This window comes from Amblyomma maculatum, unplaced genomic scaffold (genome assembly GCF_055883805.1).
Source record: "Amblyomma maculatum isolate TAMU_Amacu unplaced genomic scaffold, ASM5588380v1 scaffold_17, whole genome shotgun sequence".
In the NCBI taxonomy this organism is placed as follows: Eukaryota; Metazoa; Arthropoda; class Arachnida; order Ixodida; family Ixodidae; genus Amblyomma; species Amblyomma maculatum.
In genome coordinates this window covers 98572-242750 of record NW_028146742.1, presented here as the reverse complement: position 1 = coordinate 242750, position 144179 = coordinate 98572, and the positions used below count along the sequence as shown (strand labels likewise).

The window sequence follows — 144179 nt, the reverse complement described above, 5'->3', positions numbered from 1 at the left end:
GCCTTGCTAGCGTGGTGACAAAACGGCTGCTGATTGGGAAGCATCGCGCTCTAGGATGATAACGCGTTTATAAAGCGCAGATCGTGGATCGTGCTGTGTTTACGTCATCGCCAAATATCACTGTTAACCTTTTTTATTCTATGTGGGTCATTACAACGTTGACCAAGGTTCGTTGCAGCATGCCTACCACTCATACAAATAAACATATTAAAGAGAAAAAAATTAAAAGTGGTATCTGGGGTAGAATTACAAACAGCACAGTCGGCGATCTGCGCTTCCTAATCGCGTGATTACCGATAGCGGGCGGTGAATCGCAATTAGCGGCCGTTTTATCGCAACACTAGCAAGATGGGAGTGGAAACCGTTTTCGGAACCACCGCGCTCTTCCCGAATTGTTTCTGGCAGCGCCCGCAGCGCATCACCTCAAGTGGGTGTGGCCACTATTTGTCGTGCGATAGCGTGTCCCTGCTCATATTGCTAGAGTACTCATCATTGAGATCAAAACTGCCCGCTGCCCATGTGACTGTGGTAATGCAGGGACTTTAATGTACACCCTCTCACTTTTTCAACCTGAACGCAGGAGCAAGCGCCGTGTGATGGAGCAGAGCGACAAAATGAGCAAAAATATGCGCATGCGCTCAATGAGCAATTCGGTGCAGCTGTCCTCTGCTAGGCTGTCGTGGGAACGTACCCTCACCCTTGCTTCTTTTGATCACCGTTATCGTCATCATCCCTTTTCATTTCTGATTGCTTCCATCAAGTTATAAATAGGCGGTCAGGGGGTAGCTCTAGCGCTGAATGGAATGCGATATACGCCCGCTCATTATACTACATGCCTATCAGCACTTTGTTTGTTTTTGATTTGCTATAGGTCACGCAGCACATTCCCGCGGCAAATACAGGCAGGCATAACGCGTGGTCGTTTCTAATCTAGCGACATTCAGAAAACAGAAGGAAACGCGATAACACACAAAAAAGAATGTGGGGTTTAATCCAGTTTCCGGAACAACCTGGCTGAGGACAGCGTCACTCGAGTGCTTATTGCGCGCACGCGCATTTTCTCGCTCATTTCGCCGCTGTGTTCCACCATACAGCGCTAATCGACTCGGTGGTCGAAGTTCGTGCGTTCAAGTTAAACAAAGTGGGAGGGTGTACGCGGGTGATAGCAATAGATGGCATCAAAAATGTAGGTCATCCCGCCGGGCTGGCGCTGTGGTTACAGCGCTCGACTACTGTTCCCAAGTGCGCGGGATCGCATCCCAGCCTCTTCGGCTGCGCTTCGGTGGCGGTGAAAACCAAGGCGCCCGTGTGCTGTGAGATGTAAGATCATGTTAAAGAACCCCAGGTGGTCGAAATTTTCGGAGTCCTTTACTACGGCGTCTCAAATATTAAACTCCACAAACCAACCAACAAAAATGCAGACCACCACGAGCATACAGCAGCGCTTTTCACAACACAAAGAGAACGGTGTTGCGCATAAAAGGAACGCGGCATTTACAAATAGGGCTCACGAAGCAGCAAAAGCTCGCACGTTGTGCATATGCAAAAATACTGATGTAAACAATTCACAAAACGATCGCAAATGCGCAATGAACTATTCTTGTGCCAAATAAATTGCGTGCTGTGATACCACTGTGCACCGTTATTCTCTGTTTAAAACCGTAGATGTTGCCAGTGACTTTTGAAAACTATGCGACGTAAACATGCGCCTTTTCGTAAGGAAAAGACGATCCAAAAATAAAGCTAGTTGCGCGGTAAAATGCGTAACTGCGAACATTCTTTGTTACACATGGCAAATACGTTGATGCTGTATAACAAACAGCTTGCAAGCAATGTTCTTGCGTGGGGAAACAAGAAAATGAATAGCGCAGGCAAAAGGAAATAAGATACTGAAAAAACAAGGAGGCGAGTTGAAAACTGCGGTAAGGTTGCTGCACCCGGTGGCCCATGAGCGGTGCAGCATCAGCTTTCCATGTATACGGGACGCTTAGATGGAGCCAGGTGTACTCATGATAAGCTACCTACCTTTGATTTGAAGAGGAAGCGCACATCGCTATCCAACCTGCCTTTACTTGATGACACAAAACGGCTGAAGTGTGCGCTTTTTACGTATGTTTCGCTATGGGGTGCATGTGAGGCCGACGTCGGAAAAATATCGTTTCACGGCAAGCTTTAAAACTAGGTGTTTCGCGGCGTTGATAACATTTCCCGAGAGAAAGCGCTCGCATCACAATGCTTGCTGGTGTGTTTGAGCAGTAAACAGTCCTCTTCTATCGGGATAATCTACTATGTGTGCCTGCTACGCCACCGCCGTCCACGGGGGGAGCGGAAAAGCTGCAGCTCCAACCCCCTTTTGCCAGCCTTTGTGCATTTCATCGCCTCTGCTAACAGCTTTCAGTACATGTGTGCAGAAATTGACGATGATCCTCTCAGGGAGTGTTTCCCTATTGCAAAACCCAGCTTCTCCCAGCGGCTTCCAGTGCAAAACCATTAACATGTTTGCGCTGGTTTCGCACTGGGTCTGCTGGGCACGCTAAAGGTCTACGATATTCACTAGAGCAATAACGGGAAGGCACTGGTTGCACTGGTACGATGGGAGAAAAACTCTGGGATTAGCTTTTTGACGCTGTGTGTGTCGCTGGCATCCGCGATGCACTGGGAGAAGCGCTGCATGTGCGCTAGCGCCGCACTGGTCCCAGTATCGCTTTGGAAATAGCCGGAAGTTCGGAAACTGGGAGGCGAGAAATATTGCGCATATGAAGAATATGGTTCTAATAAGCGCTTTTTTCTACAAAATAGTTGCGTACATGTAAGAACACAAAGGCAGTGTCTTTTTTCTAGAGTTTTCATGTTTCGATAGGTCGTTTCGAGAGAGACCACGATCGCCGTTCCTGTGATATCTCATGATACACTGACGAATAGCGTACAACTAAAGCTGGAATTGAATAATGTGGGCTACCATGTATAGCATTAAACTACACAGCTGACCTTGAGGGCACTCTAACACAATGATTACTGCCCAAATGTACAATGCGGATTCAATTGCAGGCTCCAAACAGGGCCTACGCATTAGCGAGCGTAGCCTGCACCGCAGCCTAGTATAAACAGCAGAAAAAAAAATGAAGCGAGGAAGAGAGTAGTTTATCGAGCGATGTACCCATGAGAGGAAAGCAAACCTACAGCGCTTCTAATGTATAACATTTCGCGCGTTTTTTTATTTTTCAGCTGTTCCTAGGCGCGGCCATTTTCTGCCTTTTGGCGCGCCGCGCGCGGGTGCTTCATGGGGTACTGTGAGGCCACGGTATCAAGGCCGCCGCGCCTGCCGGGTAGCAATGTTTAGGTAGCGTTCGGGTGCTGGAGAATATTGCCAAAAATGTTTTCACCAGACAGTTGTGTTGGAGCGAGTTTATTTGCGTTGTTGTAGAATTAAAATTGACTCGTTATTACCGGGTTTAGTTTTATATTCACGTTAACTGCGTTGGTGTTCGGCACGCAGCCGCGCTATAATGCTGCCGGTTTTGTGCCTTACTGACGAGAAAACATTTTTGAACAGTTGGCAGCATTACTCTTGCCTACGACTTGCATATAATTCCTCTTCAAATCAGCTCTTCTTCGTTCATGCCATTCATTTGGACCTTTACAAATTAGGCTCTGCGGTCGTTTGCCTGGTGCGTGCCAGTAACACCAACGAATTATCACTGTGTCCTCATCTGAGTCGACACGCTAACAGCAGGCAAGTTTTGTTGCACTTTATTTATAAACATCACTGAACTATGTTAATTTTTTGTTATCTCTGGAACATCTAGTTCCTCTGAAACCGTAGCGCCTGTATGTCAGAAATGAAATATATATATATATATATATATATATATATATATATATATATATATATATATTGTAATCCTGCAATTACATTGTCGTAAATGGCAAAGGAAGAAACAGCAGCAAAGAGGTGCTAGCTGGAACATGACAACTAAGTTTTCATGTGGTATATGGAGTGTAGCGTCCAAAAGTAGCATCGGCTATGAGTTACGCCGTAGTGGAGTGCTGCGGAAGTTTAACAAATACCTGGGGTTCTGTAACGTGCGCTGACATAGCACACTACACAAGTGCCTTCAGCTTCGTCTTCATCGGAGAGCAGCCATAGCTTCCGTGATTGAACCCATGTCTTCTGGCTCAACAGTCAAAAGTTTTAACCACAGAGCCACGTCTGGAGGACACAACACCTTTTCTCTATTTCTTTTAAGTTTTGAACAAATGTTAACGCAGTAGTGGCTGAATGCGAGCACATTCTTTTTCGATGCTTTCGGTGTGTGAAAGGGCTGTTTGGCAGTTCGTCACGCTTATTAGCAAACCATATCCCGTAGGAGCACTCGAGCAGACGACGCTCTGGCGCGTGATTCCTCTGAGCAGCGCCACCAAAGGACAAATAGTGGATATATTGTCTAAACAAATAAGAACATATTTAAAGCCCACCGTTCTCGTCGTTTTGGTGGCGCAATGGATTAACACCACGCATCTCTTCACTGATGCCACTTAAACATGCGTTCGACTCCTTTGTTCTATTTTTTTGTGAATATATATTTTTTTCAATTGTCTTCACTGTGATTATATCCTGCCTTCAGTGAGTGTACGTTACCTTTAGGTTGCGTTTACAGACACCTTTAAGTAACAATCGGTATGACAACAGTTACACTAAGCAATTACCTTTCCCACAATCATTTCCTGCCTCAGTGAGTGTATGTTACCTTTAGGTTGCGTTCAGAGACATCTTTCAGCAACAATCGCCCTTTACAGTGAGTGTATGTTACCTTTAGGTTGCGTTCACAGAGATCTTTCAGCAACAATCGCCGTTTAACTCGCTGAAAGCGTCGTCTGTTCCAGTGCGCCTACGGGATATGGTATGGCAATACGCGTTCGGGACAGATCGTAGCATGTACTGAAGTCGTATTTTTTCCGTTTCAGTCAGATACTAAGAGCAAAAAGCTTCTACACTTAACCGTTTTGCACGTCGACTTCTCTCTGAAATAAGGAAATAACAATTTGGATTGCTTATAGCCAGAGTCCAGACCGCGCAAAAAAAGTATAAACGGGACGTAGGTACCCGTCTTATTTTTTTTGTACCCTTTCTGCACTCATGATTTACCAACTCGCCCAAGCATCTGTAATAGTCGGACTTACACTCCCGTTAAGCAACAGCAAAGGAAAGCTAAAGACGAACCACTGGTAGCCGAAACCACACGTTTTACCTAAGCAACCATCAGCGCGAAGCTCGCTGATCCGGTTGCATCTCAAACAATGGAGTCCGATCCACAATTCTACATGCTCATGCTCAAAATCAAAAACGTAAAAAGCAAAACGTGTGCATTTACTCCATGTAAAGGGCAGCGCCAGAAAAAAATGCCACCGCTGCGCATAAACGGCGATTTACAGTTCGCAACCCGCATGGTAGACAACCTTCGTATATTGCGTTAACGAGAGAACACTGCGCTTAAAAATGCTTTAGTACTCTCTGGTATAGCAAACACCTACATGCAGAGGTGGTAGAACGCGTTAACGACAGAATTGAAGAACGATCGCTCACGAACACGTATTCAACGCGAGACGCCCGCGCGACGCGCAGTCCCCTGGCCACGTGCGCCCGGAAAATGTCGTCTGTTGTCGAGAGTAGTAGCGCACTAGCAGCCTGGGTGTAAGGGGGGAAAAATCTGGTGTATAAACCAGCCAAGCTCTCGGTCATCGTCACGCTTGCCGAAATGTTTACAGCAAATTAGATTTAGTTACCAGCAAAGTATGGTCGTCGCGGCTGCGCTGGCCGGTATTGAAGCTTGGTCGCAATTTTTTCACTGAAACTTTTGTGCTACAGCTCCATAGTCAGCGAAAATTATACACATGGTAGCAGAGCACCACCGAAGAGCCGGCGATGGTAAATTTGCCAGCGATGTCAAACTCCACATGTCAAAATGATTCCAGTGCACAAAACTGTGCGCATAGGCATCCACAACATTATTTGTAAGTCGTGAGAGCAGGCAGCAGCTCTATGGGTCAAGAATTAGTAATTGTTGGAGTCGCAGCAGTTTCCTGTATACTTTGAAACATAAAGCTCCAACCTTATAAATGCGGACATGAAATAACATGCAAAAATGTTTCAAACGCTACCAATTCTTGGTGTGGCCGAGGGGATTCTGCTTCGGACCACCCTAGTGAGCGGACGCATGGTGCAGGGCTCCTCAGGTGCGGTTACAGTGAATACGTCTGGTCGCGCAAACAAGTATTTTGAAACAAATGAAGATTACCAGGGGATTCTTCCTACTCTGCGTACAGGATGTATTGTTTTGAATACCATTTGTTTTTGCACGCCGATGTGGCGGCCCACACTTAACGGGTCGAGGATTTTAGGGACACATTGGCTCGGCTGACGCTACTCTTCAAGGATCTCGCCTTGGTAGCGTATCGAATGAGCCATGTGCGGGCCGTTACGTTCGCCTTTGCCGCAGCGGTAGAGAAAATTGTCTCTTCTGAAAATATGAATGTTATGGAACGCCGTTGTCTGGTTATCGTCCCTGCCCACCAAGATGTACAGTTGTGAACAAAAGTTGTATACAACACCCAGCCGGTGGCGGAGCTAAGAAAAATTGCATTGCAAGGCCATCTTGCAATAGCTATCTGGGATCGAGACAATAGTGATGGTGCCCCATTTTAACCACATGCAAGTGCCACTGCTGCTGCCCCTGTCGCTTCGCTAGATGACATTTAGATGCAGTTTTCCCGAGCTCCATCACCGACTGAGTGTTGTATACCACTTTTGCTCACAACTGTACGCCTGAAGCTGCATTCGGTTTTGCACAATGTGCCCGACGAGGACGGGAGGTTAGTTTTCCTTCGTACGGCAAGGTGAGTGAAGTGTCCAAGGAACGGTGGCGTGTCCAAGCGGTAGCCAACAAAGATTCAACAACCGGTTGGTGTTTTTAAAACTGAAACCAGGTGTGAAGCTTTAGGATCTGCCGCACGAAATTAGGGTGGGCGGTAAGCTCGCTCTTGTTGTAGTGCCGGGCATAGCCCCTCTTTGCCTACGCTGCCATGGTAAGGGACATTTCCGCCGTGAGTGCAAGGACTCCGGTGTAGCTTCTGTCACCGCTACGGACATGAAGAGACTGAGTGCGTCCGAACGTATGCGAATCCATCTTTTCCAGTGAGCACTGACACGACGTCCGAACTCATCGTGGACAAGGCGGATGCGGCGGAGGCTGCAGCGGCGACAACTGACAGAGCGGTCAAGGGGAAATCACCAGCCACTCTTCTCCTGAACTCAAATAGTGACGAGTCTAATAATCGGTGCCAATCCGAAGACCTGCACCCAGCTGAAACTGATACGCCAAAGGATGAAAGCCACATAAACTGCAAGGAGCCAGCCACTAGCGTTCCGCGACATGTGATCAATACGGATGTGACCGAAGAATCGCCAGCAACGAAGCAACCACCAGCATTCCGCGATATGGGGACAATATGCATCTAACAGATGGAAGCGCCTACAGACAAGCAGGAAAGCGACCGTACGAGAACATTGGGAACGGGATGCATGAATTAAGGGGGTGCAGCCAGCCACCGCAGAAGACTGCTTGAATGCAGCGAGCGACGTTGAGACCGAGGTCGAATACATCGGCCTATCCACGAGAGGCGGTTCAGTAGCCACCGTAGTGATGGGTGTGCACTCCTAAGGGTTTCATCATACGCGAGATGGACTCCTTTATTGACACCTTCTCAAGCCGTCTGCGAGAAAGAGGTGTGAACCATACGCTTTCCTTATTCAAACTAAATAGATGGCTTCAACAGCTGTTAGCCGCGTTGCGTATTGCAGCTATTAACATCAGAGAACTTGCTTCAAAGAAACGCCAATACCAATTAAGAAGACTATGCCACGAAAATGAACTAGACATAATAGCCATACAGGAGACAAAAGTCAAAGCCAGGAACAGACTGATCATATGGTGCAACACTTTATAAAGCGTTACAACATCTGTATGTGCCATTTGTCTAGTACATCCGGTGGGTGTCCTGTGTTTATCACAAAATCGTTGCCGATTGTGGTGCAAAGTCCAACAGTTTGTAGAAGTGGCCGTTTAATTGTAGTTGAAAATTTATATTGTTCTTTGCTATAGAGACTAATATGTGTGTATTCTACCAACAAGGAGAGCGAACGCATAGAGTTTTTTGAACAACTTGCGCAATGTGTGTATTGTGAGCGTTTAATTTTGAGTTTGGACGATTTTAATTTCGTATGTAAAGCAGAAGGCAGCGTTACAAAAAACCTGTTCGTGACAAAGTGCGTGTATATTGATTCCTATCATTCAATGAAATGGGTTAGATGATGTAGCTCAAGCCCTAGCGACATACCTCGTTTTACTCACTTCCCGAGGGAAAGTCATCCGAGGTTAGATAGGATTTATGCGTCGCTTGAACTGGTTCCTGTGCGCAATAGCTATGAGGCAAACCATATGTCGTTTACGGACCATGGCTTAGTAATGTTTTCAGCTTGAGGGAAAAAGAAAAAAATTATGGTACTCATGGGACCTTTGGCAGTTTAATTCACAATTACGTGCGGATGAGCATTTTGTTATTAAAGCAAAAAATATATTGAAGCATTACTATCGACAAAGTCTGGAAACTGGGTAATTATGTGTGAGGATTCCAAACAGAAGGTGAAAATAAGTGCGATTGAAAGAGGAAGCTTTATATGACGTGACAAACGAACGAAAGAAAAAGAATTACACAGCCAACTAGACCTGCTTGTATGCCTAGAAAGTTCTCATTCTGGAATGTACAAGAAGGAAATAAGAGAAACAAAAAGTAAGCTTCAGATTATCGATAAAGGCAAGTACCGAGATGCCATGATACGGGGGCGTAACGAGCGTCTCTGGCGCGAAGAAGTGCCGACTTAGCGTTCGCTGAGTGATGAAAAGTATGTGACTCAGAATGAAATCAAACAAATCACGTGCAAAAATGAAATAATTACGACACCGGTATAATCTAGATGGCTTTTGCAGTACCGAGACTTGTTTGGACGACGACAGATCCAAGAAGGGTTTAGAAATACCTTCCTGCACCGCATGCCGAAACTAAAAGACGAAACTAAAAGAAAGCTGGAGAGGCCAATCAGCATACCAGTAATTGAAAGAGCTACCGAACAGTTGATCGCTAGAAAACCTCCTGGTCCTGACGGCTAGGGGCCGACTTCTAAAAGCGTTCCAAAGGAGAAATCACTGAGGTTCTTCATTCCGTCTTTACCAAAATAGATGACACAAAAAAATGACCAACAGCCCTTGTGGTGTTTTATTACCTGAAAGTGAGAACGAAGCTAACTTGCTGTCGGTTGTGGCTTATCGTCCGATAAGCCTCAGAAATGTTGATTTTAAAGTGTTAATGAAGATACTTGCCAGAATTGTGCAAAATATTATAAAGGATTATGCGCACATCAAACAGGCCACATCAAACGTGGGGTAATCCATCGCAACAAATTCGCACATTGCAAGAAATGTTCTTGAAGGCTGTGACGCCTTTTTAGAACTAGTAGCTATCATGCAGCTCGATCTGGCGAAGGCTTTCGATAGAAATTCTTTTCGCAATACTAGAACATGCAAATGTTGGCTCGGTGATATCGCAAGATATGCGGATGGCTTATGAAAATTGTGCCACACGGAGCATTGTAAATAAGCAGTTGTCAGTATGTGTGCCTGTCTGTTCTTCAGTATGGCAAGGTTGTTCGCTCTCACCTCTGCTTTTTACTATTTATCTTGCGCCTTTCTGTTATCATTGTCACATAATGAACGTGTCTACGGATTCGCTCTCCAGTCTATGCAGATTAAAGTACTTTCTTACGCTGACGATATCGCAGTTTTTTGTACAGATCGGGAACGAGTTAAAGAAGTCGTTCGAGGTGCATGTGAATACTGCTAACAGACTAGGTGTGAAATCAATTGGGGGAAGAGCATTGAATGCTGGCACTGTGAATAGAATATTACACATGCAATGCTTGCTAATATGCGGTGGACGACTGTTCCAGCGAAGTACTTGGGTGCTGCCATAGGGCATTATAAGAGCAGCAGAGAGTTATGGAATGGCACAACGCAACAGAACACCTCTGTGTTCCCACATGCAAGTGTCTGTAATTTGTTTTTGTTACAAAATTTGTTATTTGCTGCAATATTTATCCACTTGAATGTGCAGAAACTGCATAGAGTATTCGCAGTTTTTATTTGGAGCTCAAACGGGGAGCGAACTAGCCGCACTAATTTTGTTCATCCTATGAAAAGGGTGGTCTTGGTCTTTTGAACTAATTAATCAGACAAGTTGTATTACGATTTCTTGTTTTTTTTTGCGCAGTTAAACAGACCCTTTGGTGCGCACAACGATGCAGATGCGCTTCGATAACGTGATACTGGACTTCATTCTGTCTAGTTATCCGGCCAGATATTTTTGCCTTACAAATTTTACGTGTCCATTTCCCTGTTGAGTATCTTAGTTCTGTATCATGAAACATTAGTATAAGGACTTGTTCAACCTGTTTGTACCCGTACCTCTATACCGATTCATATATTGTGGAGGCCCAGGACAAGATGTCCTAAAGAGAGGCAGTACGGTGCCGGTAAAACCGATCGTCAAATTGGTTTTCTTCAAGTTTCACTCTGGTACCCTTCCCGTAAAAACGTGGCTTAATGATAAAGGTATATTTGTACTTTCGACCCTCAGCTCAACATTCTGTAAAAAAGCAGAGACCCTCGATCACGTTTTTATAGATCGTAGGGATCCAGGTTTTCACTGGGATATATTACAAAACTTTAAAAAGGAACTACCGATTATTCCTTACCACATCCAGTTTCTAGCCTTGTAAGAGTCCACAGCATTTGGAAGACAAGAATGACATTTAGGCCCGCCGAAGAAAATGTACGATCGGTCAGGGACAACTTCATTGAAAGTGCCACATTTCTCTGAGATGTTCTCCGCAAGCCTCAGTGTGATTGACGCATTGATAACAGTGAAGAGGGTTTGATACATCGCTTAAGTCAAAGATAGGCTAGCGATTACTAGGCCTGTATGTACTTTGTTGACCGGCAATACAGGAAAAAAGAACTTCCCAGATTTTATTGCGCCAACCTAATGTTACACGGGAGGTATTTTTGGTTACTTTAGAGAAGTTGTTCAAAGTGTACGATTTCTTTCTGCAAGATTTTCAAAAGAATATTTATCAACTGTGAAAAAGAAAAAGTTGTACAAAGATTTTTACGTCGTTGTTCTTCTGAAGCCCATCTATAGGGCCATAAACAGGGGAGGCCCTTTCAGGAATGTACTAAAGAGGGTAAATAAAATAAAGGTGCCAGCCGCGGCTAAAACTTTCTTTTTTAAGTTGCACACTAGAACTTTGCCAGTCAAGACATTTTTGCAAGAAAAGGTTTATTTCTTCCGTGGAGTGCACATTGCTTAATTTCAACATAGCCAGAAACGATAAATCATGTATTTCTTCGCTGTTGGGAAGAGGTTTATTTTTGGGATGTACTTCAAAGAACTATGAAGAAAGATTTACCTACTAATCCTTACGGAATATGGTACTTACCCGCGCAAAATGAGGAGGGGGTTCCATATGATTGAATCATGCTAATGGGCCTCCACATTATATGGCGTTCACGCATCGCAGGATATCACTGTGATCCTGATGCGCGTCCTGCACGAATTTTTTTTCCGCGAGGCTCTCCATTGGTTTACCGAGGTTGGAAAGTTTGTCGATGATAATCCTGAGTGGTTGCCAAAGATAGAACCATTGATGGATCTAAAGGAATTTCAGTACGATGAAGCCAGCCCCTGGCAGGCTTATTATATCAATGTCTTGTGTATGTTTGTGTTGCCTTGCAAAAGTCAGGCAATAAAGAACGATAGTTGTCGCTAGTGTGCGATTCCTGTCTGTTCGATTTTCTTATGAATATTTATCTTGTGTTAGCAGGAAGAAGCTGTACAAGGATTTGTGTGACGTAGTTCTTCCCATACCAATGTACAGGGCCATATTCAGTGGAGGACCAGGACGCGACGTACTTAAGCGGGTGAAGGCGATGCAGGTGCCGTCAAATGCAAAAACTTTTTTCTTTAAGTTACACACGGTAACACTGCCAGTAAAGAAGTTCTTGGAAGGGAAGAATTTATTTTTACCTTGGGGTTCGCATTGCTTAATTTGTAAACAACTAGAAACTATAGACCACGTTTTCCTACATTGTTGGGAATGGGTATACTTTTGGGATATTTTACAAAGGACTTTAAAAAAGAAATTTCCATTAGACTCGCATGGTATTAGGTACTTGTCAGTAGAGAATGAGGATGGGGTGCCATTCGACCTTATTATGCTAATGGCCCTCCACTGTATTTGGCGCTCGAGAATGGCAGGATACCACTGAGATCCTGACACACGGCCAGCACGGATCTATTTTTGGGAATGCATGAACAGATATATTGAAATTCAGAAACTTGTTCCTGAAGCTCCCGAGTGGCTCGGAAGATTGGAGCCATAAGTGACCCTAAGAGAATTTTATCATGACGACGCCATAACCCACCTGGCTGATTGTTGTATTAATGAATGCTCATAGTGCCCTGTAAGTGGTTTTGTGTATTGTGCCGAAGTCAGGCAATAAAGAAAAAAAAAAAAGTTTGGCCGAGTGGTTAGCGCAGAAAGCTGCGGAGTACGAAGTACTAAGTTCGAAGTGCGCTAGTGCTGTTCCTATTTTTTGCCTAGTTTTGATCTTTTTTACTTTTCTAGCTTTATTGAATGCAGTTGAGGTGCTTCGTTACTTTCTAGCTTTTACTTTTTATCCAAGGCCATTTTTGTTTTCTCCGGCTGATGAGTGCACAAGTGAGGAGCGTGCCAGTATGCCGCGTACCACAACGCCCATCTACAGCGTCATACTGGGCCCATAATCAGGTATGGCACTGGGGCGCTGGGACCCATATGCACTGGTTTTTACCATACGGTTTTAAATCAATTTTGACGCTCTAAATACCCACGACACACAGTCTGACTCAGGTGGTTTTATTTTTTTGTGAGCTGCTTCCTTTATTTCATGTTAACCGACTCTACATAATGCATGCATTGACGTTAACTGCGTAAAGCGATCAAGGAGCTCATCGTCTTGCAAGTAAAATTACATCTAGATTTGTGCACAAGAACTAAATTCTGAGCTAGTTGGTACATGGTAAAATGAAAAAAAAACAGCGCCACTACTTGAGACAGAGGAAGAGGATAACGGACAAGCGCTGTCCTTGATTTGTGAAGATACTAGGCCGTTTAAGGTGTGCACTCAGTGCCACATAAACCTTCAACTCAGGTAGGCATTTCAGTACATGTACTGAGACTTACTGCTCAGTTGACATTCATACAATGGAGGCCTCCGCACAACAGTTAAACGATTTCCACTGTCGGCATAACAATATTGCGTGGCGTGGGAAAACGTGGCAAAGCTGCATTCTGCGCCGCCTAGTGGCGCATGTCCACTCTCGTGTCCTTCGCAGCTATCTCTGAACGCTCAATTCTACCTTAATAACGCCGGATCCACATCGTAGCACGCACCAGGTGCCGCTTTGATAGCTAGCTATCATCCGCCCCAGTCACTGTGATGAGGGAAGCAGTCTGCCCGCCGGCTTTCGCGGCTAAGCTACTCTGTGTGATGCGTCGTCAAATTATGCTTCTTTTTATATTTTTCTATTCTTCGCAGGCGTTTTCCTCAAGTTTCAACACGTACGCTGAACGATCGGACAGCACAGATCAAATGGTAGTTTAACCAACTACTCCCTGTTGCGAAGAACATTGGAACGCCAAGCTCTACACAAAACATTCCGAGACGCTAAACACTGATGGAAAGGAAATGTCAGACTTATTTGTAGCGTAAAACAAGTACAGTCATATAATTCTCAGAAACAATTCCATCAGATGTGTTCTGTGTTTCTAGCACTCTCCAATGATAATGCTCAGCCAACTAAGCGTCGACAGCACTCACTGTCTTGCGTCAACTGGCGTGCGATAGGAACATTGTAGCCGTGCACGTGCTTTAAAGGTGTGTTCCAAACATGAAGGCAGAAAAGGCAACAAAATACAGAAAGTTAAGTAATGACTGAATATGGTTTTCGGGACACGTAAGATTCTTATCAACATTATGCGCTTTTTCCTGATATCTCCGTGACAACATGTCGCGGAAAGGAATACTCGTACCCAGCATCTTAACTTGTGAACCTGGAGCAGAGAGTCACTGCGAGGTTCAACAATAATGAGAAGAGGTTTAGCTGCATCAAGCAGCAGGAATTTTCACAAGGTGTTTGCCTTTCATACTTTCTCGCATTGTTTATTTTCTTGAGCAGGAGCGCTGAGCAGTCGACACTAGTGTGGTGTCTTAGAAAACATCGCAGTCTTTTCAATTGTATTCACTCCATATTTAAATAAAAATTAGACAGAGCTGTACATAGTAGCCGTTCGAAGTACAGGCTGTTCCCCGTCTAAATGTTCAGCACTACACAACGAAACTCTCCTCTAAAGGAATGCGGCCGTTTCTAGAACATAAACCAATATTTCTTGAACAATGAACATATACTACGAGGTATGCTTGCATTTCATGGCCAAAAGAAACAATGACGGTCGTTCATAGGCTTTCGAGGATAACATGTGCGGCATTAGAAACGCAGGTATGGGTCATCTGAACAAAAGGCTGCTGTCAGAAATGGTAGGCTGTGTGCAACACTTGTTCAATGTTGTTGCTGTGCACTCTGTCCATCAGGCAAGCATCATAACCCAGAACGACGCGCAGAGCTACCAGCACATCCTCTTCAATGGGGACACCATGGAAGTCAACAGCAAAGAAAGGTAGTTGTGGCCACAGAACAACGTACACAGCGCTGTCTTCCTCGGATAAGCGACCAGGCTCTTCTGTCAGAAAGCAGGCGGTGAGTGCGTGCCTGTACAGTTTCCAGCCAAGCGTCGCATCGCGGCCACCACGTGTCAGTGCAGCTTGAAAACGCTTGAAGAAAGCAGGGCACGCCTCCCAATCCAGCGCATCTCGAAGTCGGTACAACCGCCAAACTTCAATGCAGTGCCGAGGCAATATCCAGCTGCGAAGCCATGCTATGCGCTGCATGCATAATTCGTCGTCCCCATCCGCTAACGCAGCATTGCAGACGGCATTGTACACGTCACATGGCGGGAGCTCGAGCAGTCTTGGGATAAATGTGTAGCGTTCTTCATCTAGACGGCACAGTTCCGCTGGTGTGAAAGCAGAAAGTAAGCTGCACAGCTTTTCCATTTGTCGTGCCGTCGCTCTAGATATCATGGTGACAGACAAACAAAGCAGCAATGGGGGCTAGTTGGTTTACCATTTCAAGAATTTTCGCGCTACGATATACACAGATAGACAAGAAAACAGGAACCACGTACACAGGACGGGACGTATACAGTGAGTTTGCGATATTTCTTGTATCAAAAAGTGCGTGTGAAATGTTTTAAATGTAATCCTGTTATCAATAAACCTTAGTTCTCAGTTCGCGCTTGTCCTGTGTACGTGGTTTCTTGTGTATCTGTGTATATCGTAGCGCGAAAATTCTTGAAATGGTGACAGAGTTCTGGTGGTAAAATGACGATCCCAAGGCTTTGTTATGTGCAGGATTGACACGCTGGTCTATGAGATAAGCATTACTTTACAGTATATATAATTGCTACCTTAGACAGGTATATTCTCACCATAATTTCGAACTATCTCTTTAAATGCCGCGTTCGAGCGATGTCATGCAACTTTCTTACATTTAAGCCTCCCAGTTACGAACGCATTTAACACACAGAAGTGCCGATATCGTAGATAGCATTTGTAAAGCCAGAGATCTAAAAAGCGTGAGTATAGCAGCAAATCTGCCAATGTCTTTTTTGCACTTGATATTTTTTCTGAAGCATCCCAGTCATGAAGCCCGCATGAGAAGCTAGGGCGTTGTCAACATATCTTTCAATTCGTTATTCTTGTCAAAATGAACACACGCGCTGATATGGTGGTAACGCCTTAAACATGCCAAAAATAACGTAATGTTGCGTCCACATTATTAATATGCTTCCAGAGCAGCAAGAAGAGTGCGGGAGCACATTTTCAACATGGTCTGTTATGGAGCAATATTGCCTTTATCACTGGGCATCTCATTCACTCTGTCACATGCTGCATGTTTACAGCCACAGTGCAGGAAGACTAAATAATGTTCTGATTCAGTGGCACTACTTTATTAAATGTCACACGTTCAGAGCACGCAGCTCGAATGAGGACGTGCTAGCAAACCAACCACCGAAATGAATTGAGAAGTGACGAAACAAATAAATAACACAATCGTCATTCCATAGTGTCCAAGCACTATCACAGAGTGGTAGAGGGAAGTTTATGCTATAGCTTACGTGCGTAAAAACCTTAATAAGATTTCGTAACCTTCGCCGAGTAAGACACCAGGGAGGGCAGGAAGCATGTGTCTGATATTGACATGTTGATGAATTCTGTTCGCTTTATTTATTTTTTCATGCCCCAGGTGTTTGTTAATCGTAAGCTATAAAATCCACAACACAAACGATTCAGCCGAATCTCTTAATTCCTGACAAGAATAGTTAGGTTTGGTTTGTGCGGTTGGTTTGTTAGGTTGGTTAGGTTGGTTGTGGCGTAGCGGACGGCGTCCGCTACTCCTTCCACCGTTATTATGCTCGCTCCGTAGGTAGTCATGGGTAGTCATCGAAGCACCCTACCAAAGTACGTCAGGCAGCGACAACGTTAAATTTTAACGAACAATTTTCTAACGGACATCCTGCAGCAGGAAACTACCGTGCAAACCAGCTGCGTAAATATCCTAAATTAAAGTTTTTGTTTGGGGAGTTTGTAACTTTATCTTGGCTGAGCGTGCAAAACATATCGACACGAGTCCCATCTTCTTTCGTTGTATGTGTTCCCCGCATTTACCAATGCGTAAAGATCGCTTGGCCTCCGGCTGAAAGTCGAATTTCGTTAAACAAACCGTCTGCCACCACGAGAACAAAAACTGTCCTTAAACCATTTATAATAAAACATTGTTTTCAAATCAGTCATCCGCTAGGCCACTTACTGACTGCTGAAACGCTGCGTAGAAGGCAATAGTCGAGAAAGCTAAATAATTACACTTTCATGGGGTATAAAAAGGCTGCGTTTAAGTGCCGTTCTAGCAGTATTGAATGCTTGTTTCCGGAGTAACAGAAACTGCCGGAAACAGAGCAGTTTTTCGTTGGATGCAGCGTTACATGCGTTGTATACCGATATTTAGGTGCGAAAACTGATTTTGGATAGCTTATTGGTGGACTTAGGGAATGAAACAGGTCGAAAATGCACAATATTACTTTTTTTTCTCTATTATCTCCACTCTAAACTTACTCTGGAGTTCTTCGATGCTCACATGTGAACAATGTATACTAACGCCCATTTCAAGCAATGCGAAATGCAGGGTCGCACTTTCGGTATTCGCGACATCAGCTGTGACCCACGCGTGGTGAATGGCACCAAAAATTTATTCCACCTAATTTCTTTCAATCTGCACCGAACATAGCACTCGGCACCTTATTAAGGCGAAAATCTTTCTATGCTCATAGACCGAAATCCCGTACGCGAGAGTTTTGCGCGAGATCTGTACTTGAGATCTGTCTTATTCCATGAGATTACGCGATCTGAGTTCTTTTCTAGCGTTCCTACCATCTGCAATCCCACACTTGCACGCGCGCCAAGGAACTCCACGCGACAGGAGCGATGGCCTACCGTCCAAAATCGGAAATGCTGGATCGACCCATGCCTGCAGGGCCACCCTCGGGACGACCCTACCTCGAGGAAGAAGTGCACACCGGTCCCTCATATCTATCCCAACCTTCACCCCCCCCCCCCCCCTTAACCGCTCCCCCACCCCTACATTCATGAAGCAACTTAGTTCTGCCGCAAGGTAAACGCCTACCGTAAGCAGAAATAAAGACGTAATGAAAATAAAAATGCTGGACAGCGTGACAGATACTGCGCCGTAGCGTTCCTGTATACCACAAATCATCGTAAGCAGCACTCAACGCTCTTTGGCAACACCGCAACGAATTCTAATAGGTGGAAAATGCTGAGAGGCAAATAAGGGATAGGAAAGAAAGAGTAGGTTTTCGTCATGTTCCTCTTAAGACACATCTATGGGACCCTCCAATGTTTTTCACCACAGCAGCCGAGTGCCAAATACTACCCAGCCAGTACATCCGGGCTAATTTTAGTCCATAATTGTAGTGCCAACAAAACCTGTAATTTTTTCGACGCGATTTTACATACTAAATATACAATATGAGATGCTTCTGGCACAATTTTTTGTTTAACTTGAGTACATAGTATTTTCTTTCATTTTACGTTACACATTACAATACAGCGTTTCTACTCAGCAAACTGTTTGCATGGCAATTAGGAATTTATTTGCTTTTTAATGTTACTCTAAACTCGCTGATGTGGGTAAACGATTTTTCTTTCATACCTGATTATTTGGTTTTTACCACCTTTAATTTTTGGCTAAGCTTATCACCATTAAGAAATTTCTGTTGTTAAACGATCACGTAGCCATGAAAACCTCATCACTCATCTCTCGTCAGATGTTCGATAATTCACCCGTCATCGAGTGAGGAAAAAAGCTAGCATCTTCGTGATCACATGGCACAGACCCAATTCCCAGCTTTTTGCACAGAGCAGTAACTACAAATTCACCATCACAAAACTTGTTATTATGAGTCTTGATAATACACGCATGTCGCAGTCACTTATGTGTCATGCTTGGTCGTATGCACAATTTCATATGTAGAAAACACGCACGCGCACACCGTCCTAGCGGGACCTAGGTACAAGAATAACAACACCGGGAAACTGCCTCAGCGCGATCCATATGTATGCACATGATAGGCAAGCTTAAACCTCATCTTGCGTTCTACTGCGCCTACTGTCGCTAGGCGCTGGTAGCAAAGAGCGCACAACGTACCCGTCCATCTGCACGCCAGTATAAGAAAACAGATAAGGAATCGAGAATTTTGCTTTATCTAAAAAAACACGAGTTAAATACGCAAGCATACGTGCACGATATTAAGGGTACAAGACGGACAAACACTACGGGAAAAAGTACGCAATTGAACGAAAAATTGTACAAATGCGGAAATGGTATACGCTGCATGCATACGAATGGTTAGTCGGTTGCTACTTATACCGCTTCATGTTTGCCAGTCTGAGAAGCCGTGTTCATGTTTTCTTCGAATCAGAACATCTACCAGTCCTTTCATGACTGATTTGTGTACTGAGGCGCACAACATAGGGGCATTTTCGCGAGAAAGCGCCTTGCCCGTGGCTCTCTCAACGAGCCGCGAGGAAGCATGGGGAACGCAAAAGCGGCCACCGTGCTCAAGGTGGCACTTACCCCATCCCAGAATGATTCCACCCTGCGAGAAGGTGCGCTTATCGAGGCATCCTAGGAAAACCTTTGAGTCAGAAGAGTGAAATCGCAATGTGCCGCTGCACGCGTTATTGAAGCAAACACTCCTCTTTTCCTCATTCCTTGCATTTCGCAGGCATCAATGTAAAGCTAATGATGATTATCTTTGGACTGTTGCGCTATTTGTAGCAAACGGGCATTTTAGAATACGTGGATTGTAGACTGGATGAGGCAGAGGGGAGGCCGCTTCATCAGAGACATCAGAGAGAAGTGACCCACAAGTTTTGAACGTCTGTTGCCTCTGCTAATAATTTGCGTTCCGCTGGCGACTTAACCACTCGATACACTCTACTTGGCACTCTATTTAATATTGTTTTATTATAGCTACCCTTTATCTTCGCCTTGCCCCTACAAGCCACCAATGCACAATTCTTCGCCCCGCAGTACGACTCGAATATGAAGTACTGTGTTGTCAATCGGTTGCGTTGGAAACATTTTGCGCCGTACTGTTACACACCTCACTGCTTGGTAGCTTGTACCCGACGTAACTTTATTTATCGCACGCGACGACCCATACTCGTAAATTCGTAGAATGTCGTGGATATTTTCTGCTTTAGTGTCGTGCTCGTCGTGGTCCAGCGTTTGGGCCCAAGACCTACCAGTCTTGGCATTGGGGTTAATTATTTTGGTTTGAGCGTGGGCTGACTAAATTCATCATTTTGGCAAAATAAATTTTCTGGGTGGACAAAGCCCATGCTGGCAATGGGCGATGACGTTGTACATAAAGACTAAGCCAGTATTACGTACTGATCAAAATTCCCCCGAGAGTAACACGAATCAATAATGAAAGTCGCCAGGAATAATGAAAGTCGTCAGAAAACAAGGCTGAATAACAACAAGTCACTTTATGCGGAGATTGAAAGATATCGTTTTAAAAACCACTCCTTCAGTGAAATGAAATTATATTTACTATCGTGCACGGCAACAAGCGAAACGGTAATTTATTTGTTGCTACGTTGAGGTTGATAGAAGCAATTTCTTAAACTCAATCTTGCTTGCCTTATAGGAACTCAAAATAATGCGAAATGTTTTGTACTGTTTCATTAATAAAGTCACGTAACAGAACAACGCAAGAAACAAACAATAATATACATTCTTGGATCTTTTTTCAGAGATAATTTAAATGTTTGTATCTTTCTTTTTGCTCCTTTCTAGGATCATTTTTGTTACTTTCTAGAATCTTCATACAACTCTTATGCAGGAAACAATGTTGAAAAAAAACAACAAATCTCCGACGAAAGACCTTTCGCGCAGTTGCCAAGAAGTTCTATTATTGGAACCAGAATGTTTCGAATAGAATGAGCTCATGCTGAAAGTACAAGGCCGTTGCACTGCTAATGGAGCGACTCTCCTTGACGATAGGCCAATTCCTTAGCTGGCTGGCGGTACCGCATAGCAGTCGGGAATGAGAGTTAATGCAAATAAGAGAGGATTCCTCCCTTTAGCATCGGTATTATTAACACAGTACATGCATAGGATAGACGGAATAAAGCTTATCGTTTAGATTGAACAAGCAAAGTGACAATTGAAGGAAAATACAAGCACTAAATTCAGAATAAAAATTACAACAACAAAACAAAATTTTGGAGCGTTGAGGCACCTTAGCTCTTCAACGCGGTGAGATCCGATCTTGAGTCCCGCTGTGGAAGTTGGCTGACTGGAGCGAGGCATCGCTAGCTAGGGCTCCACAAGCGCGCGTAGTTGAGCAGAGCATCTTCACCCTGAATTACTTCTCCAGACTGCAGCGCAGGATTGCCGAGGCAAGCAAGCCCCGTTATACACCGACAATAGGCACAGAAGGGAAATTGAGTTACAGGTCGCCGGATGAGAGATGTGTTCCAAAACCCGGGGCGTCAGCGGCTTCGCAGGGACGAGTTTGTTCAACAAAAGCGCAGAGAAACAAGATGGCGGTCGCGTAGCGAGGAAGCCGGGCGGCCCACTTCAACCATGGGCGGACCTTGGCGGTTACTGCCCTCAGTCAAAGCTTCTCGACAACGGAGTGGCGCAACGAACGATGAGTCTGACACTGGCTTAATCCACAGTGGCTTGCGAACGCAAGCTACTAAGGCAAGAGAATTCGGAACCGCTAGACGATGATAATATCGCCGGCTCAATAAGACATGGCTGGCACTGGTATTCCTGGCAGTAGCACAAATGCAGAGGAAGATGGCTGCAGCTGCCAGTGAAGGTTATGCGATGCCGCAGAAAAACCCTGCACTTAGGCGCGTCTACATGCCTCTCTCTTTCTTTAATTTGTGTGTTCTCTTTCTATCACGCCGGTCTGCTCCACGGGATACCATCTGTATTGCTACCCGAGCAAGGTTTGCGAACGAACGCTGCCTCACGCTTTTATGCCGTCGATCCCATCAGGCAAAATATCCAGCTCTTCTATTTCTCTTTCTCCTACTGTTTAGCTTCACGGCCGCCTTTATTGCATTGCTGATATTGTTCTGTTTTGCCTATATAATTTTGGACCCCTGCATTTCCATACTCAAACAAGTAGAAAAGAAGATATATAATAAAACTTCTAGAAGAAATCTATGCCACAACATTGGTTCTCCTAATCAATACCCTGTGTAACGTTGATGTTCTAGACGGCCTGTGCGAAGATACGTTGTGCGAGCTTGTGCGCGTAAAATGTGTTTTATTAATTGACGGTGAAGGTGAAGGAGCTCATGGCAAATGAAATTTGGTGGTGTCCTGCATCTGTTGGGACCAATAATTTTGAGATTCTTTAAACTAAGCGAACAAATAATTGGATGCCAGTTTTTGCTTTGTGGACTTTCTTTTCTGGAATCCAAACTTTTGGTTTTACCCATTCTTTTATTTTACATTGGTTTAAGTCCGATTTTTTTACGCAGTGCGACTTTGGCAACCGTATATTTATTTCTTTTTAATTGCACTTGCTAACTTCAGCTAGGGGAGCAGGTTTCGATAATATATGCGCACAATTATATAAAATAATGTGGTGCAATTGCTTGTGGTTGGGGATTCTGCGCATGCATTTTATAAGATTTTTAAAAGCTCTCCAGAACGGTCGGGTGAAGCTTTCCTGCGCTGTCAAGTGGCTGTAATTGGCATCCTAAACAGGCATATGTGCGGGTCGTGAGATCTAGCAGGCTCTTAGCCAACTTAGCACGTGGCCCACCAACCGTTGCCAACCAGGTCGGCGTTCAGTCGGGGTTTCGAGTTCGGCCCCTGGATGCTCGCTGACTTCTGCCCAATCTGGTACACGGCTGACCATTGGCCGCCCATTAGCTGAACCGCCGCCGAATTTGTCGGCATTCAGCCGGGTCCCCGAGCTTGGGCCTTGGTGGATAGCTGACTTACGCAAAACTCGACAGATGGCCAATCATCGACCTTCATTTGGCTGAGCACCTAATGCCGGCCAGCTTGGCGGCCGGTAGTCGCCCAATACTGCCTTGGATGCTAGGCCCATTTATTCCATCCACTCAGGGTACAAGCAGAAGCCGGCGAATGCGATACAGTAAAGTGGCTTGGGGTTTATAGCTACACGGATCACTCCGACGCACCTGTCTAATACCTAAAGGCGTTTAAATACGATGAACGCACGCCACAATATCTGCAATAATCAGTCTCCGCACATTAATTACAGCTACTGAATAAGATGTTCAGTGATGAAGTATTCTATATCTATTGCATCAGACCTCTGCAGTGTGGGTATCATCGATCTCTGTTGCACTGCACTGCAATGGTTAAAGTCGCCACGGAATCAGGAACAGCTCCTCGTCGTAGTCCTAAACACCCTACACAATGAGGGAGTACAAGCTGAACGACCACATGATGTTACGGTGGCTACCCGCTTACTGCGACATCATTGGCGATGACCCCGCTTGCAGGGTTGCCAAAATTATGCATGGCAAATTATTTATTCTTATTCCATTTCCCAATTAACTGCAGCAGCTATTGAAGCTTGGTGCTCTGCAGCCTCTGTGCGTAGCGATTGAAAGTGCCGGTATAGTATTTTTTATAAAAGTGAGTGCACTTGTAACTGGCTGCACCTGTTTGCAGTTTGACTAGGTCTCACTGTAATTACTTTAACCGAAATTGCATTATATTTTCTATGGAATATTTTATCTACACAACACCTATTTCAAAGAGCTTTGTGCATGACCTGTGATATGCGCCAAAAACTTAGGACTTCATCTGTTGCTGCTAAAGGTGTAAGGCAAACCGCAGGACTAAATGACTAAGTAATTCAAAATTACTTGAACACAAAGCCCTGGATGTTAGGCACAACCTTTATTACTATGTTGATGTGATCTCCACTGCACTAGGCACAAAGCCTTGCAAGCATTCTTTAAGGACATCAGCTGATACTTGTATTTGAAACTGAGAATTAGGAGCGTGTATATGCGAGTATAACGTACAATTTCTTTACATTTGGGCCTTATTGTTTTCTCCATAAATTCTTTTTTACCCGTACTTAAGTGGGAGGTAGCGCTCAAAGCAGACATTCATCTCTTAGATTAGTTTAAATACCTCACTTCTGCCATCCTTCCAGAACTTCATCATGTGACGGAGCTGCTGGCTACACTTCTTTGCCAAGTGGCGAATGGTCGTGCCTTCAATGCGTTGCCATAGCTCCGAAAGTGCTACCAGATTTTCGAAGTGCAATTAAGGGAAGGCAGTGAAGCGAAGCTCTTGCTTTTTGCAGCAACTTGTTTCGGACACAGCAGGCAGCACTCCCGTCGCGCCTATTTTAAATCGCCGCCTAGCTTTCACAAACCTCATCGAGGCAATAGTCATCGATATTGCTGACCGTTGTCGTATTCTTGACCAGTAGAGAAACAAACAGCCAAACTATGGTCTTCACATGGGCGGAAGTTTATGCCTTCTTTTAGGAATTGGTATCTTGTATATACACGGAGGCATTTCTAATTTTATTTTGCGAATTCACAAGTGTAGCGGTCTTCCTCCTCTTAGAAAACTAATATTATTTTTTAAATATACAGTGGGATATTGGAATTAGCTTTAAGCATAACGCATACTCACGAATTCACACCGCACATGTCTTAGGCAGTGTATACCTGTAGAATTCGTCAATATCATAATAAAATTATACTTCAGCATATTTCAAACAGACGAAAAATAAATACCAGCTTTTAGAGTTTTGCGACAGAATTTAAAATGATATTTGGTTTTATAAAATTTACTCGTCTAAACTAGTCTTCCTTTTCCTCGATAAAAGATATATTTTTAAAACTCATAAAATAAGTCACCTAAAAGTAAGATTCAAGCATATTGGAAATACGAGAAAAATCTATGCGATTCTGGAATTTTTCAACATATTAAAGGTAAATTGTGCTTTCTCTAATATATAATTTATTTTAAATATAATTAGGGGGAGAAGAGTAGAACGAGGAAAGGCGGGGACGTTAACCGGCAGAAGCCGGTTTGCTATCCTGCACTTGCCGGAAAGGACCAAAGGGATATCAATGAGAAGAGGAGGAAATAAAATGACTAAAGTAATTAGTAGGTAAAACACGCATCCTAAATCCACAGCGTGTTGTGCACGGCGGACACTTTTAGGGAATGAAGAAATGTTGGCAGACCATCACTGCAGACGTTTGCTGCTGCCAATATCCAAGCATATTTTTTCCGCCAGCGGGAGTGGGTCTACTTCCTCCAGTGAACTGCTTAGAGATAGCCTATTCGGTACACTCGCAAAGAATGTGAGGAGTGAGTTCCGCACTACCACAAATATCGCCCGCAGGTTATCAGCCCTGCAGATAAACAAACAATAATGAACCACACATTTGCCATTGTAGTCGCATACATATTTGTGGCACATTTCAAGCTGTCGTAGAAGCCTAGTGAATAAAATTGTACTTTGGCGTGCACAAGTACTCTTCTATTGCTGCTTCCACATAGACATCTTATTACTCCCAACAGAACAATAGCCAGATACCCTCCCTTTGCGACAAGGTTCACGCATCTGCGCCAATTCATGGAATGGTGCCTAACTGTACAGTAAGAAGTGTGGATGCTTTTAACTTCCCAGCACCTTTAGGAAGTACTTAGTGGTGCTCAGTTCACAACGCGTAATGCGTATAGAGTCGGGCTAAGTAAATAAGGGATGGACGTTCTAAGATTGGCTGCATGTAGGATTGAGAAATCATTGCTATTTGTGTGGGTACGTTTTGTGTTATATTTCCTTCGGTGAGATGGTCGCTAGTCATCCTTCAGCTTGGCTACGTGGCGTATAGTATCGGCAAGCAGAAACCGTATGGCACCTCCTGGAAGGTCGTGTCAAAAAGGTGGAGTCAGAAGCTTATAATGAAGACTCTGGTGAATTTAAAGATATTGATAATTGAATGTACTACTATCACCAGCTCTAATGTCTGTCCCAAGCAAGTGCCTAAGTTTACTATCAGATCTATGCTAATTTAGACGAGAGGTTGTAAGCGCGAATTGGAATGCTGAGGATGAAACATTTCCTTCAGAAGTGTGAAGCAAAAATTCTTACAACTGGCCTCACATTGACGACAGCTAGTGACAGTGTGTTTATCTCCATAACGCCTATTGCAATGTAATTGCTATGGGTCAACGGGTTTGCGCACGCAGGCGCACTAAATGGCTTTTATCGAATATTGGAAATTTCGCAAATGTGCATCTTATTTCTGGTGCATTCTGAGTATATTTATAAGATGGCAGAAATTCAAAATATTGGGATATTATTCCTACACGTTCTCTTAGCTTCACAAATAATTATTAATAACTAATTAGTAAAAAATAATTAACTAGCATAAGGTCACTAAATTCGTGGCCCGTATTTATTTGCTTCGTAATCAGCCGAAGTGGTTCAAGTGTGTAATGAATGTGTCAGCAATATAGTGAGTCGGCAATGTTTTATTGATAAGATACTGATAGAAAGGTTATTTTGCTGCACTTTTAGTATATTGAAAATGAATTTCTTGCGGTTTTTAAGTAAAAGACAAAATAATATGAGTTTAATAAAAATAATTGTGATGAAACATTTATAGAACGTATTTTGCTTATTGTCGTGTTATTTGCTCGAAGTGTGCAAAGAAACACAGGAAGCCCCTCTTATGAGCTCAACAGGCTACCGAAACTACAGCCCAACGAAGATGTAGCTCGGCGTACCGGTGACAGCTGCGTTGCGTGTAAGTTATTCACTTCTAACTCCTTGCGGTATGATTGGTAGTTGAACCAGCTGATGAGATTATGAATCTTCCCTTGAGGAAGGTTTTCAAGAACGCAAGCGAAGGTTTCCCAGGGATAATGACCGTGATAACTAATGTAGAAGCCATGGCGTGCTCCGGACCGCGTTTCATAAAGACATTGGTCAGCCTTGGGCTTTAACACCCTCTGAGCAGCTGGTAAAAAGTCCGTCTACTCGGCCTCAGGAAGGACATGAGAACGTAAGAACTGCCACTATGATAGCCTTTCTTCCTACTTTACGAGAGTGGCCTCTGGGTACTTACTCGTTTCATGTTCTGAACTTTAACCAGTATCTGTTCGTTAACATAGACCTAAACTTAAGGACGCATAATTAAACCGGTATAAAATACAGACATTCAAAGGAAGATTCCTTTTTACACGTTTTGTTCCTAAAAATGGATGCAATAATGGCTTAGATATATTTAGGTTGGTGTGCTTTATTTAGACTTTCATTTATTGTTGTCTCTCTGCACAGCCGCTGGGAAATTTTTTTTTGTCCATCATCATAGCTATAGATTTATTATAAGGCTTATACTAACTGTCGACAAACAAACTCGTTTTTCTATTCCTCTTCTTGAAAAAAAGGTACCTAAAATGGGAAAATGGTCTCGCAATTCCACAATGTTGACGTGAGGATAACTGCAAAAAGGAATTTAGAGTGGAGTGCTTGTGATTATTTACGTATTGATTTGCTCAGTCCAGGTCCCTTTAAGGGCGTCAACAATGGGAATGTACCCTTCATGTTCTGCTGTTAACAATTCCTGTTTATCGTATGCTATCACTGTCGCGTCTGTAGATTATTTCCGTCATTTTATGCTAAACATTTTGCAATAACCAACGCCGCTGATGTATGGAAGCCATGTTATTTTTTCTACGAAACTGTAGTGTGACAAATGCAATGTGCCTCATTATCGGGGCCAGGCAGTGAATTTGTTACTCTACAAGTGCGTTAAGCGAGGAGATTCGACAGGCTGGCAGATTAAACATGAGAGTCGGTTGCGGACATGTGACTGGAACCAAAGAATATACGTCAGGGCGGAAACCACGTCAGCTGAGATAAAATGGAAATCTTAGTATTCAAATTGCATGCGGGCGTTCTTGGACTATATGATATTATTATATATGCATTCCGCAACTCTTCGAGGAAGAGGCAATCGTATTACATATAAAACATACTGCACATTTTAACCACATGATTATGGTAGCGAGAATGCTGTTAAAATATAGTATATAGAATTTCGTTTGATTTTCCGCTTATATGAGCGCTCAGTACCAAATGTTGACAAAAGGTTTTTAATCATTAAAAGAAAGGTCACTAAGAAAGCATGTCCTAGTGTTTACAGCACAAAACTTATAGAGAGCATACAGCTAGCACAGCACCTCTTCGGTGGCTAGCGTGCAAGCGAAAACCGACAACTGCTGCCAGGAATGTTACCATCTATGCTTTTCCTGCTTTTTATGGCCAGTTCTAAAGTCTTTGCACCGTGAGTAAAACCTTAGATCCCACTAAAGCGGTAATTTGCGCGACAAATTGCTTTCTTATTCTAACGTGCGACTCCTATGTATAAAAAGAAATATGGAGCCGCAGGATAAATAAATGTTTATTATGCAATATTTCATAAAATATCATATCTAAATACCAAGAATGAGCACGTAAATATATTAGCTATCAAAGTGTTCATCGTTAGTTTAGACAGCGAGAGATATATGTTTTGTTTTCGTACACGTTTCAGGCGCCATTTTCAGAGTTGCACGGCAATTGCATTCTTACGGCACACGTCGGAAAAGTGAAATAAAAGTTTTAAGTACCTGGATGTATTCACGATTGTTCGTGTTATCTTTGTAACGATAATATATTGAAAGGAGTAAGACGAATGAATAGGCAAATGGAATTTAGCCTGAATGTAGTCTTGTATCTAGAATTTAGATATCAACAAAAGCGTCGCATTTTTTTCCGTTTTTACAATCGTAAAAAAATGTATATCTGTCGCATTCCTGAAGTATCTTTAATATAATCTGAGGTGCATCCAGTGTACCTCAAGATGTATGCTGGGCATGGATGCTTCAATAATTGCAGTAGTTGCAGCGCAACACTGCCATATCGAATCTTCCCTGTCTGAGGCGTGCTTACAAAGAGGACGTTTACCTAACTGGCATTCACCGGACCAGCCTTTATTTGAACAGGAAAGAACATATAGTAATTGATGCATGCAGGGAAATAGGTAGGTGGGATATATAGCATTGAATTTATGTGGGAGCATTTGTAAACTTAAATTGATTTCCTGCCATATAAATCACGGTATACTAAGCGATTCACAACGACGAATTGTAGCGCTACTGGTATTCATTGACTTCCAATATTCATTGACTTCCAGCGACTACGTTAGATGCTCGAAGCCTTATGTCACTATCAGTTCAGTCAGTTCAGTCGTTCAGTCGTGTCTGACTCTTCGTGACCCTATGGACCATGTCACGCCACGCTTTCCGGTCTCTCACCATCTTCCTAACATCACATAACTTCATCTGCAACGCTTCGATTATGCCATCTAACCATCGCGTTCGCTGCCTACCCCTTCCCCGGCGACCCTCAACCTTTCCCAACATCAAATCTTTCTCCAGCGACTCCTCTCTTCTCATCAGATGACCAAAGTAGCTGAGTTTTAACTTTAGAATTTGACCCTCCAATGAGCAGTCAGGGTTTATGATCGACAATATCGACTGATTTGATCTTCTGGCAGTCCAAGTAACTCTCAAGAGTCTTCGCCAGCACCACAATTCAAATGCGTCAATTCTTCGGCGGTCAGCCTTTTTCACACTCCAACTCTCGCATCCATACATCACAACTGGAAAGACCATAGCACGAGTTATACGGATCTTGGTTGGCAGACTAATGTCTCTGCTCTTTACTAGGCGGTCAAGGCTAACCATTGCTCTCTTTCCCAGAAGCAGGCGTCTCCTAATTTCATGGCTGCAGTCTCCTTCCGAGGTAATCTTGGAGCCCAAGAAGAGAAAATCTGTCACAGCTTCCACTTCTTGTCCATTGATGCTCCAGGACTTCATAGGGCAAGACGCCATGATCTTTGTCTTTTTAATGTTCAGTTTAAGCTCAAACTTCTCACTCTCTTCTTGTACACGCATTAGAAGTCTCTTGAGTTCCACTTCACTTTCTGCCATTAAAGTGGTATCATCCGCATATCTAAGGTTGTTGATACGTTTTCCAGCAATCTTCACTCCAGCTGAAGACTCGTCCAGACCGGCCTTCGTCTTGATGCACTCTGCATATAGGTTAAATAGGCAGGGCGACATTATGCAGCCTTGCCTCACTCCTTTCTCGATCGGAAACTAATCAGTAAGACCATGCCAAGTTCTGACTGTGGCCTCTTGCCCTTCATACAGGTTCCTGAGGAGACAGATGAGGAACTCCCATCTGTTGGAGAGCTTGCCACAATCTGCTGTGATCTACGCAGTCAAACGCTTTTGCATAATCAATTAAGCAGAAGTAGATGGGTTTCTGGAACTCTCTTGCTTTTTCCATGATCCAGCGAAGGTTGCCAATTTAGTCTCTAGTTCCTCTGCCCTTGCGAAACCCAGCTTGCACGTCCGGAAGCTCCCGATCCACATACTGCTGCAGCCTACCTTGGAGGATTTTCAATCGGATCTATCTAAATAGATGAGTATTTAATCCACCTTGAGATTAACTTGCATTTATTTTCAAACTAAATAACAAGAAGAATACGATTGGGATGGAGCGCATTTGGCAAGCACTTGCAGATTATGACTAGCAGCTTACCGGTATCGCTCGAGAGGAAAGTATACAACAGTTGCATCTTACCTGTACTCACCTATGGCGCTGAAACGTGGAGGCTAACCAAGAGAGTTCTACTTAAGTTGAGGACGACCCAGAGGGCTATGGAACGAAAAATGGTAGGGGTAACATTAAGAGATAGAAAGCGTGCAGAGTGGGTCAGAGAAATAACTCAAGTTACGGACATTCACTAGAAATTAAGTAGAAGAAATGGACATGGGCAGGACATGTAGTGCGAAGAGAGGATAACCGATGGTCGCTGAGGGTAACAAACTGGATTCCAAGGGAAGGAAAGCGTAGCAGGGGGCGGCAGAGAGTTAGGTGGGCGGATGAGATTAAGAAGTTCGCAGGGGTCAAGTGGATGCAGCTAGCACAGAACCGGGTTAAGTGGAGAAATATGGGAGAGGCCTTCGCCCTGCAGTGGGTATAATCAGGCTGATGATGATGATGATCATGATGATTTTCAAACTAGCCAGGATGGTTACAAAACTAATATATGCGTGCTTTAAATAGCTAGGAGCCACTTGCGCGTAGATTTTCAGCCTCGTTATTTTTTATAGTCCTGCAAAAAATTGCGTCCACATTTTTCGATTACCTAAAACACGGATTCTTTAAGAAAGCACTAAGGCAGCGATATTTTTATAATCTATTTAAATTAAGAATGAGCAACTTGTTATACAAGGACACAACATGAGGGGGAAAAAAACGAGTTGCCAACATACAAGATAGCAGACGGCTGCGTGTGTGCTGTCATTTTCACACTGATACATTATGGGCAGTCATTCCTCACTCTCCTCAAACGCAATAGATGGCGGTAACCATTCGCTCTGTTTTCAGGCCAGTTATCTTTCCTCTCCTGGATTCCTACCCTCGGATCCGCAGTAGAGATAGAGGGGACGACAAGCAATAGCCTAGCTCGCAAGCGGCCTTTCCTTCAACCGGCCGTCTCGTCCCCACGGTTCACGTAGACTTCTAAGGTGGCAGCGAGAGGAGAGACGACGCAGCGACATCGTAGCGAGCAAATGCTGCTACTGCAGTGCCAGTGTGAACGTATAGGAAATCCCCCAAAACCAGCTCAGCCCGCTGACTGTAAAGCAATGTGTTTCGCGGCTACAGATATAGTCCGAGAATTGCGGCGTGGCCTTCGGCTGTGATACAGAGGCCATTGTGTTCATTAGTAAATTATGAACACAACAAGAGCATCGCATTCAATAGTATACACAACTACCAACACAACGCTTTTCTATCATACGTAGTTCGTTATGCACTGCGTGAGCTCGAAGACGACGTTGGCAACCCTACGCAGAATGCGTGCAATGGTGGCGAAGTCCTGGTCAGACATGTCGATGTCCATGCTCCCGCGCTGTAAAATGTCTTTAAGGCTGAACGTCACTTCATCGGAGCTTCTTGAAGATTCTAACGGCTTCTTTCATTGTCTGTTGAAGGATGTCGCGATGTCCACGCTAAATGGGGGAGAGAAGATGCTGCGCTGTGCGCGAAACGCGCATTCAGCCAGACTGCCAGGGCGAGCTTCATAAAGCTTCCTTCTGTACCATCCACTGCAGGACTAAAATATCCGCGGACAAAACTAATACAATACAGGTCGCTGCCTGTATAACCATGAGACTAACTTTGGCTAAGCGCTTCGTATTGTGACTCGCAATTTGTTTCTGACATTTTAATGGGCTGCTCAGCATTAAAAATTTGAGTTCTTTTTCGGTCATCTCAATTAAGTGCTTAAATACAGCATTACGGTACTACTGTTGACGGCCATATTAACTCTCGTTCTTGTAGTCTTTCCCTGCACTTCCGTTGGGGCTTATTTACCCAGACTTTCACTCAGCCGGAGTTCTAAAGTGTACGAAAAACTAGCCTAATTCCAACTAATCAGCCTGTAGCAAGGATTAGTTTAGTGTCTCTGAAAGTTTTTATCGCGCGCGGAAAATGTCCAAGCCTCTGCATTACCCTTTCAAGCTAATTATGATTTAGTGCAATATATAATTTCGACAATCCGTTCTAATCTTATCTGCTCACGATGAAATATTCATTGCAGCGCTGCTGAACCTTACGCAATGAGAAGTTTTGCTGCACAATTATAAACATCGCAGTAAAAGCGTTAGGATAAGGAAACAAATATGGGTTAAAGATAAGCTCCGCCTTCTAAAGGGGTCATGCAGTAGCATAGGCTACATTCCAACATATAAGGCCCCGCTTTAAGCAAGCCGTAATAACATGCCTGCATGGGCTAAGGGCGACCCGTCCGACGCATAATTCGACATTCCGGGCATGTTGATTCTGATGTCACGGCCCAATGTGAAATGAGAGGCCCGTGGTCACACCTACTGGCAATTTTAATGCTAAACAACACTACGTCCGAACAATGTGTAACCTTGTCAGCTGCCAGCTACCACGTATCAGCGCGGTACTGCACTTTTCTCTAACAGTGCAGCACCGAAGTTTCGGGTGAACGGGCCTTGCATGTCATCATGTTCGGAAGTGAATTATTAATAAAAATCACCCTACGTAGTCGCAGCATGCCTCAAATGGTAGACGTGGAGATGCCTGCACTGTGGCAAAGAACTATGTCATGTACTGACAAATATACACCGTTCTTTGCGTAATAGTCGAACATCGTATATCTTAGCTGCCAATTGGCATTGCCGCAGACTGAGTCTTCGCGTGGGTAATGTGACATTATAAGTCCTCGTTATCAACCTAGCCAGCAAGTGGTTGTGAAAACAAATGTGTCTAGAGAGCAGCGAGCCACAGGCTGGAATCTAGGCTGTGTGGTTGTCGCATGCGCCTACGATACTTCACAATCTCCGCAAACGGAGACGGCGAACAAAGAAGATTATTGCTAAATATGCGGTATCATCGGCCGCACAAAATTAAAGTAAGCGGTGTACGCAAGAACCGAAAATCCGGCATCGGCGCCAGTGATTACAATGGCGTTGTGCGCGAACAATCATGAGCATGGCATTGGCAGGCGGTAACTGGCAGCTGACATGGCCAGCTGCTAGAGCTGCTAACACCGGCTTGCTTATACTATCAATATTGGAGTGTGATACCACAATCAGTTCTCAGGCTCGCGTTCACGTAACCCTTGGCCACCAGGTTTATGAGTCTTCGTTAAGCGCGGCTTTGTGTGTGGGCTGAAAACCTACGTTATCGTGTTATACATCTCAATGCTTAGCCAAGGTGGCCTCAGATTTTTGCTATGGCATTAAGAACAGGAAATATGAGAGAAGATATCCTTTATTATAGACATTAAGCTGGGTAAACAAAATGGCATTGCGACCTCAGCATGATAAAGGTTTTGACTAAAGAATTGCCTAAATACATCAGATGTATCATCAATGACGCGTTCAAAAGACGTTTTCGATTACGGAGAACACGTCTATTAAGCCTCGCAATGCTGGCAGTGTATTTATGCCCACATAAGATATCAGTAAATAAATCTGTTAGGTCACATTCTGTCATTCACCAGGGGCCGTATTACGGACCGTTCTACAATTGAGAGCGCTCTAAAACACCCGCTCTAATTGGTAGCCGTCGTCATCTTGAAACGTGTCGTCGCGGGATGCTGCAATTACGTCACGGAGGCGAAAAAACAGATGAAGTCGCGCACCTAATTATGCTCGTGGTTTTAGACTATTTTTGTACAGCGCGATTAGGCGGTCTAAAACGTTTTAGAGCGAAAATGGCGGCGGCATCCGCAGTGGTGTGGTGTGAGTGGTGGCTGCGCCGCTGAAGCGGCAATGCCAGTGCGAGCTACGACGAAGGGCGGTGTGTGAGAATGCGTTCTAATTGTTCGAAGCGTTCTTCCGACGCCTATTTCGACTTGAAAATGCTAAAGCGGAATGGTGGTGCGACGAATGCGCCGATGAACTGTGATGAAGCTCGCAGTCGATCACTCTGTCGGTGCCTCTGCCATGCGTGCTCTGATCATTTTTCTTTTGCCTCCGAAGGATTTCAAGTGTCCGCAGGTAGTCGGCCTCTCATAACCGACGGTGAGCACGTGCGCGCGTGAATGGCTGAACTCAGCTGCTGCAAAGTTGGCGCAGAAGGGTGCTTGGGCTCCGCAGTGCACCCAAAGCAAAAGGTGGAGGCGAAGGCGACATGTAGGGCAAAATGAATGAAAACGAGCGAGGTTGGTAGTGTACGCTCAACCGCGTTGCTTTTCTCCGTGTTCGTTCTAACTGAAGCATTTGTGTGTGAGGCGTTCGTGTGGACATAAAAGTTTATTTTGCCCAACGGAGCATGCTCCGCGTTCGATCTTTCTTCTGTTTCTGTTTCTTAAAAAAAAATAAACCAAACCCCGATTTCACTGCTTTCGATATGATTTCCTCGCGCATTTAGGACCATTATAAAGTACCTTGACTTCAGACGATGCGCAAAAGCCAGCACTAGCCGTAGAATCAGCTGTTTTACTGAAGGGCGCCATTTGCATGGTTTCTTTACCTCTGCCAGCGCGCCCTCACGGCAACAGAATGTATCCACGAGAGTGTTTAATTGCAAAATGTAGCTGCTTCTTGATTTTTTGATGACTTTAACTTGAAATGCGGTTTCTGGAAAAAATATTCCAACTCGCAAAACAAGAAGTTCTTCTAAACTAAATTAATTTATTCACACGCTACATACAAATAAAAGTTAGCAAACGGCTCCTTGACGCGCGAATAAACCTCTTGCTGTGAAAATAAGCGGCCCAGGGTGGCATCTAGCGATCATTGGTTGATTCCGATTCTTGTGACGCGCTGACGTTTCGCCGAGACATCACTGTGTCGTCATTTTGACGTCACGGTCTAAAACTTTAGAGGGAGTCCCGTAATTCGTCCCAAGTGGCAAAGTAAGAAACTGCTCAAGCTGGCATTAAGCTTGCGGCTAAAGATGCTTACGTGATGGCTCGAAGATGGACTTCGGCATCAAAGAAAAAACATTCGATGGAGCATCCGTCATAGCCATATCTTCCAAATCAGTAGTTTAAACATTTGGTCTTTGAACATTCATTTACATTCATTGTATGTGAAGGAAGGAGAATGAGGTCTGCTAAGCTGCGTCCTAAGTTCACAGTGTGGCGCTCTGGGATTTTCTCATACCCATGCAGATTCCAATGATCCGACAGTACTGAGCGTTCCTGCAATTAAGCACGACGAACCATAATTTCGAGCCCTCTTCACGGAATTTTAATCGACGCTCACAGTCGTTATTATTGCCTAGGGATTTCGTGCATCAACAGGGGCTTAGATGTGTATCGTAAACTTGATTTCAGACTTATTTGAATATTGTGTGATCATTAGCTTAAGTTTCTCTTCTAGAAAGCAAAATGTGATCCATCACTACCTTCAGAACAGCAATGCCGCGGCAAGCGCCGTCAGGGTTAGCTAGAGTTTTACTTTTGGAGTTCAAAGAGGATGCTCAGTGTAGTTGCATCTGTTGTATATTCGTTGCGCAACGGGCATAAGCTTTGTGTCGCTTGCGTGATAGTGACTCGTGAAGAATGGGGTAGGTAGGAGAGTAATGGCTTTCACAATAAAAAATGTTTTTTATTTCCAGGCCTGGAAACCCGAGAGCTCCATTCGTCACTCACGAAATGTGCCTAAGACAGGTTTGTACACCAAAATGACTTTTTTATTTTAATAAGGCGGACACTTGGGCGTGTTTGAGAGCATTCTAAAACATTTCCAGGCGCTTATTTCTCTATTTGAACCTTGGGAGCCCCATAAGAAGGAACTTATCAACACATGAAGTTGCTAAGTAGAGACTTGAGGTTATTCCAAAGTTTGCATGAGAGGAGAAGAGTGAGAAATGCGACTTCTTAAGAATTATTGCTTCTGGAGCTCGGTCCCGCCCATGGTCCTAGGAATGGTCATTTTCCTTGAGACAAAACGGCTCCGGTTTTGTTCGCTCACACGTCGTTGTGGTGTAGGCGACCCTTTCTGATTTTTCTAAACCGGCCCGCTCAGAAGCGTTAAGTACACAGTGCAGCTGTAGCTGTCGCATGTTGGTGAGTATATGTAACCCTTATTAGGATGCAAGGGAAAAAGGAATACACAGCAATATGACAAACGCTAGTCTCCAACTGCTGTTTATTGAAAAACATGTAGTGAACCCTTCTCAACCTATTCGAAATCAAACTTGCCCAGTGGGGATGCCGCTCCTAAGATAGGGTATTACGTTTTTATATTGCCACGTAATGCTGACAAGCCCGGTAGCCACAAATGAAGACACTGGCGTTGCACTGGATTGTAACTATTTATTTGGGTGACTTGCACCTGCAAAAGAAAATAAGAGACTCGGCGGCGGGTATACCAACAAACGTGCTCGTCATTCGTCGAACTAAGAATGCAGTTTCACTCGTCCGCGCTCAATTTAAAGGTGGCGAAGAAAGATCTAAATAAAACCTCGAGCGCTGACTAGCATACCCCGGAATATTCTAGAATCACACGTGCGTGCCTGGAAGTTTTCTAAATATACCTCGAAGCAATTTCAGCAGCAACGGAAATTATAAAGCCACGTCTTGCGATATATTTGACATTGAACAGGGTACATAATCGATCCGTGCGCTACAACCACAATGATAATGCCCCATGCCGGCGGATCTCAAAAAACATCACCTTTTAACGGTTCCCGGCATTACTCCCCCTTCAAAAACATCGCCTATATGTTCCCAAATAAAAAGAAGTTTAACAAAAACATTAGAAAGTGTAAAGGTCACAAATTCTTTAAAGCTCGTAATATGGCTTGAAAGGTACAGCATATATGATTTCTGGGCGTGCGCGTTGCCGTTGTGGTGCTGTTGTACCTTCGGGAAGGACCTCATAGCTCACTTGGCCTGCGCGGCGAAAGATTTTTCTACGCCCAAAGTATCGACGTAACAACGTTTCTCTTATACCGGTAATGCGAATTCATGTCCATACCCAGATTCGGTCACCCGCCTTGTATTGTGCGTCGCGTCGTCACAACTTGTATGGTCGGGCGTCGGTGCGTTGCTGGTCCTCAATGTGCAGCCGTGCAAGTCGTTGAGCTTTCACTGCACGCTGAGGGTAGGCGGCGACGTCCAGGTTCTCTTCGTCGGTTACATCCGGCAGGATTGAATCGAGCGTGATCGTTCGATCCCTGCCATATACAAGCTGAAAAGCGGTCGCTCCGGTCGTCTCTTGGACGGCGGTATTATGATGGGAAATCACATAAAGCAGGATGGAGTCCCATGTTTTGTGTTCGGCATCGGCGCACATGGCAATCATGTCCGAAATCGTTTTGCTTAGACGCACCGTAGAGTCATTTGTCTAGAGATGGTACGCGGTTGTACGTCGATCATTTGTATGTCTATAGTTCGTATTATTATCTTACCTGTACTCACCTATGGTGCCGAAACGTGGAGGCTAAACATGAGGGTTTTACTTAAGTTGAGGACAACTGAGAGGGCTATGGAACGAAAAATGGTAGGGGTAACATTAAGAGATAGGAAGCGTGCACAGTGGGCAAGAGAAATAACTCAAGTTACTGACATTCGAGTGGAAACTAAGAAGAAGAAATGGGCATGGGCAGGGCATGTAGTGCGAAGAGAAAATAATCGATTGTCGCTTAGGGTAACAAACCGGATTCTAAGGGAAGGAAAGCGTTGCAGGGGGCGGCAGAAAGTTAGGTGGGCGGATGAGGTTAAGAAGTTCGCAGGGGTCAAGTGGATGCAGCAAGCACAGAACCGGGTTAAGTGGAGAAATACGGGAGAGGCCTTCGCCTTGCAGTGGGTATAGTCAGGCTGATGATGATAATGATGCGTTCGCAATGGATTGCGTTAGCTCTCCCGTGAATGGTGCTCCTCTGTCTGCGATAAGCAATTCTGGCCTCCGTGTCGGAGGAGAATTCTGTCGACAAAAAACTTGGCGACTTCCGGTGCGGAACCATAAGCGCCATAAGGCTGAGTTCTGGCTTCGGCGTACCGGGTCATGTACTCAGTAGCCACAACGGTCCACTTTCCCGTCGGTGAATTTGAGAAGGCTCCCTCCCAGGAGGTCCCTCACTATTTGTTGAAGCATTTAGCTCTCCTTCATCGCGCTTATCATGAGGCTAACGCTAGGTGTCAGGCTAAACATCCGGGGGTCCCATACGCACTCATGATATACATATGCGCATCAGGATTTCACAGCATATCGAGAAATTTTTTTGTTTGTTTAGTGTTCTCTGAGTTATTTTCCGGGGCACTAAAATGCATACAATGCTAATAGTATAATAATAATAATAATAATAGTATCATTACTATTATTATTATTTGGGATATATTTTATACTGTAAATAAATTATTCAATAGATCACAACTACGTGCATACGTTGGAAATGTGTTTGAATAGCTACGCAAGCTTCATAATTTGGAATTGCGTTACGATGCATTTTTATTTACTAGAACTATCTCATTGGGGTAAATTATTTGAGGCATGCGAAATCATTTCTCTCGTTTTGCCATTAACGAATATATTTGTTTATTACACCCTCCGGGCTAAAGGCTTTGCATAAAGGAGTGGGGAGAGATAAAAAATTCCGGCATAATTGGTTTATATATTCAATGTTATGTAAAAATATTTTACCGTGTTACTTTCTCAAATTATATAAATTTAGGTAAGCTATCACAAAAACACGATTGGTCATCAGCGGGAGCTACCGATTCAGGAAGGCAATTCCATTCCTGCAAGTACAGCGAATGAATGAGTGAAGGGAATATTTCATGTCGTACAATGGGTTGCCAACCTTTTGGGTGTGATGAATGCGGGTAGAGATATACAAAGAAGGAATAACGATGTCATCATACAACAGTAGATTATAAAAAACGTCCTGAAATAAAAGCAGGGAAGAAAATTTGCGACGGGATGCAAGTAATGTAAGTTCCCAAGAGTTTTTCATTGAAGTTTTGTTAGCCTTGCGGTTATACTTAATAATATTAAAAAGCACAGAGACATTTTGAAGCAGTTCAAGGAAATAGATTATTTTCTCTTCTTGGGCCCTAGATGGATGCGGCATACTCCAACTTGTTGCAAATTAATGATTTGTACAACAATATGGTTCCTGACGCAGGGGCAGTGGAAAAGTTTTGTTGTAGATATTTTAACATGCGGTTAGCGCTAATGAATAATATTACTAATATGTGACGGCCAATTAAGTGTACAAGTGGTGTGAATACTAAGATAGTGTAATGAAGAAAAAGGCCGGGGTCACTTTGACTTTCTAAAGTGGTGAGAGGCGAAAGCCATTCTCGCATCAACTGCTACGAATTACCTCGAGATAATTTGTTGTTGATGATGATGATTATGATGATGATGATGTGGCTTTTCCTTTTGAAGCAGGCGGTCATAGTTCCTGCGTCCTAGCCGGGAGTTAAAAAAATTGCTTCGTCGACGGAGTAATTGCGACGGCTGCTACTGGGTGCCGCACCCAGTTTGCCGTGCGGTGTTATATGGGGCTGAGCACGATGTTTGATGATTGTATCAGGCACGCTTGATACGGCTGCTACTCGGTGCTGCCACCAGTCGTGCGTTGAGCAGTTGTGATTCAATATTGATAATTAATTAAATAATCATTGATTTGGTATAATATTAGTGAGGTAGGTTCATTAATGCCACTACCACCACTTCTAATAATTAGGTTGGCCTAATTAGTGTTAGGCGTCGCGAAACATGGACAATTCTGTTCACAGACACTTCCGTTCACTGACGCTTTTGTTCACGGACACTTCCGTTCATGGGCACGAACGATGAGGCATTAGAGGCTTTCGCCGCAAAAGGTTCTTAAGGTCTTCGAAGATAGTAAGAGGTAAGTGCTGTACAGGTGTGGGATCAAAACATTTCGTTACATTTGGAATTGTATAGTTGCATTAGAAGAGGTCCCCCTTCATGGATCACTGCCTTGTTGTGGCGGAGGGGCTTGCGAAACTCGATGAAGACGTGAGCTCTGCTGTGTAGGGCCACCCAGGACAGACAGGTCACGGCAGAGTTCTGACAAAATGTGATTACATTGGAGAAAGTAATGCCAACCCACTCGAGTATTTCCTGCCAAGAAAGCCCTATGGCCTGTCACAATAGCATTATTGATATGGCGCCGGAAGATGAGCCCCCAGGTTGGAAGGCGTCCCACATGTTACTGGGGATGAACAAAGGGCAATTCCTAGTAGCTCCAGGACGAATGAAGCGGCCGGGCTAAAGCCAAACGGACGCTCAGTTGTGGATGTGTCGGGAAGCGGCCGGAAAGTCCGATATTGCAAGAAGATATATTACATAGCAACATGGAATGTAAGATCTATGACGCAAGGTAAGCTGGATGTCGTCAAGAGAGAAATGGACAGATTGAACATTGATATATTGGGTATCAGCGAGCTCAAGTGGACCGGAATGGGAGAATTTAATTCCGGCGACCATTATGTCGTTTATTGTGGGCCCGAATCCGAGAGAAGGAATGGGGTCGCTCTCATAGTAAACAGAAGAATGGGCAAAGCAGTGCTAGGGTACAACTCCCAAAAAGACCGAATGATTTCACTTCGGATTCAAGGTCACCCTTTCAACATAACAGTTATCCTAGTCTATGCACAAATCACTACTGCTGAAGACGCGGACGTTCAGATTTTATGCGGAGCTGCAATGCCTTTCAGACCGCACTCCATCATCAGACGTCCTTTTTCTCATATGAGACTGGAATACTAAGGTGGGGAGAGAAGAAATATCCGGAATTACAGGCATGTTCGGTCTTGGTGAACCCACTGAAGCTGGGCAGAGGCTAGTAGAGTTTTGTCAAGAAAACAACCTGACCATAGCGAATACTCAATTTCAACAGTAGAAGAGGCGCCTGTAGACATGGACTTCACTGGACGGTCTATACAGGAATCAGGTCGATTATATTCTTTGCCAGCAGAGATGGAGAAGCGCTATACAAGAAGTAAAAACAACGCCTGGGGCCGATTGTGGCACCGATCATCAGCTTTTTGTTGCTAAATTTAAGCTTAAATTGAGGAAAACGCACAAAACTTGAAGGCCTTTCAGGTATGATCTGGATCAAATTCCATCAGAATATGCTGTGGAAGTGAGGAATCGATTTCAAGAATTAGATCTATGAGACAGAGAGCCTGAAGAGATGTGGATTGATGTTCGTGATATAACACAACAAGTTGCTACTAAGGTAGTTCCAAAGCAAAAGAAATGCAAGAATGCAAACTGGTTATCCGAAGAGGCTTTGCAAATAGCTGAGCAAAGGAGGATGGCAAAAGTTAAGAGGGAAAGAGAAAGACACAAGATTCTCAATGCAGATTTTCAGAAAATAGCAGGGAGAGATAAGAATGCATTGCTGAACAAACAGTACCAAACAGTTGAGGACAACAGCCATTTAAGGAACACAAGAGCTCTGTATAAGACAATCCAAGATATCAAAAAAAGCTTCCGTGCTAAGCTGGCCGTGATAAAGGACAAACGAGGCAAGGACCTCACTGAAGCCTCAGACGTAAAGAAGAGGTGGCAGGAATACACAGAACTGTACAAGAAGGAACCAGATGTGCATACCCAACATAAGACAGTTGTGATTACTGATCTCGAGCCAGGCATCCTGAAGAGTGAAGTTGAATGGGCCTTAGCCAGCCTTGCTAAGAACAAAGCTAGAGGAATTGATGGCATTCCAGCTGAGTTGCTTCAAAATCTCAACCATGACGCTGTTAACATTCTGCATACATTATGTCAGAAGATTTGGACAACCCTGCAGTGGCCACAGGATTGGAGGAGGTCAGTTTACATCCCCATTCCAAAGAAAGGCAGTGCCAAAGATTGTTCCAACTACCGCACGATCGCGCTTATTTCGCATGCTAGCAAGGTGATGTTAAAAATCCTGCAAGGTAGGCTGCAGCAGTATGTGGATCGGGAGCTTCCGGACGTGCAAGCTGGGTTTCGCAAGGGCAGAGGAACTAGATACCAAATTGCCAACCTTCGCTGGATCATGGAAAAAGCAAGAGAGTTCCAGAAACCCATCTACTTCTGCTTTATTGGTTATGTGAAAGCGTTTCACTGCGTAGATCACAGCAGATTGTGGCAAGGCCTCCAAGAGATGGGAGTTCCAGTTCACCTCATCTGCCTCCTCAGGAACCTGTATGAAGGGCAACAGGCCACAGTAAGAACTGAGCATGGTCTTACTGATTGGTTTCCGATTGAGAAAGGAGTGAGACAAGGCTGCATACTGTCGCCCTGCCTATTTAACATATAGGCTCAGTGCATCATGAGGAAGGCCGGTCTGGACGACTCTTCAGCTGGAGTGAAGATTGCTGGAAAACGTATCAACAACCTCAGATATGCAGATGATAGCACTTTAATGGCAGAAAGTGAAGTGGACCTCAAGAGACTTCTGATGCGCGTACAAGAAGAAAGTGACAAGTTTGGGCTTAAACTGAATATTAAAAAAACAAAGATCATGGCGTCTTGCCCTATCAAGCCCTGGAGCATTAAAGGACAAGAAGTGGAGGCTGTGATAGATTTTCTCTTCTTGGGCTCCAAGATTACCCCGGAAGGAGATTGCAGCCATGAAATTAGGAGACGCCTGCTTCTTTGAAAGAGAGCCATGTTTAGCCTTGACCGCCTAGTAAAGAACAGAGACATTAGTCTGCAAACCAAGATCCGTATAACTCGTGCTATGGTCTTTCCAGTTGTGATGTATGGATGCGAGAGTTGGACTGTGAAGAAGGCTAACCGAAGAAGAATTGACGCGTTTGAATTGTGGTGTTGGTGGAGACTCTTGAGAGTTGTTTGGACTGCCAGAATATCAAGTCAGTCGATATTGTCCACCATAAACCCTGACTGCTCATTGGGGGTCCAATTCTAAAGTTAAAGCTCAGCTACTTTGGTCATCTGATGAGAAGAGAGGAGTCGCTGTAGAAAGATTTGATGTTGGGAAAGGATGAGGGTCGACGGGGAAGGGGTAGGCAGCGAACGCGATGGTTAGATGGCATAATCGAAGCGTTGCAGATGAAGTTATGTGATTGTAGGAAGATAGTGAGAGACCGGAAACCGTGGCGTGACATGGTCCATAGGGTCACGAAGAGTCGCACACGACTGAACTGAAATGATTAGTAGAGGTCACACGAATGTGATATTGCATTACATCATTTTGCAGTTCAATGACAATGTTCGCGCTGTTAATTTATTTTTGGTAATTTAACATTACCATTGTTCAGGGACCTAAAGCAAAGCCTGGTGGCGCAGTGGACTGAACGGCTTTTAGTGGTGAGTTGAGACCAATAACTGAGATGCACTGCGATCAGTTAGGTAGTAAATAACCCAGTAGGTACGCAGCTTGGTCAACAGTTCATAAATCCAGATTATTGCATGGCTCTATTAGTATCACCCGCCGTTCTGTGAATGAGTGCGCAGAATCATCAGCAATACGCTAGGGATTCTCGCTAGCTGACCTGTAGACCCGACTCGATTCAGTGTGGGGCGCGGTCAGAAAGGCACCAGACACCAGAACAAGGAAAGGGTAGAGATAATAGTTGCCCATGCAATCGCGTTGGCTGCTCCCATGTCCAGTGAAGATGGAAGGAGTGCGCTGCCTTTTACGGCGAAAGCCATTATTGGCTCATGCTTCCATGTCTATCCGTCCATACGTAACGGTTTGGTTACGTGGGAGGCTGTAGCTTGCAGCTGACATAGCCGACTGGACGCAGAGCTTCCTGACATTACATTTGGCAGAATGCTCCGACTCGGGCCCTTCATTTCATGTTGGAGGGTGATATCAGGATCAGCCTGCAAAGACCCTTGCATTCACGTTATTCCTAGTCCAAGCAGGTACGTTCATACGGCTGGGTTAAAGCAGGGCTTTATATGTTGACTGGTTGCTTACGCTATCGAGTCATCGCAAAGGTGGAAGGGAAAATAGAGGGAAATAGCTGCCATACTGGAGGGCTTCGGAACATAGTGCGATAAAGGCTCTCGCCTCATCCCAGTTTCGTGACCCAAAGTGCCGCTAGAAAGTTACTATAGAGCTTTGTGAACATGATCGGTTCATTTTACACTCCTGTATATTGTCTGGCTGAGTATTGCCATGTTCCATGAATGTGTGAGCAGAATTATCCCCACTTCGCTGGGGATTGTCGCTAGCTTAGCAGTAGACATATTGGAATTTTGTGTGCGGCGCGGTCAGCAAGGCACCAGACGCCAGGTAAAGGAAGGGTATTAGCCATGTATTTGCGATACCTGCTCCCATGCCCACTTCCTCATTATTCAGTTTAATTTCTCGTATGATGTTTCAAGGGTGAGATTTGGCTCGGGTGCCTCATCCCTGGAGAAATGACTGCTCAACGCTGCTTGACCCCTGATGCTTCCTCGGATTATTGCTGGTGGCTAATGTCAACGTGCTCCGCCGCCGAAGAGCAGTATAAAACGTTTTGTTTAAAAACGTACTGAAGACATAGTTGAGGCATATACTTGGAATAATAAGCTACAGAAAGCGCATCAAGGAATGACTAAATTTAGTGGGCTAACCGCTAAGTCGCTGCTGCAGATAGAAATGCTGGTAAAGCATATAAGGTTGACAGGCTTCCGGAGCAAAAACTTGCACTGATGATGCGCACTGTGCTTATTTTAAAATAATATCTGAGAGGCCTTGATGACGACGAGGAAGTATACCGCGCAAGGGCAGTGTGCACTGAAGACTACAATTTATGTATCCTATAAAAACAAATTCTGAAACCATTATACATTATATATGTGCGAAGAAGTTTTATAAAAATAATGACCAAATTCTTTTGTAGAATCCATATTTTATCGGGAAACACCTCGTGGGGCGAGAATAGAACCAACAACTGAAAATACACGAAACAAAATACATGAAAAGTCAGAGCGTACTACAGTAGGAGACAGGAGCCGGTGCAGATGCTCGCGGTGCTTTGGACAGGGTAGTAAAGGCACGCAGGGTCGCTGAGGGGAAGCCGGGTAAGCCCAGCAGGCCGCTAGCCACTGGAAAGAGCCCTATTACGGCCTCTGGCTGTCGTCCAACGGCCGAAGCGTCAGGCTTCTTGATGCACTGGAAGCCTGGCGCTTCTGGCGGAGTTTGTCGGAGGTCCTTGCACGTAGCATCTTTTCAAAATATAATACTATGCGCTTTACTGTACTGAAGGAGAAGCAAAAACCTATTCTTAAGACATTCAACTACATCAGAGTGTCAGCCTACGAAAAGGTTCTTACCCTTTGTAATACCGGCTTTTGCCTGCGGCAGTGAAAACTGAATCCTGAGTTCCTTCGGTGCTCAGCCTAACCAGTGATCGACCTCTGTACATGCCTTTTTTAGCCCAGTAGGAGTAAAGCTGACGATGGACGATGATAATTTTCTTCATCGTATTAGAAGCGTGAAGTCCCCTAAACTATAGGAAGCTAATGAAGCATTTACATTCTGCAACGTACAACACGGTTATCAAAATTATGGCGGTCTTTCGTCCTTTTTGAGAGAAAAGTATTTCCAGCATTACAAAGGCGCAAAGTGTACATTCCAAAATAGAGTGGTGTAGCCCGTGCTTTATATGGTGGGATATTCGGGCCTTTCCAGCTCTTGGCTTGTAAAACCTGTTACTTTAAAGCAAATCTCAAATAACGGTTTTTACCGCAGACTGTTGTGTTTAATGTACCTGTTAGTAAACAAATAAGAAGTGACTAAATCAGGCGCATAATGCGCAAATAAAAATAATTCCATAGGTTTTCAAACTTAGTCAAAGCTAAAATTATTCCTATTTTTAGCCGTTCTATCAAACGAAAAAATTAATCCGCAAAAAAACGTGCTATGAATATACGAAACCAGGGAACACGCTAGGCTAATCGATAACAACCTTTCTTCTTAACAGGGAATGGGCTTTCAGGTTTTTGCAACTAAGCGCGATACATATAATAAGCAGGTGCCGGTTGGATTCTTTGTTTCCAGTGTGCGTCTATCGGAAAGAAATTCAATAAAGAGTGATTTATTCATGGCCGTGGCTTTAGAAGACAAATATTTTCATCCGGTGAATTTCTGACAATGCTAATTTTGGATCGATTTTGCGAGCACGTAAACTAATAGCGCTTACACGGTTTACGCAATCACGCTATGTCGCACCAATTTTCGAATCACGAACAAGTAATTCTAGTTTCCTAGGTGCGAAAAATGCCCCAGTTGTGTCAGTGTGCTAGTTCTTATAAGTTTCGCTAGGTACAGCGCATTGTTGCAATATGAAGTCATACAAGATAAAGATTGTAATTATGGCCATCAAGCGTAAGCTTCTATGTCGCGGCGTTTACAAACATTGGGTGACACGTCAGATTGATGACATGCCCTATAAACTGGACTTCAGTGTTCAAGGCGGAAAAATGAAGAAAAATGCGATTTCCAAAACATAGATGTAGAGGCGGGAAACCCAACCAGCAGCGACAAATATGGCGATGGCGAAGTGGTACAAAATGGCGGCAGAAAAAACTTATCGATTCGAGTTAATCGCTGGTTTGAATAAGTCTAGAAGCCATAAGTATATATATCTACATATGTGCAGAAAAAACAAGCTTTTGTCTGTTCTCCGACGATAATTGACGGAACTGCTATCGAGTTATTTCTTTATAACGCTTTAGGATGAAATTTGATAGGCGGGGAATAGAATAACCACAGCAAACAGCTGCAACTTCTTTTCAAAGGAAGGACAAGATCGGATTCTAAGAGTAAGGCAAAATTGTCTTCAGTGCTTTCAGATAAAAAACACAATCGGAGCGGAATTAAAACGTTAGAAATAAAACCCCGGACCTATAATTTATTATCGGAGCCCATTAAGTGCTGAGACACAATGACAAGTGTTCGCAATTGTTATACCCGTCTTTAGCTGGTGCTAACCCGTCATATTCTTGGTATAGTCAAGAGGCAACTTGAAAGAAATCTATAGCACGATAGTTCAAAATTAACTGCAGCTTTGCTATCCTACTGAGATCTCTGGTTTCTTGAGTTATTTTCTAATGCCTTTTTTCAAACTGACAGAGGGACTTGACGTTCCCCTTTACAGCGTGAAAACGCGATTCTCGCCTGCTAGATTCCCTTGCGGACCTTGATACGCCTACTTATCGTTGACAAAACTAGTCCTTCCGTAATATACAACGGTATATTCATGATATTTAATAAATATATTAGGTAATCACGAATGCACTCGAAATATAATAAAAATATGTTTCTAGATATTATATTCGAAATATATATTAAGATATATCAGAAATAACACGCCTGAAACTACACTCTGAGCCTATGTCGAAAAGGTGTGAAATGCATATCAGTGTTTAGGGGGTTGGAAATGCATTAAAATGTACATTTGGAAAATAAAAAATTAATTCGTAGGAACCACAATTCAAGCCTTGCTCTATGTTCAAAATGTATTCTTAAAACCTGTCTATAACAAGCTAGAATAGAATATACGCTTTGAGCACACTTCCAATGTGTGAAAAATACATATTTGTTTTTAGTATGTTGGAAATGTATTAAAAATGTAAGTTTTAAATGTAAAATAATTCGTCTAAACTAAAGTTTTGGTCCAGCTTGATATTCGAAATGCACCTTTAAAACTCCTCAGGAGTGTTATGCCTGAAATCACGCTTCGGGCGTACTTTGAATACGTACAAATACATGTACCTATGCATTTTTAGCATGACTGGACTGTAATAAAACTGTTCTTTAATAAATATAAAATTTATTCATCCCAAGTACAAATGAGGTATTGCTCGATATTGGTAAATTATTTTTGAAATCTGTCGAAAATAGTAGAGCAAAATGTGCGCCCCAAGCATATTTCGATATGTAAAAAATATAAATGCGTTTCAACATGCTGAAAATGATTCCAATATGTACTTTAGTAAACATTAAATTACTTCTTGAGAAATGCACTCCGAATATTGCTCGACGCTCAAACTTATCTTTTAAATGTGCACTTATTCCTTGCTCTCTACTCTCCGCCAGAAGTAGTCTAAGTTGACTAACAGCTGTATGTTACTCTAAGCAAATAATCATGTGGCAGTACTCAAACGCTGCGCTAACAGTGGTTGAGGAACAGATATCTGATATGTAATTCGCACAACTGGCGTCACATTAAGATCCACCAGGGATGACGCCTCTATCGCTTAATGATGCGAATTAATCCTTTGTTTGTCGTTAAGCTGCTATATTTACGCACGCAGAGAGACGATTTATCGCGTAAGGTCGGGTCTGCAATGCTGGAGGTCGACTTTCGCCAGACAATGCATGTAGGTCCGACTGCTTTAAGCTTGACAAAGCTCAATACCAAGAGGCACCAAAGTCGCTTACCGAGGCACTGATAAATAGTGTAACACAGGTTTTGGGCTCAGATATGCTCAGCGCCTGATGCTCTGAAGAGAACGACAACCATGTTCAACGCGCGTGACGGTCAGGAAAGAAAACGACAACGAAGCTCTCTCTCCGACGCTCGGGCGTGCGCTTACAGAAGTGCAACGACGGATCGCAGAACGCTCCATTGACTGTTGACGGCGTAGCGGCCTGTTCAAGGAGTCCTATTACAATAGCCTTTTTTTGGTTTTGTCAGCTAGCTCTGAAAATTAGGTTATATTTATTTTCTTACGTCATTTATATTTTCTGAGTATTTTTCGCATATTTTCTTCCATTTCAAAATGTGCATCATATTTCTGGCGCATATTTACCGTACTAGAAACCTGCCAGAAACATATACTTTTCACAGATTGTTTGTAAGCTCTCAGGTAGCATCAAGGGTACATTAGTAATGATTTCAAAGTACAGTGTTAATGTGTTGGTGGAAGATTTTCGATGCCTGCATAAACGGCCAAACTTTGTAACGTACGTTTTTGATATGTCAGAAAACATTATAATATAAAAATTGAAAATATAAACATATTTGGAAAAGATATGCAGTATTGCACTCCTAGTATATTTATAACATATTCATTCTACATTTTACGTATTGTGACAAAATACTACGAAATAATTATGTAATAAATTCGAACAAATTTGAAATATAGTTTAGCAGATACTTTTTAATCTAAGAGGATATGTTACTACCCACTAATTCATAATCTCGTTTATATTGGACTTTTTATTATGGCCCACAAACTCAATAGTGCACAGTTATAAGGTGCCATATTATATGAAAGGGTATTCAACGAGCATAAAAATACTCTTTAACCAATCATAGGAAACCTTGTGCGGCATGGTGCATCACATCTGACTCTGAGATCGAAGGCCCTGGTTGCACGGACTCCAACGGCACATTCTTATCCAAAAGCAAAGCCTAAGTAGGCAGTGCCTGTCAACTCTGGTATTCCACATGGCCGCTTAAAGTCACACAACTCGAAGGCCGGTCGGCGCATGGTTATGTTGCATACCAACTACCTGCTGCCGGACACATGACCATAATGTTTGGCGCACGATGCTCATGACCAATTTTCTGGATAATGAATTATGCTTCGCCCACCATCAATGTTTCCCTTTTCTTTCTCTATTATCACAGTGCAACCCAGCAGCCAGAGTACCGGATTGCCCACGTGGCTGTCGCTGCTTCCAACATGCGCAATCATCTTGGTTGGCACACTGCTTCGCTCCTGACCTCCCACTCCCTCCTGGATACAATCGGAGGAGAAGAAACTAGCATACGCAAGGCGGTATTTTAACAGTTAAACAAATAAAATATATTAAAATCACAAATACGAGTGCTGCTTATTGTATATTTGTTTTACTAAAGGGTTCTATTACATTATGTCCTTTTTAATTGTAAGAAATATAATAACCCCCGAAAGGAAAACAAGCAGTTCCTTCGACGCGTAGATGGATTGAGCCTCCAAACCTTCAAGGGCTTTCTAGCTATACTTAATCTGAATTGAAATAACCAAAAACGAGATTCAAGAAACTCAGCTTAAACACTCAACAGAAGCCGAGCGAAATTGCAAAAAAAGAACGCGTTTCTCCATATCCAAGTTGCTATGGGAGCTAAAACCGGCTTATACTTTCCAACAGACATAATGTGTTTGGTCGAACCAGGATTTAGCAAAGACTTCAAATGCTGCTGGCCAGTTTAGTGTTCATGCAGCCAGTCTAACCGCCTGCAAGGATTGAAACGTGGAACCAGCCAAGGAGTATTCCTGAGTGCGGTCTCTGTGCAAGCTGTTCAATACGTCACTGGATCATCGAAACATATCTCGACATCCAGTGCTGTTCCGCTAAGTGCGTCTCGAGAGTCGTTTTGTTTTTCTAAGGAACCTGCTGCCAAAACTGATAGTTAGCAGTTCAGTGAGCGATGCGTAAAATAAAAAAAAAATCTTTCTTAATTGTGGTTAACTTTAGCTAACGCGGACCACGGCGCCCTTTTAAGACCACCTTTCTTGGCAAACTTAGTGGTGTACTGATGGCAGCGGAGTGGGGTGGCTGCTTTCTCTATCTCTCAACTGAGCAGTTCATTTATTATATGTTTATTTAATAAAATATAGTGAACATTTGCATAGAAAAGTACGATTATTAAGTGGCGGTTTTCGCGTCGCCAGCAGGTGCCATCAGCTACATATTCTGTAGAGTATTGTTGAATAATATATCTCCATATAATTTTTCTTAATATACATCTCTGCATATTATCTTTTTTTTTCAGGCAACAGAATTAGAACTGCTTTAATTTGGCTTACATCAGCAGCTATACTTTCCTAAGAAGTGAAGGTAAGCTGCACTTTAGCCTCGATATCTAATTAGCTGATGCTGCACTTGTGCCTGGAATGCATACGTCTTGTATATCCGCGTTAGACGTTTTGAGAACCTTGAATTTCGTTTCTGCGTGTGCGCGTTTTTTTTTCGTGAAAACCGCTACGATTTACAATTCGACGATGGAAGTGAGATTACCAGAAAAAGAAATATACTTTGAGTTCACTGGCGATCAGGCAGCAAAACGTCAGCTACGTACGGCAGTGCCCTGTCTAAATGGACAGCATGGGCCGACGGGTGAGTGGCAGCCGGAAGTGCGATGTTTAGGTAGGTCTGTTACTAGTTTTCACGAAGTCGACGCAGAACGTGCGGCTTTGTGAACTATAATTGGCAAGATGGTTCTTCAGCCTACGATGGCGTCTCGGGCTCACTGAGAGTGCTTAGTCGGGCGATCAAACTTGATTGTAACACATTTGTTGTAACGCCATCAGCATTTGTCGAAACATTGTGCGAATAAACAAGGACGAAGAGAATAACAATCTGGGGGGCGAGTTGATGTATGATGGAAATGAACAGCGGCGCAACACGGAAATACACAAGAAAGGGACACATACAAAGAGAGTAAGGCAGGGACACGACCCGAGTGCCATCCACCTCGTATGTCATCCGCAGCGTCATTACGTTAATGGAACGTTCGCTTGGAATATTCCAGCTGTATGCTGCTGCATCTTTAGACCTTTAACTTCATGATGTATGGCGCATTGCGGTTGAGAAGACCAGGATTTCTGAAAGAGGAACTTACATAACATGAAGACTCAAGGAAATGAAACCCTTAAATAGGCAGCTGCGCACTTCAGGAATTAAAAAGAGAAAAAATGGCATTCAATATGAAATATTTAGAGCGCTAAAGACCCTCTTCCACAGTCGATTTTGCGATTCGAAAGTGAAAATCTGCAGGAGACTACTTAAGAACACGTGCATTTTGTTCCGCCATTCAGATAAAGTAACCAGAGAGGAAATGGAGGGGGGGCTTCTATCAGCAGCCCTGTCGTCACATTGTCTGACACGTATTTCTAAGTTATTTCCTCACATCCGTTGTTTGTATAGCTTTCGTTTGACAATTTTTGTCAGCGCCTTTGTCGTCAAAGGCGAATAGAAACAGAAATGGTCGATTAGGCAGAAGTCGAACTTGTCGGCTTAGTTGGTTCTTAATTCAAGGTAATAATAAACTGCTCTATCAAGACAAGGACGAAGAAAAGGCTGGACGCGCACATACGCAGACTAAGACCTTTATAGCATTGAATTATGAACCAACTAGCCCGACAAGCTCTACTGAAACATCGGTCTAGTACCACGGGCTCTTTTTAAGTAGCAAAACAAGGCAAAATACAGCGATCTCTTGCACCTGTCTCATAGCAGTGGCGACCTGCTAGTCCAGGTTTTCACCCTTTTGTTTGAAGGAGATCATGCCTTTCCAAGTTCTACTTGTTGGTTACATTGGTCCGTGGTAGGCACATGCCAGAAGTATCTGCAAGAGCTTGTGGTTTAAAGCTTGGCGACAAGTGTAGCTTCTGCGAAACTGGTTGATGATTCTTTTGTACGATAAAAACGATCCACGGAAATCACACGGGCGGTACATGGAACACCTCCAAATGGTAGCATGGCCTTCAGAATTCTTGCGGAAGCAAGTTTTTGTGAAGCTGCCCATTGGAAGACATCATGGTGGAACTTCAAGCTCTGTCACAGTGCTATGCGGAGCCAGCAATCTCAAAGATTTCCAGGAAATCTTAAAAAAGGTCCCAAGTATTGTTTCCAGCCTCATAGCTGTCGACCAGGACTGCTACGGGTACTGCTCTGACTTGAAGTGAGTGCGACCAATCGAGACAAAGAAATGATCGTCAGCAAAGGAGTGGAATATCTTTATCGTCATGGGAGTGACAGGGTTACAGTGAAGGCGCTGCTCAAAATGTAGGCACCTTTTTAAAATTTAAATAACCTTACGGTCCTCAAACCAGACAAAGAAAGGTGCTTTGTAATTCTATTGCAGGACCTGTTTGAGAGCAAAGCACACAAATGCAAAAATTTTCATGTGAGTGAAGCTCGACTTCAAGAAAGAGAACGGAAGCTCTGAAGCTTTTAAAGAATTTGAAATTGCTGCAATTGAGCGAGGCCGTGAGAGATGAAGTTACTGGAGGCCTTGAAGTGCTTTTCACAGAAAAAGCGCACAATATTGCTTGTACCTTTTCTCGTTAGTGTATGACTGGAAATTTTGGCAGCGTAATGTAGGGAAGTTCCTTCAAAAACACCTGAAGATGCTATGGGAGAATGACCCTTTCCTTCTTCGCAGGCCAAAGGAACTTACTGAACAGATGAAGAGCGGGCTATAATGCAGACTACCGCCTTTTCATTGGATACTGAAGGCGTATTTTATTCTAATCCACACGAAGGTATGTTCGCTGTCATCAGAGAAAGCGTTGAGCTTCGGAATGCTGTTAATCTCAATACTGGTCATCTTAAGGAAATTTTAAATTTTTATCAAAAGTCTTCAGCCATCTCCCACACGGGAAGTATCATACTCAAAATCTGGCATCTGTATAGTTTGAAGCATAGGTGCCGCTCTGAGCGATATTTTTCTGGCATAATTTGATATGTGCTTACAAGGCAAATTGCAACATTTGGGTGCGATATGTGTGCGTTCTATAACTCGATTACAGCAAAGGAAAGGCGCAGCATCTGTCACTCGCGAAAGATCAGAAGCGCAGTCCGGCGGCGTTGGAGCGCACTCCTTCTCGTTTCGTCCTCACAGCTCACGCAAATGGGTGACGTCACATTCTTGATGTCACCGTAATTGGGTGCCTTAACTGTTTTAGTCTTTGGTATTTTCAAATTGCGCGCCAATCGCAGTATCTGTAATTTGCGGAATTCCGCTATCATCCTCACGGTAGACAAGCGTATTTATGAATAGCGTTTAGCTATATTTTGCGGAGAGTAGTGTGAAAATATATGTTGTTTTGAAAGATACAGAATGTTATCCTCTACAAAGGAAACGACTAAATTGTTCGCGGGCGACAAGTAGTCTGAAAACCTTGTAAATATTTTGTACTGTATATTTTGTCATTATGTACCGTCTTTGTCAAAAGTAAACAGGCTGCAGGGTCTGTTTCTCAGCTTTGTAGTAATACATTCATATCACATCTGAAGCTTTAAATCTGTGAAAACTAAAGGCCATTGCTTGTCCTCACTTTTGAACGAGCTGGGATCCTCTGGGAATCTTTGCTGGCTTTATAATACAAGTGGAAAGCAATTGACCATGCAGCCTGGTGACTTTTGGCAAAGACGGTACGTTTAGCAATAAACAAAAAGAAAATTCCGGGGCGTGGTACAGTGGTAAAGCACACGGCTAGGGATCCCGGTGATGGAGGTTCGATTTCCTAATGAAGACATTTTTTTTTTAATCAGGATGAGTCGCACACCTCCCAAGCATTGCTATGCAACGCAGGCAGAACTTGGCGAGGGGGCTGCGCAAATGGGCTTGGCTGTGACGTCACGGCATATTGCAAACGCGAAGCTTAGCTCCGACCCTCGTAGCCAAGCTATTCGCTTCAATATTGCAGAGCACACAACGCATGCCGCAGAAACCAACCTACTTTTGAAAAAACTCGGTGGTCCGTCCTCGGGCCCCTTTTATTTCTATGACTTCCAGGCTAACACTTTTTGAATTAACTTTTTGCTGATTGTATTACTTACCGTGAAATCAGGCACGATAATGATGTATTTTGCCTTCAGTCTGACATTAACAAGGTTCTCTATTGGTGTAACAAATGTAATATTAAACTAAACATTGATAACAGCAAACATTTTCACATTTCTCGCATTTCAATCCCGCGTAATACTTATCACATTAATTCATTGATTCACTTGTTTTCGATTCGGAGGCTGTGCAGAACCGCGCCTTTCGTTCCAACATTTTTATCACAGAACAAATAGTGTAACTTCAATGAAACCAAGTTTTTCCCTTGCACTTCTATCTGACCCTAGGTCAATGGGTCATTATGACTATTTTATAAATTTTATCACAACTATCTGAACGGCAGATTGCTAACAAGACCATCATACATATCGACACGCATTGATCACCTCCATAACGTTGGGGTTCCATTTTGTCGCACAAAATATTTTCATGATTTATTCATACCTAGAACTTGAGTCAGCTGCAATTACCTTCCCCAATTATTGTTTGTATGAGGGTTATAACAAATTTCGCAAAGGAATTATTTCTTTTTGAATATTTTTATGCTTCTAGATGTGTTCATATTTGCCTTTTACTCTGTAAAAATGTTTTTACTGTATCCTCGCCGGATTTTGAACATATTTGTCTTCTTTACTTGCGGCTCTATACTTATACTTGTATTTTCTACAGTTCCACCCAATACAACCTCAATATTTTATATTCGAAAAGTACTCAGCGGCTCGCCGCTCACGCCAAAAAGATTTCATCACACTTGAACAATTTGAGTCCCAGTAGGCATTTAAATCCCATACTGCACTCAAATCCCAAACCCAGTTGCACCGTTATCAACGAGAGCTAATGTAGAGACGCCATTAACCGCCACATAAAGTTTGTTCTTAAGCATTGAAAATAGAGGAGGAATATCACAGCAGAGCGACGCGCTGGTTAGTTTTCCGGACGCGGTGATCAGGACCAGCGACGAGGTGACGGATACTATCGCATGCGAAGTACGGTAGAAGGAGCGACGCTCTATTCCAACGCCGGGAACAACGAGCATGCAATTAAGTACTTCGAAGGCCCTCGAGCGTATCACTTGTTGCTACCCAGGTAGCACAAGCGATCGGTCCGATACTGGAATTTGTTAGCGACGCTTGGCCCGACAGTGGCCCGATTTAGTCAATGCGCTGCTAATAGTGGTGCAGCCATGCGTTAAACTGACCACTCATGAACCAGTGAATTTTCTGTTCTCCCCATGTTGTCATTCAGCTGGCTGACAGCGGGCAATAATGACCTTGCGTATAGAATTGCTTGCAAACATTGTATACACAATTATATATGCTGTTCAATATTGCCCGGCCATCTATAATGGCTTGACCATATAGCGTGAATCAAGCATTCATTGATAAATATTGTATTGCCTGTATTGATGCATATATGGTTTGTCGCCATTGAACATACCTTAATTTTCTCAATACTGGACTGATGGCGGCCCAATGACGGCGTGCTACTTGGGTACAGTTGATATTGCTGCTCTTCAGTTGCGGTTAGCACTGAGTGTAGCTGTTAATTGCTTGACCATAGCTCCAGCTAAATATAAAATATTAGTCGCATATTAGGCACATACACGCATTCACGCGTGTTAGTTACCAGTAATGCCTGGCGTCATCATCTGTAGTCAAGTTCTGAGTCCTGCAGGAAAAGTAAAATGTGAGAAACCTCCTTTCTTCAATGATTTCCCCGTAGGAAGACAATGTCCTTGGGTGACAGTTGCGTCGAGGACGGTTGTTGTATGTGCGCAGCTAATTTGCCCGAAAGGCTCAAAAAGACACTTCAGAGGTAGGCAAAGAAAGCCAGATACATATTTTTGGCAGCTACATTGAGCGCCACGGAAATTTTTGTTCGCAAGCTTTAATTGGCATTATTTACCTAATTACTGAATATTCACCTTAAACAATAAATGGTAATTGCTGAGCTAAAAAGCACATGTAGAAATCATGCTTCATTATTTGCGATAAAGAACCCTCACGTGCGTAGTATTTTTCGAAAATAAAGTAGGAAACCCCCAAAATATAATGTTGCACTCATTTATATCCTTATCGCTTTGTAGTGTTTATCGACATTGCAATGTGCGAAGCGCTCAATCTAAATCGCGCCTTCAAGCACGCCAGAGGGCTTACGCGTAGCTATCATCCCCCATATATCACCCTTACTCTGCAAGGGGGCACCAATTACGGTTCCCGGTTGTTTCGTTAGCTCAAATCATGTTGAGAGCATAATCCATTGCTGCGCGCGAAATTGCTGGCAAAGGTTTCTACATTTCGTGGCATTTTCGTGGAGATGGAAAAAAGGCCTATGTAAAATTTGTTTAGCGCAAATAATGAAACCGGGATTTCTGAAAGTTATCTCCGACTCTTCAAGTCTCATTTACACGTATAAAGTGAATATTTATTAGTTGGACCATATAGAGTTCTACCAAGAGAGTTCTACTTAAGTTGAGGACAACCCAGAGGGCTATGGAACGAAAAATGGTAGGGGTAACATTAAGAGATAGAAAGCGTACAGAGTGGGTCAGAGAAATAACTCAAGTTACCGACATTCTAGTGGAAATTAAGAAGAAGAAATGGACATGGGCAGGACATGTAGTGCGAAGAGAGGATAACCGATGGTCGCTGAGGGTAACAAACTGGATTTCAAGGGAAGGAAAGCGTAGCAGGGAGCGGCAGAAAGTTAGTTGGGCGGATGAGATTAAGAAGTTCGCAGGGGTCAAGTGGATGCAGCTAGCACAAAACCGGGTTAAATGGAGAAATATGGGAGAGGCCTTCGCCCTGCAGTGGGTATAATCAGGCTGATGGTGATGATGATAATAACCTGAGCTTAAAACTAACAAAACAAAGCCACTGATTTATGCTGTGCTATGTGGCTGCCCTAATATGCGACCGGTTCGCATCGCCTGTCTCTAACGGACTATTTATTAGCCCTTGGCTCAATCTATCCGGCACATCGCGTATATTGCAACTATAGAATAAAAGCTGCATGAGATCATATAAATGGAGAGATATGTAACCTTTACAGATTTCATTTATAAATACTATGTAAAGTGCGTAATTGAGGCCTTTCTGAAAAATTCACATTTCGTACGTAACAGAGCTATATTTGTGTCTGGAATAAAGCACTCAACTTATTAATTCAGTCCAGCGAGTAGAGCTATAGTTAATTGAGGGTTGGAAATACCGAAGGTGTATCCAGATTTCAAAATTTCTTTAATGACACTGCCGTTCGATATATCAAATTTGAAAGATACGCCCTTCATTTGCCTTTTCCACAGCGTATACATATATAAAATAGCGTTTTTCTAGCTTTTTATCCCTCATATGCAAGTAATTGTAATTATTTGATGATGAAAACGAAAAGTGGATTTAGGTGCTAATACTGCGCTCACTGACGCAGTTTTGCCAGTAATCTTTGCAGAAAAACCAACTCAACCTCGTACTGAGTATATGTCATGTTTGGATGCTTCGGACATACCTCGCTAATAAAAGTTATGCTTCAGCTAAACGTCAAGTATGAAAGCTTTCAGTTTAGGCAAATGTTCATGCCCACAAAATAATCAGGAATTCGCATTTACATATATATATTTAACAGTGTTTCCTTTATTTTCAAACATTGCTACGTCCATAATGGCCACCTTGCTGTACATTCCACTTGCACTCATAGTACGAAAATGCCCTCAGCTGTTTTAAAGCGATAGTTTTATATTCCTGCTTACTCAGAGATACACGCCCGCCGGTGCAGTCAACGTGCAGACAGAGCGCGCTGTCAACAGCTGCACACGACAGCAGCAAAGTCAAGATCCGTCGTCATCCGCGCAGCAGCAAATATGAACACAGGACTCCTGGCACATTGGGCAGCACAGTATACGTAGTCATGTGGTATTTATTAGATATTGCCGTGTTTCTTTTTTTTTTAAACGTGGCCGAACCTAATGTTAACTCGCAAGTGTCACCTGAAACCAATCATGCTTATAGCACTCCATCACTTTCAAGTTAATCGGAAGCTAAATTTCAGAGGGTCATTCCATGCGAAATTTCCCAGCATCCAAAAGTGGCCACCCACAATTTTTGTAATAAAGTTTGGCATGTTGCCAATTGTGAGAAATGCATTTTTCACATTTATTTAGAATTTATTTTCATCGCGTAATTTCTTCTTGAAGTTTGCGGTATGGGGCACTGATTGTACCTAAGAAACAATTTTTTTAGAATGAACGAAAAACAAGTTGCAATGTCGAATATATTTTAGAGTATTGCAGTTGCGTTGTTGTGCTATGTGTCTTCACGGTTGTAACAATATAGGATCTTTTGCTTTTCCTTTGCTCACTAAAGGGGTCAAAAGTGTTTAGGTTCAGGAAAGTTTTCAGAAAAGTTTCACCTGAGGCAATTTTTGCGCCTTTATAGGTTGAAGGTTAAAAATAATTCAAGCTTTTTCAAGGAAACGGTTCAAAGAGCAATATGTTCCAAATTCCGCGAAAACTGGCTTTTACATTATACTCAGGCCTGCATTAAAAGTCAAAGTCGCCCAGACAAAAAAAGCAATAGATGCCTCATTATTCATATCAACGTTTTATCTTTATTGTTGGTTTGGTTCCAGTAAGTTTGGTTTAATTGTGGGATGAAATTCTTTTTTTCCCAATCTATTACCAGCCCTAGCGACGCGCTGCCGAAGTGTGATGTCACTCCAGATTACTAAGATGACACAACCTCCAATTATTGTTGCCAGATTCCCCGTGGGGCCAGGTTCATCAAATCATTGAGCAGGAAGATACATTTAGTACATTTACATCACATTGCAGAGGCGAAAAGCAAGACGCCCGTGTACTGTACGTTGTCAGTGCACGTTAAAGAACCCCAGGTGGTCGAAATTTCCGACGTCCTCCACTGCGGCATCTTGCATAGTCTGAGTTGCTTTGGGACGTTAAACCCCACAGACCAACCAATATTACGGAGAGGAATACACGCTGACAGAGCAAATTAATAATTGCCTGCTTTAAAAAATAAACGCCCACACTTCTTCATAGAAATAAAGGAAGGAAAATAGTTTCTTTGTTATCATGAGAGGATACCATAATTTATTGGAAAATAAGATTTCTTCAGTACCTAAAACGTGGTGTGTTGAACGCTGCGTCCGGCACATTGAAAGATGCAGTAGCAGGATCAAGTTTGTAGAGGTAATAACATTAGGGAGCAAATCACAAGATGTATTTACTAGAGCTAGAAAACGGACAAATGAAATTACAATTATTTGGCTGTCGTGTTCCTATGTAGAAGCACGAAAGAGAACGGCCTTCTAAATTGTGCCTTTGGTAACCGCTAGTTGATCACAATTCATCCCTTTTCAAATCTTCTGCAATTTCAACATTTTTTGGTGAAATATTATAGAACTCAGTCAATACATTCAAGTCTAGAAATGAACATGAGTACGTAGGTGATCTCAATTTGTATGGCTAACGATCAAACATTAAAAAGTTGAATATGAGTTGATGAGAAAAGAAATGCTAAGAAGACATTAAGGGGAATAAAAATCATTCGTATGCGAAAATCGTCTATTATGAGACACAGCAAAGCTTTTGATACGCTATATTGCTGCTTCAATGTCAGACAGAGTTAAGGAAACGTGGCCAGTGAATGACACTCCAAAACCAACACTGATTTTGAGATGACTAGACTGATCGCTCCTGGCGCTCAAAATTGAATGTAGCCAGCACGTGAAAATACATCGCTTGCAATGCATTTGGATTCATTTATATCTAAAAAAGTTAGCTCCATAAAAACAAGATTTCATACGCGAAACCATATTATTAGGCGGTGACGTACGTGTTCTGTGCTGAAGCCACTGCTTGCAGTGCCTACCGCTACTCCTGTTCATGGAATTAAAAAAAAAATGTCTTCGTTCAAATAAAATTTACTTGCACGAACGTTTCCAAAGTAAATGCTAGGATTTTTATACTGCGTATATTAATACATGTTAAGCCTGAATAACACGAAAATGTCACTTGTTACCAAGTTTGAAGGATATCGTTTATGAAACGACTCCGTTATATCAACTGAAATAATTTTTAACGTGGTATGCAGCCTCCAGCGAGTGGCAAATTTTTTGTTTTTGCGTTGGGTATGATGTAGGAAATTTCTTAAAACGCAACATTTTGTACGGTATCGGGGACCCAAAATAATGAAAATTCTTGTAGTGTTTCATTAAGGAAGTAACTTGACAAAACAATGCAAGAGAAAAAATTGAAATACTAATATATCATATCGTATCATACTTAGGGTGTAAATTATAGTTTTGTTTCTCAGGGCGAGTTTTGCTTATGCTTATGCAAACGCTTATGCAAGAAACAAAATTACAAAAAAATGTTTTGACAAAACGTCCTTCACGCAGTTGGCAAGAGAACTATATTTGAGTCCTGGGACCTTTCACATGGAATGAGCCCCCATTGAAAGGATAACTAAGCTGGACTACTAGTAATGCGACTCCGTCACCATAGTGTCATGCCTTCGCTGGCTGGCGGTATACATAGCAGTCGGGAATGAGAGTAAATGCAATTAAGAGAACAAACAAAGCGAACAAGCTACAAGAGGCAAAAAAGCCTTGCAAACATTCCTGAATGACATTATACCCGGTATTTGAAGCTGAGCATTTCGCTCATATGTATGCGAGTATAAATATTGCTTTCTCGACAAAATTGTTTTACCCATATGAGGGGTGAGAGGGAGGGCTCACACCCGGAAAATTATCTCCTAGATTGATCGAAATACTTTTCTTCTGCCATACTTCGAGAACTTCGTCATGTCGTAGAGTTGCTGGCTACACCCCTTTGTAAAGTGGTGATAGGTGGTGCCTTCGATCCGTTGCCATAGCTCCGAAAGTGCTACTGGTTTTTCAAAGCATGATTTAGTGTACGCAGCGAAGCTCTTGCTTTTTGCAGCAACCTTTTTCGAACACAGCAGGCAGCACTCTCGATGCGCCTATTTTAAATAACCGCCTTCCTTGCACAAACCTCATCAGGCCATCGACATCAATTGTTCGGACCAGTTTTGTTTTATTGACCACTAGAGTAACAAACAGCGAAAATGTGGTCTTCCATGGGCGGAATCGCATGCCTTCTGCAAGTAACTGATATCTTGTATGTCCACGGAGGCGCTCATAAGTTGCTTTCACCGACTCCATAACTGGAGCGGGCTGCGTATCCGTATCAAAGTAATACATTTGGAATATACAGTGGGATACTGGTAATTAATTTTAAACATAACCGATATTCATGAAAGCCCACAGAATATGTTTTCAGAAGATTCGTCTAAGTTTTAGCTCAGGGCGCACACTCCGTAATAATGTGATAGTTGATGTATAGTTGAGCATATTTGAAACACATGAAATATATATATATGCGCTTTTGCATTTGCCGACAGAATTAAACATGTTGTTTTGAATATAAAATTATTTCTTCTAATGTATACTTCCTCTTCCTCAATTTAGAGTATTTTAAAGCTCATATAGCACATCTGAGCTTCTGTTTCAAAAATGTTACGAACACGTGAAAAAAATCTATTAGGTCCTTAAAATTTGGCAATAAATTAAAAAAATGTACTTGGATTCCATCTTAAATATAATTAGGAGAAAAAGAGTAGAAGGAGGAAAGGTGGTATCACACCGGAGGAAGCCAGTGTGATACCATGCATTGGCGGTAAGAATTGAAGGGATATAAGGAGAAGCAGAGGAGGAATTAAAACACCTACAGTAGGCTGTAGCTAAACCATGCATCCTAAATTCACAGACTGTCATGCAGGCCGGACACTATTAGTGAATGAAGAAGAGCTGGCTGGCCATCGCTGCAGATGTTGGCCGCTGCCACTTTCCAATGATATTTTTTTCCGCCGGCGGCCGTAAGAAAGCCATAAGAAAGTAGAACATAAGAAAGCCTTTTTATGAGAACAACCAGCTACATAAAATAGAGCCCAGCGAGTATAGAGCTTGGCTTATCGGTGAGAACTTTGTTGTGTGAAAGTTAATCACGCCTAACTCCTCGCGGTAAGATGGCTAGTTGAACCAGCTGGCGAGAACATTGATGTTCCTTGAGGAACTTTTGAAGAAAATAATCCTAGGTGTACTAGGAATACCGGCAGAGCTAACTTAGGTAGAATCCACAAGGTGTTCCGTGTCGAGTTTCATGAAGTAAGACATTGGCCAGCCTGGTACCTTACCACGACCTGTGCTGCTCGTTATATGGTTACATGGTACTGTAGTTTTGTTTCGACCGGGCGATGATTCATTTTCATATATTTTGTGCTTAACAGCAATGAAGTAATGTTTAGAGACATATTTGGGGTGGTCTTGCTAAGATTTTCCTTTATTTAGGCCCTCTTGCACAACCGCCGGGGAATGTGTTTTTGCCCATCATCATAGCTTTAAGTTTCGCATTGCAAGGGATTTACCAAACGCCGAAAACTAACTTTTTCCTTTCCTTTCTAGGTCATAAAGGTACCTAAAAGGACAAATGGTATCACAATTCCACAATGCTGACGTGAGCATGACCGCAGAAAGGAGTTTAGAGGGGTGTGTTTGTCAACAAGGTTGACGACTGGGCAAGTTGGTAAGGGTTCATATTTAACCAGCAAAAAGTACGAGACACAGTGTTTGTGATTATTTACGTATTGCTTTGCTCAGGCTTGGTACACCTAGGGGCGTCTACAATGAGAATACACTCTTGATATTCTACTGTTAAAGAGTTTCACTCATCGCCTGCGATCACTAACGCGCTTGCAGAACATTTGCGCCACTCCATGCTAGAACATTTCCCAGTGACCAACGCAGTTGTTGTTTGGGAGGTGTTTTGTTTTTTTCTGAGAAACTATGTGAGTGACAATATGCACTACGTCTCATGACCGGGCCCAGGCAGTGAAATTATTATTCTACAAGTGCATTGAGTGAGGAGATTCGGCCGGATAGCAGATCAATTTACAGTTGGTTGCTGAAGTGTGACTGCAACTGAAGATAATTCATCAGGACGGAAACGACGTCAACTGGCATAAAATTTAAATATTACTCATTCAAATTTTATGCGGGTGTTCAAGGACTATATTATATTTTTTTCATAAATGCATTCCGCAACAAGTTCGCGGAGAAGCAGTGGTATTGAATATAAATAAAGTCTGCACATTTTAACCATATGAATATACTAGCGAAAATGACTTATAATATACCATGGAATTTCCTTTTAATTTCCGCATATTTTGAGTGCTAAGCGAAAGATGTTGAGAAACGGGTCTTCCACATTAAAGGAAAGGTCACTAGTTAAGCACGCCCTAGTCATTAAGTACAAAACCTATGGAAAGCAGACTGACTCTCCACTGTCTGGTGTCTAAGCGCACACGAATAACTGTTGTCAAGAATGTTGCCAGCTGTGCTTTTGCTCCTTTCTATGGCCAGTTGTCACGTGTTTGCAGAGTGAGTAAAAACGGTAATTTCTCCGAAGATTGTTTTCTGCCTCTTGCGTGTGGCTTCTCTAAAAGATAATAGAAAGGAAGCCACTGGAGAAGTAATTGTTTATTTAACAATGATATATTTATTCTATAGAGCTACAATGAGGACTAAGGTATATTTATTGTTAAAATCTTCATGTTTATTTTAGACAGATGAGATGTAGATAATATCTTCGTTCACGTCTCCGGCAGAAAATTCGGAGTTACGCGGCCGCTACCCCTCTACGGCACACGTCCGAAAAGATAAGTAAATGATTTTATGGGCCTAAATGTACCCGCGAATGTTCATATTATCCTAAACATGTTATATTGAAAGGAGTAAGTAATTAGAATAACAAATTGCCATTTAGCATTAAATGAGACTTTGAATCGTGGATTTAAATATCAACTATGCATATCATTTGTGTTGTGTTTCACTGTCGTAAAAATATATTTATTTCTTTTTCCTAAAGTATAATAAATAGAAACATGTGGTGTGTTAATTGTACTTCAAGAAGTGTGCTAGGTATTGATGATTTAATGAGTGCAGTACTTAGGAAAGACATGCGCGTATCGGATCTTCCTTGTCTTAGGCGTGCATACACGGACGCTTTTACCTAACTGATATTCGCAGGATCAGCCTTTAGTTTTGCAGGACAGAACATACAGTAGTAACTGGTGTCTAAAGAATAATGATTAAGTGGGGTATAAGTATTGCAATTTGGTGAGAGAGCAATTTGTAAACTTAAATAATTTCTTGCGATGAAATCACCGTTTTGTAAGCGATTTACGACGACGAATTAGGCGCAAGTTTTCCCACGCTAATCCTTCGCTGTAGTGACTGCATTAGAGGCTCGCAGCTTTGTGCCACTGTCAAAATCTACGTGAAAATATTAGCATTGAAACGATCTTTAGAACAACTGTCCTTTGCCTTTCAAACTGAACAGAATGATAACATACTAACATATGCGGGCTGTAAGTCGGGGTAATTTGCGCATACATATTCAGCTGGACAATTTTTAAATTCAAACAGAAAAATTCTGTTTACTTTGCCCTGTCGGCTAAAATACAGAGCATTTTGAACAAAAACTCAGGCGGTGATATACTTATAACTTACGTACATTAAAATGAGCTACATGTTCCTCCTGGACGTGACACGATGATAAGAAAACGAGATGTAAATATACAAGCTCGCCGAAGTTTGCGCTTGTTTCGCCATATTTGGAGTGATCCAATGTGTGCGGGAGTTCTTCACTCTCCTCATTCGTAATACGCGGTGAGAACCTCTTCGCTCTCTTTTTAGGCAAGTTGCGATCTATCCTCTCATGGCGGATATAAAGTTGAAGAGAATCAATAGCGTAGCACGCCATCAGCCTTTCCCTTTCACTCTCTCTCTTTTCTACGATATACGTAGGCTTTGAGGGTAGCTGCAGCGATAAAGGAGACGACGAAGTGATATCGTAGCAATTGAATGTTGCAACTGCCGAGCTAATGAAAACGCATTAAGGAATTCCAATAGCCAGCTCAGACCGCTGGCTGTGCACCAGTGTGTTTCCCGACAGCAAATATTGTCCGATATTGCGGCGTGGCGTCTTGGCTCTGACAGAGCCCAAATCCTGTAGACCCCCCAATTGCCAGAATGAGATTAGAAAATTATGTGCCTAACTGCAGAAGCCAATTCCAGAAAATATACAACCACCCACAAAAAGCTTTTGCGCCTTCGGCAGTTCATCACGCACTGCGAGAGCACAAATACAGCGTTGACGGAAGCCGAAGGGGCAAAGGTTCATCGTCGAAAACTTTTTCAAATGCCTCTAGTGGTGTTAGCGGTTCTCCTTCAGTGGAGTACCAATCACAGGAATGGCGAGTTGACTTGTGTTCAAGTCGCGTTTGTCCCACTTGACATGGTGTTTCTGTTGCTTAGCTGGTGGCTCCTGGTCGTTATCCTTCTCACTTTACAATGAACAAGTATCCACAACATCAGCATGAAGAGTGCTTTCTGGCAGATGGGCCATGCTGGTACCTTCTTCATCGGCGCTTTTTTCATCTTTGACTGCAGGCACGTCATTTTCGGGGAGAAGAATGTCCACAGTAGAGGGTACTGCTTCCCCTTCATCAATAGGGTAATTCTTGTTGAGCACCTCTTCGTTTCGCCTCCATCGAAACGCTGCCGCCGCGGTTGGGATCGAACCCGGGTACTCCGGCAGAGTAGCCGGACGTCTTACTAATGCACTAACCCGGCGGGGCGCATATATTACAATGACATTGATTTAAGACATATTCAATTACTCAGGGTTAACTGATAAAAATCTTGACAACAACAATATTATTGGAATTTTGGATTACGTTTTGAAACCGCGGCATGGCGCTCATCGAAGCTCATACGGAACGACAATTTTGAGACAGCAAGCACGTGGCAAGGTTTGCTCCCACGCTGACCAACACTTGCACGCAAGAAGAATGGGGCTCAGAAACACCCGCGAAGGAGCGTTAGCGTTTTAGCAAAGGCATGTTCGAGTTATTTCAAAAATTTTCAGCATTATAAATACAGGATGATAAGAATATATTAAGTTAAGCAAGGCTTTGTATATGCGCTAGAAACATATATGCTGTTCGTTCCCAGGTCAGCGCCTAAGCATTCAAAACAGGGAAAATCAATGGGACAAAAAATTTACTGAATTTTGCAGCTGCATAAACAACATGGTACAGTGAGAAGTGCAAGCAATAAAATTTTTGACGAGGAACCTGCCTAAATATACCGTACGTATCTACATGGCCACGTTGAAAAAGTTTTTATTTGCGAGAAAACATATCCAGTATTGAACGTTTATTTTATTTATTTTAGTTTGCTGCTTCAAGATTCATTCTGGAAGAGCCAATTTTATTTGCTGCTGAAAGAGACATTGTTGCCTAGCGCTTTTATCGCCGACTTCCTTTCATAGTTTTTTTGAAGTTATGTAACTATTAGAAGATGCTGCTCTTCTAGAAAGCAAAATAATTATTCTTCGTTACCCTCCAAAGAGCCTTACCATGGGTAGGGCTTTCAGCGCTCCATAACGGATGAGACGATAGTTCACGTCCGGAAGTTCACAGAGATTGTTGAGTGCAGTTATGTTTTAGGTGCATTCGGTGCCCATATGGAATAAATGACTGAATCGGTTGCGGGTATTGACTCGTTAAGAACAGAGTAGAAGGTCACGAGAATAACCGATTTCACAATAATAAATATCTACTTTTATTTCCAGCCCAGGTAACCCGGCCGCTTCTATCCGCACTCACGAAATGTGCCGAAGATTGGTATTTTACCACGAAATATCTTTTTTATTTTATAAAGGCGGAAACGAGCTAGTGGGGAAAAATTCGCAAACATATTTCCAAACGCTTTTGTTCGGACAGTGCGAGCTCCATGAGCATGGAACTTCTCAACTAACTCGATTACTGGGTAGAGACTAGAGGTTATTGGAACTTTTGCAAGGAAAGGGAAGAGAGAGAAACGCGGGTTCTTATGAAGAGTTTATTCTGGTGCATTGGTCACGCAAGCGGTCCGAGGAATGGTCGTATTATATAAAACCAAACGGTTCCGGTTTCTCTCGATCGCACGTCGTCGCCGGCAGGAGGACCACTTCTGGCCTCTATGAAGCGGCCCGCTCGCAAGCGAGAGGGAAAAACTGCAGCTGTGCCAGCTATGTGTCGGTTACCGTGCGCAGCCATTATAAGCGAACAAGAAAAAAAGCACATACGAATAGGACAAAGGCTATTCTTAAGCCGCCATTAATTCAAAAACTTTCAGTATAAGAATTCTCAAACTGTAACGATCACACTTGTGCAGTGGGGCGCCACCCTTAAGATACATATTTCGTTTTTATGTAGACTCTCAGATAGTGTAGCAGCGTTTGGTCTTTTTATCTGTAAACAGGGCTTCGAAAATCTCTCATTTTGCTTGCCTTTTCATTGTTGCTAGTACCCGTCTATTGTCAAAGATTGGTGTTCAGGATATAGGGATCGGGTCGCCAGGGTATCTTTTGAGAAAGTGCCGCTGACATTGATAAGCTAGATTCCCCCATCTAATCAATGCAATCGGCGATTTATTGGACGATAATCTAATAACTCAGACCCTATAGCCGGCCCATCGAACTTCTCAAATACACGCGTGCCAGCAGGAATGAAAACGCAAACGAAATGAGAGAATAAAGCCTTGCACATGGATCAAAAGGACCTAAAGTGTCAACACTCTATCTGTGTATGTATATAAAAAACGAGGTAATCTCCCTCACGCGTGGCGTCTACACTACACATGTGTAGCCGCGAGAACTTTGAGGATACCTACTCAAGCAGCACACAATACGGAGATCCTTGGGGCTCGTATGAAGGATTTGGGCTGGAACTACGACAATAAAAACTACTAGGGCCCCTTTAAGTATTAAGCGGGCAAGCCCAAACTGGGCTTCTCTTGATTTTCCCATATGGGCATCATATAAGCACGGCAAGGGTTGAGTAGATATTCTCACATCCGGCCCTCAAGGGTCCCCATTGGAGAATTTTAGGGTCGGTGCAAAGTTCATTGGGCCTTTATATAAGAAACGCTTTCACTAACCTTAATGAGGCTGCCCAGTCAAAAGTCAAATAGGACCAGCATGGACCGAAGCGGGGCTACAAATGGGCATGCCCGCATATTACATTCGTGAAACCGTTGACGGTGATCGAAGGAAGGTCCCATGGATGTGTGGGCTTCATGAAGAAAACTTCTCGGCGCCCCAAATGGGGCTACCCACCAAAACCTTCGACAGTTACAGAAGGGCCTGTGGCAGGGTTGGAAAGTTCTGATTCACACTTCTACCCAAATCGGTATCTTGCAGGGAAAGATGAGAGTAGGAGATGGGTGCAGTATAGATGCAGGATGCTCTCATTACTTTGCGTTTGACTATGTTTGGTTGCATTAGTCAGAGGTAAAACAAGTTGAAAATTGCGTTAATGTAATTTTATGTTTAGATAGCATAGTTTTGGTTGTTAATTTCACTAAATACTGCACAATCGTAAACCAATAATTGAATACTAGAGGGCATGCATCGGGTTAAGTCATTAATATAGATAAGGAATAGCAGGGTGCCTAAAACTGAGCCTTGAGCACAACGAACTGAATAGAATTCAGTCTGGAGCTGAGACCACTACCTGAGAAGAACTGCCATATGTTAGATAGAAAACGTTTAAGCCAAGCTAAGATATTATCTTTAATCAATTTAGCACAAATTGAAAAGCTTGTGACAGACTGTTTCGAATTCCTTAGAAAAGCCAAGGGAAACAAAATATACTCATGTTCAATGGACAGGAAAGGTAAAGAATTGATGCAAGTTGGGTTTTTGCAGAAGCTGTGTTGCTCATGCGAAAAGAGTTTCAAGAAGTTGACAATGCTCGTGTAAAGTGTGGGCTCAAGTATTTTCAAAGGGATGCATGGTAATTATATAGAGACAAAATGGCTCGCTGACACTTTAGAACATAACTAGCGAGCTGGAACTGCGTGGTCGATCTTACATTTTGAGGGGAGAGCCCTGTGGCAACGGGTTTGCTGGAAAATCTCTAACAGAATCAGACAGCAGTGCAGTTTTTGGGGATTTTTTAGAAATTTTGAAGTGGTTTGGTGAATTGCCGAACTAGATGGCATTTTTAACCAGCCAATTACCTGTTGAGTACCCATAGCTTTCATAATTACTGGGTGAATAGGTAGGAATGGCATGGCTGGATATGTTGATAGCTGAAATGAAAAACATACTTTTGGGTTCGCTGAAAAATATGCTGCGGTATGTTGGGACAGCTGAAATATTATTTTAAAGCTTCCGAGCACGCCTCGGAGGATAAAGTTACACTGGTAGAATAATTTAGGGTATTACTTTTCGGTTAGGCATTACAAGACGCCAGAATGGCTTGGGTTATAAGAAGGCTTTTTGTAACCAAGGGGACCCGATAGAGACCTCGCAGAAGCTTTTCCAACCTTCGCAGAAGCGTTTCCTTGGCGTTTCCTTGGAAAAGCTTGGGAAATCCTCGCAACAATATTCCAACCAATCAAGGAATAATGACAGCTAATATCTGAGCTTAAAATGGATATTGCATTTCATTCAACACACATGTTAAATTACACCTCCTCGGAATTTGAGTTATCGGTGCGATAGATAGTTTTAAAATGAATTTTTATTAAAAATATTGAAATCAACTTTTGGGTCTAGCAACCATTGTCCACTTACATCACAACCACAGCCAAATATTCCAACGTCCTCTGCTTTTAGGTTTGTTGGGTACATTGTTGCATAATCGCCGGGGATGGTGGTCACTGAGAGCAATTATTTTCTGAAGCAAAATATTTTATTCCATTTATATTTTTTCTTTTATAAACGTTCACTATAATATGCATTGACGCGAAAGCATACTTTGCGACTATAAAGGAGCAGGCAAAGCGTTCGAACAAGACGGTATACACCTTGACTTCCTTGTATGTGCGCGTGATAGTCAAACTTAATTATTTTCGCCTGGTAAAGCATTTTGGCAAAACTATGCTCAGTCTGGCCACTGCCAGCGCTGGAAAGCATACCCCGCCGCCCCCGCTTCAGTTCCGTCCTCATAAAACCAACGAGATTCGAATGGGCCGCACTGTCCTTACCAGTCAAGAGCCCCCCATCCATTGCCGTCTCCGTCTGGTCTCCCTCGGAGTTGGGCGCGGGACAGCGATCGACTCCAGAGCCTAACGTAACTTGTATTTTTCAGTGTGTTTGTCCAGCAAATGACTCCCGACTGCTTCAACATAAATATACCCCATTTAGTTTTCAGTTTTTGAGCCCTAAAGTCCTCCAGGAATGCGCCGCTAGGTGAATCGGCTCATGACATAATACCCTACAGATCTGTCGGTCTCGAAAATTGCAGCGAAAAAAGAATGGATTGCACAATATTAGCGCGTCTTCAGTGGTTCCAGCCTTGAAGATTGTGTCTGTAACCACAAGAAACGACCGGATCCATTCAGCGAAGGCCGCTTTGCTATCGACAGCGTATTTTATAGGGTATCAATTGTTGAGCAGAAACAAAACGCCACCACACGATGATTGCTGCTCTCTTTCTTTAGATCAAGGGTGCATTCGCTAATGTTCACCGTTCTTCAATATTAGACACACTCGGCAAATGCGGAATTTGTGGGCGCCTGCATTAATAGCTTTTAAGCTGCATGAAGACTTGAGCGATGTACATGGCAACTGATGGTGACATAAATTATATTATCACACGGCGTGTACATCAGAGAGGAGTGATAAGCCTATTATTTCATCATAATCAGCCTAGGTATACCGACAGCAATGCGAAGGCCTCCCCCACATTCCTCTAATTAACCCGGTGCTGTGCTAGCTGCAACCAAACTTGACCCCTGCGAACGTTTTAACCTCATCTGCCTACCTATCATACTGCTACCCCCTACTACGCTTTCGTTCCCTTGGAATAAAGTTTGTTAGCCTAAGCGGCCATCGGTTGTCCTTTCTTCACCCTACATGTCCTGCACATGCCCATTTATTCTTGATTTCTACTAGAATATAAGTGGCTTGAGTTATTTCTCTGACCCGCTCTGCACGTTTCCTATCTCTTAACGTTATCCCTACCAATTGTTTCCATAGCCCTCCACGCTGTCCTCAACTTATGCAAAAGCCTCTTTGTTAGCCTTCACGTTTCAGCCCCATAGGTACGTACAAGATGCAACTCTTGTATACTTTTCTCCTTTTCGATACCGGTAAATTGCTAGTCATAATCTGGGAGTGCTTACAAATTGCGCTCCATCACAATCTTATTCTCCTTGTTAATTCCCTGTCATGGTCAGAATCTGCGGTTACTACATGTCCTAAGTAGACATGGATGGATGGATGGAATATAGGAGCGTCCCCTTTAAAACGGGGTGGTGGCAGTAGCTATCATGCTCATTTTTCTCCCTATATCTTAATTATTGACTTAGAATGGTTAACTAAACCACCATTCTATTTATTAAATTTTGTTCCTACATTACTAACATTATGCCACTTCTCTGCTTTTAAGCCACAAATCTTCCAGTCGTTTTTTGGTAGTTTCCACCGCCGGTTTATTCACCCGGCCACTGTCATCTCTAAACCCTAGAGCTTCAGGAACAGTGATTGCGCCTGCACCAACTTCCGGATGAATACCATTATATTCGAGTATAATATGGTCAATTGTTTCAGTGGAGTTTCCCCATACAGCACATGCGTCATCTCCATTGTTAAATTTCTTTTTGTAGCTGCGTGTTCTAAGGCACCCTGATCTAGCTTCATAAAGTAGGGCACTGCCTCTTGAGTTATCAAAGAAATCTTCCTTCCTGATCTGAATTTTCCACTTTCGGTATAATTCCACACTCTGTTTCTTTTCCATCGAATTGTTTTTCACCTGTTGCTTAATGCTCTTTATTTCTCCGTCCTTGTTACTAGCATACTTACTAGTTAGTTTCCTAGTTATTTTCCTCCATTGTGAGTCAACGCTTTTAGGTACAGGTATTTAAATACTTTAGCTGCCCATCTCTTACTGTCCAATTTCCTCAGGCGTTCCTCATATAATATTTTACTCTGAGCTTCCCGTACTTCGAAAGATGCCCAGCTCATATCTCCCTGTACCGCCTCATTTGTAGTTTTGCCCTGGGCACCTAGTGCTAATCGTCCAATGGATCTCTGATTTGTTTCTAATGTCGACTGTACCTCTGATTTTAGGCACAAAACCGCATTTCCGAAAGTAAGTCCACGCACCATAATTCCTTTCCAAATACCCCTCAAAACATCATACCTATTGTATCCCCACAATGCCTTATGCTTCATTATCCCGGCATTCATTCGCCCTTTGGCCTTAAGTGATTGCTCATGCTTTCCAATGTATGCCAATCCTTCGTTTACCCATACCCCCAGATATTTATATTCTGCTACTCTAGGTATTTCAAGGCCTTGTATTTTAAGACCCTGATCAGTTGAGCCGTTGAAAATCATCAGACCCGACTTAACTGCGCTGAAACTGAAGCCTAGAGCGTCCCCTTCGTCTCCGCAATACTTAAATAGAGTTTGCAATTCTTCCAGCCTCTCAGCTAGCAGCACAATATAGTCTGTTTACATGAAACCGGGGAGGCGCTGCTCTACCGCCTTTCCACCTAATCTATATGACAGGTTAAAACCTAGGTTACTGTCTTGTATCCTCCGTTCCACGTTTGTCATATAAAGCATGAACAGCAGCGGTAATAGAGGATAGCCTTGTCTTAATCATTTGCATACTTTGACATCCTCTGTACTTCTTATCCCTTCCCACGTAATTTCTACTTTGTTATCCCGGTATATTTCCTGTAGGAACTCTATTATCTCATAACCGATACCTTCTTTTAATATGTTCCACAGGAGTTCCCTGCTTACGTTGTCGTACGCCCCTTTATGTGCAGGAAGGCCAAATACAAAGGTCTATTTTCCACTCTAGATATTTCGATGCATTGGGTAAGCACGAACAGGCTATCATCTAAGCGCCTGCCATTACTAAAGCCGTTCTGAAGTTCTCCGAGTATCTTGTTACTTTCAACCCATGCTCGCACCTTTAATTTCACCGCCTGCTTGGCTAACCTGTACATAACAGATGTTATGGTAATCGGCCTGTAGGATTTTATGTGCATCCTGTCTCCTTTCCCTTTATAAGTCAAATTCATTTTACTCTGCCGCCAGCTGTCCGGAATATGTTTATTCGTTATGACATATTCGCCCACTACTTCCAGTGCTTCACTACCTAACGTAAACTGCTGTTTCTTCCCGAGGCTGTTAAACATTACCTTAGTCTTCTGCATATTGATTTTCAAGCCTACCTTTCTACTTTTCCTGTCTAGGTCATCAATCATTATTTGCAGTTCATCTCCCTAGTTACTTAGCAAGGCAATGTCATCAGCAATCGCAGATTACTGAGGTATTCTGCATCTACCCTTATCCCTAACTGCTCCCATTCTCCATTCTAAGTCTCTGAATACTTCCTCTAAGCAAGCTGGTAATAGTACTGGGGATATCGTGTCCCCTTGCTTAACACCTTTCCTTATAAGAATTTTGTTACTTTCTTTATGCAGAACTATGGTTTCTGTGCAGCCACAATAGATATCTTCCAGCACTTTCAAGTACGACTCGTCTACCCTCTGAATTCGCAATGCTCGCATCACCGCCGAGGTTTCTACTGAGTCAAATGCTTTTCGTAATCAATGATGCTATGTATAAGGGCTGGTTATATTCCGAGCGTTTTTCTATCACCTCGTTGATGGTATGGATATGATCGATAGTAGAGTATCGTTTCCGAAAACCTGCTTGATCTTTTGCTTGGTTTCAGTCTAAAGTTGTCCTGATTCTATTAGCGTTTACTTTTGTAAATATCTTATACGCAACAGACAGTAAGCTGAATGGTCTGTAATTTTTAAGGTCCTTAGCGTCCTCTTTTTTTGTGAATGAGGATAGTATTTGCGTTATTTCATGGTTCTGGTACCGTCGATTACACCAGGCACTGCGTATACAGGGTGGCCAGTTTTTCTAGCACGATATGCCCACCGTCCTTCAACAAATCTATAGTTACCTGATCTTCTCCGGCTGCTTTCCTCCTTTTCACAGTTTTTCATGCTTGCTTAACTTCGTCCTTTGTCACTGACGGAACGTCTGACGGTATTTCCTTACCGCCTACCTCCTTATTGTCCTAAGCTATTTGGCTACTGTAAAGATCAGTATAGAACTCCTCGGCTACTTTGACTGTCTTGTACATATTCATTATTACATTGCCCGCATTTTTCCTTAGCGCATACATCTAGTTTTTGCCTATGCCCAATTTCTTCTTCATCACTTTAAGGCTTCCCCCATTCGATACGGCATACTCAATTTTCTCCATGTATACTTTCAAAGCAAAAAAAAAAATGCAGCTAAGCAGACTATTTATCTGAAGCGGCTTTGCAAATAGCTGAGAAAAGGAGGATGGCAAAAGTTATTAGGGAAAGAGAAAGATACAAGGTTCTCAATGCTGGTTTTCAGAAAAAATCAAGAAGAGATAAGAATGCCTTCCTGAACATACAGTGCCAAGCAGTTCAGGGACACAGCCAATTGAGGAACACAAGAGCTCTATATAAGACAATCAAAGATATCAAAGGAAGCTTCTCTTCTAAGCAGGGCGTGATAAACATTAAACGAGGCAGGGAGCTCACTGATGCCTCGGAGATAACGAAGAGGTGGGAGGAATACACAGAACTGTACAAGAAGGACCCGGATGTGCACACCAAAAATAAGACTGTTTTGATTACTGATCTCGAGCCGGGCATCCTGAAGAGTGAAGTTGAATATGCCTTAGCCAGCCTTGCTAAGAACAAAACTAGCGGAATTGATGGGATTCCAGCTGAGTTGCTTCAAAACGTCCACCATGATGCTGTTAATGTTCTGTATACATTATGTCCGCAAATTTGTACAAGCCTACAGTGTCCATAGGATTGGAGGAGGTCAGTTTACATCCCCATTCCAAAGAAAGGCAGTGCCAAAGATTGTTTCAACTACCGCACCATCGAGCTTATTTCGCATGCTAGCAAGGTGATGTTGAAAATCCTCCAAGGTAGGCTGCAGCAGTATGTGGATCGGGAGCTTCCGGACGCGCAAGCTGGGTTTCGCAAGTGCAGAGGAACTAGAACCAGATTGACAACCTTCACTGAATCATGGAAAAGCAACGGTTCCGGAAACTCATCTACTTCTGCTTTATTGATTATTCGAAAGTGTTTGACTGCGTAGGTCCCAGCAGATTGTGGCAGGCTCTCCAAGAGATGGGAGTTCCAATTCACCTCAGCTGTCTCCTCAGGTACCTGTATGAAGGGCAAGAGCCCACAGTCAGAACTGGGCATGGTCTTACTGATTGGGTTCCAACTGAGAAAGGAGTGAGACAAGGCTGCATACTGTCGCCCTACCTACTTAACCTATATGCTGAGTGTATCATGAGGAAGGCCGGTCTGGACGAGTCTTTAGCTGGAGTGAAGATTGCTGGAAAACGTATCAACAACCTTAGATATGCAGATGATACCACTTTAATGGCAGAAAGTGAAGTGGACCACGAGAGACTTCTGCTGCGCGTACAAGAAGAGAGTGAGAAGTTTTGGCTTCAACTGAACATTAAAAAGCCAAAGATCATTGCGTCTTGCCCTATCAAGTGCTGGAGCATCAAGGAACAAGTAGTGGAAGCTGTGACAAATCTTCTCTTCTTGGGCTCCAAGATTATCCCGGAAGGAGACTGCAGCCATGAAATTAGGAGACACCTGCTTCTGGGGAAGAGAGCCATGGCTAGCCTTTATCGCCTAGTAAAGAGCAGACATTACACTGCCAAGCAAGATTCGTGTAAATCGTGCTATGGTCTTTCTAGTTGTGATGTATGGATGCGAGAGTTGGACTGTGAAGAAGGCTGAGCACTGAAGAATTGACGCGTTTGAACTGTGGTGCTGTCGGAGACTCTTGAGAGTTGCTTGGACTGCCAGAAGATCAAGTCAGTCGATATTGTCGACCATAAGCCCTGACTGCTCATTGGAAAGTCAAATTCTTATGTTAAAGCTCAGCTACTTTGGTCATCTAATGAGAAGAGAGACGTCGCTGCAGAAAGATTTGATGTTGGGAAAGGTTAAGGGTCACAGTAGGAAGGGTAGGCAGCGAACACGATGGTTAGATGGCATCATCAAGGCGCTGCAGAGGAAGTTATGCGATGTTAGGAAGATAGTGAGAGACCGGAAAGCGTGGCGTGTTATGGTCCATAGGGTCACGAAGAGTCGGACATGACTGTACGAGTGAACTGAACTGATACTTCCTTATATCGGCCACATTGCGCTTATTGATTAGCTTTGATATCGCTGCCAGTTCTACCTGAAATTTCGGATTATAAACTTTCATACTTTGGTGTTTCTTAATAATATCCTTTGTCTCCTTAGACAGCCGACCAGCGTCCTCACTGTCCTACCGCCTACTTCTACAGCGCAATCAGTAATGATATCTCTGAAGTTATTCTTCATTGCTTCTAGGGTAATGTCGTGATCCTCGGTTAGAGCTAAATATTTATTCTGTAGCGAGACCTTGAAATCTTCTGTCCTCCCCCTCACCGCTAGTTCGTTGATGAACTGCTTTCTCACTAATCTGTTTTATTCCTTTTTCAAATTTAGACTAATTCGAGTTCTTACCATCCTGTTCTCACTGCATCGCCCATTCCCGATTTCATCTACGCCCTGCACAATGGCATTGTTAGACACATTATCAAGTCAATTTCATTTTTAGTGTCCCCGTTAGGGCTTTTCCATGTCCATGTGTGGTTCTTTAGTCTGCTGATTAAGGTGTTTATCTATTTTTAAGTCCATTATTTATTGTTGTGCTAATCGGCCTATGCAAAAACTTCCATACTCTGTTTTGATATCTGCATATACCGAAGACATCTGCCTGTTGACATCAAGTGTCATGCGTCCCCAATCGCAAGTCACATTGCAATGTTCAGTGGCAAATTTATCAGTATATTTGCGTCGTGAAGGACTTCATTCATCCGAATTTGAAAGCATCCTCTTAGCTTTTACACGCTAGTTTATGATGTGGTACCCGACCGCAATTGAGAGTCAATCGATTCCATACTTGACACAACATTACTTCTTAGGTGTCACTATAGACTGACATGTCCTGAACGCAGCACGCCTCCTTGCTCCGTCGAAAACATAGCAGTTTTACAAGTTTAGTAAGATTAATAGGTTTTACATCGTAGGGTTTGTCTGAGCGAACTTTACTTCGCTTGCACAATGTGGTGGTGGTGGTTGGTCTAAATGCCCTGCGAAGGCTCGAACGCGTCCAGGCACGTGTTTTAGAGGTTTTTGGTTTACTATGTGAAGCTTTGACGTGTGGCACAATTTATGAGGCTCATGCCTGCCCATGCATCAGTAATTTCAGCAGGCGCAGCTACGAGTGTATTAGAACATCTAAGCAGTCAAACCAACCACACCCTGGCCAATATTAGTAGTACGCGTCAAGACACAGCCTATTCCAAAGTCGTCAGGACACACCTCAATACGATGCCAACAAATTGCATGCCTCGCCAAACTATAGAGGCGTCTTTATAACGTTTTCAAAACTATATGTGCGATAACATCGTTAAGAAATACCAAAAATGTTCCACATCGCAATATCTGGGCTCAATCACTTGCCAATATCATACATAATGTTTACGCATGGTTATTCAATTACCTTTTTGCTGATAGCGCTGTGCATTCAGCAACCCATGATTATAGCACCAAAAAAGCACCTACAGCCACAGCCTTCTGCTGGTACGTAAAAAGTCCAATGCAGTTGAATTTGCAGGCATACTAGACGCCATCTGATACACTAGTCACCAGGCATGAAATCACTGGACAAAATTCTGCGACCCAACACCTGAATGACAATTACAATAAAGAAATATATTAAACTTTGTGCTTACGAGCAGCTAATTCTAAATCTGTCGAAAATCCTAGGCCCAAAGGTGTGCTTCGAGTATATCTCGATACGTAAAAAATACAAATGTGTATTTAACACGTTTGTAATGCTTTCGAAATGTACTTTCGTAAATATTGTTACGAGTGGAAATCACGCACCGATGGGTAACTCCACACTGAAATCGATGGGCACCGCTACGCCGCACAACTCAACACTGAGCGTCGTCTTCGTCCACACACCCAGACACTTCTTTCTTCACTTGCTGAATGCCAGCATGGTACACCACATAAAATTACCCCACCACAGAAGCACAGTCCCGGTGCATTCCATGTAAACGAAGCAGGGCGTCAGAAATACAGCTTGAGTCATGTCACGTGCACAATGTCGGAAGCTCGTGGTGCAGAACACTTCGGGTTCAAAGTTTCGATTTCGTATGTGACGTCGGTGACTCGGTGCAAGGTACGGTAGGGGCTTATGTAGCGTCATAGACGTTTTTCGCACAAGCCCACTCGGCGTGATGGGAGCCAGAGCAGAACGAGAGCCTGGGGCGTAGTGCACATCGCGATGGCGACTGTTATAACGGGATGGCTGGGAGGCTTGGGAGGCAAAGAGCCTGTCGCGTGCAATGTGGCAAACATCATTAGCGCGGGATATGTCATCATGAGCGTAAATACAAGTGGCGGCGTCAGTAGTGGGTAGCGATGGATCAAAGGGGAGTAATGAGTGTCGGCTAAAGAGCAGGTAAAAGGGAGAGTAGCCAGCGGTATCATGACGAGAATAGTAATAGGCCAATTTTATAAAGGGCAGATTATTGTCCCGATTCCGATGGTCGCAGGAGACATGCATTGATAACATATCTATGAGCGTACGGGTGAGGCGTTCTGTGAGGCCGTCGGTCTGAGGATGATAGGCGGTGGTAAATTTGTGTCGGACGGTGCACACACGAAGTAGCTCGCCAACCATTCTGGAGAGGAAGCAGCGACCCCGATCCGTGAGTAGTTCAGGAAGGGCAACGTGCTGTAGTATCCCGTCGTGGAGGAGGAAATCAATGACGTCAGTAGCACAGCTAGTCGTGATCTCGCGGGTAATGGCGTAACGCGCAGCATAGTTGGTCGCTACGGCGATCCATTTATTGCCCGACGCAGAGACCAGGAAGGGACAAGCAAATCAACACCAACACGGAAGAACGGGTCAGTCGGGATGGATATTGGCTGCAGGTGTCCTGATGGCAACACGGATGGTTTTTTCCCATGCTGCACAGCTCACATGCGGCCACATAATGCTGAACTGATCGATAGATAGTAACCGCAGATCCGGACCATGAAAAGGAAATAAGAAGAAGAATAAGATTGGGATGGAGCGCATTTGGCAAGCACTCGCAGATTATGACTACCAGCTTACCGGTATCGCTCAACAGGAAAGTATACAACAGTTGCATCTTACCTGTACTCACCTATGGGGCTGAAACATGGAGGCTAACCAAGAGGGTTCTTCATAAGTTGAGGACAAGTCACAGGGCTATGGAACGGAAAATGGTACGTGTAACATTAAGGGATAGGAAGCGTGCAGTGTGGGTAAGAGAAATAACTGAAGTTACTGACATTCTAGTAGAAATTAAGAAGAAATGGTCATTGCCAGGACATGTAGTGCGAATAGAGGATAACGGATGGTCGCTGAGGGTAACAAACTGGATTCCAAGGAAAGAAAGCGTAGCAGAGTGCGGCCGAAAGTTAGGTAGGCGGATGAGGTTCAGAATTTCGCAGGTGTCAAGTGGATGCAGCTAGCAAAGAACCGGGTTAATTAGAGAAATATGGGAGAGGCCTTCGCCCTGCAGTGGGTATAGTCAGGCTGATGATGATGATGAGGATCGATAGAAAGCAGGCCACTAGAAACGTCGGCGCACGCTGTCATACGTGCGGGACACGCCAAGATGTCCAGCGGTGGGAGCATTATAAAATTGTTCCAAGATGGTGGAGCGCAGATGTTTCGAAAGGACAAGCAAGAGCTCAACGCCATTAGATTGCATAATGCAGCGGTATAGGGCGTCCCCTTCGAGTACGAACATGGCGAGGGCGGGATGGGACTGGCCGGTGTCGATGATAGACCGGAGTTTGGAGTCCAAGTGCTGTTCGTCGGCTATGTTAGGAAATACCGATAAAGACAGGACATATGCGTCAATGTCACGGGCCGTAGAGCTGGGAGGATCGACAAGGTGGCGAGACAAGCAGTCTGCATCTTATTGAAGCCGACCAGACTTATAAACCACTTAAAAGGTGTATTCTTGCAAACTTAATGCCCAGCGTTCCAAATATCCAGTAGGGTCATTGAGTGAAGATAGCCAGCACAAGGCATGGTTGTACGTGATGACAGTCAAGAGTCGTCCAAACAAATAATGGCGGAATTTCGCAATAGCCCAAACAAGAGCTATGCACTCTCTCTTTGTGACAGAGCAATTGTATTATGCCCTAGATAGTAGGCGGCTGGTATACGCAATCACTCCGGTGCGGTCGTGGTGTCGCTGAGTGAGGAGAGCTCCAATGCTGTGACTACTGGCGTTAGTGCGGAGTTCGGTAGGGGCCGAAGGATTGAAATGGGCCAAGACGGGTGGATTGGTGAGAGCAGCGATAAGTTCAGAGAGAGCTGCAGCTTGGTCAAGGCCCCAAGATAAAGATGCATTTTTTCAGTAGGACGGTGAGAGGGCGAGCAAGGGTTGCGAAGTTCTGCACGAAATGACGAAAACACGAACACAAGACAAGCAAACTTCAAACATCACTAGATGAACGTGGTGTGGGAAAAGAACGAGCAGCGCTAATCGTATTGGGGTCAGCTTGAATACCAGCAGCATTTACTAAGTGCCCAAGAACTTTGAGTTCCCGATGGCCTAAAGAGCATTTCTTGGAGTTGAGTTGAAGGCCGGTGCGGCGGAATAGCTCGAGAATGGCAGAAAGGCGAGAGAGGTGGCTGTCAAAATTGGACGAGAAAAAATGATGTCGTCTAAGTAACAAAGACAAGTTGTCCACTTCAAACCGCGCAGCAACGAGTTCATCATCCGTTGAAAGTTGCAGGTGCGTTACCTAGACCAAAAGGCTGAAACTCAACAGTCGCTCAGCGGGGAAAGTTCAGCTAATGAAATTCCGTCGGGGAGGACTTGGGTCGACAAATTGAAGTTAGGGCTGGGAGAGTGGTGCGATTCTGAGATACGTGTACGATGAGTTGTGGGATGATGACGTGACGCTGCAGAGCGACGTCTGTTTTGGGTACGCCAGGTATTCTCCATCGGGCACAGGTGGGAAAGGGCACGAGGGAATATAAAGGATAGCTTCCGGAGTAAGGCGGGAATATTTTGCTGAGCGGAGGCGAGGTGGTGGGGAGAGGTCTTCAGGGCAGAGGGGAGGGTCCAGGCGTAGAATGCCGGTTGAGCAGTCAATAATGGCTGAGTGAGCGGTCAAGAAGTCAAGGCGAAGAATCAGGTCATGTGGGCATTCCTGGAGCACCGTGAATAAGACTGGTGTGTGACGACCAGCAATGGTTACACGGGCGGTACACATACCAAGCACAGCAGCAGTGGTGCCATTGGCGACACGAACGGTGGGCGAAACTGATGGCGTCAGGACTTTCTTCAGGCGATGAAGAAACTAGGAACCTAGGACAGATAGTTGGGCACCAGTGCCAATAAGGGCAGAGACAAGAACACTATACACAAAGGCTTCAATAACGCTAGATGTGGAGCAAAGGTCAAGAGAGGTTTTTCAGTCCGGATCGCGAATGCAGCATCACTTCCGGGAGCTGCATCGACTAGTTTACCGAGAAGCGGTCGGCATAGGATGGTGAAGAATTACGACGAAGAAGAGAAGAGCGGGACCGTCGGGTTGCGATGAAGGCGACCGGCTGGAAACACGAACAGGTGGAACAGAATCTGCACGGGACGGGTCAGGTAGGGACGAGGAACGACGCGGTGCAGAGACTCCACTGCGATTGACATAGTAGAATGGGCGTGATGGCATGGACCAGCAGTTGCGGTATTCACGGGAGATATCACCAACACAAGAACAGTTGAAGTAGATGGGGCGATTGTCAGCGGTACGCCAGTCATTAGGATTGCGGTAGCGGTATCGAAGCATAAAGCTGGGGTACGGGCAGCAGCGATAAGAGGAGGGGGTCAGTTGGAGTTGATGGTGTCCGGGACGTGGCCAGCAGAGATGCCCATGTTAGCCACCTCCTGGCGAACAACAGCCTGGATGAAGAATACCGTAGGGAGGGTGTTGCCTGTCAGCTGAGATGGGAAAACAGCGGGAGTCATGGCGTCGACTTCCCGGCGCACGATTCGTGTCAAGTTAGTCGTGTTGGAAGGCTGACAGAAAGTAGGCAGGTCAGTACAGGATGAGGTAGCAGCTATGTTCGACAGGCGGTCAGAACGATGACATATGCGTTTTTTTTCGTCTGCTTGAAGCGCCCGCACACCTGAAGAGCTGAGTCTACAGTTAAACAGTCCTTGCATAAGACGAAGTAAAAAGCGTCGTTGGCTATATCCTTTAGTATGTGGCCTACTTTATCTTCCTCAGTCATGGCCGAGTTGACTTTCCGACACAGGGATAGGACGTCTTGTATGCAAGAAATATGTGATTCGAACGATGTGTGGTCGCGAGATGCCAGGTCTTTCTTGGCAGCAAGGTGGCGTCGAATGGGTTTGCCAAAGAGGTCTTGAAGCTTCTGTTTGCTACGTCCCAAGGTGTCAGTTCATCGTCGTGCGTTTCGAACTAGACGCGCGCGGTGCCGGTCAAATAAAATATATTTGCCAGCAGAAGCGTTGCTTCCCAGCTGTTGTGTTTGCTTACTCGTCCGTAGAGGGAGAACCAGTCGTCCACATCAACGTCGTCGGTCCAACAGAAGGTGCTCGGATCTTGGGGTTGAGTCATGAAGACTGTTGGGGCAGCGGTCGTAGAGGGGTTGGGGTCTGTGGACACGGTGACTTTACCGACGTAGCGCCCACTGCAGAGATCCAGCCTGCTGCACGGGATCGATGATTTCACCTCCACCAAAGATGTTACGAGTGGAAATACAAATACAAATAAATACAAATAATTTTATTCAGCATCAACACTGATTACACAGTACTCGTGAGGCTGCAGGGTGCTAGCAAAAAGCCTGCGATGGCTTGCCAAAGGCTAACACCCCGCTTACAGTGCAATACAGCAGCGGACAAAACGCAACAAAACAAGAAAAATCCATAAATATAACGACGGCTTTATATTTACAAAGTACATTTATATGATAGGAGCAATATTGGGGGTACATAACTGCATGTGTTAACAATAATTTGATTTGAGGACATGTACTGTTGTACAGATTAGCTGGACTTGTTAACAGAGGAATTAAGAGCTAGTGGTGGCATGTACATCAACATTTGGCGGCCATAGTTGGTACGGGTATGGGGAATCTTCCAAACCTCACTGCTTCGTGTGCCATACGTTTTTTCAACTGGAGTCAGCGTCGCAAGTGTTTGAAGGGAAGGGTCACCATTTATGCAATAAGTATGATAACGTTTTAAAACAATTGCGTTGAACAGGTTCGGTAATGGTTTTAATCTTAGGCCATGAAATATAGGTTCTGTGTTTGGGTCATTGGGTTCATTAGAAATGATTCTTACAGCTTTTTTCTGTAGTCGATATATTTTGAACAGGTTTGTGTAGGTCGTTATTCCCCATACCAAATAACCATACGATAGTGTGGACATGAAAAGGGAGTTGTATAAGACCAATAATGTGCTTTGGCAAAAAGAACGACAGCGTGCCAGAATACCTACTATTCGCGAAAGTTTGGAGTGAACAAGGTCAGCATATGCACTCCACTGCATATTCTCTTGAAAAAGAACACCTAACGTTTTTATAACTGGTACCAAATCTATGACCGAAAGACCTAGTCGAAGGAAAATTTTGGAATTAACTGGCTTATTTTTAGAGCGAAAAAAAAACTGATTTTGTCTTTGAGACGTTTATAGTTAAATAATTAATTTGACTCCAAGTGTTTAGCACATAAAGCACTTCACACGCTTTCTTAATAAGCAGGGGTAAGCTCTGATGTGAGAAAAATAAGCTTGTACCGTCGGCATAAATAACAAACGAAGTGTTTAAATCTATGTTAACAAGGTCGTTATTATATAGGTTGAAAAGCAGCTGCCCAAGAATACTTCCCTGCGGAACGCCGTGTAGTAATGGTTTGAAACTGTAGCAAGAGTTATTTATGTGTACTCTATCACGAACCGATGGGTAACACCTCTCTGAAATGGATGGGCACCGCTGTTATTGTTGTTATTCTCCTCTAATTTGAGGGCACTGCTTAGCCGCACAACTGAACACTGAGCGTCGTCTTCGTCCACACACCCAGACACTTCTTCCTTCACTTGCTGAATGCCAGCATGGTACACCACATAACAGTATGCAATTATTTCTTGTGAACTACAACTGGATTATTGCTCATCAATGAAACTTATTTTAAAAAGTTGACTTGTTTTTTCCGCTGTAATTTCTACCACAAGTATTTTCTAACTAGACTAACAGCAGTATGCTACTTTAAGAGTAATCATGTGGCAGAACTCAGAACGCTGCGCTAAGAGTGGTTGAGGAACTGGGATGTGATGCGCAATTCCCACATCTGGCGCCGTATTGACATCCACCAGACATGATGCATATTTCTACACGATGCCAATTGCTCCAGATTGGCAAGCGCGAAATGGGGACTTGCTGCTACTGGCTCTACGGACCGTAGATACCAGCTAAAGACGGCGGAGGCTCGCCTGCCAGCGGCGGTTGCACGTGCTGTAGGCCATCACTGCACCCGCCACCACTTTAGTAGCGCACGTTGTGAAGCGCGTCTATCTCTCTCATTTTTCTTTCCTTTTTCTCTTTTTCTCCTCCGCCCGCACGAAGCAGCAGAGGTGGCTCAGCAACAAAGCCTGTAGCAGGCCCGTATAGTTGTTTCCATCTTCCTACAGACGCAGTAACAACAATTGCTGTTAATATGTGTCATTAGGTTTACGCACGTAACAACAAAGGCGGTTGATTTATCGCCTTATGCACAGGGCTTGTAAGGGAGAATTTCTGCGCTCGCCTGAATATGCGTGTAATGTAAACTCCTGTAAACTGGAGAGAAAGGTCACATTATGTCACAAAATGGAGACTAAGGTCTGATTTGGTCATTGGTAAATAATAACAATTTTGTTTCTTGCTATCCAGCTCTGAAAATACTTAGCTCATTCTTAGTCTCTTACAGCATTGACAAGAATTGTTCTGAGGCATTTTACGTGCATTTTTTTTCGATATGTGCTTCACATTTCTGGAGCATTTTGATGATTATTTCAATCATGCTATAAATGCGTAATTTTTGCACATTATGTATATACTCGCTGCTAGCATCAAAAGGTCATGGGTACATTGTAATGCTTCGAAAGTACGCTGTCAGCATTAGGTGAAATATTTTCCATGTGTGTATAACCAGCCGAACTTTCCCAAGTGCGTTTGTAATATGTTAGAAATATACTACGCAATAAACATTGTACCTCATTTTGTTTGAAAAATATGCAGTTTTGTATTCCTAGTTTAAATTTAGTGTGTTCGTTCTACATATTAGGTATGGGAACATAATATTGCAGAATCTGTATGTAATAAAAGCAAATTTGAAATATATCTAGCACGTCCATTCTTAAGGTTACACCCTTCTACCCGCTTAGTTCCTAATCAGGTTTATATTGGGGGGGGGGGGGGGGGGCTTTTATTATGCCACACAGAGTCATTAGCGTGCAGTCATAAATTTTCAATATTATATGAAAGGCTATTTAAGGTGCATAAACAAGGTTGAAGACTGGGCGAGGAGGTAAGCATTCTTTTTAAACCAGTCAAAAGACATGAAACAGAGATTAAAAACCAGCCTCGCTTTATTTGCTTCTATTCTCTGTGTCTTGTCCTTTGGCTGGTTTAAAATGAGTGCATAAACACCCGGTTTTTAACCAAGCAATGAGAACCTGTCTTCCTGGCCTGGAGGCACAGAGTCTAACTCCGAAATCGCGGGTCCACGTTACATAGACTCCAATGAGATGTTCCCAACCGAGAGCCAAGCCGAAGATCACAGCGTCTGCCAACTCTGGCATGTCACATAGTCGCGTGACTTCGCACAACCGACGGCCAGTAGGCGCACTGTTATGTGATACGGCAACTAGCTCCTTCTGGAGACATGCTCGAAGTTTTTTTTGCGCACAACGCTGATGTAGGATTTCTTGATACATATACATGCTTCAATCGATCACGTTTTTCTTTTTTTCTCTCCATTAACATAGTGCAACCCAGCGTCCCGGATATCGAATTGTGAACGTGGCTGTGGCTGCTACCAACATGCGCATTCTGCTTGGCTGGGAACCTGCTTCGCTCTTGGCCTCCAGCTCCCTCCTGGTTACAATCCAAGAAGGAGAAACTAGCATGCGCACGTCACTGTTGTAACTCCACAAGAATTAAAATATATTGAAATTACCAATACAAGGGTTATTAATCAATTGTTTTCTTAAAGGGGTCCAATTATATTATGTTCCTTTTAATAATATTAAATACAATAAGCGCTGAGACGGGCCAAAAGATTCCTATGATACTTGTGTGACTTGCGGCTCTAAAGCATCAAGGGCTTACTAGCTGTACTCAAAGTCGATTGAAATAGCAAGAAACACCTTTCTAAATATTCAGCTTGTGCACACGACAGAAACAGGACGAAGTTCCAAAAGTGCCCCAAGTTTAAGTCGCTATATGAGCTAAAACAGGAAACAGGGCTTTAGTTTGGAGCAGATCCGATGTGTTTGCTTGAAGTGAACTTTATTTAAGGCTTAAGAAATGCTGAAGGCGAATTTAGTACCAAGCCGGTCAATCTCTCCGACTGCTAGGATTTATGAGTGGAATGAACCGAGAAGAATTCGTGACTGCGGACTCCGCTCAGACTGTGCCATCAGTGAGCTGGATGATCGAAACTGATATCTCGACTTTCGGTGTGTACAATTCTCTAGATGCACTGCAGAATGTCTTTTATGTTTCTGACAAATCTGCAGTCGAAGCTGAGAGTAGGCAGCCCACTGAGCGATACGCGTGATAAAATAAATCTACCCTAAGTGTGCTTAAATGCGGGATTGGGGTCGGGCGGGTCATGGCGGGTGGTTCTAGCCCACTTTTCCCGACCACACTTGTGGTGGGCTGACCACTTATGTAAGCTTCGAATGAAATCAGAAATACTGAGAAGGAGAGATGGGCCATTTAGCGAAGGGTGGTGGTTGCTCCTCCTCCTCCCCTCCCCTCTGTCAGCGTACCAATTTATTCATGCATCTATTTATTTAATAAATACTGCAGTCATATTGCGCAGAGAAGAATTATGTTTTAGTGCGAGCAAATAGAAGGCCGACAAGGGCAATAAGTTACATAACCTTTACAATATGCAAAATAATACGTATCGGTGTAATATACTTTATTACACATCCGCTTATAATCTCTCTTATTTAGACAAGTTCATCAGACTTGCTTTATTTCGCGCTGTGCATAGAAACCCGCTGCAGTCCCAATATCTGATTAGCTGATCGTTGTTATTTCGGTCTCGCAATTGTGTATCAGCGTTAATTGTTTCTATAAACTGGAAGTCCTCTCTGCATGTCGTTTGTTTTTTGTATTGATTTGAATGCTACGACACGAGTTTCGCTGATGAACGGGAGAGGGCCAGCAAAATAAATTAGGAACAAACTTTGAGTTTATTGACTCTCAGACATTACAATATCAGCTAAGCATGACAATGTTCTTGCTAAACAGACTGTTCAAGCCTGTAGCGGGGTGGCAGCAGTGAGTGCGGTGTTCAGGTAAGGATATTAGCAGTGTTTCACGAAGTCAACGAGAGGCTATTACAGAATTTCGAACTCTAATTGGCAAGATGATTCTGCAGCTTATAAATGGGTCTGCTCTCCTTTCCGAGTGTTTTGACGGGGTAATCAATTTTTGCTGTAATAGTTTTCTTGCAGAAAATACAAGCAATTTTAACGTCATCTGAATTTTTCGAAAGGTATCGCGAATAACCGAGGACGAAGGGGAAGGCAGACACATGGCACGATTGTCATCTATTCATATGTCGCCCGCTTCACATCCGGTGGACGAAAAGTTCGGTTAGTACATTCGTGCTCTGTTCTGCTACCGTGGATTATCTTTAACTTCCGGAACTCGGGCGCAAGAGATGTGATGACCCAGATGCCTGCGAAAAAGCGACTCATGAAAAATGGAGACTCAAGGAAATGAAACTTTAAAAACACCTGTGCACTTCAGAAATTGCAAATAGAAAAATGAAAAGGAACATGAAGTACTGAGAGCATACGACGACCCCCTTTGAAAGCCGATTTTTGATATAAATGAGAAAACGCGCCCCAAACTACACAAGAACACGCGTATTCTGTTCCGCCTCGGTTACAAGATCACATTAAAGGTAATGAAGGCGGGACTTGTTTCAGCAGCTCTTCCGTCATATTGCCCCTCAAGGAATTAGATTTAGCCAAGTACTGTTCCTTTAACAAACAGTGAGTCACGTGTGCGTTTTAAAGGATTATTGAAGGGCTTATTTCACTGTAGTGACTGAGAATATATAATCTTGTTTATTTGGTTTTGATGAAAAGGATGACGTCTGAATCTGTGGGAGCAAATTTTTGGCATGTGTCCCACTGTCCAAATACCTTTGGGACAAATAAGTTCAAAAGAGTGCACAAACACATCTTGGACGAAGCATAAGATTATAAAACTGAAGCGAAAACTTAAACAGCCAAAAATAACAGTTATACAAATCTTATCCATATGATTAAAAAGTGCGTGTACGGTACACGAATCAAATGATATGCACTTTTTCACAATGCTACCTAACATTATTGAGAATGACTGGAGTAAGTTGTGGAATTAACTTAGCGCAAGCAAGAGGAATGCTGATAAAATAACAGTGCATGATCCGATTGATATAGCACCGGAATTTAACGATTGTTTTCCAGCGTGTTTTCTCAGAAACGCTTGCAATTTGAGCAATACGCGTCATACTTTCTATCCCCTGAAGGGTAATGTATTGCTACGCTGACTTATTTCGATTACCTTTAGAACGTCTACACCGATGGCTCATTGGAAGCCGTGAGCTTCGCAGGCTTCATTGTCGTCACCGCAAGTTAGGAAAAATCACCAGAATTCTTCGATGACCACAGAGTTAACCGCTCTTCGTGTCGAAATGGGGGAAATCAGTCAGTAGATCTGAACAGTGGCTTCAAGGCACAGTGGCATAGCGGCATAGCGGACAAAATCTTCGCGGACTAGGTCGCCCAAACTGGTCACCAAGGCGGCGATTGTTTGTCGAGTATATTTCCAGAGAAGACGCAGCGGGCACGCTTCTCGCACTTGCGCAGAAGCCCAGGCTCGCCTTGGGAATATCTGGCCACTTTGCAAACTCCCACGTAAAATCTCTGGACCGTGAACTGAAACTTCGGCTTTCACCCGGCCTACCTCAACGTGAAGCAACTTTGCTGCGCCGCCTTTGGGCTGGTGTAGCTTGCGCCAACTATTGTGCATTTGTGATAGGCATGGCTAATAACCCAGCATGTCCAACCAGCGGGTGCCAGGAGACTATAGCCCGCATCCTTTGTGAGTGCCCCATACACAGCTTGTAAAGACAATCTCTCTACAGTGCGCTTGAGCGTCTAGATGGACGCCCGCTGACAGAAATCAAGATTCTAGGCGTCTGGACGTAGTCATAATCGGCGATTATGACTACGTCCTATTATTATGACTAGGTACTATTCCGCTTCTTGAGAACCACAGGCCTGCTGATAGGCTGTGATTTACTGAATATACTGACTTCATTGCTTTACTGACTATACTATAGTTACTTCATAATCCTGTAACGCCCTTTTACCCTTCACCTTTGTATCCAGTCACACCCTCCCCCAATTGCAGGCTAGCAAACCGGTTTTTACTTCGGGTTAACCTCCCTGTCTTCCCTCCTCTTCCTCCTCTTAAGAAGTGAAACCTAAACTACTCCTGGTACTGATAATTTGCCCAATGAAGTTGTATGGCGCTATGCTGTAATCATGTGAAATATCTTTTTGTATATTTTAGAAAATGTTTGCTGTCATTTTGGGAATGACAGCAAACATTACACTTATCAGTTTATTATGAAAAATCCCCAGCTTTGGACTGCTCCTGCAAACGCTCTTCTTTGTACAAAACATGGGGCTTAACTATGGCGCTCCTGCTGTTGTTATCACTCATGATTGCACCGTATTTAATACGCAGCTATTGCAGGAAGTGATGCGCGTGAGTTTTACAGCTTACCGGAGAACTACCACCATTCACCTCAGTTTATATGACTGACAGAACGCCTAAAAAATTTCTGAAGTATATATTCTGCATGAAAAAGACGTTGATGACAATGCCTGGCATGTTCTGCTCAACGTCATGGTTTCGCATAGTACTGCAGTGTAAAAAACTAGCGGGTGCACGGCTTTCCACTTGTTTTTGTACACAAAGTGAAGTAATTTTGTATGCATTGAATTAGAGCATCCATCTCTGATACATATTTCCTTCAGCTTCCCAAACCAAGCCAGCCGGCTTGCCAGGCTTCGTATTCGTCAGCAGCAAAGCTCTGATACCTGTGAGTACGAACGCGTTATCGGGACTTTAAACATCGTGGAAGGGACCTGGCCTGCGTATGGACCCGCATCTGCCAGAGAGTTCACTTCAATTTTTTTCTGTGCCTTTTTAAGACCTTATGTAGTCATCTGATGGTCTGGCGCAATAGTTTACGAATTTCGTCTTGAAAGGAACGTCACTCGGTGCTTCTGCTCCTTAGTCTGACATTGAAATATCAGCAGACTGGAATCGTATCGCTTGCGTTTGGTGCAGTGTTTGTGCACGCCGCTCTTTTCCTTCTTTCTGCTTTGTGTGTATTTCCGTTACGCTTTAGTTATCTTTCTGTTCACAATCGTTACGAGTTTCCTTCTGAGGATAGGAACTATGTGACATCAACTCTCGGACCTGTGTGAGTGTCATCGGTTCTTGCCATGGGTGTGTGCCCGCAGTGCATGTGTGACGGCAGGCTTTGTAATCGGTCGTTGCGGCTTCAATGCTTTTACACATTACATTATAGGCATTGAAACAATTGTCACAAAAAGTTATTGAAATATGTAAATTTTATTTTATTTTATTTATTTATTACAAGCTGCAGACTCTTGACAGGGTTCAGGAAAAATGTATGTCTTTAAAGATAAAAACAGAAAACAATAAAAAAAATGTGCATAAAAATGAAATGTGTTAATAAACAACGAGAAAGATCGATATTGTACTCAGAAAAAAACAGTATTTAAAATAGTCAGTTCTTCACAAAATATGGTGTTATTGAGAGCATGTGATGGTATCTAGTATATCGGGTGGCTAGATGGGATAAGTGCTGCGATGAGTCCGAAGCTAAATTGCTGGTTATACAAAGAATAAAGGAAGTCAGGACGATGTTTCCTTTACCGTGCTTGAAGTAGTCAATATTTTTAGCCACCTCGAGCTGACTGGGCGAATCGGTGTTTTTATTCAGTACTCAAGCATTAGCGTGACGTATGCGTTATATGTGAACGTTTTAGGCATGATTGAGTAAATAAATGCCGCATGAATCTGTGGCCCGTGCCATGGCATCATCTTTTTTGCAATTCAGTGCCAAGTTCCCAACTCAGGACACTGTTCAGGGCCCTCAGCACATGGCCGTGAACACACATAGGTAGTAGGTGGAAAAGCTTCCGGTATCTGTTGAAGTTATACTGGATAGAAGCTGCAATATTGGCGTCGAGGATATTAAAAAGAGCTATCAACAGCGGCCGCTCCCCTGGAGGCCACTGTTTTTATTTTCCCCCAATGCCGACGGGGAGACCTGCCCTTTCTGGCGCGGAGGACACATGATGAATCAGTCAAAAATTGAGAGGAGAAGGCAATCGAAGTTGGCGGTCAGAGAAAAAGATGGAAGAAATACCGCTGGTGAGATAGTCTTGAAATTCGTGCAGTAGTTCAACATAACGAGGATGAGGTGCGGCATTCGTGAATGCCTGCAAGCGCATCTGATGGTAAGAGACGTCTGGGCTCTCCGCAATGATTACAAATGGTGCGGCGATTGTCAAAGGTCCGACAAATAGCCGCCTTTTTGGTGTAGCATTCCTGGCCGGTTGCGCGGTACTGAATACGAGAAGCGCTGCTCGGGCGGTTTGCGTTGTGGAGAAGAGCGCGGGCATAGGTAGGCGCAGATGAGCGCTCTATCTCAAAAGTATCAGAACATGGGGGGTTGAAAAACGGTTCTACTTGTGGATGTATAGCTTGCTGTAGCTCATCCGTGATAATGCTGGGAATCTTTGCACGACCTTTGTTCGTGACCTTCGTTTTCACACGGCAGGCTAGGACAATCGACGACGGAGAGTTGCAGCAGGCAGGCATATTTCCCAGTTCATTTCTACAGCGTCTTTTCATTATGGCAGCGTAAAGAATAAACTCCTCTCCTCTGGTGAATGGGCTGTACGAGAGAGAAAGCAAGCATCTGCTTCACACCGTGCATGAAAAACAGCGCCTTTTGGTTTCGCTCGTGTTAGGCTTGGCATGCAGAAGAAGACGGGTCATGTCATTAACGAACATCCTAACACTTCCTTTGGGTCTCTGGATTCGACACTAGAGAACCTGTGCAGCTTTTATTTCCTCAGGGCTGCCAAAATCAAGTCGAAGCTAACTACAAAATTCCTGCCAAGTTCCACCGTTCGAATCAACATTCTCAAGCCAAGTCATGGCGGACCCTTGAAAAGTGATGTAGACGTTCCGACAAGTACGGTGGCCGTTGTGTTCGTCGGTGATCACGCCGTCAAAGTGAACGAGCCGTGATTCAACTTCCTCGAAGAGGTCAACATGGAAGGATCTTTGAATGCGTGGCAAATGGACGCTGTAGCGTAATATTAGTATTGGCAGTTGTGTTCAGGCGGCACAGCTGCATAAGTTCAGTGCAGCGAAACCAATTTCGTTGGAAGGGCATGAAAGTAGCTGTAGGCGCGGATGTGTTTAGACAGTACTGCTCTGTTCCGTCCTGGACAAAAGTCAGAGATCTACGCAACATGGCTTTCCCCGTAAATAATTAGTTTTGGTTTTCAATAATCCACTATTACAGCTAGTTTGGGGGTCATTTTCGGATGGGTTCCCTTCATGGTGGGTTGTTAACAAACCGACAGCACACCAATACGACCACAATTTGTTTTACTAAAGCACCGACAAAATACGTTTAATCTACATCTAGTGCCATGTTTGAAAAGAGATAATATAATTATAAGTTGTTTTGTCCTTAAAATACTCTGTCACGGCCGTGGCTATGCATACGTTTTTAAATAGAGTATACTTGGTATTTTTAGGAAGGAAAAATGTGTATGTGGACTTAGTCTACGGCACGAGCATCTACTTTCGTATAGAATGGAGCAATGCAGTGGAAAAGAAAAGCAGATACTGCAACGAGCCAAACTGGAGCCTGTAAGATCTACTGTCAACCTAGTTATCTTTCAGCTGTATTCTAACACCATTCCTGTTAGGACATTGCATGAGCATAAATAATTCTTTTTACAGTAAACAACTAACCGGTTCTTTTTAAAATCAGAGGGGAAAATGTTTCGGCGTGTTGGTTCATCGTCAATACAGCGAAGCGCTCAAAATCACAAAGGACGAAGAGGGAACAGGACAATAGCGCTAAAATGCCTGAAACAGATGAACCTACCCTCATCGACGCTTTGGAGGCCATTATCAATTTGGATATTGCAGAGTGCACTCTCAGAGAAGACGCTCTCATAACTCCGCATGATCTTTCATACCATTTATTTGAAAGTGACGAGCGTATAGCTGAGATTTTTACGGTTCTGGGTCATCGCGCATTATGCAGGTCGAGAATGTCGTTTCGTCATACAATGCCAACGTGCGTTCGGCTTGGGACATCTTGATGAATGTGCTTCATTTATCAGATATATGTGTCGATCTCAAAGCGAACCCCTGCGTGGGGGAGCGTCCTTCATGGCCTGGCACACCTAAAGAAAACTTAATCTACCATGTACGTTTATCTGGCACCAGTTTAGCGTTAACAATGATCTGTATTTGTGTGGCGTCGTCTATGCAGACAGCGTAGAAGATTGCGATGGTCTGATGTTTTATCTATGTGACCAGGAACGGTGACTTGCCGGGTGCGCATTGAGTCGGCTAATGTTCGTGGCGCTATGCTATTTATATTTTATTTGCAGCCCAAAACATCCTGCTTAAACTCACACTTTGACGACGACATAGTGGCTTTAGAGCCTGCTGATTTTATGCAAGGAATGGGCTTTTGTTCAGCTCATGCGCACAACAGAAGGAGGAGCTGTCATTTCAGCATCAGTTCCTCACCGGTTTCCTGAAGAGAGCCTCTACAGCATGAGGTGCAGCTATCATGTGAACCCGAAATTCAACAGCACAACCGAAAGCTAACGAAGCCACTAGACTCGAAGTATGCGACTCCAACAGGTCATAGTCCTTCATTTGTGCACAAAGCTTTGATGCTAGGTTTTACGTAATATCTGAATCGGTGTGCTTGGTTATTTTTCCAGTAAAGATTAGCTCCAGGTAGGTCTCTTCAGAACCTAAAACAAAATATTTCGGAGTAACTTTAATAAACATAGTTGTAAATACGCGAAAACTCACCACAATGGCCAGTAATTAGGGGTTATTACAAACGGAGTCTTATTTAGGACGTCTATTCTCCGGTGCGGATTTTGATAGTCCGGTTTCCGAATAAGCACTATTTTTTTAGTTTTCGCGCAAGAGCTTATTCACGGAATTGACAAAGGTGCTCTTTCCAACACCAGCTGGGTCGCTAGGCCATAAAGCCCACAATGCGCTAACGCGGGTCCGCAAAATGCCGATTTATTTATGCAAGAATGGTTGTAAGGAATATTACACACCGAAGGCGACCAATGAACACACGGCTTGCTCGGAAAATTATTTGGGATGTTAGATGAGCTTTCATCTGTGTACTTTGTGTGAAATATTGAAACACTGCATCATCAATAGCAAGGAGGCCATTCTCTTTTGGGACGAGCTACATAGGACTGCAAAAGGACGTTGCTCTAAATTCGCAGATTGTGGGATTTGCTCAATCTGATTACGAACCCTATCACAAGGATTTCACTTTCGACCTCATAACTTGTCAAAGATGCGCTTGAAGGACCGCAGAGGTGGAACTATTGTTCTGCAAGGATTTATTTCACCCAAATTATGCTACAATAAACGACATATATGAAGAAAATAATTTAACCGGGATGGCTTCCGCTGTTAACAAGCTGTTATATTGTTCCCTTCGTTTTGCTGTCTTTTTCTTTAAGGAGAGCGGAGATCTGCAGCGCATCATTGGTTTGTATAAAGTGTGTGTGAGTGTGTGTATATAAGAATTTTGAGCATAACCGCGACTAATTATAAGCGGTCAGTGGCGCGGGCGGGAACTCTCGCGCTAGGCCTGCCGAAATTCATTCAATCATCTATCAAACATTGACCATTCTCTCTATATATTACGTGTGCATCGGCCTGCCGACCAGTGACATCTGGTTGGAGGTGCTAAGTAAATCATCTCCTCATTCTGGCTCGTAGCTTTGGCGCCAGGTGTCTTGCGTTGTTGGCATAAGGTCTAAGCGGAATAGCGTGGCCGATCACCAGCCTGCCGGACCCGATGTGACCCCGCCATTCCACCGCTTGTTCCCTAGCCCCGACCACAAGACACGAAGGAGAGACTGACACGAGACCCCACACACACGACCAAAAGACACAAGAGAGCAAAAAATATATGAACCCGTTGACCGACGTACCAACAAAAGATCCCAATGATCAAGACCCCACAACCCAAGACACCGCTACTCTCGAAGACATCTCCCCTGCCTATGCCATGCGGTGCGTGCCTGGGCCTCCGCCATCGGGTGTTGGCAACCTGCGGCCAGAAGGCGTTCTGGACCAGGCTTCATCGGGAATCATCGTTTAGGCAAGCCGTTGTATTCTTCCTTCGTCTTTTTCTAATGCCATCTAGTCACGCCCATCGCCACACCATGGACCGCATCGACATAGACAAACAGCCTCGTCCACGATCGAGACGATCGCCGGTAGCCTCTGTAACGTTACGGAAGCGGAAGAAGCGGACAGTGGCGCGGGCAGGAGCGCTCGCGCTAGGACCGCCAAGATTCATTAAATCATCTCCAGGCCGGCATGCTTTATTAATCACACTCTTTTGGCAATAAAAGTTGTTTCCTTCTGTCTTTCTCCCTACGTAATCAACCATCTTCGGTCGCATTATTACGTGCATCAGTTTACCGCCGCGGAACCATATGTAAGAACTAAAAGCTACTGTTGATGTGTGGTTATGGCACTCGGCTATTGAACCCCATTAGACAGTTTCGAAATGCTTAAAGTGTTATTCCTAAAAAATAGATATTGCTGTAATGATTACCTGCGAAAATTTCTTGTTTTATATATTACCTCTTTTATATCGTGTCACGTTAACCACACGACAGATACATCCGTCATTTATTATGTATTAACGATAGCTTGCTCTAAGCACAGGAAGAGTGCGAATGTTTGGCCGAGCATATCGTGTAGGAAGTGACACGTGTCCTCAAAATATCCAGCAGAAGCAGTATCCGAGGACGCAGCGGCCTGTCTTCCACGTGTTCATTTCACACCTAAAAGCGCACCAAATGCTATTGCAAGCTTCAGCTTTTTGGAAGGTGAAAACCAGCAGCACCACAAGTAGCGCCAGCGCGAATCTTGGAAGTTTCAGCGGGTACTTCTTGGCTGAAAAGAGAAAAGTTGGAAAAGATTTTACACCTAAAATGTTAGTACCTGTGAGCTACCTGCAGTCTTAAAATATCTTCGAAAAAAATATTTGCAGGGACTGGATGAAGCATGCAAGGTACTGCAACCACCGCAATGATGAATATTCCCCTGGTACTTCTTATTGTGCTGCAAATAATTACTGGCACAAATTCTGAGCATTTCAATGTATGCAAGTTAAGCTATTGACCTAGAGAACTTGCAAAGGAACTCTTATTGCACTCTGAGAGAAGGTTCATAATGTGTATTTCTTGACAAACATACGCGAAATGCATCAGCCAGTCGCAGTGATTCGTTTAAAAGAAGTTATGCTATCGTGTAAAAGGAAAACCATGTTCAAAGACACTGAAGTGATAAATACTAACATGAAAAGAGAACGGTTGTGACACCTTATTGAAAGCCTTACCAATAAACTCGCCATATGACGCTCGGAAGTTCCATGGTTTCATTTTTGTTACAGCTGCCTTTGAGGGAGCATAGTCTTGATCCTGCATTGTGCTTCCCTGTAAGTCACGTGAACACAAAGGCCGAAAGGTAATTGATACGTCTCGCTCCGTTTGGGGCCAATGTTATTGACCCAACACGCATTTTCAATCACCAGGTAAGAGTTATATGGGAGCTTTTAGAAAAACAAAATGAGGCAGCATTATAGCCGAGAAAAATTTAGGCAAAGTTGCAATGAAGCTAGAGTGCATAACTCGTGCTTATTGGAGGTTCCTGCTGTTCTTCTGCTTGAAATAGAAAGAAGGGAAGGCCGCATTTTGTTTCCAATCATTACTTTTATTGATGAGGTGAAGAGTTCTAAAAACTTTCTTCTTTGGCTTTAAAAAATTCCGGCCATAGCGAACAGCGTAAAGTGAATTAAGCTGTATGTTCTCAATTCGCCAAAACAGTAATCGCAATCAAACTACAAGATGATAAAATTATGGCATGGCTCATAGGAACCATTATTCGACTGTTATTAGACTGTCTGACTTATTCAGAGAATCAGAAGCACGTTACACTAAATATGCTAAGTTTTTTTTGTTTGTGAATAGAGACAATAATATTAAAAGCGTTACTTAAGGTCAATACGTGCTTTATTGATACCCACAAATATGTCCAAAATACAAAAGCGCAAGCGCCGACTCTCGGCTTCGATCTTTCGCTTTTTTATATGGATTGGTAGTAACACTTGAGAGGAGTTGTCCTGAGGTTCTTGTTTCCCGTTGTTCTAGTCTAAGCAAGTGAGCGTATGAGCGCATGGGGTATAACCCCTGCAATGAAAATATTTTGTATTTTTCAATACCAGAATTGCCAGAATATTAAAGACTCTTTCACATAGTACAGCAAACAACACCTTGAGCCGCGAAATTAAGTTCATTAACTCACCAATCGAGCCCAGCACCACCAGGAGCACAACACTGAGTAGGGCTCTGCTTGAAACTTGTGTGAAGCTCAAGTAAAGAATTCATGAGATTGCAGCAGAACGTGAAACCAGCTATAAGAATGATACACAGGCATAAATAAAAAGACTTCAGTAATAGCATGTTTCAGAAGGTACCGAGACATCCATGCATACTATTGTGCACACAGAAGCCACTTTTCGTCCTTATCCGATCTATGGAGGCAAATATTCGACAAAATGTGTGTTTATTAATCCTTACACGCCATTTCTAAGCTTAAGATACTTGCCTACACAAACCGCTACGCCAGCACAAAAAAGAACAACCCGCTGTCATGCGGCTGACTACCTGCTGTTCGCGAAATGTTCTGTTACAAAAAAGACTGCAACTGCTATTTATGTAATAAATACAGTACATTACGAAATTCTTTCCAAACCACCCTTATGTAGCCCAGAACCAAGAAGATTATATCTGTAATTTGCAGTATCTTGAAAATTTTAGGTTCTTTTATTCAATTATTATTGTACAAGAAAATAATAAACAATTTTTAGTGACGTGAGCTCGGCAGTATTGTATGTACGTAGTTCTAAGCGTGCCTTATGAAAAGCGCGAAAAGTTCTTGACAGTCACAATGATGTAGAAGCACTGGAAACTGAAAATGTACTCAAAAGTAGTCTTTTATGGCGTTCTTCCTGTGCGACATAAACAGAATCTTCTCAACTGGTATCAAAAGCGTACCGCTTTTGTAACAGCCCTTTTTCCTGTCGTGAGGATTAGAAATATGTCGCGAATGATTCCATTTCCGTCTACTTCTCAAGAACGAACATCAAAGAGCTTTTCTAGCTGTAGAGTGCATTCAAAACAGAAGTTTGACATTTTCCACTATGTTGCCCCGATATTCGTATTTTTTATTGTGCGCCTACTGTTGTGACAGGTATACTCCTTCTTGCGGGAACGTGGCTCTAAGTACATTTCAATAGGTTATCAAGAAACACGGCTGTGATATTATATAAATAGTTCGCTGCGTCTTGGTAGGGGTTAGTACGCGACCCATGCGAACGAGAGTGTTTAAGAGAGTGTTTTGCGGGTCAGTGCTTTTCGCGTCTATTTTTGCTTCGCCATGTTTCTTGTTTGCGCTCCTCACCAACATTATCAATATCAGACCATCTTGCCCAGATTCTCCTTTTCGCTCTCGGGAAAGGTTTGCGCGAAAATCATATGGTTTAACAAAAACTGTCGCACTAATTAGTGGCACCTATAAATTTTAAGATTTAATGAGGAGATCAGCAAAGTGTTCACAGAAGAGCAAAAGACCAAACATCACAAAATTACGAAAAGGCTTGACATGGAAAACAGAGAAGCCAGGAGGAAAAACAAAACAAATGAGCATGAATAGAAATTAGGTGCCCAAGCAGAGTTGCATTTCTTTTATGTAGAAAAAATATGTGGCATGAGTTTTTTTTTTTTTCCAAGGCCAAGGGAGCCTCAAATGAGAACATCTCTCTATCGCTGCATTATCAGATATGACAATTTCAAGGATTCGTCATGCTTATTCAAATATTTAGGTAGGTAGCTGGCAAAGTTTCTTTTTGTTTACACATTTTCTCTTCTGCGTTCATGCACAGCAAACGGCAAGTCAGTAAATGACTTTTTTTACTTGACGAGAATATTATTACAAAGCTAGGGAACTCTTAAAACGTCACACATCTTATATTGCAATTTTCATTATTATTTATAGCTCCGTAAATAACCAACACGGCTGGTTCAAGCGTGACAGCCGTAAGGTCACACACAGGAGTCAACGAGCAGCAGAATCATCTATGTAACGCCGTGTACTCATTGCTATGTTGGCTGCCGCGCCACCGAAATTCGCAGTGTTAGAAAGCGTAATAAGACGTTGTTTTCTAGAGCATAATTTTAAATTCACTTCATTTCGCACAGATATGTTTTACGGATGCTATTGCTGTTCGTGCGCGCAGAGTATCACAAGAACGTAGAAGCTGATCTATTCGGAGGTACTGGGGACATAGGTTTGTGATCTGGCACGCAAGCTGAATTGACTAAGCAACACAGAAAAATTACATATGTAGCTTTCCCATGCACTTCATGCCACGGGAGAATATAGAGGTCTGTTTTTATAGTTTCTGTAAGCGTCGCTGTGGCAGGCGCTTAAAAAGTGTAAAATGAATCACAGACATGACCATGTTTACTTGGTCAGTAAGTAATTCCTGTCAAGGTGGCCATTCGTCGAGCCCTTGACCACTAGGCGCTTGTAAATTTTAACTTTCGAAAGAAAAGTCCCGGTGCCCATGCGCCACGTCGTTCCCGATCAGTTGTTGAGCGAAGAGGCTGGTTCCTTTGCGTACCGTCTTTCTTGGAATGCTTGGTGACTTTTGGAAGACAATTTTTTTTTTGTTGTGTTGTTGTTGTTCGAAGTCGATTCATTTTTGAATCCCTAGCCACAGTTCTGATACGGTTTTGTGCTGGGTCACTCGGAATGACGAGATGTAGATTTAGGCTATTAGGGTAAACCACATGAGCGTGAAGTAGCAATAGTAGTAAGAACGGTTTGGCTGGTACTGCAAGAAAGCAGCGCGTAAAAGCTGCCGTTTTATTACTCGGTACTAACTCGCCGTTTATAAAAGCTGGTCAGTACACTCTGGTTGCCTTGTTATAGAGGAAAGTATGGAGCGACAGATTAAGGAAGTTTACGGAAGACCATAGTTTAGCTTGACCGAGCAAATAAGTGTTAAACTTGATTCCATAACTCTCCGCGAATTTCCACACATGATTATTCATGCAGATATCATACAGGATACTGTTACTCACATGTACCCTGGCATACAGTAGCAGATATAGCCATTATCTGCACAAATTTATATTATTAGGAAATTGCGATGCTTTTAAATATAAACATAAAAAAGCAAAAAACGGTTGCGATTAAGTCGAGAAGAATGCGTGATGAGAAAACCACAAAAAAGAAATATTTAGATATCCGCTTCTCGCATTCCCATTGTTTTGCGGCTGTTCACCTACTAATCATCCAGGCATTGATTTGCCAAAGTTCTGATCATCATAAAACCTCCTAATGTTAAACTCAGAATATTAGTTTAGCATGGCTATAACTTTGGTGAATTTGACTCGTTCATTGTCAGGCTGGGCTACCGCACAGCAAGGTACCATAAATCCAGAAGGAAGTTTTGATCAGTCAAGCTCACGCCTTTAAGACTGAACAAATAAAAGCCTCCAAGAGGTAGGGCGCATCATCACTCCACCTTTGTTGAAAAATGGTTATAAATGATATTAAAAATATATCAAGGTGAATTAGACATCTTCTGCATTTCTCTCGGCAGATTACCCATCTCCAGCGTCTGATTTTTTGGTCTGCCTCCTGCCGTGGGTACGCGCCTTTACGACTGACGACATCACCATCATCATAGTCTTTCGTTTATTTTTACTTCGCGTTCCTGACTTCCTGATGTCTCGCGTTTTTTCTACAACCACTTAGGACCCTTCTAGAATAGTATCTCTTGTGTTTCGCGAATGATAGCCACAGTGATTATGCGTCGTAAAATGCCATATACCTAAATACCTAACATAGTGTCGTGCCACGCATAGCTCTTGTACTCTCTTTCTTTATTCGTTTTTTTCGACGTTTAGAAGAAAAGGGATTTTAGGGATATTCCCTCTTCTATTTTTGCCGTTCTCATTCATTTTTCCTTCCCACGATCCATTATTGCTATCCTGCTCTAAAGCAGTATCACAGGATTTTCAGATCACGCACAATTACTTTTCCGTGCCTCTTTTTAAATATCCTTGACGTAGTAAAGCATTTTATAAGCAAAAATATGAATTACTAAATTCTTTTTCTATATTTTGTTCCTCTGCGCTGGTCAGTGCCTTTGCTGTGTGGCTTTTGTTGACGAAATCAGGTCGAATGCAATTTCACATCAAATGTTGCATCAGATATTTATGTCGCGTCCTTCGCCTCATTTTTGTTTGTAATGATGTCATGTCCTGCTTTCATTCATGTCAACCTCCTTCTGCCAGAAAGCATGCTCTTTTGACCTGATTTAAAAATGAACTTTCTTTTGACCTATTCTAAAGAAAGGGCCGTAGTCCAGAAGAACAGAGGAGGGCATTTCTTCAGCTCTTCTTCGCATGGGTTTGTGGGGATTATGCCCTCATATTCTATAATTATGTTATCTGAATTTCCTTGGCCCTATGCGGCATTGTGCATAGGACAGAAAATCTAAATTCACCGATCGAAGACACAATATTCGATCAGTGGAAGTTGAAAAAATTGCGCTTGGTATAAAGCAGAAGATTTAAAGACGAAGTTGAGCCCACAAGGTGTATTCTCGCAAAAAGATGTTTTTATTCCCCGGCATAAGTAATTTATATGTATTATATATTTCCTTGAATGTATTTTTAGTACAAATGTATGCTTTTATTACTGCCCCTAAGATCTAATTTCACTTTTATTATTCTGTTATATTAAAATTCTCTAAGCTGATATCCCTGGAGCGCACACCTCTGCTGTAATGCTTGGGGGTTCAGGGTAGTTGCAAATAAACAAAATTTTATTTCAAACTCGGACTCATTCATTGCTGTGTATGGTGAATCCAATATTAAAATAGTTTTATTTCCTGCTTATTTCTGTTCTGTGTAGCAGTTCTCAAGTCATACAATTTGTCGATAACGTAAGTCAAAATCTATCTTAACTGAGAAAACAGCTTGGCGCACATAGTTTTTCTACAAGCATACATCTGCTTATTCTTATTTGCGCGTACCTTCTGCTAATGCCTCGTGCAATCACCTTTTGACATTGCGTATCATTTTGGTTGCATATCTTCAGACACTGTTGATTAAACATTTTTATCTTGGGCACAACATGGCTGGGTTCATCTTGTTGAAAAAAAGCTTGCTGAAACACCAGCTTTGTAGCACTAATGCAGAACAGGCTACTTTCTTATCGCACACAGTGTATGCTGGTGATATTCTGGGTAAGGAAAGTCTAGTGTGGTGCCATATGTGCTTGTGCGCTATCCTATTTATGAATATTACATATCACTAATTAAGCTCTCAGAGAGATAATTCTTTTCACAAAATACTTTTTTCGCTTTACCAAAAAAGCCCATGAATGAATCACCACTTGCTTAATTTCAAAAAGGGAATAAGGGTAGACATGAAAATTGCCTGGAGAGCTTAATATATCGCTCTCGGAAAGTAGTGCCGGATATGTCAAATCATGAACGATACTCCCAAAATAGTAAATTCAATAAATAAAACACGAACACAACAAATTGTTTTCTTGACATAAAAGTGGCAGCGTGTTTATTGAGCAGCAATATCTATTCAAACGCCACATCCCCGGTGTACGCAAAATATTACTCGAACCTTTGCAAGGTGTTATTATGTGTCCAGGGAAACCGCAAAATAGGGGTAGATTCCTGTCAAGCTTTCTAAAAGGTCCCAAGACGGACTACGTTCAAAGCGACAATAAACGCTTAAAGTGCTTCACAAGCAGCTGTAATTGAATTTTGACAGTCTCTCGCAAAGCCTGCATCTGCCCTCGAAAATGGTTAAGAGATCTAAGGATTTGAGGGGGGAACGTTTTATTTCAAATAAGGTATTGAACCTTAACGCGTTGCGGAGCTAGATCGGCAGGCATGCTGCGTCCTTATCCGTTCAACGTCGCTTTTTACCACTGCATGTTAGCCACGCGTTAATGTAGGGGAAATAATTTCCAGCAATACGGTAATCCGAAGGGTGAAGCGGCAGACTATGCACTGGAGTGCGATTCTGGTCCCATTCTTCGCCTTCGGTTTTCAAAAGGTAAGTTAGAAATTGGTTTTGTTATCATATCCCAGTAGAATAAACCTTTTGCGCTTATTTCTTAGAATGTGGCATGGATAATATTTATGCTATATTTTAGTTTTCCTAATAACGTCAGTTCTTTTAGTTTCATTAATTAGAATTAGTTGATGTACTTCATCCTGAAGGTGCACAGTTTTGATTCTTGTCACAATTCAATTCTTTTGCCAATAAACTAGAATATAATATAAAGGCTGTTTTTTTTTTGCATAAAGGTTGAACTGGGGGGGGGGGGGGGGGTATCCCTCGCCATCAATCAAGTTATAGCAACAAGACTACTCTGACAACGAAGGCACTGATTGTGCATCAGGAAATATTACTTGCCCCAATAAAAAAGAAGTATGATTTAATGAAAATGCTTTATATACTTATAGTACCAATAAGCTTCCTATCTGCATTGTTGAAATAAATGTTCCAAGTAAGGAACTGCTGATGGTCGAGTGGAACTGTAGCGTGTGGTTTACGGAGAGTGTCCATAATGGCAGCTTATTCCTTGATACGTTGCTTTTCGATAGCTAGGAGTAAACTAGAAAGATGGTTCAGTGGCCTAAATATGATCTCATCTACCACGTTTCTTTATTCTTCTAGGCAACGGGTTGGAAACCCTGGAAGATTAATCACAAGTGTGAGTATTTTTTACAACAAACTTTTATATAGATTTAAAACATCTCCGTGTCCGTGTGTAATAACAAAGCAGCAAAATTGCATTTTATCGAAAAGAGAAGAGTTACCTTCGCAAAAAGTTTAACGCGCTGCAAATAATTGTATATATCCATGTTATAATAGCTTTTACGGACATAGTGGCTGTTGTGTAGTCGCAAATTTCCTTGATGCGGTTCGGCCCCTCTTTCTCTTCAATGCTCACTATCAAAGCATGACGAACCTAAAAGATGTTTTTTAATTCTGTTATGCAAGATACATAGGGATTTTCCTTTATACGGATACGACTATTTCCATAAAATGAATTCATCATTGTCTTTTTCTTCAAAATTTGGTTTTCAAAATTGTAATCTCCAATATAAACGTTGGGAACGGCCAGTGCCAGTCAAAATGTCCAGAATGACTTCTTCTTACCCGCAGGAATGAAATATTCTAAGAAATAAATTCATGCAAAGCAATCAAATATATCTTACAAGAATGAATCAGTGCCCCAGCTTTGGTCATGACGGGGATTGAGCATCCGTCTTTTAGATAATTCACTAACTCTCCTGTATATTTCGAGATGAGTGATTTAGTGTACTACTTGTTTTTCCTTCAAAAGAAATGTGCTAGCTGCTTCCTTGAAACGTTTAGACAAGAGGCCTCTGTCCGAGGAACTGCTGCTGCGCGCTTGGCAGGACAAGGGGAAGGGCGTCCAGGCAGTGCGTGCTCTTTGCCGTTATTTGAGCGCCAGCGGACTTGATTCGCGCTTGTAAAGCAAGCTGCTGTGTCTGTATATATATTTCATATGCCTTCTCCCACATCGTCACCCATCATGACCTTCTTTTCTCTCTCCTTCCCCTTCCCCAGTGCAGAGTAGCAGGCCAGATTTGAATCATTCGGGCCAACCTCTCTGCCTTTTCCTTTCAATAAATCCATCTATCTATATCTTGTTTTTCCTCCAAGCGTTTGTATATTAATTATGCCGACAAAGATTTCCTATGTCCATCGAAACATTTCCTACAGAGTTACATAATATCCATCTCTACACAAGACGTCAGAGCACGCGGGAAAATAACGTGCTTTAGAAAGGAATTAAAGAAATAATTTTTTTTACCGTTTTAGTAGTTGACCGCTGGAAATAAATTCGGAGAGGAATTGTTAATATGCCTTACATTAGGCTGCATCTCAGAATACGTAGTGGGCCTAAAGGTAGGCAATGATGCAGAGGTGCAGTTGCGCCCGAATGAGCAGAGGCAACGTAAACAGCAAGGGTACCGGCCTCTATACATAAAATGGCCGGTGCGGAAATCATCCATCGACTACTGGCGCCGAGTTTTCCATCGCATACACAATAGAGAGCAATGCAAGATTTACACACCACTGAAGCACCTCACCTGTGTAGACATCTTTCTGTGTCCTCTCTGCATATGAAATCAACAATGCAAAACTACGAGTATAACCTCCTAGCTCACGCACAAGACTTACAGAGCGGACAATGTCTGGTGCGCACGCAAGCTTATTTTAGTGAGCACAAAACACTTACCACAGAAACCCGAGCAATTCGGTCGGAAAGTACTGCATGCATTTTTTAATTACCATGTACTATCTGGTTTTGCACACGAGTATTTCATCCATGCATTCATTCATTGCCAATTTATCTGAGAAATTGAGAAAATGGCAGTGGCTTAGCTCAGCTAACCCTGCTTATGCAACAGAAAGCTTTGGAACACCCCGTTAAACCTCAGTTTGGCTGTGGTTAGGCCTTGCTAGGTCTCTAAAGACACGCGATGCTCATGACATTTTTATCCTGCCGTTGACAAAAAACATCAACAACATCATTACCGGCCGGACTAAACCCAATGCAGCACGAAGGCCTATCCCATATTTCTCCAATTATTCCAGGCCTGTGCTAACTGCGTCCAGTTGACCCCTGCGAACTTCTTAAGCTAACCTTTAGTGTTCCTTCCCTTGGAATCCAATTTGGTACCCTTAGCGATCACCGGTTGTCCTCTCTTCGTAATATATGTTCTGTCTATGCCACTTCGTCTTCTCGATTTCCGTTAAAATGTAATTAACCGCAGTTTTTTCTCATATCCACCCAACATGCTTTCTATGCCTCAAAAATACACCTACTATTTTGCGTACCATAGCCCTCTGTATTAAAATCTACTTAAGTAGAACCTTTTTCGTTAGCTTTCATATAGGTGAGTACAGGTGAGACGCAACTGTTATATACTTTCCTCTTGAGCGATACAGGTAAGCTGCTTATTTGCCAATGTTAAGCGAGGATCCAAGCACTGGTAGCGGGCACTGGTAGCGAGCAGGACCGAGGCGGGGGTGGCCTAGCTTGCAGTCAGCTGGTCCGCAAAATCACTTCCTCTTCCTCTTTCTCGGTGATCTGCCCACCTAACCGGAACTTCTTCTTTACAATCTGGCCCCCGCAGAAAAGAGGAGCCATCAATGCGGGATCGTAGTAAGGCTTCAAACGGTCGACGTGAACAATCTCACGCCCACGGCGGTGAAGGTCGGTGGAAGCGGCTAGCGGTTCAACTAGGTAATTCACGGGAGAAGTCTGTTAGAGCACTAGGTAGGGTCCGTGAAAATAAACTTGCTGGCCAGACCGGGTGGTGTCGATGGGACCCAGAGCCACACGTACGATTAGGGAGGAAATTGGTGGACAGAGTGGCTGCTGCCGCTGTGCACTTTCTTCTGGGCTTTCTCGTCCGAAGTAAGCGAGCGAGCCAGCTTGCGAGATTCTTCAGCGTGCCTAGCAGCTGCTGAAAGTGATGTATACCCTGAGATATCAGGACGGTAGGGGTGGATGGTGTCGAGTGGAGACGAATTTTCACGCTCGTACAGCAGAAAAAATGGCTTGAATCCGGTAGTTGTTGAACGGCAGTATTGTAGGCGTAAGTTGTAAATGGGAGGACCTTGTCCCAATCGGAGTGATCGGAGGCGATGTACTTGGACATCATGTCACCTATTGTGCGACTGAAGCGCTCTGTAAGTCCGTTGGTTTGAGGGTGGTACGCGCTGGCTGTCCGGTGGATGGTCTGACATTTGCGTAGGAGCGCTTCGACAACCTCGGATAGGAAAGATTTGCCTCGATCACTTAGAAGTTCACGGGGGGCACCGTGCCGCAGAATGAAATGATGAAGAAGAAAGGACGCGATAGTGGGTCCGGTGGCATCCTGGAGTGCTCCTGTCTCCGCATAGCGATTGAGGTGATCGACGGCCCCGATTATCCAACGATTTCCTGCAGGTGTGTACGGCAGAGGTCCATACAAATCGATGCCAACACGATTGAATGGTCCGTATGGGCACGGACGGTGCTGTAGTGGAGCCGGCTGATGGAGAGGAGGTGGCTTGCGACGTTGGCAATCGATGCACGAACGCACATACTTACTGACGAAGGTATACATACCGTGCCAGTAAAAGCGCTGTCGCAAGCGTTCATAAGTCTTAAACACACCCACATGGCCACACTGCGGATCGTCATGGTAAGATGCGCAGATATCGCTTCGGAGGTGGCGAGGTACGACGAGCAGCCACTTACGGCCCTCTGGCATATAGTTGCGTCGATACAGAAGACGGTCACGAAGGGCGAAATGCTGCGCTTGATGACGAAGGGCGCGAGGAGCCGTTGAAAGTGACGAGTTCGTAAGAACGATTAGTGATGTAAGCCACGGATCGTTGCGCTGGTCTGATGGCATGTCGTCGATGGACAAGGAAGACAAGGTGGAGCTGGAAGCAGGGGACAACGGAGCGTCAGGCGACACTGGCGAGCGAGATAAAGCGTCTGCGTCGGAGTGCTTACGCCCTGTACGATAGATGAGTCGGATATCATACTCTTGTAGCCTAAGCGACCAGCGGGCGAGACGGTCGGTGGGGTCTTTTAGTAAAGACAACCAACATAAAGCGTGGTGGTCCGTAACAACATCAAAAGTGCGCCCATTCAAGTATGGCCGAAATTTCTGAAGCGCCCAAACAATTGCCAAGCATTCCTTTTCTGTCACCGAGTAGTTGGTCTCGGCCCTGGTCAGCGTTCGACTTGCGTACGCCACAACGTAATCATCAACATCTGGTTTTCGTTGGGCAAGAACAGCGCCGAGGCCGGCGTCGCTGGCATTGGTGTGCACTTCGGTAGGAGCAGCCGGATCAAAATTGCGCAATACGGGGGTTGAGGTCAGTATCCTGCGCAATTTTGTAAAAGCAGTATCCCAAGCCGGCGACCAGGCAGAAAGATCTTTGTGGGTGCTGAGAAGTCGCGTCAGAGGAGCAATGAGGGTCGCGAAGTTCCGAACGAAACGCCTAAAATAGGAGCATAAGCCTATGAAGCTGCGCAGTTGCTTGATAGATGTTGGCTTCGGAAACTCAGCAACAGCGCGGAATTTAGATGGATCAGGAAGGATGCCATCCTTGGACACTGAATGCCCTATCATTATCAGGATGAAGAAAAATAAATCCAAAACAATCCTGATAATGACTATAAAAATAATTCTTGTCAAATCCCAATGACAAAACATCAAATAAAAGAAATCCCCAATGTTCGCTTTGCACTCGTAGACTATCAGCCCCTTTAAACTTTATAATAACGAGCTCCTCATTTGCTTTTCAGTTGTAAATATATATATATATATATATATATATATATATATATATATATATATATATATATATACACATTGCAGTTCATTCACATGCATGTCGTTTGCACCCTGATTTTGCAATGCCTGCATGACTGCCGATGTTTCTAGTGAATTCAATGATTTTTCATAATCAATGAATGTTATGTATAAGTGCAGTGGTGGCGTAATGGTAGAACATCCGCTTCGCATGCAAAAGGACCAGAGTTCAAATCCCGGTGCCGTGCAATTCTCCACCGGGAAAAAAACGCGTGTCGATGGAATTGCATAAACAGGTTTGGGGTGCGACCTGATGCCGGTGAACACCTTCGGCAACGCACTACCTCACCAGAACAAGAGTTGCCACCCTGGTGCACTGTCAGCAACCTCTCATAATTAGCTCCATAAAAACCCGGCTCTCAGTCACCAGCGGCTGCGGAACAACTAACCACGGTGGCGGTCAGACGCAGCAGGGGGTGCTAAGAACTTCTGGCTCCGCTGGACAGGCCGCCATTGTAAGCCTGGCAACATTTAACGTTAGCATCCTAGTTAGTGAAGCTAGATTAGAAGTACTGTTAGAGAAACTAGAGGGTATGAAATTGGATATCATAGGGCTTAGTGAGGTTAGGAGGCCGAATGAGGCATATACTATACTGAAGGATGGGCATGTTGTGTTATCGAGGTTTACCGGAGAGGCGAGAACTAGGAACAATTTTCCTTGTCAAGTACATAGCGGGTAATATAGATCAAGTCTATAGTAATAATTAAAGGGTGGCAGGCATCGTAAATAGGCTTAATAAGCGGTATAAACTGAAGGTTGTACATGCCTATGCACCCACATGTAGTTATGATGACCAGGCAGTTGGAAGCTTATACGAAGATGTAGAATCGGCAGTGCGAAAAGTAAAGACCCAGTATACTGTACTAATGGGTGACTAGAATGCCAGGGTAGGGAAAAAGCAGGCAGGAGGCCAGGCAGTAGGTGACTATGGCATTGGTTCTAGGAATAGCAGGGGGGAGTTACTAGTCGAGTTTTCAGAGCGCAATAACTGAAGAATCATGAATACCTTCTTCAGGAAACGGAAGAACCTGAAAGGGAAATTGAAACGTCCTAATGGAGAGACTAAAAATGAAATTGACTTCATACTGTGCTCAACCCCCACCATTATCCAAAATGTAGAGGTAACTGGGAAAGTGCGACGCAGTGACAACAGGATGGTAAGGTCCCGAATGGTGGGAACCGAACCCGCGCCCGCGAGTATCGTTCCAAAGTCGCGATATTCGGAGGTCGTGGGTTCGGTTCCCACCATCGTCACGTTGTTTTTCCTTCTACTTTGTGCTTATTTATGTTTCCCTAAACAAATGACATTACTAAATTATATGATTACAGAAGTAAAAATAAAAAAAGAAAGACAAAGTACAATCCCCAGTGTTTTTCTTGGCCTCGCCGACTGTTGGCTTCGAACCTTTATGACGTAACAGAAAGGTCCTATGTGTGCTTGTGATTAAAGGAAAATCTATGCTCAGAATTAGCCGTCGCGTCATCAGACTCCTTACATGCCAGTGGCCGCAGCCCCTTACTGATGGTTATACGTCGTCGCTTTTATGGGTGTGCTGACGCAATGGGCGAAGCCTCACCTTATGATTGTTTTTGAAACGGGTTTTGGCTCATGTATTTCAAGACAAGGTCAGAGAAATGGCCCGGAACACGCTTACATAGGGACCACCCACGATCGTTCAATAATTCTATCAATTATTATTCGCAGTTGCGCAGTGAATAAAATTCCAACGCTTACGTTACAGTAAGTGTGTTCCAAACCCGCTCACAAACGTCACTGTTTTTTTCTTTGAATAATTTTGGCACACTGAACAACTCCTTCTAGTACGATTTCTCCCCGCTTTTGTAACGAGGTGCAAACCAGTGGCTTTGTCGCCGGCTAATCTTACACCGTCAGTAGAATATGCACCAAAATACAACGTAAGGCTCCCACATCAGGGGTGCACTCCAGAGTTCAAGCACGCATTTCATGCGCAGATCTGGCGTGTCAGCGGGAGGGCGAGCCGTCTAGCGGATGCATCACTAGATGGCTTCAACGCTCCCCTTAGGCGCGCTTGTTGAAAATAACACTTCTGTATTCCGGCCACTGTACCAGCGGCGCATCACGTTGTTAGACGCACGTGCCAGTGAGAGAGTAACACATATATTCATCGGCTTTCCACGTGGGTGAGCACACCTGCCAAAGGAGCGAGGTGCGCGGTCAGGCGCATTTTATGGTCACGTGTAAAGATACGACGAAATCGGCGCCGTTAGGTAGCTAAAGTGTTCGATTTTAAGTTGTACAGGATGACGTTGCAAAAGGCGTACTCAGTCGGATGTGGCCACACCACCTGGATGGTTGGCGGCACGACAGGCTATTAAAAACAGCACAAATTATTTCCGTACTATACTGATTCACTTTTATATAAATAATAAATGGTCCATTTAGGAGCAGTGGGTTTACATTATGCATTTGGTTTACACAGTAGAATGCAAATGCTGGGTAAGATTCGCATTAAGTGGAAGGAATGCGGAAATGCCTTTACCATCGCTCATCCTATGGTTGCGTCGCACTGAAGCGGGGGAAGATAACAACGAGGAGCTAACTGATGGGGAAATGGCAACGGACTCTGGTGGGCTGTTCATTGCGTCGTTTTCAAGGCCTCGGGTTAATTCCTGGAGAGCAGTAACAAAGCGCGGGGAAATCCCGTTACAAAATGGGCGCCCCTTAAGAGCACGTTTGTACCTTATTACACTTCCGATGAAAATATTATCAAAATGTTTGTTTGAAATCTCTCATGCCCAACACAATTAAAGAAGGGATCTCTAATTGTTGTTTCTTTAATGAAAAACGAAAGTTTACAAACCGCTTAATTTATAGCAGCATCTATTAAAGCTCCGCTTCCACATTTTGCTGACTGCCACCAGAGAGCCTAAATTCTCATTATTGATTTCAATGACACAATTTTAGCGGTCAGATTTGTTGCGTTGACCTGAATGTTTGAGACAAGATTCAAATATTCGCTCTCCAAAATTTGAAATGATGCCTTCGACGGCAGTGTTCTACGCACATAATATTTTAGCTACACTCAGCTCGCCCTTGATTTAAAAACCTAAATTAAGTCGATTTTTGAAACGTAAACCATTAAGCTAAACAAAATTATTGAAAAATTTGGCGCCGTAGATACATTTACGTTATTCAATTATGGTCACAATTATTTGCATTCTGGACTAGTTCGCGTTGCACATCCCTTTGCTTGCTTCCTGCATTGCATTCCGAGCAACATATATGTAGCTTTTATTTTTCTCGACAAAATATTGCAACTACCCATGGCTTTATTACTAAATATTCGAAATGATGCAGCGTTTTTTCTTTCATTTTACTTTTCCAGTCTGTGGATATGCGGATTCCGAACCTGCAGCACGGATTGTACACGGAGAGCTCATCAACCGAACAGCAATGCCATGGATCGTATGTTGGCCATTGGCCTTATCGCCTGCACTCAAAAGAGGCATAATTTGCTTATGTTACGCTTCCACTGTTGTAAATAAAAAATGCAGCTATAAAACAAAAAGAATATTAACGTTCAGAAATGTATAGATACTTTATTATTAAAAAATATGACCTATCGCATGCTGTTTCACAGAGTGCCGAAGATTTGACCATAAGGCTCAAAGATTCGCTCAGCCAGTAAGGTTTGTTGCAAAGGGATAATGATACCTTGCAATAATATGATCCACGGATTCACTGATGTAATAAAGATTAGGAAGACGCTGAAACTTCGCCTTAAGAGTGAAAGGAAAAGCTTTCTCATTCATTGGCCCGCTTTTAATGACCGTGCCTCGGCGTCCCGCCTTTGTACCAACAGGGCCTGATACCGAGAGTTCATCTCCGCCCAAATTCTCAACGTAGGTCGTATGAAGTGTCACTAGTATTCGAGAACGACTATCACAATACGACACCCTCAAATAAGCTCTTAGATAATTCCGCGTATCCGAGACAATGTTAGGCGGCGATGCCGCATTATGCCCGGCCACAGGTTCCATCACAGGCGTTCATTCTCAGCGAGACATGAATGAAATTTATCGTCTACATCGCATCGGTTTTATTTAATAATCAAAAATAACTACTCACTCGATCAGTCAACTAATCTGTCAACCACCACACAATCATTGAGCCTACGCTAGATATACCATGTGCACTCCAGACAAGGCCCCTATCATTTTGCGGCATGTGCTTCGATACTGCACGTGCAGTTTCCGCTAAAGCCAACTGCCGATCACACCACTTTCGAGCAGCAGTGAGGAAGCTGGAAACAGCATTCATGCAATCGCGAGTGAACATTAACTGTGCGCTTTTGCCCCACATCGTCTGCACGTTGGGTCTTGTGTCATATGCAGATGTGATTGGAGAAGAGTATTTGAAGTTCATGTTTTTCTGTCACAGGTTAGGCTCGAGATGAGAACAGCAAATTATTTGTACCATTGTGCAGGAAGCATCATTACGGACCGCGTCATATTAACTGCTGCTCACTGCTTGTCTATTCCGTGAGTACATTGAGAAACATTTCTGAATCTGAGTAGTAATAGTGTCGTGTGACAGGGCTGTTGATATGAAATATTGGCCACAAAAGATTTTATCACCATATTAACAAAACAAAAATAGAAAAAAGTACACAATTTGCAAACCTGCTTACTAACTATAAGCTAGGGGGAATTATCGAGAAGAATTATTCACCGGAATTGCAAGCTTTAGGCCGAAAAAGTGATTCATTATATCCAAACGAGCTGATATCAGTGACGAAATCTCCTTCAATGATGAAACACAAAACCAGTATTGGGTCACAAGCATTTGCTGGATGATTCGTGTAATTTGGTCCGCGCAACAAACTTTTCAAGAATTCGCCTTGTCGGAAGCTAAAACCGCAAATATTTATCATTGAAACGTCCCTTTTCAACTGTCCGCATAAACCCGCTGTTCGATATCGATTATGCAAAACGGGCTTATCCAGTTTGCGGGCGTTGTTTCTTGTGAGGTTCTTTTCTCTGTGTTTTTCTTTCACTACCACCCAAAATGAAAGGAAGTGCATTCGTTTGGCTTGATTTTTGTTTAGTGCTAGCAAGGAAAAACAGAACCAAGAAAACGATTGTGATGTAAACAAATTCGGGTCATGTCTCGAACAATATTTTTTGCAGTATAACGCCACTTAAGAGGGACAATATTTTTAATGAAAAACTAAATTACCAAGATTTTTTATATCTCGTTTGAAAAGTTCCAAAGTTTTAGGTCTGATCAATTAGAGAAGGCGAATGTTTTGCTCGTGCCATTTGACAAATAAATGAAAAATATCTACCAAACCAGCAAAAAGAACAGGAGAGCCTTCTTACGAGTTCATATTTTCCGACTGGCGACCTACAACAAAACACAGGAACAGGAACAATGACAAAGCAGATTCATTAGCAAGAAGCTTGGCGGTAGCTTACAGGAGTTATATTGATAATGCGGCTACTATGAATTGTATTGTTCTATCTTCAGACTAAAGTTAGCCTTACGTTAACAAAATAACCCACAGGCGCTGCCAACAGAAAAAAGTAGCTAGGCAAAATTTCGTCATGTAAATAGCGCCAACGTGCCTAAGGCAAGATTCAGGAAAAATATTTTTCAGTATTGGTAAGATCCATGAAGTGGTTTCTCGCGAAAAGCAAAAGTTTTCGGCGTGCTTTTTCGCCTTTTGGAAAAGATCTCTTTTAGCATTCGTATGTGACCTTTCCCCGTCAGCCCATGCAATATGTCCCTCACACTTCGCTTTTTGACTAAAACGTATAAGTAACGGTGTTAGGTATCAGTCTATACAAAAACGATTGCTACCAAATACGTTGATGCAAGATCGGCCGTCTGCATACATTTCAGGCACGCATGTCCGAGACGCAACGGTAATAGCAAACGTGTGTAAGAGCTATCATCGAAATTAGCCGTCTCTTTCTTGTAATGCTTCACGATATTCGACTTTCTCGTGTAGTTAAGTGTTTCGCTTTCCGTCGATTGGCCATCAGCTGGCCACCACTATGCACGCGCTTTGTTTACATCAAAAATCATTTTAGTAACCTGCATCACCAAAAAAATAAGCATTACCGTAGCGTAATGTGAGTCATCCAAACATAATGAGTAAAATACGATTGGCTTTTATCATTTGGTAGATGACAGTATTGTACTGGCTGTCTTCTCATCACTTGCTACAAGAATGGTCGTGGGGAGGACCATGATATACCATGTCCAATTAGCCCAGCGCGAAACAGATATATGGCACTAGCTGAACCTTGCCGCAGGGAAGTTCCTGCACACTAGGCGTAGCCCGATCGTCCAAGAAGGCTTTATTATGCTCATTCTAAAGTAACCCTCCCATTTTAATGGCGAAGCCCGACTTGGTAGCACATGAAAGGTTGATTACTGCAAGGTATAGGTGAGCCGGTTACAACTCGTTATGCATTGCATTAGATTTGAAATGTTTATTTTTGTTTCACGAGAATTTACTAAAATAGCTTAATTATACTCCCTCTGCTATTTATGATTTTCAGTAATCGTCCTGGTATAGCCTTGCCAAAAATTGATTTCTGATAATTTTTGTTTCCTAATAGTAACGAAGATATCCTTGACGTCACTGTTTACTTCAATTCAACCACACGCGATTGGGGACCTACGCTACTAGGAAAAAAGATGATAATTCATCCCCAGTACAATTCCACACTAATTGCAAACGATGTAGCTATGCTCAAGGTAAGAAAAAATTTTTTTGTTTAGCGCGAGCATGGCACGGGTAGAAACTGAGGGGTTTACATTGAATAGGAACTGCAGAAGTATGAAACGCTTTTTGTCGCGCTCTAAGTTTTTCTGATCTGATGGCCTTGGAACATTGATTACATTACCTTTCAATCATCTGTCTATGCTGATTAGACCTAATTCAAATTTTTATTTAATTCAAATACTATTATTTGCATTCATCTAGTCTATTTATGCCTAACTGACTAGTAATATTTAGTTGTTTTTTACTAATAATTCCTAATTCCAAGTTAGCTCTTATTGTTCCCTGTAAAAATGGTTATTTTCATGGTTACCAAATGCATCCTGCCATGGCTGGCAAGTGAATTGTGCACACTGATCGCCATGCCAACCAAGGCAGTTGTACGCTTCAAGCATTCGCTTGGCTAACAAATTCTTGCTATAGAATAATTTGCATTGCCACAATTTCAAGGAACACGAATTCAAGCAACATAGCTTAAAAGATGTATCTGGTTAAATTTAAAAACACAGAAACGGGGACACATATTAAGAGTGATTGTGTTTTTTAGCCAACTTTTCAGCCAACGAGAACTGCTGTGATAGTTAATCTTCATTCATGAAGCAGTCTCAATGCGCGCTATTGATGGCGCCGGTCCGATAGAGCGGTTATTACAATATTGGAATAAATTTACGAATTGCTGGGCATTACGATGTTTTCTTCTCTTGCGCGAGAACTGAGAAGAAGACAATTATGCTAGAAAGTGAATTTCAATGCCATTTTCGCAATAGACAATGCAACAATAATAATCTGCGGTGAAAAAAAGAAAATATATTATGTTACTATATTGCAGAAAAATACCACTTGCTTGAAATATCGCGGCGTTCTCAGGCGTCTTTCATGTCAAATTTCAAGCCGTCTGTAAAATATCCAAGCGCGAAAGCAGCGAGAAGGATGAGTGCTTTTATTGTACTTTCATTTGATGTTTTGGCTCTAAAACCCCACTGACGGATATAAGCGAACTGATTGGTGGAGATAGTTGTTAAAGCAAGCACCATCACTGTTCAGTGGTTTAATTTAGAACGGTCTCTGCGAAGTTCAAATTTTGGAGTAGCACAGTCCGCGATATTATAAGAAATGTAAACAAAGTCTAAGAATGCTGCTTATGAGCAAAAGTGTCGTCGCTTTCAGTGCATAAGCTAAATGCTTCAATTAGTCTAATAGGTTTAAAGGGTTTAGTAAACTCAGAAAGCCGTGATTGCGCACGATATTTTTAAAACCGCACATGAAGTGAGTTGGACGGTACGTGTAAGCTATAAAGGAGACTTTGCTTCCATGCTGTAACTATCGTAAATGACTTGAAAAGGAGTAGCGCAAAAGCAGTGATTTGAAATGACAACCAGCCGGTCGGCAAAACGGTGGCGTTCACTGTTTAGCGGCTGACTCCTTATCGCCGTCATGGTTAAGAATACGCCAGCAGCTGCAAAAGCGACCAGAAGCCTCACAAACCCGTCGGCTAGTACAATCGATGCTCCGAACGCTTTCACAATCACAAAAGCGCCAGCTGAACAGCATCACGCGTCAATGTACGCACAACCTGGCCATATTGTATTTTTGCCCGAAGCCGGTATTCTAATTGTATCATATATTTTTAACCGCGTTCTATATGCATCTGCTAAAATGTACGGCAAAATCCGTCAATCAGCCGTTGAATAACAGGAAACGTTCTGCAAATCATCCCTAGCGTCTACATACCTTTTCATGGACGCATTTGTAGGCCTAAACTTGATGTAGCCGTGCTACGTAATGTAAAATCTGCACTGTGCTTTCTAAGTGGCTCGCGTTGAAGCTACACAAACCTTATGCAGTCAATGTAATCTGTTCGTCTATGGAACGAAAACGTACAAAAACGTTTTTCTTGACTTTCTTTCCTTAACATATTTCTCCAGGGATTTAACCGCTTCTATTTTATTTGGGATCTTTTAGACATATTTTATTCTTACTGTTATTAGCTAACTTTCAAAGAGATTCGCATACATTTGTTGCTACATAATATTGCATACACCAAATTGCTCGTAGCTACTTGAAACAATTTGCGCAATATGTTTATTCCTTAGTGTATTGATCTCAGATGATTATCTCAGGAAAATATTCAGACACCTTTGCAGAGTTTCGTAGCGCCACTCTTCGCAACATTGATGTATATTGAGGCCAGATTAAAGGTAAGGTTTTTAGAATTGAAAAAAGGGTCCTTTCTTCCACAGCCTAAATATTGTATTTCATGTACACTGTAAAGTGTATCCGAATACATTATGGCCTAAAAGAAATGAATACATGTGGTCTGGAGTGTACTGAAGAAAATAACATTTTGAGCATATATATTAAAAGGCTGTGGCGCAGTTCCTTTCAGCAGCCTTTCAATGGAAACATGATCGGTGTCTTCTACTGAATCCCCTTTGACGTCAGATGCCCGCGATTGAAAACAAGATCAACATGCGGTAAAATATTTTGCTGATTTTTAGATTGCGCAGTATACGACGGAGGAGGACTGCGACTGTGTAAAATAACTGTCGGCGCACAACATTTTAGTTGGGTTTTTAAAGAAGGTACTGCAAGATATATTGATATAACATATCAGACAACAAATGTCGATGTCGATATCGCCAATGCTGAAAGCAGTGTTCGCAATTTCCTTTCTGTAATGCTGAAATGCATGCGACGTGTACGCTCGTGGACGTCATTAAAGGACGCACTCTCTCCGTGTTGCTTCCCCCGACAGCTTGATGGCGGGTCGTAATGGCAATCGCATCCGAAATTTTAAAAACGACAAGCTAAATAAACGTGAGCCCTCAAGCTACTTGTAAGCCACCGAAGGTTTTACCTGAATGTAGCCCAGGGCCATTTGTCCAAATGGGCTCCACTTGACGGCAGTTCGCCAGCGTTCATTCCTACATTTTATCATATATGATGCCTACGCCTGAGACTCCTGTCGTGACGCTGGGTCTAAGTCGACCCGGCCTTCACTTGGTAGCGTGCAGAGACTCCGGGTTGAAGAAGGATTGAATCTCTGAAGTTGGTAAAATATATACAAGCAGATTTAATGGCACTTTGAGAAAACTTATTTACATGAAAAAAGGGTATACCAGCAAAACGGCAAGTGTAAAGAGTTCATAGCGAGAAGCGTCTGGATGAGCCGTTTACCCAGGGGTCAGAGCGTCATTTGCTCTGCAACGTCCTTAAAACCCCCTATGTCCAGCCCCTCTCTAAAGATGCTTTCCAACCAGTTCCAGGGCACGCCCCTCAGATATCGGCAACCAATCGAACACATCACTGCACTGATGGTCTGATGCACTGACTAGTCCGGTATGGTTTCGTTGGGCGTGGTCACTTGTTGGCGGGTAGAGCTTAGGAACGGCGAGGAGGTACATTTCTATTCTTCTGCAACGATCCGATATGGTGGTTCCGGCTAGTGGATTTCCTCTAACGGCCGTATTCGTCATGCTCCTTTCTTGTTCTGTACGTCAGCGGACGTGTCACTCTTTCGTCTCCTTTGGACAATACGCATTCCTTACTTGACAATAGCGCTTCTCGACGGGAAGGGTGAACAGTTGAACAAAAGCACATCCGACTATTTCTCACAGGACGACATTTCTTTGTATTTTTCTTGACGTTCCCTTGACAGGGCCAATTTGGCCTTTGCAGGGTCTCAACAAAGCAAAGCAGGCTCACACAAAAAGATTCATGGAAACAGGCTCGCTTAGAGCCCTTGCACCAACAGCACATATCCATGCCCACAGGCGAACAATAGAGCGCGCAAGTGTGGACCATGCATGGTCATAACGGCCTCCTCCCCCGGCAGAAGAGTCACGGAGGGCAGCAGTCGCAGCTGCTGCATGAAGAGACGACTTAATGGCCTGCACATGAATGCTTGAAGCTCGCTGTCGCTTGTCGAGTTGTCTTGATTGTCGTAGGCCAAATTGCTTGAGCTGTCTGAAACTCAACCACATGTCTAAGCAAGCCTCCCGTCTGAAGAGACCAGGTCAAAAGAAAACTGTCATCGTTGCCCGAGAAAAGCCCACACTCAAGACGCTCAGGACGCACGTATGCCTAGAAAACCAAACGTGCTGCTTTACATAGTCACATATATACAAGCGCACGAAAAAAACAACCTGAGTATCAATTTGGATACGTGGTGAGGAGCACCTCGGACCGCTTAGAAACAGCGGCTAAGCGCGTCCGCATTCCCATTTAACTTCCCCTTTTTTGTATCTTATTTCAAAATTGTACTGCTGTAAAATCAAGCTCCACCTGAGAAGGCGACTGTTCTTCGATGTCGCAGTTTGCAGCCAAGCCAGGGGACAATGGTCCGTCTCTACGGTGAATTTGGCCCCTACAAGATAGCACTGCAATTTTTGAATGGCCCATACAATGCACGCGCATCCTTTCTCTGACGCGCAATAAGCCCTCTCTCTAGAACTCAGTTTTCTGCTCAGGTAGAGCACGGGGTGCTTATTACCGTCTTTATCCCTCTGGCAGAGAACAGCACCTAGCCCTCAATCACTTGTATCACACTGGACCGTGAATTCTCGGTCATAGTCTGGAGCTCGCAATACCGGACGGCTAATCAGCACAGCCTTCAGGTTTACGAAGGAGGCTTCCCTTTGTTCGTCCCAGACTACATTTGTCGGTTCTGTCTTGCGGAGAGCGTCAGTCAGAGGGCTAGCCAAAGCTGAATAGTTAGGGATGTAGTGATTGCAGTATCCTGTCAGCCCCAGGAATGCCTGAATTTCCGTCTTCGTGCTCGGCCGCGGGTAGTCTGCTACCGCAGAAATCTTAATCTCGCTGGGTTTCCTGAAACCTTGACCTATATTGTGACCGAAGTAGTCCACGGTCGCCCTTGCTAGGCAACATTTCTCGGCCTTTACGGTTAGCCCAGCTTGACGCAAAAGGCTCAGTACAGCTCTTAGATGTACCGTATGGTCCGCCCATGAGTCGGAAAAAACCGCAAAGTTATCTAAATAAGGCACCGCGAATGTTTCACACCCCTTTAAAACTCTATCCATAAGTCGGGAAAAACAAAATGGAGCATTTTTGAGCCCGAAACTCATCATTGTTGGCTGGTAGCTGCCCGTCGGAGGGACGAAAGCCGCGTATCTTCTGGCGCGTTCAGGGAGCGGTACTTGCCAGTATCCTCGAGTAAGGTCCAGCGTAGTCACATATGCCGCTCTACTGACCTGTTCTACTCTCTCCTCGATATTCGGAATAGGATACACTTGATCCCTGGTGAGAGAATTTAGCTTTCGGTAGTCTACCACAGGCCTAGGGTCTTTACTAGGAGCTTCTACTAAGATCATAGGCGAAGCATAATCGCTTTCCGAGGGTTTTATTACTCCCAATTCCAGCATGCGAGTTACTTCCCTATCCAGAATTTCTCTTTTCCTTGGAGAAAATCGGTAGCACCTTGATCTCACTGGCACGTCTGATGTCGGCTCAATATCGCGCTCAGTCAAATCAGTCCTGCCTGGCCTGTCCACGAAGCAGGCCTCAAACTCTGTCATTATCTCGCCCAGATCGGACAGAGGGATTTCTTTAGTTCTCCTCTCTGCTCCGTCTTTTTGAGAAGCTCCTGAGCGTTGCTTTCTTTTCCGCTGAGGCAAGTCAAGTTGTCCCCCATCTCCTCGGGAAGGTTTACCGTTAGATTTACCACGGCTTCCCTCTGCACATAAGGCTTCATAAGATTGCAATGATAAATGCGCACTTCTTTACGCCTACCGGGGATTTTCACTGCTTAGTTAGTGTTAGAAAGCTTTGCAACGACTTCAGCAGATCCTTCCCACTGTACTTCGAGCTTATTCTGTCTTGAACCTCTCAGCAACATCACCTGGTCCCCGATACGAAACGTCCTTTGACGGGCTGACTTATCATAGTACACTTTGGAACGAGCCTGGGCTGACTTCATGCTGGCCTCAACGAGTTCCTTAGTGTTATGTAAGCGATTCAAGAGATTCAAAATGAATTCTACTACTGTTGGGTCTTCTCCGCGCCCCTCCCAGGCTTCGCGCACCATTCGCAAAGGTGAGCCAGTGACCTTCCGTACATCAACTCGGCTGGGCTAAATCCAGTGGATTCGTGCGGCACTGATCGCAAAGCGAAAAGTGCGGCAGGCAGGCATGTACCCTATTCGCGCTTGTTTTCATAGCACAGACCCCTCAGGACTCCTTTGAGAACAGAATGCCATCTTTCTACGCTGTTGCTCTGCGGATGGTGCATCGAGCTATGCACTACCTTAATGCCGCATCGCTCGAGAAATGAGGTGGTGAGGAGACTTGTGAAAACGCTACCCTGACCACTTTGGACCTAAGAAGGGAATCCAACTCGTGCAAACACTGACAGCAGCGAATACACTAAACTCTCGGACCTCACCTCGCGCAGCGGAACAGCTTCTGGAAACTTCGTGGCTGGGCATAACATAGTGAGGATATAATGGTACCCTGACTCTGTCACAGGAAGTGGCCCAACTACATCTATTACTAACCGGCGAAACGGCTCGGTAATCATTGGTACTAACACCATCGGAGCTTTCCACTTATCTTTCGCCTTTTCAACCCGCTGGCACGTGTCGCATGACCGTACAAAATTTTCCGTGTCCTTAAGACATCCAGGCCAATAGTATTCTTGCAACAGCCTCTGCTTTGTTTTCCTTATTCAAAGGTGACATGACAACGAGCTGCCATGGGAAAGTCACAGTAAGTCTTCGCGGTACTTTTGGGGAACGGCAAATTGGTACCGCTCTACTCCGCGCTTATCCTTGAATAAGCGATACAGCACTCCCTTTCTCATCTCGAAAGAAATATGCTTTGCTTTCTTAGTGGCGCGGTGGCGCTCCCTTATCTCCTGTATCTTGGGATCATTGGCTTGCTCCATAGCTAAGTCCTCTCGGGTTCCGCTTAAAAGTCTCGTGAGATTACTAGACACTGGCGGCAAGAGGTTACTCTCAAGAACGCCCTCATTCCGCGTCTCATCAAGCTCACTTTCAAGTTGACTTATCTGAGATGCCTCGCTCTCAAAGTTTTCTGACCCGCTATCTTCTGCATCGACCAATGTTTTAACTGCCGTTTCCTCCGCTGAGGATTTTTCTGGAATGAGCAGTGTGGCTAGTTCTCGCGCCTTTGAACGTGTTAAGGCTTGCACAACTCTGTCTCCGAAAAGGATGTTCCTCTTCCGCACTAGCATGTCCGATTTGTTGGAAAACAAATACGGATAGCACTTAGGAAGCTTTCCTGAAACGGCAGCCTTGGTTGTTAACTCGCCGAAAGGGCCCTCGATGACCACGTTCGCGATTGGCAAGCACACACTCTGTTCCTCCACTACCTGGCGGATCCATTCACACTGTCCTGTATAGTCGGAAGGCGACAGATACGCCGGATCGACAACATCCATCGTTGCGGCCGAATCGCGCAGTACCTCGCAAGGCTTCCCGTTGACTACTAGGTCATGCAGGTAGGGTTCCAAAAGCTGCATATTTTCATCGCAGTCACTGACATACGAGAAAGAAATCTTTTCTTTCCGACAGTTGACGGCAATGTGACCCTGCTCATTACACCTAAAGCATGTGAGCGGCTTCCTAGCCTCAAGCTTATTCTTTGTGTTCTGCGCGTTGGTCACTTCGCCACTTTTCTCACTGCCGTCCTTTCTAGGGAGTTTGCCTGAAGTAGTATTCCTTTCTTCGTTTCCAACTCTAGCAAAGTGCCTTTCCTGACGGTTATTCACACTCAACTTGGGATTGCGGGGCCTAAACACTTACTGGGTTGCTGAATTGTCGGCGCGAAGCATACTCCTCAATGTGCTCGGCAGCTTCAGTTGCCGACTTAATGTCGCCTCGGTCCTGTAACCAATTTCTTTCTTTTTCTGGGAGGTAGTTATAAAACTGCTCCAAAAGAATTCGCTCGACTACAGCGTCCCTATCACTGTAGGAATCTGTGCTCTTTAGCCACTAGCCCAAATTGACTCTTAAATTGTACAGGAATTCAGGGTAACTCTCGTCCCTGGACTTAGTAGCGTTCCGAAAACGTTGTCTGAACGCCTCGGCGCTAAGCCTATACTTACTCAGAAGGCAAGCTTTGACCTTCTCGTAGTTGTCCGCGTCCTCCTTGCTTAGCCGCGCGACAACCTCCGCTGCCTCGCAGGGCAGAACCGTCAATAATCTCTGAGACCAAGTGTCTCGCTGGAAGGACAGTTTTTCGCAGGTTCGCTCAAAGTTAGCCAGATACAGACCGATATCCCCTGATATCACATACGGCTGCATGTACTTTGACATCTTGAAATCTGCCTCCTTGTTGAGAAGAGGTACCGCTAGCTGGGAACAATTGCCCGACCTCTTGCTCCACTCTAGTTATAATTTCCGGAGCTCAATTTCTTGCTCCAGCCTTTTTGCTTCTCTCTCAATTTCATGCCTCTTTTCCTCTTTTTCCCTCTCAAGTTCACGCTCACGCCTATTTTCCTCTTTTTCCCGCTCTTTCTGCTGTCTGCGTTGCTCCTTCTTTTTTTGTCCGATGAGGTTCCATGCTTCACTGAGCTCCTCATCATCGGTTCCCAAATCAGTGATTGCCTTTATAATCAAGGGTTTTCGTGCCAAACCACTTGTATGAATTCCCAATTCCTCACACAATAGCAACAGTTCCGGTTTCTGCAGCTTTTGTAGGTCATTGATCGCTCCGAGTGTCGGCTACTTCCAAAACAACTGTGCAAACTACCAAACCTAAAGGCGTTTCAACACTCTTTACCAGTTCTAAAATCTAACCCTGTTCTAGAACCTGGTCCACATCAGAAGAAAAGCCAAGCACTCACCCACACATGCGATCGATGTTCCGAGCTGCTTTCTTGTTGGCCGATTGTTGCTCCTGCTTGTTGCTTGAGATGCCACCTCCGATCACCAGATGTTGTGGCTTGTAGCTTCAGATGCCACCTCCGATCACCAGATGTTGTGGCTTTTAGATTGAGATCCCACCGCTGTCACCAGTTGTCGTGACGCTGGAGCTAAGTCGATCCGGCCTTCACTTGGTAGCGTGCAGAGACTCCGGGTTGAAGAAGGATTGAATCTTTAAAGTTGGTAAAATATATACAAGCAGGTTTAATGGCACTTTGAGAAAACTTATTTACATGAAAAAAAGGTATACCAGCAAAATGGCAAGCGTAAAGAGTTCATAGCGAGAAGCGTCTGGATGAGCCGTTTACCCAGGGCTCAGAGCGTCATTTCGTGCTCTGCAACGTCGTTAAAACCCCCTATGTCCAGCCCCTCTCTGAAGTAGCTGACCAACCAGTTCCAGGGCACGCCCCTCAGGTATCGGCATCCAATCGAACACATCACTGCACTGATGGTCTGATGCACTGACTGGTCCGGTATGGTTTCGTTGGGCGTGGTCACTTGTTGGCGGGTAGAGCTTGGGAACGGCGAGGAGGTACATTTCTATTCTTCTGCAACGATTCGATATGGTGCTTCCGGCAAGTGGATTTCCTTCTCAGAAACCCAAGTGCACGTGCGCGCCGCATACTGCTCCCAGCATTGTCCCTTTCCGGCAATTCGAAATCTTTCCTGCATTTCCGGGAATTCCTCTAATGGCCGTATTCGTCATGCTCCTGTCTTGTCCTGTACGTCAGCGGACGTGTCACTCTGTCGTCTCCATTGGACAATAGGCATTCCTCACTTGACAATAGCGCTTCTCGACGGGAAGGGTGAACAGTTGAACAAAAGCACATCCGACTATTTCTCACAGGGCGACATTTCTTTGTATTTTTCTTGACGTTCCCTTGACAGGGCCAATTTGGCATTTGCAGGGTCTCGACAAAGCAAAGCAGGCTCACACAAAAAGATTCATGGAAACAAGCTCAATTAGAGCCCTTGCACCAACAGAACATATCCACAGCACATATCCATGCCCACAGGCGAACAATAGAGCGCGCAAGTGCGGACCATGCACGGTCATTACACTCCCCACCATGCGCACGCGTCTTCTACACAGCTCTTAGCAAGCTTGTGACAAATATAGAACGTTTCCCAGAGGTGTAAAACCGCCTCACAATTAAATATAGTCACTGCAGGTGACAGTAAGGTTCCTTCTAATTCTATTCTGCTACCTTTAAAACATGCTGAGGTAGCAGACTAGTTCGAACACTATCTGCTGACTGGAGTACAACGGGTGAATGGCGGTTTCGAAGTGAGAGGTTCACTCTGCTAGGTAGAGCCGTGTATCGCCATGTGACAAGACCTTGCGAGCGCGCGCCTGCTGCTGTGGAGAGGGGTTCAACGGGTAGCCACGTTCGCTAAGCATACAGCAGCAAGGGGGAGGGTGGCCGCGGTATCCAAGCAGATAGGACTCCGCGGCGAGGACGACGAGGATAGTTCCCGCACTGTGCATGCGCTCGCCTCAGCGGAAGACAAAAACAGATGAGCACTCGACCGCCGTCGCCGGGTTGCGAAAAGGATTAAAGAGACACTGCATGTGAAAAAGAAGAAGGTGTCCCAAAGCCTCCTAGACACTTCACTCCTCAGCGCGCTTTCTGTGATATCACAGCTACATCGAGTGGAGCGGGAAAGCGTGTTGCGGCATCACATGCTCCGGTCATGAGAGTGCGTTCTGCATAGAACGCCAGCGCATTTTGATGTTTTCAGCGGATCACTGGTGGTGTTCGATGTAACACCCCACCTCCCAGAGAGCTGCCGGCTGCTATCGCCTAACCTTTGGTTTAGAAGCTTTATATCCCGCAAGTAGTTTGCCGGATGGTTCAATTTCGTCAGCACTCTGTTGTCAGGACAAGCTGACTCTGTTTTTGATAAATCATGCTTACATGACATGATTTATAATTGACAGTCTGATAATCTTATCCACATCTAGGTGCTCGCATTCAAAAATGAGTCGGTTGTTGCAGTGGCCTCATGTTTATGCTTGTAGTCAAAAAAAGGGATGGTGAGTTGGTCCTTGGAGAGGCATCACATCCATTTCTGATAGCCGTCTATCTTTTCTGTGAGCTTATCAATGAATGTTGTACCTGTAATAAATGTAACATTGATTTGTAGCTCCGCGCTTGTCCTCCCATCTCTGACTTCAATGTATGCATCTTTGTTTAGCGCTGCTTTGTATTTTACACAACGCACTAGGCTTTCAGGAGCCTTTCCGCCGCTGTAATCTGACTCTGCCGCAGTAGCACTTCATCAGTGTTCGGTGGAACGGCGGTCCAAATAGTTATTTGTCTCGCCATGCAGTCAGGAATAGCCCCTAGTTGACGATAGTAGATAAATTTACTGTTCTTTTCTATGCATGATATGTATGTATCACGCCCACTAGAGCCGACATTACAGTCTCTTCGCGCGTGCGAATGGCGATGTAGCATGAGGTTGCTGGAAAGCGATAAAACAATCACGTACCATGAGCAGTGTGAGAAGGAGTCTGTTGTCATGCCTCCAAAAGTAGGGGATATGAAGTGGCAGTAGTTGAATTTTCGGTTGGTGCAAGCGGCGCTTCCCTGAATTGCAGTCTGGGAAACACGCGCCCTGTCGTGGTGTTTCTGGTATTAGGTAACTCACCATCAAAGACAACTTTTGTATTCGCAAGAAACCACAGATTTCCTTTCTGGCGGCGGTTGCTGCTGTTAAAAACGGAGGTAGAAGTTCGTGTTTTATACCTACCCATGCTGGTAAGGAAGAATAATCGTTGACTATGTCTTTAGTGTTTTTGTTATTGTCGCGCACTGATTCTGTATAGTTCAGATCAGCCGTTCAGTCGTGTCCGACTCTTCGTGACCCTATGGACCATGTCACGCCACGCTTTCCGGTCTCTCACTATCTTCCTAACATCACATAATTTCATCTGCAGCGCCTCGAGGATGCCATCTAACCATCGCGCTCGCTGCCTACCCCTTCTCCGGTAACCCTCAACCTTTCCCAACATCAAATCTTTCTCCAGCGACTCCTCTCTTCTCATCAGATGACCAAAGTAGCTGAGCTTTAGCTCTAGAATTTGACCCTTCAATGAGCAGTCAGGGTTTATGGTCGACAATATTGACTGATTTGATCTTTTGGCAGTCCAAGGAACTCTCAAGAGTCTTCGCCAGCACCACAATTCAAACGCATCAATTCTTCGGCGGTCAGCATTTTTCACAGTCCAGCTCTCGCATCCATACATCACAACTGGAAAGACCATAGCCCGAGTTATACGGATCTTGGTTGGCAGACTAATGTCTCTGCTCTTTACTAGGCGGTCAAGGCTAACCATTGCTCTCTTTCCCAGAAACAGGCGTCTCCTAATTTCATGGCTGCAGTCTCCTTCCGAGGTAACCTTGGAGCACAAGAAGAGGAAATCTGTCACAGCTTCCACTTCTTGTCCATTGATGCTCCAGGACTTGATAGGCCAAGACGTCATGATCTTTGTCTTTTTAATATTCAGTTTAAGCCCAAACTTCTCACTCTCTTCTTGTACGCGCATCAGAAGTCTCTCGAGTTCCACTTCACTTTCTGCCATTAAAGTGGTATCATCCGCATATCTGAGGTTGTTGATACGTTTTCCAACAATCTTCACTCCAGCTGAGGACTCGTCCAGAAAGGCCTTCCTCATGATGCACTCTGCATATAGGTTAAATAGGCAGGACGACAGTGTGCAGCCTTGCCTCACTCCTTTCTCAATCGGAAACCAATCAGTAAGACCATACCCAGTTGTGACTGTGGCCTCCTGCCCTTCATACAGGAACTCTCGCCCTTCATACAGGTGAATTGGAACTCCCATCTCTAGAAGAGCTTTCCACAATCTGATGTGATCTACACATTCAAACGCTTTCGCATAATCAATAAAGCAGAAGTAGATGGGTTTCTGGACCTCTCGTGCTTTTTCCATGATCTAGCGAAGGTTGGCAATTTGGTCTCTAGTTCCTCTGCCCTTGCGAAACCCAGCTTGCACGTCCGGAAGCTCCCGATACACATACTGCTGAAGCTTACCTTGGAGGATTTTCAACATCACCTTGCTAGCATGCGAAATAAGCGCGATCTTGTGATAGTTGAAACAGTCTTTGGCACTGCCTTTCTTTGAAATGGGGATGTAAACTGACCTCCAATCTTGTGGCCTCTCCAGGGTTGTCCAAATCTTCTGACTCTTAACATTCTGTTAACAGCAGAAGAATGCAGAATGTTAACAGCGTCATGGTTGAGGTTTTGAAGCAACTCAGTTGAAATGCCACCAATTCCGCTAGCTTTGTTCTTAGCAAGGCTGGCTAAGGCCCATTCAACTTCACTCTTCAGGATGCCGGCTCGAGATCAGTAATCACAACCGTCTTATGTTGGGTTTGCACATTCGGGTCCTTCTTGTACAGTTCTTCTGTGTATTCCTGTCACCTCTTCTTTATCTCTGAGGCTTCAGAGAGGTCCTTGCCTCGTTTGTCCTTTATCGCGCCCAGCTTAGCACAGAAGCTTCCTTTGATATCTTTGATTGTCTTATACAGAGCTCTTGTGTTCCTTAATTGGCTGTTGTCCTCAACTGCTTGGCACTGTATGTTCAGGAAGGCATTCTTAACTCTCCCTGCTATTTTCTGAAAATCTGCATTGAGAATCTTGTATCTTTCTCTTTCCCTCTTAACTTTTGCCATCCTCCTTTGCTCAGCTATTTGCAAAGCCTCTTCGGATAACCAGTTTGCATTCTTGCATTTCTTTTGCTTTGGAACTACCTTAGTAGCAACTTCTTGTGTTATATCACGAACATCAGTCCACATCTCTTCAGGCTCTCTGTCTCCTAGATCTAATTCTTGAAATCGATTCCTCACTTCCACAGCATATTCTGATGGAATTTGATCCAGATCATACCTGAAAGGCCTTCAAGTTTTCTGCATTTTCCTGAATTGAAGCTTAAATTTAGCAACAAAAAGCTGATGACCGGTGCCACAATCGGCCCCAGGCGTTGTTTTTACTTCTTGTATAGCGCTTCTCCATCTCTGCTGGCAAAGAATATAATCGACCTGATTCCTGTATAGACCATCCGGTGAAGTCCACGTGTACAGGCGCCTCTTCTACTGTTGAAATTGAGTATTCGCTATGGTCAAGTTGTTTTTTTGACAAAACTCTACTAGCCTCTTCCCAGCTTCATTGGGCTCACCAAGACCGAACATGCCTGTAATTACGGATATTTCTTCACTCCCCACCTTAGTATTCCAGTCTCATATGAGAAAAAGGACGTCTGATGATGGAGTGCGGTCTGAAAGGCATTGCAGGTCCGCATAAAATCTGAACGTCCGCTTCTTCAGCAGTGGTGATTGGTGCATAGACTAGGATAACTGTTATGTTGAAAGGGTATCTTGGATCCGAAGTGAAATCATTCGGTCGTTTTTGGGGTTGTACCCTAGCACTGCTTTGCCCATTCTCCTGTTTACTGTGAGAGCGACCCCATTCCTTCACTTGGATTCGTGCCCACAATAAAAGACATAATGGCCGCCGGAGTTAAATTCTGCCATTCCGGTCCACTTGAGCTCGCTGATACCTAAGATATTAGGTATCAGGTATATTAGGTAGATTAGAATGTTCAATCTGTCCCTTTCTCGCTTGACGACATCCAGGTTACCCATGCGTCATAGATCTTACATTCCATGTTGCTATGTGACATATCTCCTTGCAACATCGGACTTTCCGGTCGCTTCCTGACACATCCACAACTGAGCGTCCTTTTGGCATTAGCCCAGCCGCTTCATTCGTCCTGGAGCTACTAGGAATCGCCCTTTGTTCATCCCCAGTAACATGTGGGATGGCTTCCAACCTGGGGGGCTCATCTTCCGGCTCCATATCATTAATGGTATTGGGACTGTCCATAGGGTTTTCTTGGCAGGAAATACTGGAGTGGGTTGCCATTACCTTCTCCAGTGAATCACATTTTTTCAGACCTCTCGGCCGTGACCTGTCTATCTTGGGTGGCCCTACACAGCAGAGCTCAAGACTTCATCGAGTTTCGCAAGCCCCTCCGCCACGACAAGGTAGTGATCCATGAAGGGGGATTGTGTATAAGAGTCGACCAAAACCGCCCTAATCAAGACTGGACGCGTGAAGGACAGACACATGCGCTCACTAGCAAACAAATGACTACATGCCTGGCAGCATACAAAAGGAATATAAAGGAATCCAATATGGCATTTTTTGTATTCGTTTCCTTTGGTTTTATGGTATTATATGGCCCTTTCTCACCTTTGGCTTCCGCCTTATGTAATGTCCCTGATAGGGATCCTTAAGAAAATAATAAATGATGATGATGACGAATATGAACACGAGAGAAACACAAAAAGGAAAGTGAACAACCACATTACAACTTGGAATAGTCTAAAGTCACTCATGTAAACACTCATGCTCCTTAGGGAATGAAGTATTCGAAGGGCTGTTGATGCTGGTGTCTCGTGGCCTTCCTATGATGGAAGCCTCAGAGATGAGCCTCGAGGTTTCATTTCTTTATCTGGCAATGATGCTGTATATGCGCTACAGCAGTCTTTATACTCAGTGCAGTGCATAGTAACATGATTTCGCGGTGTACAGTTTCTTAATATTTTGCATGTTCTCGTAGTCTAGGTTCGATGAATCGTTTGTCTCGCCGATAGGAAATAGGAATTTCATTCTTGTCACCAAACACCTATGGGATTTTCAAGCTGTTATTATTGTTCCAGATGAGCAGCTCAGTGTACATTTCACCTAATGTGTCTCTTTTGTAATTAAGTACATTTCCTTTGAGCATAGAATGAGATAACCACTAAAGCAATCGGCATACACTTGCAGCATTTAGATGTTAGAGAAAGATGCATAATTTCCTCTTTATTATTATTTTCTTTCATGGGTACAACTATTACTTATTTCCCTGTGTTAAAATCGGCGTGACCTTACGAAGTGTCGCATGCAGGTCAACGAAAAAATAATGTTCCAAAGGTGGTTCCTTCCAGTGTGCTTACCTACAAGAAATAGAACTTACATCAGCCAATTCTATCTGATTGGTGGATGGGGGAGAACGTCCCAATGTAAGTACAGCGGAGGTTATGCGTTCCATATTTATAGAAAGGATATTATATATAAGTAGTGGAATTCCTCGCTAAATGAATGTTCTTACAGCAATAACTTTTCATGCATAGATGGTTACCATTACCAAACAGTTCAGTCTTCTAGCGCATGTTAAGCAATAGTTTTGCGAGACTGCTGGCTTTTACGTTACTAGCGTAGTATATAAAATAAATTTCATGAACGCTTCAAACGCAGTTAGGAATGTTTAACTTGATAGCGCTAGTAAATTTTCAAATGACAAACTCGAAAGACGAATCCTTATCCGAAACGTTGGTTCAAGGTTTTGAATAATGGCATTTATGAAGTTGCAGCTGACTATGAAAGTATTTCGTGCCATGAAAATAATGGGCCGGCTATTAACACATTCTCAACGCAAGAAAAGAACAGCCACTGAATATATGCCAGAACCTTTGTTCTATTATGTGGCAATAGTGTGATCCCGATAACGAGGAAGTATTACAAAGTCAGTCACACACACTGGGTGGTGCTTGTCTCTCGTGCCCAATAAAGTGTAGCAGGTATAATGTACAGTCGTGCATCAATATGGGCATGTAAGTTGGAATGCGAGCTTCACGCTTAATGCTTAAGGAGCTAAAAGCTCGAAACCAAGTCTAGAGATATTCCTAGTGCTTGTTTAATTGTGAAATATAACCTTACCAAAAAGCAAGTTATAAAATGGCAAGGAAATATTGATACTGTTTGGTTGTATTCTTTCGCATGCAGTGCGCACTACCTAGTCCTATTTACAGCTAAATATAGAATTCTTTGTTTCTCCGCAGCTGGTAAATAGTCTGCCAGTGTCGCAAATTAAAATTAAGTTGGAGTCACACATGTATCCGCAGATTGCTATTATGCAGTCTGTCACTGTAAAAATAGTACGCAGCTAGAGTGGTTAAAGAAGTCTAGGGGTTATGTACTTTTTATTCGCTGGAATACATTTTGTCTGGCAGCATTCTGGAAAGTTGTTGTAGAGAAACCAGGAAGAATCGTACGAATAATGTCGCTTTTCAAAGTTGCACTACGCACTTCAGCACTCCTGCTAGTTAATATCCTTCAAAATATACATAGCAGTAGCGTCAAGGAAGCACCCGTCCCAACAGCCAGCCAGGGAATGGAAGGATAAGCATTGCATATATATCCTGAACTTTCGTAAACATATCCTCCATTTTAAGAATTCCGTATCGTGTCAAACCGGTTTTTATTGAAACGAGCTTGCGGAATCAATCTAATATCGGTATGAGCCATCATGAATACATAATAAATTGTTTGATTTTGGCACACGGTATATCGCTTAAATCGGAGAGACAGTTCGGCTATGGAGCTCAAACCCGAAAAGTCATGTCAATTATGGACCTCTGACCCTGCAGATCAGACAATTTAAAAACACAAGTTGGACAGACCACCCTTGTACGAAAAATGCACTGCGTATGGGTTCTTGGCCGGAACAAATTTGTCAAAAAGAAATTTTTAGACACCGCCCAAATCAGTTTGAAAACATATGTCAAAAATTACGAGCTTCTTGCTTTTTCCTAGCGCGCGCCTTAACTTACGAATACCTCTAAATAATGCGGCCGCCGAAGTCTATCGTAGCTATAATATAGCATCCTAAAATGCTTGTGGTTTCTTTAATATTATCGTATGGGTTAATCACAAATTCTTGTCGTGCAGTGTACCTTTATATCCGCGACAGAAAAACAGCTTACGACGAGAAGGTCAAAGAGAATTCAGCTGCCTGTAAGAATCGTGAAACATGTGGCCTAACGTAATAGAAATCATGGACTTCTTCAAATTAAGGCCCGATAGCTACGTAATAGGTGAATTAAACAACAAAGCAGATGTAACAAATCAACCATGTTCTTTATCACATCTAAGGTGAAATATCACCGCAAAACTATAGCAAGGATCCCACAGAGAAGCATGATAAAAAGTGAACAAAGTCTGTTTTGTTACTTAAAATGAAACAGCTTAACCAAGCTGTCACGCGCTGATAGCCGCCATGAATGATAGACTCCTGCAAGTGTACATGGCATAAACGGAAATAAATCGAAGTGTGAAGCGCGATGATGCAACATGACACTCATTCAACTGTCGCACACAGCACGTAAGCAACTCGCGCATAAGAGGCTTTGTGACATGAACATCGTAGACGCGTAATTCCAAATTGCCTTGAAATGAATTTCAGAGCCAAAGAAAATCGGCGACAGGTTATAGAGCAAAATGAAATTAACCAACTCGATTCACAGGTTCAGTGAACGAAGTTGTCCGTTATGCACCCGTTCTTTTTTCCAAACAAGGATTTTCCCTGACTGTTCTGCGCTCATATCATACTGGGAGTACGAAACACACCGACCGGAAACACTTTAGGTGCAGCTTTACTTTATACATGATAGATGGAGTCAATGCAAAATATAATTTATAACCACCCACTACTTCGGTGACTTATGTTTTGACGGTATCCTCATTTTGTGGCGCACGGCGAAAATTCTTTAAAAAGCTGTAAATTACGCTATGACACTTCAATGATATTAAAGCTGATAGCTAAATTAAACATGCAATGCTTAAGAGAATTTGTTTCTTTTTAAACTTCGGTGCGTGGTGCTAATGTTAGTGTTATTGTTTAAAGGATGAATGAGATGCCATTCGTAAGTATTAGAAACAGCAACCATGCAACATCAGTCACATTCGACCTCTTACCTTTAACGTCGCACATGGTCCTCGAAAAAATTTCGTATATCGCTGGCACTACGTAACCAAACATTTGATTGTTAAGCAGCGCCGTCATTTATAACGATAAATGTAGAATTTGCTGTATTCTCGCGAGAACCATGTGCAACATGATGGAACGATAGTGGCAGCTTTTGTGTCGATCGTCCTCCTTGTGCATGGCGCGAAAACGTACAGAACAGATGAACTCTTTAAGTTATTCAGCGCAAGCAAATATAAAAAAGAAAAGCTCGTTGTAATTCACATAGTGAGAAAAGTGTAAATTTCGTTTTGCTCTTCGTGCCTTCCCCAGAGGCCTCAGGGTACAAAATTTCGATGACAGACTCAAGGTGAAGGACGGTTTATATGCTACATATAGTAATGGCAGGCAGCGAAATAAGTGATACAAATAAGCACAAGAAATATATTTTCATAGTGCCCTATTGTAGTTCGCAGTACATGCCTGAATAAAAATAGCTTATTACTATAGAGATCGATTACAGTTATGGTGGTAAATCTTTAATCTCCAAAAGAAGGAGGATAGTTATCAGCCTATCTAAGTAGACGCGGCCTGGAGTCATTGGATCCCAGCAATAAAAAACAACAAAGTGGTCTATTCATTTACCCGTACAAACTTTTTAACTCTTGTTATGTAACATGTGCCTGACTGATAAATTCATCATTAATTCGATACAATGAAACAATCGGCAGTCCCTGGACATGAGCAATAAAACAAAAACAAAGTTGTCCAGAACACAATTTCTTCAGCCATCATTTTTGTGTTGTAGACGTTGTATGTGCAGATGGCGATATAATCTAGAGACGTAGGGGATAACTGAATGCGAAGAACAAAATGCGAACACTGTGCGGAAGACGGATACCAGTCGCGCTCTATTTAGTTTCACGTGCTACTTTTATATCACTATTTTTTTTAGAAGTTACGCAGATATTACAGATATACTCACAACCATGACACCCATAAGGGTGTGCCTTCAAGAAACAAACCCTGGGCCTCAGCACACAAATTCTTTGAAAAAGTTCAAAACTTTCCGAAAAGATCCAGTGCATGCTGCTACGCTGTCAGGAGGTATCGCGAAAATAATACAATCCGACGTGCGTGCCAGAAAAATACCACTCAAATCAAACCTCGAATCAGTGGCCGTAACCATCATTTGCCACAAAACGATAACAATATATTCTCTGTGCATACCATCAGACTTGGCTGAGCAGTCGTCGCAACTATTCGTGATTGTTGGCGATTTAAATGGGCACTCCCATTTCTGGGGGAGTGAGCATACTGACACTAGAGGAAAGATCATAGAAGATTTTAAACTTTGAAATAATATACGCCTTTTAAACCCCGGGAAGCATACGTATTGCAGCCCCAGCTCTGGTAAAATGAGCTGCTTTAATTTAGCCTTCGCATCTCCATCAGTTTTTAATTATTTTATTGGGATGTTTTATAACCCCCGGGAAAGCGATCGCTTACCGACAGTTTTAAAGTTATCATCTACACCTGTCATCCCCCCACGACCACGGCATTGGAAAATACATCTCATTGACTGATCGCTATTTAGAGAAAAAGCTACATTAGACAAAGGGTATTCTGAAGAACTCAGGGTAGATTAAATCAGTGAGAAATTTACTGCATGCATAATATCACCTTCAGCAATAGCTATGCCTCAAACATAAGGACTTGTACAAAGAAGACACAAACTATGGTGGACACAAGACTGCGCATTAGCAAAGAAACAGTATAGGCTGCTTCCGACTGGGGCGCTCTCCGCAGGCACCCCACGGAAGAAACCTTATTAGGCTTTAAGAAAGCAAAGCCCAGGACAAGGTACAATCGGAGGAAAGTAGAAATGAATCGTGGCAAGAATATGTCTCATCCATAAAGAGTTTCATATCCTGAAATAACAAGTGGGAAAAAGTTGATAAATTCAGTAGTAATTATACTCTATGCACATTTCCAAAGTTGACAGCACCCGGTACACAGACATCATCAGAAGAACAGGCCAACATAATGGGTAAACATTTTTTTTAAGTTTCAAGTTCATCTAATTATACTCACACATTCTAAAGACACAAAATAATAACTAGAAAAAAAAAGAACTACCTTCTAAAGAAGGCGCACATGATGATTACAACCAGCGTTTTACAATGCAGGAAATAGAGTGCTGCAAAAACTGCACCAGGTCCCGATAACATCCATTACGAAATGCGCGCTCATCTCTCTGAAGTGGCCGTAAAAGCCCTGTTAATTTTTTTAAACAAAACTTGGGTAACTGGAAAAATACCAGAAACATGGAAAGAAGCCGTGATAGCCGTGATAGTGGAACCCGGAAAAACCATATTCAAGTCCAAGCAGTTACAAACTAATAGCCCTTACCAGCTGTATTTAAAAGTTATTTGAAAGCATCGTAAATATGAGGCTAACATTTATTATTGAAACCCGTCAACTTCTGGATATACATCAGAGTGGTTTTAGAAAAACGTGATAAACAAGTGATCATTTTGTCCGCTAAGAAAACACAATCCGGGAGGCGTTCATCCATAGGCCGCAGTGTGTCGGGTTTTTCTTAGACCTGGAGAAGGCCTACGATACCACGTGGAAGTTTGGTATACTCCGTGACCTAGCAGGCCTAGGTATCCACGGTAGGATGCTAAACTGTTCGAGCACCTTCCTAGCTAACCGTACATTCAGTGTCCATCTAGGCGCAACTTATGCCATGACATTCATCTAAGAAAACGGCATGCCCCAGGGATGAATTTATGGCCAACACTTTTCGCACTAAAATGAATTATCTAGCGAAAGTGATCCCTAAATCTATAATGTATTCGTTTACCCAGATGACCTTCAAATAGCATGTATTTCCGCCAGCGTATCAACCTGTGAACGACAAATACAGGTAACCATTATTAAGCTCTCTGCTTGACCAGAGAAAAATGGATTCAAGTTCTCACAGAAAACAGTAGCCGTTCTGTTCTCACTAAAACTAGGCTTACAAAAAGAACTTAATTTGCACCTGAACCAAACTGCACTACCTGTTAAACAAGAACACAAATTTTTAGGCGTCACTTTTTATAAGGAACGCACACTTTCCGCATATAACTAACTTAAAAAAGAAATCTGCCCAAGCGCTTAATGTCTTAAACATTCTCTAAAAAAACGCTGGGGCTCTGATCGAACATGCCTTCTACAGATCTATCGCTCTCTAGTGCGTTTAAATTAGACTATGGGTGCATAGTGTGCGGCTCAGCAATGTCATCCTATCTGAAACGACTCGATCTTGTTCATAATCTTGGTCTGCGTTTACCATCTGGAGCGTACAGAACACCTCCTGTACCTAGTCTCCATGTAGGTTTAAATGAGCCATGTCTAGAGCAGCGCAGAACTGCACTGATGAGCACATACGTCCTTAAATATTTGTTCTCTCCCTAAGCATCTCTGCTACTCCCTTGCAATTAAATGCCCATCTAACACATTATTCTGCAACAAACCTCATTTTATCACGCCCTTGGTATTGCGTTTTAGGAAAAATGCAAAGTGTTAGCAGAACTGAGCTCTCTCCCTAACACTGCTTTAAGAAAAGACCCCCTGCCACCATGGTGCGACCTCCCTGACCTTGGGACGTCTTAATAACGCATTTACACAAAAAACATACACGACATGTGTACATACTACAAGAATTTTTCGCACTCCAAGAAAAATCTCATACCTACGCTGAATTTTTAACAGATGGCTCAAAAATAAAAACACAAATAGGAATGACAGTATTTCAGGAGAAAAAAAATGATACGTTTGCCAAAGTGTGCCTCAGTTTTCACGGCCGAGTGTTACGCTGTATCGGATGCAGTAGAACAGATAGTCAAAGAGAAAATAAAAAACAGCGGCATCTACACTGGTGATTAGAGCCTGCTCACAGCCATAAAAGCAAAAAATGCTCAGGAATCTTTGTTATGAAACATCATTCATTATATAGTTAAAATCACATCTCATGAACATTCTGTTCTGCTTTGTCACCAGCCATATTTGGATTGATGGTATTGAAACAGCTGATGCATGTGCTGCGGAATCCCGATGCGGCGAAACAAAACAAGTGAGCGTGCCGCGCAGGGATTGGTTTAAGTCATGACATAAAACATTTAGAGATAGATGGCCGACTGCATGCAGAGATCAATATTACAATACATTGTATACCATAAAGCCCTTCTTAGCAGAATGGAAGTAGACACCAGGAACGTTTTAAGGAAGTAATTATACGTCGCTTACGGATCGGACACACTCATCTCATAAACAATTTCTTGCTAACAAAACTATACAAGCCACATTGCAAAAGATGCAGTGATGAATTCACAGTTAACCGCATCCTAATTGCCTGCTCAGGACTAGAATATCTAAGAAGAAAAGCATTTTACATTGTTTTATAAAGAACACATTCCACTACACGCCATGCTCATTTTAGGTGAACAAGCACTACTTGATTGAGCAAAGATTTTTATCTTCCTCAATAATGCCAGCATTTTAAAGAAACTATAACAGTCAAGATAAAACGTTATCAATCTATATCATCAGTTTTTAAAGCTGTGTTTGGCGCAGCATAGCCTTGGTTTCTTTTGCGCTATAAAACCCAATATAACTAACTAACTTTATATCACTATTTATTTACCATGTCCATGACGAATTGATTCGTCAGGCTTTGGATATAGTGAAACGTTCGCAGTCTCATTCATTTGCGCTTATTCGTAAATATTGTTCCAAAAGGTCAGTTCGCTGAAGTCTATCAGCGAGAATGTCCGCCCCTTATAGAATGCTGAGATTAAGGTTAATTTGTCATATTCGTTCCAATCTCTTTTAAAGCGGGCCCTTCGTCGCCTGAACTTTTGCGTGCCCATATTACTTTAATGCCGCAAGAAGCCTGCCAGAGATTTCTAAATAGGACGAAGAAAAGATTTGTCAACATCGAGTCGCTGGTCTGTGGTGACACTCGCTATGGAGACTTCTGCAAGGTAGGGAGCACCTACGTTGATGCTCGCGACGGGTTCTACATTGCACGTACGATTCAGGGGACTAGATGTAAATCCATTTCACCAATTTGAAGCTGTCTATTTGTAGCCTTCATGGGAATGATTCTCAATAAATATCAAATTGTGATTGGAACATCACATGGTGTGTCTAATAAACAAGCAGAAAAGTAGGATTGCTAAAAAATGATATTGTTGCCTCCTCACTGGCAGAAACCTCAGTAATGGTTCCACATCACCAATACTTCGTTAATCACTGTTTTCAAACATCAGCTGAACGTGCTAGCATAAACTGCTCTAAAACATAGCCGAATATATATGGGTTAAAAAAGAGCACATTTAGAAAATGGACACAGGAAAGAGGAAGTCGTTTAGAAATAGGTTGCGGCTGAAAGAAACTGCAATCTGATATTACATTATTGTTCTACAAACTTGTTTGAAATATAGGCTAAATATTGAAGTCTGTATGACGTATGTTTCAATTACCTATAAGCGCACATGGGTTGGGGGTCTATCAATGTTAGAGAAAACTCATTTTTCAGAACTATTCTACGCCAGCATGTCATATATTTAATTCCTCATCAAATATTTGCGCGCTTTCAAAAAATACCAAGGCCATGCTGCATTATTTTTGTAGTGTAGTGTGTTGTTTGGCTGATATAAGGAAGTATACCATGGGGAAAATTCACAATGCTCTAAAGAACGGTAGTCGCCTGAAACCGGCGGAGAGGAAATTAAGTATAGGCAAAATTCAGAAGTATTCACTAAGGCATAACACTGGCAATGTCATCACTGACATAGACAAGATAATCACGTAAGCCGAGGAGTTCTATGCGGACCTGTACAGTATCCATAGTAGACAGGACAAGAATGAAATTGGCAGTAATGAGCAGGAATCAGACTTTTCGCCTTTAACGAAGAACGGGGTTAAGAAAGCCTTGGAAGCTATGAAAAGAAGGAAAGCAGCTGGGGAGAATCAGGTATCTAAAGATTTGTTGAGGAACGGAGGGCAGAACGTGCTAGAAAAACTGGCCACCCTACATGCACAATGCCTGATGACACCGAAAGCGCCGGAATCATGAAAGAACGCTAAAATTATCTGACTTCGTAAGAAATAGGACGCTAAGGTTTTGAAAGAATATGGACCAATCAGCTTGGTATCAGTTCTCTACTTCTCAGTTTAAGGTTCACTAATCGAATTAGAACAATGTTAGACTTTAATCAATCGAAGGATCAAGCACGATTTCGAAAAGGGTACTCTGCCATAGGTCATATCCACAGTAAGGACCAGGTGATACAAAAATGCTCGGAATATAACAGCCCCTATACATAGCATTCATTGACAACGAGAAAGCATTTGACTCGGTGGAAACCACCTCAGTGGTCATGCAGGCATTTCGAGATCAGGGTATAGGTGAGCCATATGTGAAAGTACTTGAAGTGGCTGCACTATATTATAGTGGATATATATATATATATATATATATATATATATATATATATATAGCACTATAGTGGCTGCACAGCAACCATAGTTCTGCATAAGGAAAGTGACAAAATTCCGAGTAATAAAGGTGTTAAGCAAGGAGACATGATCTCATCAGTTCATCAGTGCTATTTACAGCTTGTAAAATGTATTCAAAGTGGCAGCAATCAGGCATGCGGGCCGGTGCAGAATATATCAGTAATCTGCCATTCGCTGTAGACATTGCCTTATTAAGTAACACAATAAACGAAATGCCAATAATGATAAATGATCCCCACATTAGAAGCAGAAAGGTAGGCATAAAGATTATTATGCAGAATACTAATGCTCAACAGCCTGTTAAAGGAATAGCAGTCTAATTTATGAAGCGAAGCATTGGAAGTAGTAGGTGAATATGTATGCTTATCACAGGTATTGACCAGACATCCAGATCACGAAAGAGAAATAATTCGTGAATAACATTTAATTGAGCACATTTGCAAGGTACTCGAACGCAACTTACCAGTATCACTCAAGAGGAAAGTGCATAATAGTCGCAATCTACTGGTACTGACCTACGGGGTTGAAACACGGAGGTTAACGAAAGGGGTTCTACTGAACTTGAGGACTAGGAAGAGGGCCACGGAATGCAAAATGGCAAGCGCAAAGAGTGGGTCAGAAAAATAGCTCAAGTTACTGGCATTCTAGCCAAGGTTAAGAAGGCGAAATGAGCCAGAACCAGATTAATTGGATAAAAATGAGAGAGGCCTTCGCCGTGCACAGGGTTTAATCCGGATGATCATGATGTTGATGATGATGATGATGAGCTGTTTGCACTTCCCATCATCTAGTGTCTCTGTCAAAAACATACAGGAAAGGATCAATGCTTTCAAGCTGTGTATTTAGTGCACTGAATGCATTCCAGTGACACCTAAGCATGACAAGGGTGTGGAAAATAATATGCGAGGTTACGAAAGCTGGAAATCCGTAGGGGGCCTTTATGCCTCACGAATCTAGCCCCTGGGCTGTTCATTTGGAAGAAAACACATTATACATTGTTCTTCTTTACCGCATTGTGCACGGACAATGACAGTTATTACCATGATCACGATGGCTGCCTTTTTTTAGGAAAGGAGAAAACAAAGGCCGCATTAAAATGTTCTATATTGTTGAGTTGGTACTTAATTTTGATGTAGGAGTTTTATAGCGCCAACAACGCCTATATCAAAAGCGTGTTTTTCCCGTCCCTTCTACTTGCATTGATTGCTCTATAAAACTCCTACTATAAGACAATAAGGCAGGCAGTTTGAAAATTGGCCAGGCTGCCATCACCAGACGTCATTAGCTGACAATGAGTTTCTACTAATTCTCCTGTCTGTGAACTGCATTGAAAATCGTTTTTTATAAAAACATGGAGCGTATTTTCTCTTGCTGCAGGGCTTTAACATTATTCATAGCTTTTGACCTGATATGGTGTTGTATCTTGTGACGATTTAATATCCTCATTATTCAACCACTCTTTTGAGCTGAAAACAGAATAACAAGAGTGTTTGATGAATCAGCTTTGTGAAAAGAACTTTTGTACAGTAGGTTACGACCACAATTGTTGAAACCCTCATCATAAAATAAGGTTTGGCTATCATATTGTCACTTTATTTATTCAGTTTTGAAAGTGTTGGC

At 43.3% G+C, this 144179-nt stretch overlaps 3 protein-coding genes across 19 annotated transcripts in view; all 3 read left to right on the top strand.

The window, feature by feature from the left end:
• Positions 1–27957: 27957 nt before the first annotated feature.
• Positions 27958–87508, top strand: LOC146171877 (uncharacterized). 17 transcript variants are annotated; one of them, XR_014702739.1, is made up of 7 exons: positions 27962–28244; positions 36119–36170; positions 51198–51262; positions 53592–53691; positions 63495–63615; positions 64654–65759; positions 87296–87508. XR_014702739.1 is itself a non-coding variant. In XM_084586272.1 (3 exons), the coding sequence occupies exons 1-3, from the start codon at positions 28189–28191 to the stop codon at positions 50205–50207; spliced, it is 246 nt and encodes an 81-aa protein (XP_084442398.1). In that variant the 5' UTR covers positions 27990–28188; the 3' UTR covers positions 50208–50257. The 17 variants fall into 17 exon arrangements, 2 of the variants coding, with proteins under 2 accessions (XP_084442398.1, XP_084442397.1); XR_014702736.1 differs by lacking the exon at positions 64654–65759 and having other exon boundaries at positions 27974–28244; XR_014702743.1 differs by lacking the exons at positions 27962–28244; positions 64654–65759 and adding an exon at positions 34548–34715.
• A 10907-nt stretch (positions 87509–98415) lies between these two features.
• LOC146171876 (chymotrypsin-like protease CTRL-1) lies at positions 98416–119742 on the top strand. Its single transcript, XM_084586270.1, has 7 exons — positions 98416–98499; positions 105037–105121; positions 105749–105785; positions 113857–113936; positions 114912–115012; positions 117101–117239; positions 119707–119742. Exons 1-7 carry the CDS (start codon positions 98465–98467, stop codon positions 119740–119742), a joined length of 513 nt encoding a protein of 170 aa, XP_084442396.1. The 5' UTR covers positions 98416–98464.
• A 21135-nt stretch (positions 119743–140877) lies between these two features.
• The window catches only part of LOC146171875 (serine protease 44-like), a 3704-nt gene continuing 402 nt past the window's right edge, over positions 140878–144179 (top strand). Inside the window, exon 1 of the mRNA XM_084586268.1 lies at positions 140878–141019. Coding sequence (XP_084442394.1) covers positions 140915–141019 — 105 coding nt within the window. The 5' untranslated portion in view covers positions 140878–140914. The remainder of the gene's footprint in view (positions 141020–144179) is intronic.

Bases quoted from the DNA above. Each gene is read 5' to 3' on its own strand.
- LOC146171877 (XM_084586271.1), top strand. From the start codon at position 64,350: ATGGAAAGCAGACTGACTCTCCACTGTCTGGTGTCTAAGCGCACACGA. The intron at 64,483-66,542 runs GTAATTTCTCCG...CTTTGACTGCAG, and splicing joins TTGCAGAGTGAGTAAAAACG to GCACGTCATTTTCGGGGAGA. The intron at 66,607-87,295 runs GTAATTCTTGTT...CCATTAACATAG, and splicing joins GCTTCCCCTTCATCAATAGG to TGCAACCCAGCGTCCCGGAT.
- LOC146171876 (XM_084586270.1), top strand. From the start codon at position 98,465: ATGTTATTGACCCAACACGCATTTTCAATCACCAG. The intron at 105,122-105,748 runs GTAAGTTAGAAA...TTATTCTTCTAG, and splicing joins TCGCCTTCGGTTTTCAAAAG to GCAACGGGTTGGAAACCCTG. The intron at 117,240-119,706 runs GTAAGAAAAAAT...CTTTGACGTCAG, and splicing joins ACGATGTAGCTATGCTCAAG to ATGCCCGCGATTGAAAACAA.